The sequence below is a fragment of the Epinephelus moara genome, chromosome 20 (genome assembly GCF_006386435.1).
Source record: "Epinephelus moara isolate mb chromosome 20, YSFRI_EMoa_1.0, whole genome shotgun sequence".
NCBI classification, from domain to species: domain Eukaryota; kingdom Metazoa; phylum Chordata; class Actinopteri; order Perciformes; family Serranidae; genus Epinephelus; species Epinephelus moara.
The window spans coordinates 24711736-24838042 of NC_065525.1; the positions used below are offsets into that span (position 1 = coordinate 24711736).

At 40.8% G+C, this 126307-nt stretch overlaps 3 protein-coding genes across 4 annotated transcripts; 1 reads left to right on the forward strand and 2 right to left on the reverse strand.

Annotated features, from left to right (window-relative positions):
* Positions 1-6: 6 nt before the first annotated feature.
* st8sia2 (ST8 alpha-N-acetyl-neuraminide alpha-2,8-sialyltransferase 2) lies at positions 7-14975 on the reverse strand. Of its 2 annotated transcripts, XM_050074209.1 has the most exons (6): positions 14583-14974; positions 13078-13134; positions 10961-11098; positions 10608-10865; positions 6483-6776; positions 7-2246 (listed from the first exon to the last, which is right to left on the reverse strand). In XM_050074209.1, the coding sequence occupies exons 1-6, from the start codon at positions 14678-14680 to the stop codon at positions 1934-1936; spliced, it is 1158 nt and encodes a 385-aa protein (XP_049930166.1). In that variant the 5' UTR covers positions 14681-14974; the 3' UTR covers positions 7-1933. The 2 variants fall into 2 exon arrangements, with proteins under 2 accessions (XP_049930166.1, XP_049930167.1); XM_050074210.1 differs by lacking the exon at positions 13078-13134 and having other exon boundaries at positions 14583-14975.
* Positions 14976-29470: 14495 nt separating this feature from the next.
* On the reverse strand, positions 29471-83812 carry slco3a1a (solute carrier organic anion transporter family member 3A1a). The gene is made up of 10 exons (XM_050073892.1): positions 83147-83812; positions 71507-71963; positions 41233-41331; positions 40869-41141; positions 40261-40425; positions 39973-40171; positions 35273-35441; positions 34631-34803; positions 34463-34527; positions 29471-31330 (listed from the first exon to the last, which is right to left on the reverse strand). Exons 1-10 carry the CDS (start codon positions 83303-83305, stop codon positions 30978-30980), a joined length of 2112 nt encoding a protein of 703 aa, XP_049929849.1. The 5' UTR covers positions 83306-83812; the 3' UTR covers positions 29471-30977.
* Positions 83813-111067: 27255 nt separating this feature from the next.
* si:dkeyp-59c12.1 (Ras-related and estrogen-regulated growth inhibitor-like protein) lies at positions 111068-117636 on the forward strand. The gene is made up of 5 exons (XM_050073305.1): positions 111068-111088; positions 114632-114767; positions 114849-114902; positions 114982-115058; positions 116546-117636. Exons 2-5 carry the CDS (start codon positions 114719-114721, stop codon positions 116969-116971), a joined length of 606 nt encoding a protein of 201 aa, XP_049929262.1. The 5' UTR covers positions 111068-111088; positions 114632-114718; the 3' UTR covers positions 116972-117636.
* The last annotated feature ends 8671 nt before the right edge of the window (positions 117637-126307 follow it).

The following is a 126307-nucleotide window of genomic DNA, read 5'->3' on the forward strand; positions in this document are numbered from 1 at the left end:
GGAATGAATTTAAAGAGGAATGAGTGTATACATGCACACAAAATTCTTTCATTCGGAATGACAAACGTAATAAACCACCCTCTTTAATCGGATTTAATTTTCAATCGGAATGACCGTTTTTCAATCGGAATGACCGTTTACATGACCACTTTTAATCGGAATGGCCTTTCATTCCGATTAAAAGTGGAATTAAACTGTGCATGTAAACGTACTAACTGTTCCTTTATTAAATCTCCATCAAATTTACTTGTTTTTTTCATGTTTATTCATATCTGGGTTTCAGAAGTACATGAAACTATTAAAACACTTTTTCTATATTTCCCATCCTGTAAAACAGTGGTTCCCAACTGGTCCAGCCACAAGGTCCAGATTTCTCTTGAGCCTTTAGTTTAAGGTCCACACTGTTTAATATATTCAGCGTCATACTAACGTTTGGTCGAGCTAGTTTGCTGTCTCTGTCAAGTAGCTGTCCATTAGTCAATAACTCTACAGCAGGAAATGACACTTCAAAATAAAAGCTATGCACTGGAAATTCACTGTACTTAAAAATAAAGTGTATTTTTTACATGCTTGACACGTTCACAAATCACTTGCAGTCAATCTAGAATGGACCCGCGACCCACTTTAGGACCGTGATCCACCAGTTGGGAACCACTGCTGTGAAGAATAACCCTTTCTTTCTGGGCATGTGAATGGTCCACATTTAAATGGTCAAATTTATAGATTACAGGCACAAAATACTGGCAACGTCAATCAATATCTAAAAATATCTGTACCAACCTATATTGGTTTACCCAAACACACTAAATAGGTATAACTCATGTTATTAAAATGAATGAAGGCATATAAGTTATCAGCTCGTCCTCCTCTCAGGAGCTGAAGCTGTTGCTAACTGTGACCAGGAATTTATTTAAAGCACATTATGGGGCTCATTTCTTACAACCTTTGTAAGAGTATCACCAATACATTCATTTAAAATAAGCTCCTCTTACTACTACACCACTACAGTCTGACCTCAATACTTACATTTCCAGTGCAGAGACAGGGCTGGTGTTCTTTGAGTTAACAGAAGTGAGTTTACCACGGGCTAAGTCTGTGTAAACATTCTTATGTGAGCAGCTGGTACACTCCCTCTATATCCTCACAGAAGCTGAATACAATTCAACGTGCTTCCGTTTCGTTATTTGGCTCTCAAGGTAACCTGACGTTATCACATGGCAGCTCTGGGTGGGTGGACTTTTGAAATGTTGGACTGTGAACACCAATGACGGTTCTTTATAAGAAGGTACAAAAGTTTAAAATGTTCTCTATCCGAGGAAAATGTGTTTTCACGTGTTGGTTTATCACACTAAAAAATAAAAACAAAAGTTTAAACAGTTGACCGACATCTTTTTCCTCTCATCAACATCCTCCCTGATTATTAAGTGCTTCCATCTTGTGGCCCATATAGTGACTCACAGGGGCCGTTAATTCAGCAGCTCTTTGTGATGTCGACGCGCTGGGTAAATAACAAAACACCTTTAATGGAGCCCTATCACATCATAAACTGGGAATATTAATTTGTGGCGTCTAATGACCAATTTTGAAAACACAAATAGGTGTTCTGAAACCTTCATTTGTAACTTACAACTGTACTAGAAACCCGGACGGACTTTTAAAATGGTCTCTTTAAGAAAACAAAGGGGCCGACAGATGGACATGACAGGACCTTCATGAAGAGCAGAAAAAGGGTCTCGTTATTTTAAAGGTTGCCATAGAAATCTCATTAAAGGTAAAACACGCCAGTGAAAGAAGTCAATACAAGAGCCTGAAATAGAAAAAGTTCATTCCAATTACTGAAAATAAGTTAATTCAAGTTTCATAAAAGTACGTTAACAAGAAAAATGTTCGTCCACAGTCTCAAAGTGGTTTCCATGGAGATGCTCATTTTAAGCTATTTGTTTTTGAGCTCCTTCTGCGGTCTCCTCTCCGCAGCGCAGGCCCCGGTGTGGAGCCGGAGTGCCCCCAGTCTGTGCAACGCGCTCAGGGTCCTGAACTCCAAAGGCATGGTGTGAGGGCTGGAGCTGGACGTGTACTCGTACTTTAGAGTATCGTAGTAGTGGTATTTGACCGGTTTGCCTTGCGGGTTGAGTGGGAAGGGCCAGAAGCCGTAAAGGTGGATCTCCTCACAGAAGCGGGTGGCCAGCGTGTACATGAGGAGCCCCGTGGTCGGACGCTTGATGTGGACATTGTTAGTCAGCCAGTACCTGTTGACAAAGACAAGTATGTGATACGCTGCAGCCAATGAATCGACAAGTGTCACTGAGAAATACACAGCAAAAGGAAGAATATGTTCAAGGTTTCCAGAGCTCTTTTCTAGGGAGCACACTTAAGTCAGTGTTCGCTACACTTATCTCCTTCAGTAAGACCTTCTTCCCCTCTGGGTTTTGATATTAATCCAGATATACAGTATGTCGAAGCACACAGAGTGGAGCTGAATCCTAACAAGTCACACCAGTAAAAAATTTAGAGCTTGCCGGATATGTTTCTCTGCTGCAGACCACCACGCTGCTCGTTCAAGGACTCTCTGCTCACGGATAATCAATAAGTGACCTTTTCATCTCTTCTTCTATTTGCTCAGTGAATACACTGCAGAACATCTTCCTCTTAACAAGTTATTTACTCTGGTAGTCCATATTTCTGCAGATGCTTGGCAGCCGGTCGTTTTTTTTATAGAAAATATATAGTTTAAATCATTTAACAAGCAAAACATCAAACATTTACTGGCTCCAGCCTCTGATATGTTCATATTTGCTGCTTTTCTGTCTTTTATATCATCGCTCAGTGTATATCTTTGGGTTTTGCAGTGTTGATTGGGAAAAATAAACAATTTCTTTATGTCATTTTAGGCTCTGGGAAATTGCATTTTTACAGATTGACGATAAAAAGAATGGTTTCTCACAGCCCTATTCGAAACACAGGAAAACAAGATTATTCCTCACATTTCCTGGCTCAAAAATCTTGAATCTAGTGCAGCCATCTGCACAGGAAACAAATAATTTCTATTTGTCTACTCTCCAGACGAAAGCACTCCTGCAACAATGGAAACTACGCTGTGGAAAAAATTGATTTTTCTCACCACACAGGCAGAGCTTGTATTCTATGTTTCTTAGGGAAAAATACATCTTTTAGACTAAATGTTGCTTTAATTACTTGGTCAGGTGGATATGTTTTACAACATGTTAAACACACACCGGCGCTACACTGCACAATTGCATTCCTCTACTTAAGTTGCTCCTGTGACAGTGAGACGCCACATGCTGCCCTCAGGAGCAGCTTCAAGGGGCAGGTGGTCGGACGTTCGCTCACCTCGACTTCATTTTCCTTTCCAGTCACTCGCTTGTTTCTCCTGCCTCGAGGCTACTGCTGCCTCCTACGGCGCTCTGCACTCTGTGGTTAGCGTGGAAGGTCGTGTTGAGATGCAGAGGTTGTACTATTTAAAGCAGTTCATGTGCCATGAAGGGCAAACTCCACAGGGCAGGTTTACAATCCAACCAAACACTACAGCAGGTGATCTGCATTTTAACAAGCACAGGAGACGGGCTAATTATCAGTGAAATTGTCCGATATGGCGTTACGTTGGAGTGAATATGAGCAGATCCTCTGTCCTCTGCCGCACGTGATGGGGATCTAAAGTTCAGTCGCACTGAGAAAGACAAGGTCAGGGGGAGCATTTATCAGATGCCACCATAAAAAGGACAAAGGCATGCGATTCAACCCTAACAAGACTTCAGCCAAATTATTTTCCCTCATAAAACACTGATCAAACAGACTGTAAACTACAAAAATAATGGCCCAGTTCTTCCCCTTCGCAATACTGAGTGTTAGTTGGGGCATAAAAAATGGCATAATTTGGTCACTGACCAGCAGTGGCTGTTAAGCTTTTAACAAAGCGGGGAAGATCCCGAGCAGAGTCTGCTTGTGATGAAAGAGAAGTGAGGACAGCAACAAAAATTGCACAGAGGGATTTTATAACAGCCTGAAGGCAGAGGAGGCTGTATTTGACAGATCTGCAAAAAAAGCATTCTTAAAAAAGCATCCCTGACCAGCTCAAAAATAAATCAACACAACTATTTAGGATTAACAAAATACACAAGTCCTGTTCAACCACAGCTTAACAGCGTTTCTTATTATCTGTGCTATTCCTGAGGCACTGCACCGGCATGTCAACAACAATATCTATATAACATAGTCTGGAGCTACAAGTAAGCAGTATTTTGCACATTATTCAAGTGTATGGCATAATGATCCCTTCATAAATGATTTTCAGAAATGGTGGCAGTAAATCGGTGTCAGAATCAAAGCTCAGGAGCTGAGGATGAGCACCTGGTCACAGTGATCACACTCTGAAGAACGAACTCCAATTAAAGGAATAGCTTGACATTTTGGGAAATGTGCTAATTTGCTTTCTTACAGAGGGTTAGATGAGAGGACTGCACCTGGCTGCTGATTAATTAAGAAATGGTCAAAGCATGTAACTCGCCATAAAAGCACAAATTGTTTGTTTTGAGCCATGCCAGCATCAGACATTCATGTCCACCTCTGAAATAAATTCAGGGATAAATTTAAAAGAAGCTGTATGTGACATTCAGAACATTAATATAACAGCAAAACACTATCTGATATACAAAGATATAGTGGAGTAATGGCGTCCTGAGCAGAGAATGAGATCACGCTACCTCTCTGTGTGTTGTTATTCAAGCTTTTGTTGTCGTTTGTTGTCATGAAAGATGGTCCAGCTGTATGTGGATGTTAGTGCAGGTAAGTCCCGTGTGGGTATCTCACTGGTTAGTTAATCGTCACTACTCTGCACTGTGTTTGTAAGGTGGTTATCTCTGATATCGGGATGCTGGGTTCCCCCTGGTTAAAGCGGGATTTCTACTTCTGCGTCCAATCGATGTCGTACCTATGGTATAAGCTCTGTGTTGATGTAGAACCTACGCCATAGCCTGAAACCATTTCCCTCAGTGGAAACAAACATTTTCTTTAATTTCACAAATAAGAAACAATAAATTGTGAAGACAGTTAAGCCTCCACATAGCATTTAAAGTTATTCTGGCTTCTTATGAGCAGAGGAAAGTTCCGCTATTTGCTGGGCTAATTTATACAATGTATAATGCCATAGGCTTGTGCTAATAACGTTAGCATGTTGTATTTGTTTGGAAAACTTGTTTAGTATAATAAGACAGTTGTTTTGTCAGTGAACCTACTGAGTTGTAATGGAGCCGAATTTTGTAACATTACCTTTGTAACGTTAGCCGCTAGCAGCTAGGCTAATTTATCCAATGTAAAATGCCATAGGCTTGTGCTAAAAACATTAGCTAAAAACATAGTATGTTGTATTTGTGGTGAAAATGTGTCCAGATAAAGACAATTGTTTGTCTGTAAATGCTGTGAGTTATAGTGAAGTAGATATGTGTACTTGTGTTTAAAATTATCTCTATTAAGCCATATTTAATGTGTGTTTTGAATCAACTAAACTTTACAGCACTTCACAGAAACCCTGACGCCGACTCGTGTTTTGGAGGTGTAACTACGGAGTGACACAGAATGACCACCTAACAAGTACTCACAATGGCATAGGCTACGGTAAGCTCTGCATATAGGCAATGCACAAATATAAATCCCACTTAACATAGTTAGCTCCATCAGCACTGTTGCCGTTGTTTAAGAATACTTCTGCGGAAGGATCAATTAGTCGTCATCATCTCATTAAGTTACATACCTTTACAGTGAATGGAGAACCAAAAAAGAACGTTCTTTGCTGCATTGGCTGTATTTAACCAATCACTACACACTTACATCACTCATTGTTTCTCTTGTGCTGGGAGAGTACCTACTCTGAAATAGGAGCTACAAAAGTCCCTCAACACAGAGTTCTAAGGACTGTGTTCACTCCCAGTTCTTGCTTTGCGATCACAACAAAAAGGGTGATTCTTAGAACTATGAAAAAGTTCCTCAGGTCTGAAAACGCCTCTTGATATGCTCTGATTGTCGCATACGTCTCCTTTGATTTGTCTTCCTCTTTGATTTCTGAGCAAATACCTGCAAAACTAATGACATCCCCATCAGTCTCAGTTGTACTTTGTGTTTACTGCTAATTAGAAAATATTAGCATGTTAACACACTAAATTAAAACGGGGAATATGGTAAACATTACACCTTCTTAACATCAGGATGTGAGCAGAGTCACACAAAGACACATTTCACGCTTGATCAAGACCGATTTGGTGGAACGGCTCCAGGTGCACACTGAGTGAAGAGAGACCACGTAGCGTATTCATACCGACTGCCCCTGGAGATCAGCTTTAATGCTCTGTTTAAAAATAGCCACCTGGGCTGCAGATTAGAGTTTGCCAACCCCTTCATTATGCTGCTCACAGGTGTTCTTAAGAGACGCAGCACTCCAGGATCAGCGGCTGCCAGCCTGAGCTGCGTCTTACCCTCTGACAGCGTGGAGAAGGCGCAGCGAGGGGAAGGCGGTGCGGACGTCCACGGTGTGCAGCAGGATGAGACGAAGGGCCCACTCCACGCGCTCCTCTCCCCCCTTGGCCATGAAGGCCGGGATCCACAGCACGCTGCCGCTGAGGCTTTGAAGCCGCTGCAGGAAGCGATCCCTCCACTCCTCGCTGACCAGGTCCTGGAAGGCCCGCTGCACCACTGAAGGGTTCATGGTTACCAAGTTGGTCCGCCACCCCACGTCCCGAGAGTACTCCTCCACAGGTGCCAGGTTACACCTTAAAACAAGACACGCCACTTGATTTCAGAATCAGGAAATATGAAATTATTTCCTTTAATATCTGGCTCCTCTCTACCATACACATCTGAGAATATAAAGCAAAGTGTAAGACCACAATGAGCAACACAGCTTCAAACCAGCTTTGTGTAAGTTTTACAAATATAAGAAAGTTCTTTGGAGGCGACAGCAGGTCTGTCATATAGTTAACACTCCTAATTCTCCCTTAAGTTTCCCCTTAAGCTCAGACTTAGTGATTTACACTGCATATAGAACCAGCAATCAAATTTTCTTACATTTTTCATCGTATTAAGAGGCAAGTTTGCTGAAGAAGGCAGAGCCTGAAATGTCTAGTGGACTGATTTAATTAAAGTGCTCAGCCTATATGTGATTTCAACAGACTTTTGATCCGGTCTGGTAGCACCCTGAAGGACTTCAAGAAACTCAATATAAAGACCGAGCAGAGCCTGTTCCCTCATTCGTTTTAGTAATCTATGACATGAGTGACAAGTGAAATGTAAAAAAAAAAAAAAGAAGAATAAAAGAGTGGAGAAACATTAAAGATATACCGCATCAATTTCACGATTCTGCTTCTCACCTTTGAGGCCCTTCATAATCAAGCCCCTTCTTACCTGTCTGAACTCCTTCATATCTACACACCCTCCCGTACTCTTAGAGCCTCTTCTGTAATCCAACTCACATCACCATCTGCCTGCTTGACTACCTTGGGTTCGCGAGCCTTCAACCGTTCTGCCCCCCGCCTCTGGAACTCTCTCCCCCAGGACATTCGCAATATTGACTCCCTTTCCACCTTCAAATCCCGTCTGAAAACACACCTTTTCAAGCTGGCATATTCAGTCTGATTTAATGATGGCACACATATTGAGACTTGCACTGATGATGATTTTATAATGATGAGTTTACACCCAATATTTATTATTTATTTTCTGTCTAGTCATTTTATTAACTTTTATTGTATATTACGGAATTTTATGATCTATGGATACATAGATTGTTTTTTAACGGTGTCTTGTAAGGTGTCCTTGAGTGCTTTGAAAGGCTCCTTACTCCTTACTTCTCTCTGTTCGGGACGTTTATGGGCGTGTACCCCCACAGTGCTCAGGTGAGGTCAAGCTTTATAAAAAGGTAGCAACCAGGTGCCAGACCGTAAGCAGCAGGCATCCAGAGACACAGTGCGAAAGAAAGGAAGTATAGGGAGGCGAACATGAAAAATGAGAGTGAATCTTGGGTGGGTTACTTGGTTGGCTTTTGCTGGCGAGTGTCTTTACAAACAGTAGCCAACAATCCTGCGTAGTATACCTTTAAAACAGATGTAATTAATGCAAGAGATGACAATGACAAGAATCATATGCAGTTCATAATGCCGCAGTCAACAGACTCCCAAGAGAGCTTAAATGAAAGCCTAAAATCTACACTTTAATCATACCTGTCCTTAATGTGAGCCTGAATTATGATATGCACCAGCGTTATTATGATAGGTCTTTAATTTCATGAGCTGATAACAATGACTAAAGCTGCCACTCTCCAATGCCTAATTAACTTCAGACATATACCTTTTTGAAACTCTTAATCTTCCCTCAGCTCACACCTCACTGAGACACTTTTATCTTGTTTTCCCCCTTCAGTTTACCATCCATCTGTTTATGTCCTTACGCCAGTCAAACCATTTGCCCTGCAGACATTTCCACCCGGAGTGAAACAGAGCAGAAATGCAAGTGAAATTCAGCAGAAAAGCAGGGTGGCATTTTGTTTATTGATGTTAACCTCGGCCTCCAAGTAAACACCAGAAAACACAAAGCCGGTAATTATCTTCATGGTGAAGCATCTCTATTCTCTGCAGCGTGGCAGGAAAACAAACCAGAAGTGCTTGTTTTTAACAGCTTAACATTTTCTAATTTACACACACGCAAGGGTGTAGGTTTCGGGATTGGGAGGGACACATGAAACAGGGAGTTTGGGGGGGGGGGTCTTCTGCCAGAAAATTTTGTGCATTAAACGCTTAATTTTTCTGCATTCTGGTGAATTTTTATGCACCATTTTGTGCTTTTCTGCATCAATCTTTGGGGTAAATGTGTAATTTACGCAAGGGCATAGGTTTCAGGATTGGGAGGGACACATGAAACAGGGAGTTTGGAGGTCCTCTGCCAGAAAATTTTGAGCATTAAATGCTTAATTTTTCTGCATTCTGGTGAATTTTTATGCACCATTTTGTGCTTTTCTGCATCAATCTTTGGGGGGTAAATGTGTTTAATTTTGTCAAAATCAAAGTCCTCTGCTAGGGGGGGACAAATGCACATGTTCTAAATATTGAAGGGTACATGTCCCCTAGACCCCTGTCCGAAATGCACACCTATACATACACCTGTGGCCAGTGAAAACCCTATATTTCCAGAACATCAACATTTAAGCATTGGCACATTTAATCCAGTACATTTTGTTGTTTAGTGTAAGAGGTAAAAGAACATTTAATTCTTGAGTTATCTGAAAATGCATGGTTCTCACAGACTGGGGCTTTGTGTTATTTTACGGCTTAATGGTTGCCGTACACTATGACAGCTGATGTACCTGCTTTAGAAAAACAGCTGGTTCAAAGAGTACACCCAAAGAGAAAGCGTGAGAAATGCCATCGGCTGACTCTAATTCATTTCTGAAAGATCCAATAAATTGCCGAAGTATGCCGAACGATTCCATTCCATTATCACAACGCTGAGCTGAAGTAATCTATAACCCAAAACACTGTCAACCTACTTTGTGGAAACCCCAACATAGAGCAGAGAACTATATTTAGCCGAGGCGTTATCTCCCTATCTGATACGTGAATGCCAGAGCAAATTCCTCAGCTTCTCAAAATGCCACGTTCGCTGTTGTCTGCCTTCAGCCAACCATTACCGCCGTGCCCCGGCGCGATTATCATGCTGCCGTGGTCCGGAAATCATGACCTCTCCTCATCAGCATAACATCGCAGCACTTAGAAAAGACAAGATGCTCCGACAACAGAATCAATTTCAGAGTAAAAAAGGGACACACAAGGATTTTGAGGCCTTTTCAGCCATCGATCAATCAGCTCATTGAGGTGCTACCACAGACAGCTACTTCCTGCTCCATTTATACAACAACATTAAGGTCATTGATTTATTAGAGGATGTTTCTCACAGTAGGTACCTCCGCAGATAGTGCATGTTTTCTTAGATTGTTCCTAGCTCTGCACAGAATCCCAACCAGAGATTTTTGTTTTCAGCATCCTTCATTATAATAAACCCTAGACAGATTTATTTTCCTCCAATGACAAGTATGAATAGTGATAAATAACCCACTCAGCGACTCCTTAAACATAAAACAGAGCCGGCTGATGGCTTCACAAACACGACTCTCTGGTAAATGAGAGCAGGACCCCTGAGAGCGCCGGTGTTTCTCTGAAAAGCACAATGTGTTTCTGGTGGATGCAAAGGCTTTTCAAAATGTCAGTTTAATGTATAATCATGCATTTAATTGCACTCAGTCCGGCAGCTCGTTTTCCAACTTCGAATCATTAAAAAGCTTTGACAACTTTTTCACAAGTGCAATTAATATATTTCCAGCTGTGTGAGCACCAACCCTAAACCTGAATTAAACCGAGAACTCGGGAAAGTGATTATCATTCCAATGTGAATTAGACTCTCAGTAAAGTGAGATAAACCTAAAACTGAAACTAATGTGCTAATCCATTTCAATTACAGCCCACTTTGACTCGCATGTTTTATGATTTATTTCAAGTGGAAGACTTCCAGCCCTGAAATCACTTATGCTGTTTCTGTGGGGGAAAAAAATATACCTGATAACAAAGTCGTGCGAGTCGATGTCAGGTCCACAGCTGCTGTTCAGTAGGATCCCAGAGTTTCCCACAATGGCGCAGCGCCTGTGATGTTGGTTCTTCATGGGGGACACAGTTGGCAAAAGACGGTAGAGATTCTCTGAGATGTTTGTGGTGCTGTGGCGATCAAACACATAGTGGATGATGTCTCCTGGTTTCAGCGTGCCCTTCAGAATCGAGATGTCTCTCTCCGGATCGAGAAATCTCAGAATATTCTTTCTGTGAAATAGAAGAGAAAAAAAAGCTTTATGAAACACTCTGCTTAGTCGAGTGTGAAAATATGTCGAGGCAATAATGGAGAGTGATGAGTCTGCCTGATGAGGTTGGAGAGGGTCTTGTTGAAGGTCCAGCCGTTTGACGAGAGCCTTGTGGTGTTATTGTAGCTCGGACTGAGGTGATTTACGTCTTTCAATCTCGACAGAGCCGTTGGATCCACGTGTGCTGCAGCCTTTCTATAAGAGAATGGAAAGACATGTTAATGACACACTACTATGAATCAACAACAAACAAAAATCTTGTTATTTGGTCCATGTGTGTTGTGAATTTCTCCTTCTTTTCCTTCTAATTAAAAGGTTATTTTTATTTTTCCAATGCGAATGGAGGGTCTAAGAATAGAGGGTGTCACATGTACAGATTGTAAATCCCTCTGAGACAAATTTAGGAGCGTGGGTTATATTTACAGTGGTGGAATGTAACTAGGTACATTTACTGAAGTACATATGTTGGGTACTTCTTCATTAGTAACTAAAGCTTTGCTCTTTTGTGCTAATTTGTACTGCTACTCCAATACATGTATTGTACTTGTGGGCCCAAAATCTAAGGGTCACATGCAAAATATAACTCAAAGTAACACATACCAACCTCAAAGAGACACAAAGACCACAAAGAGATGCAAAGGAACTACAAAGAGACACAAAATGATTTAAAAAAGACAAAATGATTTCAAAGAGACACAAAAGGACTACAAAGGGACACAAAACAATTACAAAGAGACGCAAAATGACACAAAACAAACGATTAAAGAGGCAAAACCACCACAAAGTCCGTGTGTCTTGCTCCTAAGTAGGAGAGGCAGTGGGGTCTTTTGCATATCTGTGCCCAGGGCCCCGCTGTCTTATAAGCCACTCATGACTACACTCATTTTTACAGCTTTAGCTACTAACTATATTGTGCAGTGAGATTTTATACATGAGATCCTAATATAATGATATAACACTGATGAAAGCCATTTACTCCATAATGTTTCTTTTTGATAATTTCAATACATTTCAGCGACAATTAATGTCACAATTATCCTGGCCAAAATAATTGCCATTCATGATATCAACCCGATAATCGTCAAAATATGCTTAAAACTCGTAAGGTAAGGTAAGGTAAAATTTTAATGTTCCCAAGGAGCAATTTGAGATACAGACAGTTGTCATGAGCACAACAAAACATACAGTACAGGACATAAAACACAGAATCCAGTATCACACACTGTCAGGGGTAAATCATGGACAATTAGTGGTCACTGCTGGTTAAGATAAGTGATAGTAGACGGGACAAAGGACGATCTGTAACGCTCAGTCCTACATTTAAGGAGGCAAAACATGGAGGGGATGTAGAGAGTCTGTGACAATAGACAGAGCTTTAGAAGTGACCCTCTCTTCATACAGATGCTGTAGGTTATTAAGTTATTAAAGTTTGTTAAGAAAGAAATATTTTTTTATTGCATCACAGATAAGACAAACCTTTTGTTTTTTACTAAACATCAATTTTAGAGAAAAACAAACACTGTAAAAAGTCATGTTTCTTAGTATCACTGCAGCCTGTTTTTGCAGAGTCTCTTTAATTGTTGGTTACCCAGCAGTCTTTTTGGGTGCTTCTGGACACGATATTTACAATTACCCGGTAATGGAAATTCACCATGATCAACTTATTGCGACCGCGATAAAATCGTATATCATCCCATCCCTTGCATCAATACTTATCTACCTTATTAAGCAGGACTTTTACCTGTGATGGACTATTTTTACAAAGCCAATTCCTGCTTTTATTCAGTCCTCCACCACTGTATATAAAGACAATTGACCTTCCTTGACTTTGCTTCAGTGAGGCTTAGAATAATTTTAAGTCACTGTTGTTGATGTTATTTGAATCACGGCATTTTTAATTCAGCCTTATTCTCATGGCAGATGTTTGTGTTATCACACAGGCACCTCCACATTGATGGGTATTTATAGCAGCTGCCTTCGCGCTGTAAAAAGTAATGAGACGCTCACTGTGAATGACTCACTGTCAAGGCTGCACAGGAATCAAATGACCAGTGTAGACTGTAAAAAAATTATACAGGAAGACCAGTGAGCTCCCCACTGGTGGTCTGCGGCTATATGCATATGTATGTGCGCATACATGTGTGTGTGTGCATGGAGATAATTAGATGTCAGACCTGTGTGGTTTAGGGATGAGCTGGTGCAAGTTCATCTTCTTTGAATGTCCAGCATTTCTAGAAGATAAAAAAAGAGCAATTTAGACTGAATTATAGCTCACATCATGCAGCCTGAAGCCTGAAGCCTTGGTTGATAATGGACTGATGCTAAAAAATCCATCCTGTAATCATATCCTGTAACAGTAATGCACCCACTGTATTCAACGCCAGCCATATTGTATTTCCGTCTTTTAAGACAGAATGAAGGTGGAAAGCATGCATCAAGGTATTTTTAAAGCAATCCACTGTGGGCCCATTTGCTGATGTAATGAGGAGAAATGTGGCCTTAATGGAGCCCCATTATACTGAAAGGAGGTTTTCTTTTTCGCAGGGAAGTGAGCTATCTCTTTACAGGGGCGTTGAACGCGCCAGCCGATATGCATTTACAGTAAACACGCCGTATATGCACCCAGATCAGTCTGTTTTGCAATCATGACCTTGGTCACATGTGATAAAATCGTGACAAGCTGCCGGCTTGTCTTGAAGGAGCGAGAAAACTGAGACAGAAGAGTGGCGCTCTGACAGACAGGTGGGCTGTGTAACAATCCTGGTGGCTTTAAATATTTTGTTATAATTGTGTTAAGCTTCATTTATGCAGAAGTGGAATTGGTTCTGGTTCTTCTCCCACGGCGAATCACAAACCAATATGACCTCATTACAACGTGAGCCACAGCCGGGTAATTGCATTCAAAACAAAATGTTCTTGCTGAAAGGGAAATGTGAGAATCTAAAAGCTTCACAGAGTCATTTTTATAATAATAAAAGAAAAAGTCATTTTTGCTGTTCAGGTAGCACAGCATCTTTGGAGCAGTGGTGGTGATGATGATGATGATGATGATGATGAGAGGGAGATGAGGATGTTGCACTGGTTGGTTTTTACATGTGACAGAAGTATTTTGGTGCTAAATTAAGAATGTATTTTCTTGCGGGTCAAATGCAAGTGGGGCATGTGCGTGACTTGAAAGATTTCTGCTGCACTGCTCAACATTTCAAAGTCTGGAAAATGAAAAAGAGAAAAGAAAAGAGAGGAGGAAAGCCTCTTTTGTTTCCAATCTTTTGCCCCCTCCTCTCCCTCTCTCTCTCTTTCTCTCCCACACACACACACATGCACACACACACTCAATACTCTATAGTGTAAATGTATCCTATCCCGCATGCAGGCTGCTGCAAGACAAATAGCCTAATCCTTGGAGACCCAGGCAGGCTGCTGTCGGAACAGCTGCTACTGCTGCACCCAAGTGTTACAAATGTAGAAACAAACCACACACACTCTGCATTCAACTCCAAACTTCAATTCAATTCACATAAACTCATTTATTTCACTCATTTAATTTTTTTCCTCTCCCCCTCAGCACCACTTCACTGATTCAATCCTGTGAGGGAATAACCTGCTGGACATGAAAACAATAGACACACACACACACTCACATACACAATGCATGGGTGAATTACGGTGGGCTACTTACGCAGTTTCTTCCTCCACTTCTGCAATATCATCAATTATCAAAACCACAACCAGCAGCGTTACAAAGCCGAACAACAGCGTGCGGAATACGAGCGGCATGGCTGAGGGGGGCAGGCTGCAGCCGGGAGTCCCTCCTTCCAGCAAACACTGTGTTACATTAACCTTCTTGTGTTTCCCATTTAGAAATCGAAAATCCGCTCAGCCATCTCTCCCATTGTTCTTATCGCCGGAGTCGGACACTCCCAGGCGAGCTGCGGTCCTTTTTCCAAACCCGTCTCTCCTCAGATGATAATTTCCTGGTGTCTGTTTCCCGGCGGGGCGATGCTGCTGCCGTCTCCACTGTTACCCCCCCTATTCCCCAGTCAAACTTTGAAAGCGTGCACCTACAGAGCCTGCCATGGGAGCAGCGAGATGTAGACCACATGCAGTCTTAAAGGCGCAGCGGCCAACAGCTCCATCTTTAACACCAGCCGGTTTGATTTCACTCTCCAGGTGTTAGTTGGCACACTAAAGAGGAAGGTGTAAGACTGCAGTGTGGAGTCAGGCAGGCAGGTGCAGGAGACAAGTAGACTCACATCCTCATATCCCAACACAGAGAGTGCAGTTTTAGTGAATGTGGGATGTGTGGCACTTAAATAGAGGTCAAAGCCTCAGTGAAGCCCATGTGGCCACCAAACGTACTGAGTGAGCCCCAGTAGATCAGACACATAATGAATTTAATGGGGACATCTTTTTATAGCGACCAGTGGTGGAGGGTATCTTAAGCACTGTGCTTTAGTGCAGTTTTAATGCAGGCCTACTTGTACTTTGCTTAAATTTTTAACCTCCTGAGGACACAGCTTTTGTTTCATATCCATCCATCCATCCATCCATCCATCCATTTTCATCTGCTTATCCAGAGCCAATAGCACCCCAGACGTCCCTCTCCCCAGCAAAGCTTTCCAGCTCCTCCTGGGGGACCCCAAGGCATTCCCGGGCCAGATGAGATACAGTCCTTCTAGTGTGTTCTGGTTCTGCCCTGGGGCCTCCTACCAGTGAGACGTGCCAGAAACACCTTTAACAGGAGGTGTCCAGGAGGCATCCTGATCAGATGCCCAAACCAACTCAGCTGACCTCTGACCTCTGAGCAGCGGCTCTACTCCGAGCTCCTCACCCTATCTCGAAAATAAATAGCCTAGCGGCCGGCCATCTTTTCCTCTCATATAAAGACAACAGCAACATTTAACACAGGTAACTTTACAAAATTCAGCTCCATTACAACTCACAAAACAAACTGTCTTGTACTAAACACGTTTTCCAAACAAATATAACATGCTAACGTTATTAGCAGAAGCCTATGGCATTTTACATTGTATAAATTAGCCTGGCGGCTGGCGATCTTTTCCTCTTCTCATATAAAACCAGGGACAACAGCAACATCTAACAAAGGTAACGGTACAAAATTTGGCTACATTACAGCTCACAAGGTTCACCGACAAAATAACTGTCTTCTACTAAACACGTTTTCCAAACAAATACAACATGCTAACGTTATTAGCCCAAGCCAATGGCATTTTACATTGTATAAATTAGCCTAGCAGCCCGCAATCTTTTCCTCGTCTCATATAATTCCAGGGACAACAGCAACATTTAACAAAAGTAACGTTAGATAATTTGGCTCCATTACAGCTCACAAGGTTCACCGTCAAAACAGCTGTCTTATGCTAAACACGTTTACCAAACAAATACAACATGCTAACGTTATCAGCACAAGCCTATGGCATTTTACATTGTGTAGATTAGCCTAGCGGCCGGCGATCTCTTCCTGTTTTCATATAAAAACAGGGACAACAGCAACATTTAACAAAAGTAACAGCACATAATTTGGCTCCATTACAGCTCACAATTCACCGAAAAATCAGCTGTATTATACTAAACACGTTTTCCAAACAAATATAGCATGCTAACGTTATTAGCGCCAGCCTATGGCATTTTATATTGAATAAAATAAAAACTCATTTTGGTCGCTTGTTTCCACAATCTCATTCTTACGGTCACTACCCAGAGCTCATGACCATAGGTGAGAGTTGGGACATAGATGGACCAGTAAATTGAAAGCTTTGATTTTTTGATTTTTGTTGAATATGCATTTTTAATTTCTTCTACCTATATGGGATTAGTAGGACCTGATTAGTATAAACTGAGCATTGTCTTTGAACAATAAGTAGTTTTGGGGACAAAAAAGATGTCCTCAGATGGGCACATCACACGATAATAGTCACAAGTGTGTAATAAAGTATACAACAATTTATTTCAGTACCTGAACACTGTTATGCAAAAACAAAATGACAAACAATGCAACATATGCTCACTGTTTAACATAACTCTGGGTTAGGGGGCACTGTTCAGATCTAAGGCCGTTTTACTTCTATTTGTGCTCGCCATAGCCTTATTCAGATAAAGCTTATTCACAGAGTATACTGGACTAAGACGAGGCTTGAGAAAATAAAATCTGACATAAGCCCTCTCTGTGACAGATGTCATCAAGCCAACGCCACTGTTATTCATATGTTCTCATCCTGTCCTTCTCTGACACAGTCCTGACAACCTATCTTCCAAACCTTTTCCTCTGTTGCAAATGAAAACATTGACCTTGCCCTGTTGTTGCAATTTTCAAAACTCAACTGAACTGAACTGTTGTGCACAAAAGAAAATTGCAAATAATGCAACATATATAAAATCCATATGATTTGTTCGTTTTGTAACTGTAGATGAATTTTTCTTCCTCTATACTCCAAGCTAGGAATGTCATTTTTGTCTGCAGGAACAGTCTGTCACACTTGGCCTGTGTGAAGTGCTGCAATAATACAATAGTAAAGTCTCAATGTCCTCAAAAGAGACAGAAATAAAATCCCATTTTCCTCAAATGAGTACTTCCTAATTAACAGTGTGTAAGCTTGTTACTATTGCTAAAACCTTTCAAATCCACAGGCAATATCAAACAACAAACATTATTCTTAAGCATAAATATACAAGTATCAACCATAAAATCTGATCAAGTTTTTTACCTTGTCCACTTTTGTGTTGGGATCGGCTGCAGACTGACATGGCAGAGATGGCTGCCATCTTGTTTTTACATGGACTTGTGTATTGCAGTCTTACTGCCACTAGATGGCGCATGAACATGTCCTCGAACAAGGACAACAGGTCTTAGTTAAGCAGAATGAAGTATAAGGTGCAGCAAACTCAAACTGTAATGTCCTCATATGAGGACGGAGGGTGGCAAGAGGTTAAAAATATTTTAAACTTAAAGCCTACTCCACTACATTTAAAGGTCCAGTGTGTTGTATTTAGGTGAATATATTGGCAGTAATTGTATTTAATATTCATTACAATGTTGTTATTAGTTTATAATCACCTGATAATACGAATCGTTGTGCTTTTTTTTTTTTAACCGTAGAATTAGCAGTTTATATCTACATACAGAGCAGGTCCTCTCCATAGATGTATTAAGAAACTTAATACAGCGTTGGAATCAGGCCGCCATTCTTTCCTATGAAACTTGCTCAGTGGCGCAAGAAGACAATTTACGCAGTGTGAAATTACCAGGATCTTCCATGCTGTGGAGTCCATAGAGCAAGCAGACTAGAGACCTACGGTGGCCAAGTGGGACCAAACAGCTAACTTAAACTGGGATAAAAATGTATACAAAATTCTCTCTCACACTGTTAGTCTGTGGGGAAGAGTCTTTTGGGGCTCAATGGCATCATGTGACAGACCCGGAAGTTGTAATTCCATGTTTGGCCACAATGAAAATTTGCTTCAAAGCCAGGCGCCGTTCCTGAGGGCTTTTTCCTCTCCCTCTGAGTCGGCCATGTTGTTCTACAGTAGCCCAGAAAACAAACCAAACACTGGCATCTAGACAGGGCCATTTGTTTTTTTGCATCGGCCATCACAGTTTTCCTACACACTTGGCAGATGAAACAAACACCAACTTTGACCCGGGCGAGTTGCTTTTTTCCTAAACCTAACCACGTGTTTTTGTTCCCTAAATCCAACCATATGCGTTGGTTGTGGAAGGCAAAAAAACCCCGTCAATTTGCAGTGTTGTACCGATGTAGTGCGTTTATTTTGAAAGAGACTGTGTGTAAATGTTAAATTTCCTGTGAAAACGGAAGTGTATTTTGAAAGGAGACAATGCATGTAACAGGCAGAACTTGACATGGGGTCCAAGAATGTCAACAACCAACACACCCAGGGTACCTTTCACATCGTATCTGGATGTGGGAAGTCCATGATCTAACGTCAATATGTGACAAGGTCAGAGTGAGAATGTGTTTTCACATTTATCTGACAGCTTTTCACATTAAGATTTTACATAAAAACATGTATGATAATCTTGTACTTTGTTCAAGACTAAATAAGTAAGTCCCAGTCTTTCTTTTTCTTATAAGCTTTTACAGAGAAAGCAGTTGACACCTCTTGTCTCCGGTCTAGCAGTTCCACCAAACTTCTCAAATGGTTTCACTTAAAGAACTGCTCAAAACTCAGCAAAGTAAAATTATCCAATATTTCACAAAAGAGGAGGAAAGTCAATAGAAATCTGTGTTGCAGAACTCTTTTTTTCTTTTCTCCACTCTCATTAATTATCTCACGACCCCTCAGATTTATCTTGTGACCCTTTGGAGGGGGGCTGACCCCTAGATTGGGAACCACTGGACCAGATATAAAGTAGTTAAAACTAGCTCCACTTCGACCAGCTGCAACAATAAGTACTGATGATGCTTTTGTACTTTTACTTATGCAGGTTTGGGTGCAGAACTTTTACTTGTAACAGAATATTCTACATTGCTGTTATAATTAAATTAAGGATCTAAATACTTGCACTGCTGATGCAGTTTTTTGGAGCAGTTAACTTCAGTAGTTTGGAGGAAGGCTGAGATGAAAGTAATATGACTTTCTTTCTCTCCACTTCGGGCTGAGATATTCCCTGCGAGTTATAAATGTTGGACACTGCTATCATTTCAAAAAAATGTTTTTGAAGCTCACATTTCTCAGTTCCTCTGCACTGCTCAGGGAATTTCTGTTTTTTTCTTCTCTCATACAAAATGGCAGGACTGCTGATCTTGGAAAAAAGAAATGCATCAGACCATATATCTTTGTATAACTCACCGGCTCTGCTGTGTCTACAGTTCTCTTTGATTTTTGCAAAGCTTATGTTGTTTATCCTGAAAAATAGCTAGCTGGGCGTGTTTGCTCCGTCCTCCAGTTTCCTGCTAAAATGTTTGCTACACCTCCGGCACATAAATGTTAATGTTGGAGTTGCAGCAAAGACCCATTCCACTTAGAGGAACGGCTTACATTAGAGCTCACTAATTGCTGCTCAATTTACTGGTGATTAAGCATTGAGTAAATACATGTTCACATTTTAATTATCAATAAGTTACAAATGTTGGTTATAATGGCCATGTTAATTATAACAGCTATATTAAATACACTGGGAACTGTCAGTTCAGAACATTGTGGCCACAGTTTGGCAGTAATTGTTACTTGATAAAGAACTAAAAGTAAAAAAGCAGTTTTTATAGTATGTCATAACTAAAGTGACTACGGGTTACATTTGTGCATCATCATCGTCCTCATCCTTCACACCAAGATCTTAGTCCAGTCAATTAAACTCAAAAATGGGCCCAATCTAGGAGAAATTGCATTAGTAATGTTTCATACTATTTATTGGTTTTAATACCCGCCTGCATTGTATATTAAAAGTTCCATCATGGATTTAGTGGAATAACTGTTTACAGTTACATGGTCTGGGTGAAATAATGTTAAAATTGTATGGTCTTTGTACACCTACCAATAAGTTTTTGGGGTAAATCTTTTCAATAAAGCACTTTTTAAGAGGATATTCTGATTTATTATACCAGTGTTTGGGGTACTACTACCCAACAACCAATTTTGTTGACAAATTTTTCACTTACAGTTTATGCCACACTGCTCCAATGAGTGTATCTGCATCTAAACTGGATATAAATTCTGTATATATTTTGTATCTACAATGTCATCATTCGCTGTAAGTTTGAGAGTTATGTAGGGGATCGTAGTGCAGGGAAGGTGAAGGGTTGGGTTGATGTGGAGATACAGAGTGTGAGCCGACTGGTTCTATTAACAACCTTTTTACTCTGTTCTATTCAACTATTCTATTAGCATCTTTACTCTTATTATCAGTATCTTGTTTTTTTCATTTGCTTAAAACAATTTATTTAAATTAAAACAAATTGCAAAAGCAATATGAAATGCTGTACCTCATGATGATGTCCCAGAAAAGGCATATCGGAAACACATGCGGTGCAACAGTGAAAACTTCTATTTGTTAAGGTCGAAAACAACATAGGAAATCAGCGGTGATCATGTTTTATCACACATTCTCACTCCGACTTCGTCACATATTGATGTGTGGTCATGGACTTTCCACGTCCACATTCAATGTGCAAGGTGTGTTGGTTGTTGACGTTCTGGGACACCGTGTCAAGTCTGCCTGTTACATGCGAAAATGTTGAAAAATGTCGGTCTGTCTCTCCCAAACTCCAAAATTATGTCATCTAATGTCTTGTTTTGTACTCACGCCAATGGGTTTTAGTTCGCCGTCATGGGAGAGTGTGTAAAGCTGCCAATGTTTGAACATAAGAAGCTGCAATAAGAGTATTTTGGGTTACTTTTAAAATACTTTTCTATGAAAAATTACTCAAACCAATTAGTCGACTACTAAGATAGTCACTGATTATTTTAATAGTCGATTAGTCATCGATTAGTCGACTAATTGTTGCAGCCCTACAGTACAACAACGCAGATTGATGCAAATCTTGGCTTTAGAATCTTACGGGATGAGAACGCGGCTCTCTTGGGTGAAAGTCTGTGTTTGTTGAACTCATCTGCCCACCCTACTTGGACTTTTGCCATCCTAACTTTCGTCCTTGTCCCGCCGTGTTTCCCCTTGACGCTGCTGGGCGCTGTTAAACTATAACGGCAACCGGCCACATATCATGCCAATGTTAAAGGGCACCTTTTTTCGTTGGTTTCAACAGATTTAGACGACTTCGGAGTGAGAGTGGGCTCATTTAATGGGTCCAGTCCATGGGCCCAGGCCAGAATTTTCACTAACTGGTACCACCCAAGGTGGCAAATTCTACTTTGGTATTATGAAACACTCTTTATCTCTAGATGATACTTCAACAAAATAGGCCTTACCAAGTGGCAGCTTAGTCACAGAGATAAACCTTCAATGGCACCAACAGTTAAACCAAAGAATGAAAAAGCCAAGGCATGTTTCAAGTTTAAGGTCTTCTTCGATATTTTCATGGACTAACAAATTTATATGTGCAAGAAATTGAATGAAAATATGCTTTATAACCTGATTTTACTGACTTTGTTTGTATTAAATAAAGGTTATTTTGGGGTAAGGGTACCCCCTAAATGCACATATACTTTCAGAACAGGCCGTTATATGTGAAGGAACATCCTAAAAAACTAATGTTTAGACATCATTTGTAAGAAACTATCATGTCCAGAAGCAGAGATGTGCACTTCTTTGTGTGATGCTGTGAATTTACCTTGATCCACTAAGTATATGTTATTTGGTTGTCCCCAGAGATCACAAAAAACCTTGAGCGATTACTATTACAATTTTCCCTGGGTTAAACCAAAGATTGAGTGGACTATTTCCCGTCTTGCTTGTCAGACTTTATAGTTTTCTAAAACAAACTCACATCTTCACCTCTGCTGTGTCATAGTTTATTATTATCTATTTGCTGTCAACAGCTAAGTCATACATGATCACTGACCGCATGGTTTGCCTGGTTTTAATTGCAAATTAAGCATTAATTAGTCTAAGCAAATGTAAAGTGTTAGCTCTGGCTGTTTTCAAATTTCATGCATACATTATCTACACAATTGCATTTCACAGACATGGATAAAGAGCTAATTTACATAAAGTGAAAAGTGCAGCTGGAGCCTCGAGAGTGCGCATAATGACAAGGCTCATAATCATGTTCGCCCTGTAATAATATCTGATATCTGATGCTGATTCGTATATTCTGCATTTAAGTGATTTGACACTTAAGTGTACAAGCTGTCATGCGTCAGATTCGTCTCCAGCTCGTGATCTTGTTGTTGAAAAGTCTGCATCCAAGCATGAAAATCTAAATGTCAGCAGGCTGAGCTCACTCACTCACACCACTATGATTAATATTCAGCGATACATATACAGTATATCCCTCAGCAGAATGAGAAACACATAAGTCAGAGCCCTCCACGGAGGATTTACTGCTGTATTTCTTGCTGCTGAAGTTGTCGTGCAACAGTTCGTCTTACTAAAGCAGCCATTAGGCTAATTGACGCCTCTTGATTAAAAGAGAAAACTCTCGCCTGCAGCAGCTTCTATTTAGAGCCTGGTTGCTTCTTTTGGTGAGTGTGTTTTGACTTTCAACAAGGACACTGTTCCCGGAGTTTCGTAGTTGCATTTTGTGTGTCTTTGATGTGACGAGCATGAGGAGCGAGGCGTGTATCAGAGACTATTGTTAACTGAGGCAGATGCTGCTGATACTGTAGCTGTTGTCATACATCAGCTTTCTGTCTCGTTGAAGAGTGTCATTGTGCTATTATTAGACTTTACAACCACCTGACAGCCACACACACAGAAAACACACTCTTATTTTTTTTTAAAGCATGTCATATTTGCATTCATGAGAGCTCAGAAATTTTCCACAAGAGGCTGTTTCTGTGGCTGCTTCAGCACTCAAGCCAAACATTAACATTTGGAATAAAGTTGTGATTTATTATTTATTGTTTACACTTTATCCATTATTTATTTCATCCCAGTGAGATCTCTGATTTAATGAAACTTTATACTTCATTTCCAGTCGGGCTGACTGCGTTTTGTTGTCTTTAGTAATGTCTGAGGACAACAAAGGAAAGGTACCTTGATGAATGTTTGGCACTAAATAAAAAGCTTTTGGCTCAGAGCTGCAGACGTCATTATTTTTGATCCATTTAAACGTTTCAAGAGCAAGCTTCTCTGATCAGTCTTTCAATTCACAGCACATAAAATGTGAAAAAACAAAACTACACGCACTCAGCCACAACCCCCACTGGCCCTCTGCGGCTTTGACGGGCTCAGGTCAGACTCTAATTGGCTGTATGCAGGTGTGACAGGTTCTTTGTTGAGACATGGAGCGTGACCTTTTGAAATGTTTTGGGAATGTGGTCGTTGGCCACAAAGAAATGTCATCTCTTATTTCATGCTCTTCACTCACACGGCCAAAATATTACAGTCATTCAGTACACTGAATAGACGCTCCCAAAATGATGATTTATTAAGTACAATCACGACATTTTCATCGGGTAATGCAGCGGCTGAAAATGAAAACAGGATTTTTTTTTATTCCAATCTGCTCTTTTATGGCTTTTATTTTTGCCTAGAAACGGTCATCAGTCTTCAAAATGAGACAATATTCGGTTGCATTCTGGCTGCTTTGTATATTTTCACTGTATATTTATAGGGTGCAAATGTATCCATGTCATTATGCGGAGATTGCCTCACAGTTGGTGGAATATAAAAGGTCCAAAACACTTTGATGACATACAGTTAAGTGGGGATAAATCCACATATGGACAGTCACAAAAACAGCCTTCTATCCCCTTAAAGGAACAGTTCATCCCAAAATCAAAAATACATATTTTTCCTCTTACCAAAGTACACCGACCACTGTATCATAGTGCAGAAGGAAGCATGCATCTGCTCATGGATGAGAGACTCGTGCTTGAGACAGCACGGGGTGTAAACAAAGCTAGTTTTAATGTGAGACAGCATGGGGTGTAAACAAAGCTAGTTTTAATGTAAGCTAGCTCAGTGGTGCTAGATGAGCTAGCTGTTAACGTCGATGGAAACACGAACTGAACCGACAATGCAGACAAAAGACAGGGGTAGGAGTTAACTGGTTTATTATCCAGAAAAAGGTGAAGATCTCAGTGGAGAGGATCCGAGCAGATGAAGAGGCTGGGGCTAAGCGTGGCAGACGAAAACAGGTAAGTAGGCCGGGCACTGAGAGGACGACAAAATAAAGAGTCAGGAAAGGCATACAAAAATCTAGAGTAAAAAAAGTCTAAGTTCTCTGAGAATTTGGCCGAGTAGTTTCCACTTAAGGTTACAACAACAAACTGGCAATGAATGGAGAGAAAGACCAGGTATATATACACTGCAGGAGAGGTAGGTGGCAATCAACTTGATGCAGAGCAGCTGTGAGGTGAGTAATGAGATGACCAGAGGCCACGCCCAGCACTGGAGCAGACAGACAAGGGAAACAGATGCAATACAAAAGGGTGGGGAAAACAGGAGGGAAACACAAGGAATGACAGGAGACAGGGAGGATCAGCAGGATATGGAAAATCTAAATGCTCGTCTGCTGTAATTCTGCCTTTACAGGTCTCTCTGAAAAGTCAATCAAACAGCTGATTGAGAACATTAAGACCAGTAATCGCATCACTTGAGTTCTCAGATCTTTGCGCTGGTTTCCCGTCTGTCAAAGAATTGATTTTGAAATACTAGCCTGGTGTCAGTTTATAAAGAAGTGAATGGTTTAGGGACAAAAGACATTTATGATCTGCTGCTCTGTTATGAACTGTTCAAACCTCTTGTACGTCTGGGACAGGTCTAAACACGGAGCAGCAGCATTCAGTTTTCATGCACCACATATCTGAAACTTGAGATCTGCTCCAACTCTCAGTTATTTTATATCAATACATTTGGTGTATTCATTCATAGTTTGTACTGCACTGCAGCAACACTTTATGTTTTGTTTTTGTATTTTATTTTAGTCTTTTAAAACTGTTTTTGGACTGCCTTTTTATGTCTTATTTAAATCACTTTAAAATGTTGAAAGGTGCACCACACATAAACCTGCCTTGGCTTTATATCAACATGAGCTGATGAACATTCTGCAGCTTTTCAAAAGACAATAAAACACTGAGTCTGAAAAAAGCATCAAAACCCATGTGGATAGACAGGTGGACGGCAGAAATCTTTGTTTGGCTTGTCTTGTTGAAAACTTCTCACATACACTCGATTTTATTGAGAACATGTAGAGCAAATTATTGAATATCTGGCATCATATTTTACGGCCTCTCAAACTCTCAGCGGCTCCTTTATGAATAGTGACTGAGCTGGAATACTAAACGTGAAGCTGTAAATCTCCTGCGTGAATCAAAATATTAGAAGTCTCTGGTCCATTAATTTTTCGGGTCAATACTTCACATCTTCCTGAGCGAGCACTTAGTACAGTATTGAGAATATATGATGAGCCGTGAACAGATGCTGACTGAGCTGAGTGCTCTTCCCTTTATGGCGCTTCGACACTTACCTGCTGGATATTAATGCAGTTCTATACAATATGTGCAGTTTCTAAAGCAGATCATAAAATGCAATCTTGATTTTATACAAAACATATGGTTTGTGTTATATTCTATTTATTCTATTTCCTGTTTTGGCCATATCCATGTCCCTTATTACACAGATTTTTTGTCTTTTCAGGAGAGACTTCATTTTGTGTCAACAGTAATTTATTTAAGTGTAGGATAAAGATGAAATCGGAAAGTTCTTTGGCGAATAGACTCCATAATGATATGTATATTTAGCGGGTAAAGATGCCATGGTTAGTTTGGGAATATTCCCTCTAACTTCAGTCAGGAAGACAAAACTTTTCATGCTCAGGCTGTAAGTTTCTTTCTCACCCTGCCATTCACTCCTTGCACACGTGCTCACTCACTTTCTCCAGCTGTCATTGTCTGTCGCTGTCATTTGAGTCATCAGCTGTTCCTCAGCCGATTCACAATCAGCCAATAGCACAGCGACACACTTTCTCTGTCAGCCTATCATCTTACTGCTCCTCATTTTAAATTTGGTTCTTTGCCATAGTTGCTGCAGTCATGCGGCTCCCCATCGCCACCCAGTCTTTACGGATTCATCAGCCTCGTCCACCTCAGCAGTCAGCAGCCTCAGATTCATCAGCCACCACCACCACCAGTGTCTGGACTCCATGGGGTCATTTATCTTGCTGCCGCTCAATATTGCTAAAGACAAGCACCAAAGACTTCTGTTAAACCTTAATCAGCACAAATAATCAGTTAATCTGTACACTCGTATACTGAACTAAATTTTATCTTTACTTCACTCTTCTGTCTCTCCTGATTGAAATGGAGTTCAGACACTGGTGGTGGAGGTGAAGAGAGTTGGTTTAAGATGAGGATGATGGGATGGAGCTGGAGAGGGCACTGGATGTGATGAAAAATGGAGGTGAATAAGGTTGAAGGAGGGTTGTATCTGTTCGTGCTGAAACGACAAATGGCAGCTGTGGAGAAGAGAATGGTTTTAAAATTTGACAGCAGTGGTATGATTGGTTTAGGTAGATTGAAACAGAATCTGGTTGGATTAATCCTGCATTCATGCGGTGTCGAAAAAATCTGAACAATTAGTTTCCCACAAGGATAATTCACGTGAACAGCCTCTCAAGTTAGAACAACTCGGAAAGTTGGAGAAAATTTTGTGTACACAACTTGCCGAGTTTATGTCATATTACGCAGAAACATGGTGGACGAAAGTAAACGTTTGGTTGCTGGGGGAAATAGCAGGTCATACGTTACCTGAAGCTGGGAACCTGAAGATTAATTTGAGATACAGCTCTGCACTGTGTGTCAAGTTTTTCTAGTCATAAATCTGTAATAAATGTTGTGCTTTGGTTAGGTGCCTATTCAAATTTGAAAGCTTCACAGTATAAAGGGATTTAAACATGTTTCACCACCTGAGAATTGATAAAAATGGCTCCAAACCCCTACAAAATACTACATCAACACTCCAAGACCTTGAGTTACAGCACAGAAAAATCCACGTTGTGATTTGGTATCAAACACTTGCGGAGATTGCTGTAAGAACTGCATTTTTCTGCAGTTGGATGGCGAGCACTTCTGTTCTGGAAACTGCTGAGAAAACTTTATTGTCAATACCTATGAAAGCCACCCATCCTCTGAATGCTCAAGGTCTCCAGTTTGTGTTTGTGAAGTTTCATGAGGCTGTGATTATCACAGGTCATTTTATACCGTTTAAAATGGTCTCACTATAATGAAATGGTTACTGTGGGGGCAATGTCATCACACATTAATACAATTGGGCTCACTGAATCCACAAGAGTCTCAGCTTTCCGGTCATACTCAATTTATGAAATTCCAAGTCTGTTTAGGGACCCAGTATGTAGACATTTTCAAATAGAACAGGTGAAAATAGCACATTTATACTACATGCAAAGTGCATAGTTTGTGTTCATAACTGTATGGAGCTAATATAAAGTGGGCATGTCTGTAAAAGGGAGACTCATGGATACCTAGAGAACCTATTTTCATTCAAGGACCTCTTTGAAAATGGCTATGCTGTTTTTGCCCTCATCAAAATTTAGCCAAACTTTGGACCACTGGATTCCTCAGGTCGACTCTAATTTTAAAACTCTGCCCTCTATACCCTCTGAAAGACAGGTATGTTGGCTGGGACAGGTCTCAGAGTGGTCGGTAGGTCTCAAAGAAACTTTTTTATAGATTCAGAATAATTTTTGCTCATACGTTATTTGTAATATGGTATATTAGGTTGTAACTGTTAGTTGTTGTCCACGTAGAGTAACTTAGACAAGTTAGAGAAGTCATGAAAGCAATATTTGAATGAAGCTCGAGCCTAAGTTCAATCAGGAAGACAATTCTCTCTATCCCACTCCCACCACTTCCACCAATCAGCTGACTATAGGTGTTCCCTTTCCCAGTTAGCCAGTCAAACATTGCTATGATCTCCTTCAGCCATTCATGTTGCTGCAGCTAAACTTTAAATCTGTTCTCCTCTCTGCTCCTGTCGGCTGTCGTCGCGCCCTCCTCCATCCCATTCACCTCCCGTCATCTTATCCAGCGCCCAGGACAAGCTCATCAAAAGCCCATTTCTCTTCACATCCAGTTCCTCAGCTCCCTCTTCATCTCATCATCACCACCAGCGTCTAGACTCCATAGGGGGGGATCCCTAATCTTCTATGTCTTTACCACCCTCCTGGAACTGATGACATCATGATAGATGGGGTCTAATTGCCGAAGACTTTTCACATTTCTCATACTTATGTGCACATGTAAGTAAATATTCTTTTCTCTCAGAACAAGTCGCTCCTGATTGAAGTAGTTTTAGGGGATGTGCTGCATTTAAAGCTTCAGTTTGTACCAGCATACTTGGAAAGCAACATAAATCTTCACTGGGACGTTAATTTCCAAATTACGACTTAAATGAACCCACCGATGTTGGAAGAACAGCCGGAACCATCCATGAGCACGTGAACGCAGCATAACTTAAAGTGACGCCCACGGTCAGCTGATAGAGTAGAGGCCAGAGAGTGAGGCAGAGATTTGTGGATGATATGAGACCGTAAAGTCTTCCTGATTGAACTTTTGGTAACAATTGACCAGTCAAACTCCACCCTGATTGAAGTTGGGTAATTTTTTCTCCAGTTCCCTCATCAAAATGAGGAAGCAGGGGGAGGTAGAGTGTACAGCCCGGTCCAGTGGGGAGAGTTCAGGCCACACAGACGTCTCTTTTTGGCTCTGCCTTCCCTATGCGCCTTCTTACTTTTCTATACCTTTGCTTTTTCCTACTTTTCTATCCATCTAACCCCCTCGGACCCCAAGACGTCGCCATTACTCCCACTCGTAGTCTCAAGTATGTGCATCAAGGGACTGTAACATCTAATCCTACCTAATCAAACTTTGTGCTAGACAGAGTACCCCTCTTTAAAATTAAAAAACAAAATCTTTAAAAATAATGAAAAACCACTTAAACTTGAATCTATTTTCTGAAAAATAATTTATTTCCAGAGTAAAATAAACAATATGTTGCCATACAAAAAGTGTAAGAAAAGGGACAATGTCAAAACTGTAAATGCAGAGAGATCAGTAGAGTAACAGGTCGTACAGTATGTGCCGAGTTGCGTTAAAGAGTTCTTCAAATACGTGTCCAGGAATAAATTCAGTGTTGTTCACTTTGACCTCGTACACACAGACTCCTGTAGCGTTTCTGTAACTTTTATCCCCAGATAATACAGGCCTAGTTTGTTTTTGTTTGCTCCAATATTGCATCATACTACTTTCATCGCTATGAATTGTCCCCAATCTTCTGTGACATCAGACACGCACACACATCTCAGACATTTAGATTATATATAATTTATACTGCTGTCCTTTTCAAATACAATCTAATAAACATTCTGGGCCTAATGAAACTAATATATTACTCCTCATCTCTTTGACTCGAATGTCCAAACACACAGAAATATTATATTCTTCTCTGCACTTCCGCTAGGTGCAAAAGTCAAAAGAAAATATAATTAACATTCTCATTTGAATAATCCCTTATTAAGACGCGTTAGGCTGAATAAACTCTGCGGATGTAAAAACAAACATGGAAAGAAACAAACTGCTATAATGAAAAAAACAAATCCTGCAGTCTGACACAAACTAGTCATCATAAACATGGATGCGTCAAATATGAATTGCACATTTGCACCTACAGTATGAGACAAGACCTCACAGTCTAGTCTAAACAGTATCAAAAACAAGTGCCTGTGATCCAGCAAGAGAACGAGAAACTGAACAGTGCATGATGACGTGAAAACACTACCTTGTTTCATGTTATTAGACTCCATTTTTCTGACAGATAAAACATCTAATAGGCCACTATGACGACCCACTCAGGGTGCTTCTGTTCTCTTTTTAAAAGAAACCTTCCTGCATTGAAACAAAATGCATGAACAGATGAGCTATTAGTTTGTAAACACTTGGCAACTTTTAAATATGAATAACTGAACAACCACCCAAACTTCTTTTTTTTTTGATATAATCATAACCATCTCCTTTATGAGGGAGTGACAGACAGAACACACGGTGCACTGACTGAAAGGAAGCTGTCATTTTTCACACACACCACTGGAATCATGACAGACCTAAAAACAATATGGCAACTCTAGTTGTATAATAGCATGTCCACTCACTAAAAAAAAAAATCAACTAGGACTGAGGCCAGACAGTACTGTAGTTGTCTTCTACCACCGAGTCAACACGGGAATTAACCGGCAACACTGGACGACACCTCGCTGATACGTAAACGACTAAAATGGACCCTTGAAAGTTTACCGAGGACGTGGAGCGCAGTGGAGAGTGGCATCTCTTGTGACCTGAATGGGCAGTTAAATAGATTGCCTTTATCAAAAAAAAAAAAAGGTTTCATTTTATCCTTTCGAGAAAAAGAAGAATAAAATATTCCTTTGTCCACATTGTCCTTTTCTTCTGTAACAAACTATAAAACTGACTCCATGTTTTCACAAAACTCGTGGTCCTCGAGGTTGTATATAAACTGTGTCCTGTCCACTAGTTTGGGGCCGTCCGATAGCGAGGGGTAAAACTCGGTCGGCGTCAGGAAGCCCTCGTGACTTTTGATGTACTTCTTGTAGTTCCTGCGTAAGCAATACCACGTGGTGGTGTAGAGGAGGAAGGCGACGCCCTTTAGGATGATGGCGAGGCTCACGTAGAGGTGCCTGTACGCTACGTTGTCGTACAGCAGGCAGGCACCCCTGTCACCGCAGTCTGAACTCCAGAAAAGGCAGGTGGAGTCGATCCCAGCACCGAAGATCAGAGGAGGGGGGATGAAACCTGGAAAACAGAAGCACTCAGTGAGCACACACTCAGTGCTAATTTCCAGGGCTGGTACCTGCGGTTATTCCCCAGGCTAGTTAACAACATGTCGGGCAGGAAATCCAAAGTGTGGGATCATTTTGAGAAGGTGAAGGACGAACCCAAGGTGATATGTAAACTCATCTTCATTGGTCGACTACAAACATGACGTATCATCTGAAACATGGAAGTAGCTACATGCCCATTAGCCCACAGCGTCATTAACAGGCGGCTCGCTCAGTGTGTGACGTGCACTTGTAGATAAAATATAGGCCTATATTAATGAAGGTTCATTAGTACGGTTTTGTATTTCTCTGTAATGTAGCACAGTGTTAACAATGTTACTGATACTACTTCAGGACTGAGGCTCTTGGATGAGAGCTGAAACATCCTCAAGCAACTCAAACAAGTCCAGTTGCATATGATATGGCACTTAAGATTAGCATGACCTGGATGACTTAGAATCTTGACAGTCATATTAGCTGTGTTATGAGAAGAAGATATACTTTATTAATCCCTAAGGGGAAATTCAATTTTCTTTCACTCTGTTGTCATATACACACAGGCCCAAAATACACACACATGCACAAACAGGACCTATACATGCATTAAATGGAGAGATGACACGTTTCCAGCTACCAGTCCACCCTCCATACTTGTTCAGTACAGAGACCTTGAGGCTGGCAACCCACCGGTTCTCAAGCCAGGTCCCTATGGACTGAGCTACTGCCTCCTCCATAATCATATAGATGTATGCATAAACTGATATATGAAATTTTTCCTACAATGTTGCTCTGACTTAAAAAAAAAAAAAAAAAAAAAAAAAAGTATGCAAAAACTGCAGCAAACTGTTCATTGGTAGGTCAGGTCGAGGTCACGTTCAAACTCAAAGCCCCTCCTACTGTGCTGCACAAGGCTTCACAGCAGCTGAGAGGCAAGAAACAGGAACTTTAAATTGGTCTTGAGGATCTGCAGTGTTTATTCCTGGACAAACTGTAACCTACACTGTACGTTTACCACCGCTTGACAGCTTTACCACTAATTTCCTCTCTGCTCCGATCACACAACTTCTTACACACACACACACACACACACACACACACACACACTGCGCTCAGTGGGGTAGGAGCAAGGAAAGACGAGACTCTCTGCATGTTCTGCAGCCTTAGTTCAGGTTGCTGCAACATCTCTCATGTCTTTACTTGCGAAACAAATAGTTTGTAAAAGTTCTGTCACAAAGTACATTTACTTAACTACTGTACTTAAGTGCAGTTTTGAGTATCTGTACTTTACTTGAGTATTTTTTTTTTTTTGGGAAACTTTGGTTATGCAGTGTTACTCTGGCTACAGCAGTAGATGGACATGAAGATTCCCCATGGTTGTACCACAAGCAGATTTTTAAATGAAGAATGATTTGTATCATTTTAAATGTTTGCTCTGTTTACCGTGCATCACAGCCTACAAGAATTTATCTTCCAACCTGGGAAGGCATGTCTAGGTATTTAAACATTTGCTTAATTCCAGATTAATATTTTAACTAATGCTGTCTGTGCTTGTACTAGTTTTTGTGCCATGTTTGGTCAAATAACTGTCTATGGATTTGCCCACGAAGCTGTCGTACACTAATATTTTTCACTTTAGCTGTGGTTTCACGTAGGACTCAGTGTTGTGTGCATGTGTTTGTGTGTGTATAACAATGCATTTAGATTTGTAAAAAATACTTTGAATAATTTTTTTTTTTTAAAGTGCTCCACTACTTAAACTCAAGTAATAATTTGACTCAGCAACTTTCACTTGTATTGGCGTAAAATTATATCATTACAATATAATTCATAGTTTTCCTGTTGTGTAGTTGTATTTTGTTTCTTTTTGCCTTGGATTTTTAATTATATATTTGTTTTACACTATGATGAAATGTTTGCTTGTGCGGACCCCAGGAGGAGTAGTTCATAGTACCCTTCATAGTGACTAAAGGGGATCCAAATAAATAAATAATTGACCAGAAGCATCTATACTTTGACTCAAGTAATAGAGTTGTGAACTCTGTCTACCATTGCCTATCTTTGCACATTTTTAAGTGCCTATTTGGAAATCCCGGAGCTCTCTTAGTGGGTATATGGTGTATACCTGCATATGGTGTAGACTACACCCCTGGTTTTGATGATAAAATCGGCACTACTCTCAAGTGCGTGCGTGTGGTTAATTTGACACTACAGACAGCAACAGGTTAACTTAGTCTGCATGAAAACTGGAAACAGGGGGAAACAGTGACCCTTGTTTTATCTCAAAGTAAATCTTCTCATCAAACTCTCAGAAAGATGACACATTCTTCTCTGAATCTTGAACAATTCCTCTCATAAACACAAAAGTAACTTGGGGGAAAAAAAGCAATAGATTCAAACTCTCTGTCCCAGGACTAACACTCAACACGAAGAAGTTGAAGTCAATGATATGTCGGATCATATTATATTTAACACAAATATTAAATAACCTTTTTTTTTAATGATTTGGGAAATAAATTCCTTCCCTAAACACTTCTCAAACACACAGAGATAATTCAAAATAAAATAATTTGATATCTCTGTAATGACAGTGAAAGTAGACCTGTGTGCCTCTGCCTAACTCGATTCAGATTTTCTTAATTCTATTACTCCTCCCACCTGCTGAATGTGCATTTGTTTTCCCAGAGACATCACCTCCAAAGCTGTATGCTTGATCTGATTTGCCTCTATGTGGAAATACATAAAACAAACAAGGCATCTGAGGTCGATCGAGGCCTGCGCTGACAGGAGTGACGAGCAGGGTTGGAATTTAGCACCAGCCACCAGCCGAATGCTGGTAAAATATGCAGGTGGCTGCTAGATTTGCTTCATTCACCAGCCAAGAAAAAAAAACACTTATCTGTTCCGTGACTGGTAGATTTTGGAATCCAGCAGCCACAGTGACAGGTGGAGGAAGTTAATTTACAACCCTGAGTGTGTCCCAGTCACACAGAGCTCTGGTAAACCTTCACACACTTAAGGACACTGTGGTGAACGCTGCAAGTGTGAGTGAGTGTGAGATAGACCCGTGGCATCTAAAACTGAAGCGTCATCTGATAAAAGTTCTTACCGAGAAGTCGAAGCAGAAGAAACAACACTCCAAGTGCGTACGACTTCAGCTCAGGGCTGACGGTCCTTCAAGAGAAGCAGACAGAATAAATTACCGTGTGTTGTTTTGCAGGAGCAAGTACTTAAATTCTCCTCACAAACACTCATACGATTATATCCACAAACATACCTGATCAGGATGATAACGGAGGGTGTCTGGGCCATGGCGCCGACCAGGCTGCAGGCACAGATCACACACAGGAAGATGAGGAAAGCCTCCTGGCAGCCTGGCGTGGGACATTTACCCGGAACGGCTGTGGCGAATTCACTCTCAGAGGAAACACATGAACATCCCGTCAGGTTCTGTGAAGAGAGGAGGACGAGAAGCTGCATTTAAGACCCACTCAGAAAATAATGAGTAAATGAAATTACAGGGAAAAAGTGTTATAATTGGTGCACGGAAACTCTGGTATCAGCACAGTAGAATGATGTGATTTGCACTTTATATCTGCACTTTAAAAAAATGAAAGTACTGCCACAGCAGTCACAGAGATATTTTGTGCTGAGAGAAATTCTCTCTGCATGTGATTTGAATATAAAAGACACTAATCTGCAGTCGGCATCTGATCTGGTAACAACCACAGCAGCACTTGACTGCCCAGCTGACGACAGAACTGTGAAATACTGGGACTTTTTTATTACTTTAACTTTACAAGCGGTTCAAAGAAACGTTTGCATCATCTGTAACTCAATTGCTGCTTTTTTTCCCCCTCTGAGGCACAATCACATGATAACTGTCACTGATTGCCGTCACAAGACTCCGGGTAAAGACCTGGGAGATGCTCGACGTGGTCCGAGAGCTTCCTGACCCGGTGCAGCCGGCCAAGCAGGCGGAGAGGTAGGTGACGCCGTTGGAGCCGCACACAGGGCTGATGGAGGAGGTGAAGCAGTTGCAGTGACTGATGCACTGAGCTTCTGGTTTCTCGCCCACCCGCAGAGTCCTGAACAGAGACACACACAGAGAGAAACCTAAGCATCCTTTCCCACTGCAGGTACCAACTATATCTGCGTGTGGCACAAACAAAATCGAAGACGGAGTGATACTTTGGTCCACTTTTAACATCTCCATGGAAACTGCACTGCACAACTAACCTGCTCCGGAGCAGGCTGGGTTCAGGCTACCAAATAGAAAAGTATAAAGCCTTAAAGTCTGTATTTCTGCAGGTCCTCCACACAGACAGAAACACTGCTTTCATATTGAAATAAGAGGAAATAAAGGCGATGCTACGGCTTGATATCAAACCTTAATACTTTTACAAAATGCTTCTGTATCAAGGATCAAAACAAGTCAAGTATGTTTTTACTGGGCAGCCATCTGACAGAGATACCTCGGAGTGCGCATGGGAGGATATGAAAGTTTCATGCCATGATTATCCTGATTCACAATATCATCCTTATAATCATCAACACATGCTTAAAACTTTTGATACGGCACTGAAACATACTGGAATCACTGTAGGATACAATCTTAAAAAGCAAGGCTTTTATTTGAAATGACGTCATATCTTTTGATGTGAAATCTGCCAAAGCTGCATAAAGATCTTTTTGTGTTTTCTTTTACTGTTGGTTGCCCAGCAGTCTCTTTGGGTGCAGCTGGACACGATATTCATGATTATCCCAATAATGGAAATTCACTAGAGGTCAACTCATAGTGGATAGCTGCTTAATTGTCCAATTAATCATCGCTCGAGCATTACAGCGCTGGACCCACAGTTGCGGTCTAGCCAAAAACTTTATGTAAATACAAGTTAAAAAGAAGAACAGTACACTAAACACACACTGGAAGAAGCTGCTTTCTCTGGAGCTGTACCCACTGATCATTTAACACACTCCTGCCCTCTTCAGCTTCAGTTGGGGCGTGACTAGTGGAGGTCATCGGCCACTAACAGAGCCAGGTTTCACACATAACCAGGGGTAATCAATCACTCTGTCACAACATTTGGGGGCCCTCCATGTGTTATCTAGAGAGGACAGACTTAACCCACATGTTGGAAGAACCTGGGAATATGCTATAAGTGAGCCTCTGCAACGTCCACATCTGTCAAAGTTTTTTTTCTATTTAATTGTTGTCAAAATGTGTACATTAATATAACATGTACTTAAACTGAAGTGTATTGTGTTGCACTAACACGATCCTCAACCTGTAATTCATGATTTTCTTCCTTCTCTTATTTCTATTTATGTATTTATTTTCCTCTCTCATTTATTCATTTATTATTATTTTATTTTACATCCTGCCTTTAAATATTAGAGTTGCTGGCTCAGTGGACAGTTTTAAATGACGACTCAAAACATATGTTTTTAATTTTCATTTTTCATTTTATTTTATTTTATTTTTTATCTTTAAATTCGTATTTTTGGATGGGCGGTGGGTGGTTTATATGTGTGTAAAATACACATACTGGATGTGTGTATGTGTATGTCTTCAATAACGATACTGCTGAAAAAAACAAACAAAAAAAAAACGTCCAATCGGTGCTGATTAATCACCAAAACAAATAAATTGGTCGACTTCTAAAATTCACCACGATCAACTTATTGTGAGGATTGTTTAATCATGATCCCAGATAAAAACATATATCGTCCCCTCCCTTCCTTGGGCTCATGTAGACCTAACCTGGACACACGTCTACCTCGACAAAAATGCATAACGTTAAACCTGGATCCATGAAGGCCTCGTACTAACACAGTAGTATGGAGACATTTTCTTCCCTAATTGAGTGACTGAAAAATTAAAAGGAAATGTCAACAGCTTGATGGATCTATAACATCGTCTGATTCATCACTCGCCCTGTGATCTAATCCAAAGAAGACGGGGCACGCTGGCCTCGAGGGCTCCTGACATTTCCATGTAATATTAACACAAGTGGATTTGCTTGAACTCAGTAGTAACTGAGTGATAGTGTACGCATGTGTGTACAATGTGTCCTTTTAAAGATATTTACAGTGTAAAAATTAAATATTGTTGATTGATTGGACTTTCTTTCCCTCCTTCCTCCTACAGCTCAGGTCTACAGCTGTGATTAGACCTGCAACTAACAATTATTTTCATTAACTGATCAGTCCAAAACACCTTTCACTTCTTTAACTCTCCCTTTTCATTCGAGCAACCGTCCAAAACCCTAACATATCCAGTTTGCTATCACAGAGGAGAGAAAAATGTACATTTGGGAAACTGGAACCTGTGATATTTTTGAAACTGCATTAGGGTTTCTGGTATTGGCATCAGGTTTTCGAATGATTCCCAGCTCCAGACAAACACAGGCTAACAGTGACAGAACGTAATTCATTATGACTCATCAAAAGTGAATGAAATGTCCCGCTGCATAATAATATGGCTGTAAAACTCCTTCATGGGACTGCTGACCGATTCAGTGAAGTCTGTTGCATTTGTATTCCATCTGCGCGTCCACGTGGAACACGAGGCCACTTTCTGAATAGAAAACCTTTTTATAGACTCGATGAGATGACATGAAGTTGTTCTGAATAAAGACTAAGCCCACTGTGCCCCGATGACCGGCAGTGATATGAATTTTTATTCACGCATTTAGACCCTCTGCAGTTCACCTCCAATAAAGTCGTCTAACCTTGGCAGCAGTGTTTCTTTCCGCCGCTATAATGTTGTTTACTGCTCATGTTTATTTATTACAGTCACTGGGTCGTCATGATAGGACACAAACAATTAATTTCTCTCACAATCGACTGTGTTAAAGCTCATTGAAATTAGAGAGTGTACGATGATGTAACTACTTATTATTTCTCTGCTGACTCTAGCAGGGGGAGTTGGTTATGACACTGAACGTCCTCCTGAGGGTTGAGGCGTTTTAATCTTATCTTATCATACAACATTCTGTTCCTGATCTGCTGAAGTTGCACATGATTGGTTAGTTCTTACAAAACCAGCTTTGTCATGAAAGTTGACTCTTAGCTAAACTGGAAAATCTTGAACGAACAGAGGCCGTCATGAGACCAGTTATCCAGGAAGTTATTGAGACCAGATAAATTTAAGACAGTGTGACCATGCTGTACTCACTTTGACTACTTCCATCAGAGTAACACTGCTCTGACTCAGTGGTTCAAACTCTTTTTTTGGCTTAGAAGAAAACATGGTGAAGCAGCGTTTTGTTATCATGCAGCACAAACCTGGAATAACCTCCCAGACGATGTGAGACGAGCCCCGACTCTGGACACTTTTAAGTCAAAGTTAAAAAGATTACTTTTTACACTGCCTACTCCACCCTGTAATGACTGCAAACTTATTTTTAAACTGTTTTTAAATCATTATAAATAATCTTTTATCTTTGCACCTCTTGTCTGCACTTTTTCTGTTTTTAATTATCTATTTTTAATTATTTTTTAAAATTGCAAATCATTTAGTAATTAATGTTATTATTTATTAATTTAATTTTACATTTGTATCTTTTTTTTATCTTTACTCTTTTATTATTAATCTGTATCCTTTATTATGTTTTATATCTTATAGCTCTTTAAAGCCTTTTGAGTTGCCCTGGTGTATGAAATGTGCGATACAAATAAAGCTGCTTTGCCTTGTAAAAGCCTTAAAAAGAACGTTCACCCCAAATTCAAAAATACATGTTTTTCCCTTTACCTGTACTGCTTTTTATTAATTCAGATTGTGTTGGTGTGAGTTGCAGAGTGTTGGAGATATCGGCTGTAGAGATGTTTGCCTTCTCTCCAGTATATTGAAACTAGATCATCATTTGATACATGACAAAGACAAGCAACAAATTCTCACATTTAAGAGGCTGGAACCTCAAGGGAAGGCAGACATCTCTACGGCTGATACATCAAACACTCTGCAACTCACAGTAAGACAATCTGAATTAATAAACAGCACTACAGGTAAAAGGGAAAGTATCAGAATCAGAATCAGAATATTTTATTGATCCCTGAGGGGAAATCATGATTTGTTACAGTCACTCTGATGCAAAGCATAGAGAATACTAAGATATGAAATAAAGGTATTTAAATGTGAAGTAGTGAAGTAATAAAATGTGCATTATGCTACAGTGTTTAACACTAGTGCTTAAAATATTAAAATATTGAAAATAATATATAGAATTACTGTGCTGAGGCTGCGAGTGTGAAAATTTAAGTACAATATATACATTAATACAATAAAACAAGAATAAACATAAGAAATATGCACAATTAAGAGATAGCATGTATTGATTTTGGAGTGAACTGTCCCTTTAAAACAACGAAATGTCTACTTGCGGCTCCCCGTCATTGATTGTAAACTGTGTGTCTACAAGTTGTAACCAGTTTAATCAAGGTGTGATGTTTTCCTTGTTTTATTTGAATAATAAAACAAGTCCTGAATAAGTAATTTACCAAGTAGATAATACAGTAAATTACAAGAACAAAGAAAAACTTTTGTGTAGCAGAAACTCATTTTCCCCCGCTTTCCTCATCTCACAACGCCTCAAATTTATCCAGTATCTCTCTTACTCGTTGCCGTATTTGACCGTCACTCCTGCCACGGAACCGGTGTCGCAGCCCAGGAACAGGAAGGAAACGTAGCAGGCGGTGGAGATCAGGTTGACCAGCATGGCCATGCGGATGGCTCCCAGCGCCGACAAGTTCAGCTTCTTCACCAAGAGCCCGCCCATGAAGATCCCCAGACACGCACACGGGATGGCTGTCATACCTAAAACAAAAATGATCAAAACCTTTATAACAAAGCTGTAGACTGTATATACGTGTGTGTGGTCATGTGTGTTTGCTGTGAACACAGACCTAACAGCTGGTTTGCTGAGGTGGTGGTGAGGTTGAACTGCTGCTCCAGGTACTTCCCCAGAAAAGCTGCGAAGCCAGCGACGACCGCGATCTCCATACAGGCCGCCAGGATGATGCAGGTGAACACTGGGTTGGACAGGAGGTGCTTGGTCACCTTGGGGATCACTAAAGAGATAAAGAAGCATAGTCTTTAATATGATGTTGGTTAGCAGGACAGACAGGATTCTCTTATAGCCTTTGTCTTTGTCCTGGCGCTTGCTCTGATCTCATTTGATGACATTTGTTTAGCGATCAGTGTGTGTACATTAAGCTCTCTGTTATCAGAACATGTCTTTATTGTCTGTACCCAGCTTAAGTATCATTCGCAGCTCAGTATTTTACTTGTAACAGAGTATTTCTCATTGTGGTAGCTCTACTTGTTCTTATTCAAAGCAGCTAAATACTCATCTAAGTTGTTATCATTCCAGACCAAACTCACAATATAACTTTTAGTGTGTCTCATTTCCCAAATACAGAAAATAAATCACTTTATGTCAGGTGTTTTATATGAGTGTGTGTTTTGCCTGCATGACAACACTGCAGTGCTACGCTGGATGCTGCACACTCACCCCTGAGTTGCTGACAGCAGGTGGGGCTGTTGGCAGGCTCGTGGTTGCGCACAACCCCATTGCTGGGCTTTGGAGTCTCATAGTCTGCACTCAGAGAGGGAGGAAGCATAACCTGCTCGCTGTCGGCCTCCTCCTCTTTCTCCTTGGTCGGCAGCGACTGAGGGAAGCCAAACATGAAGAGAGCTGAGAAAAAGAGTAAGGCACCGCACAGGAGGAAGCCTGCCCACCAAGCCCCGATCCACCGCGGGTCGTCTGGAGTGATGCCCAGCCTATCTGCGGAGAGGCATGGCAGAGGTCAATAAAGCACACACACACACAGACAGAGGAGCATGTAAATGTAATGCAAACACAATATTTAACTCACTGGTGTCGATGAAGATAGCGTCCACATAGAACTTGGTGCAGAGGGAGCCAAGGATGAAGCCACAGGCAGGCCCAAACACCAGAGTAGAAAAGAGGATCCCTGCACAGAGACAAGGATCAGATTTACTGGTTTGTTTGGTCCAATTTTATTCACCTGACACTTTTTGGCAGACATTTATAGTGACAGAGACAAGCTGCAAAACAAGAAGGGAAGTTTCATTTAAAGAGCCATGAACATTGTACAGCTGAAATCATGAGAAGCTCTGTGTAATACTGTTAATGCCTTCTGAGTGACACAAGAAAACACCTCCCTCTGTATAAGAGACCCTTTGTGCCAGGTGCAGTCAGTGTACCCATGCCAGGAGAAGAGATCATGAAGTTGTATCCAGTGTTGGGGAATAACTAGTTACAAGTTACTGAGAGAAAACATGTAATTAAATTAAAGTTAACGAACAAAATAGTGGTTATTACAAAAGGGGTTACATCCAAATATTTTGTTTTTGGTAAAAAAAAAAAAAAAAAAAACATATATATTTTGTTGCTTTGCAACTTTTTGCCACACAGGTTCAGGTCAGCAAAAACGTTGGAACAAATCTGAGTGCAACATTTATCAGGGTGTCTACAGGTACGGGATATTTAATGCTTTTTAAGACATTTTAAGATCATTTTTAACCAGATTTAGGACAGATTTTTGGACAAATCATTTTTTGTTATTCAAGAATTGCAGATAAGTATAAAGATAAGTATGTATGTGGTCCCGTGCAGATGTACATTTCATGTAGGCGTATCGTTATAGATGTGCATATAGGTAAGTACAAATGTAAAGTAACAAGACAGTATTAGGTTGAGTCTTAGGTTTAAAGATTTGTAACATCAGAAATGTTGACATTTATGCGCAAGAGCTTGACTCATTTTGACAAAAGGAAATTAAAAGACACATAATTAAATTAGATAAAAATGTTTCTTGCAATTAAAATCTCAAAACTTCAACTTTAATACCATTTAATGATTTTTAAGGCCTAAAATTTATTTAAAAAATTACGGACCGGCAGACACTGTGTTTGTGCACCTATGATTTTCTAGGACTTCTCAGCTTTATTGCCCAGTTTAAAACATTTTTAGAAAAGTAATCAAATGTAATAAGTTACATTTCTTTGATGTAGTAATTAAAATACTTACGTTACATTTTTAATAGCATAACTAGTAATCTGTAATAGGGGTGTGCCACAACATCTTGTTCACAATACTGGTATAATTTTTAACATCATATGAAAAACTCATACTGTGATACTCGCAATATTTTGACTTGTTGACAAACTGACACCATACTGTTACCTACGGCAGCAACGGGCAAGGCTGAAAGCGAAAGTATTACTGACTCTGCGGTGGCTGCAAAAAGAGGAGCAGCTTCAGTAATGTGCAATAAACTGTGGCGTCCTGAATGTTTTATGAACAGCCCCGGACTCTTTCAGCGAGTTACTGCTCAGAGGGAACTCATTCAGCGGCTCCTCTGGCAGCAGCACAGCATCTCTCCCTCTCCTCTCTTGCAGTGCGCACGGGAGTCGGTGTTGTCAAGTGATTTTGTCATAAACTTTTTTTTTTGCATTTCTGCTTTATTGATGGTTGTGGAGGGGTTGGGGGGGGGGGGCGTCATGCAGTAAGGACGCAGCCTTAGTGGTACACACAGTGAACACATTTTGATGCTTATTGTGTTTATTACTTGTAATGTCTTTATTGTCTTTACTGGGGAGACAAAGACACACATTATCCGTTACAATAAAGTTTTATTTTATTTAAAAAACATATTAAAAGCCCAGTGTGGCATGCAACAGCATCAGTGAATTTGTGAATGACTTAAAACAAATAAGCAATAAACATAACATAATAACATATTCAATCTAAATTCTAAGAGAGCCAATTTGATGATTTTGCTTCATTTCAGTTCCACTTTTATGTTTGGGAGGTACCGTGTGAAGCACGACAGCAAACAGGGAAACATTTTGGCCGTCATGAAAGATCAAATCAGCCAGTTAAAAACCACAAGGCAAGTGCAGCGGCAACACACACACAGTGACTGTACTCGTTATGATCACATGACTCAGCCCTCTCGCCCTCGCTGGGTAATGCACAGAACAAATACACACTGTGAGGACGACACCTGACAACAGAAACCAGTTGTTCCGTCCCAATCTGCTCTGGCGGGCAGCTGGAGATAAAAATGTGGAGCTTGATCCAAAAATCCTCATTAGAGCGCTGTCAGCAGGGTGAGAGTCTGCCGCTGTGACTCAGACTCCAGGCAGATAATGAAGACTCAAAGCTCAATTTGGGAGACAAATTTCTCCCTGACTGTATGTCCTGTGATCTGTGGTATTATTAGACCGCACTGTTGGACTCTATCAGGCACACAGGCGACAAACCGCATCTTGTTCTCAGTTTGCGACTCGCAAATATGCTGCAAACCATCAAATTAAGCAAAATCATCTCTGCTACCCCACTTCCTCCTCCTCCTGCCCTGCAGCATTAAAAACATCCCCTTTCTTTTACAGGCTGCAGGTTGGCCTGAACATTGCTGCTATCAGCACGGAGCCTCCAGTAAGATGCTGTCCGAATGCCAGGAGCAGCCACTTAATGAACAAGCGTGGAAACTGTGACTAAGCTCTGTACGTCTCTGCCTGTGCTGGGAGTGAATGCACACTCTGCTTCCCCGCCTTGACCACCCACATAGGAAGGGAGTCAACACATTCACATAATTGTAGCCTCATTCACATCATAGTTTATTCTTCATGGAGAGGAAATGGCTCGCAGATTCGTTAGGTGCGGCTCCCTACCTTTAACATCATGTAAACATGCTCGTTTAGACAAAGCGAGGAGTGACACAAAGGAGAAGGGGCTTGTTGGGCTGGGAACATTCTGTTTTGTTTTGGTTTTTTTTCACAACTATACAACTGAAACATCTTTGCGGTTGACAGTCAGACCAGCACGGAAATGAACAGAGATACAGATGTGAGTCCATGAGGTGCCAGAGCGTGACAGGTTCCTACCTCTTCCTTCAGCAAGCATCTGAGGTTTTGATGTGAAAAGAAATTTCATGTCCTCTGCTCAATGCAAGACTGAAATCTAAGTTTTAAACAATTAAGCTCAAACAGCCACCTCAATATTCAGACAGCGAGCGGGATTCACACCCACAAACACACAGGAAAGAGCTGCTGTGGCACATCAGGGAGTGTTTACTACACACCAATGAAACTGTGCAGTTTAACAGCACTTTCATGAGGGAGGGCTGCAGTCGCTACGTGACTAGCGAGTTTGCCTGTGGTGCTGCAAATGAGGCCTGTGTGCACCCTCTGTTTCGAGTGTTTCCTTAGAAACCGAGTGTTGTCTTCTCACAGCAACAACATCACAATTGCTTTCACCACAGGAAACATCAAAGAGGAAATTCTGTTAGTGAAATCACCTTGCAGGAGACGATGGGCTCAGCTAGCCCACGAGTCCGCGACCGCTGAGAGGATAAATGTTTCCATTGAGATCCGCGCCTACCCCCGGATGCTTTCAGAGACACTGTCTCCTTGATGATAACATTGTGGCACAGCGCGAGCCTCGCATGTGGAAGAGATCACTAATCTACGAGGGACCATGCCTTCTTATCAATCTGCTGCTTCTGCACAAGAAACACGGCGAACGCAATTTTGAAGTTGGTGATAATCTTCACATGAAAGATTAACTGAAAATATTTCTGATAGGAGGGTTTTTTTTTTCTTAAGGTCAAAGCCAGCAGAGGAAAAGCATGCAGCAAGTTGAGTCTCCCACAATGGGATTAGGCTGGCACGAACATGAACCGGGTCTTGTAGTCAAAACATAAGCAAAGTATTAAGTCCAGAGTTCCCCTCATTTTCTCCCTCCAATAACCGGCGTCTAATCTGCTCAATGTGAGGTGCTCCTGATAAAAACTTTCTTTGTGCCTCTCTAGGAGCCGTTATATTGAAACGTGTTAAATAATAAACTGTCTGTTAAATTCTCCAGTTTGACTTAAAGGAATAGTTCAACATTTTGGGAAATGCTTGTGTGAATTTTTTTGTCCTTTGATATACATTTTTGGATCTTCTGAAAATATTGAGGTGACATGAACGTTTTCTCAAATTTAATGGAATCATATTGAGTATTTTTCTAATGTTATCGTCCAACTATTGACATCTATGTTTTACAGCGTGCAGGAGCTCTTCTCTTTGTCCTAAGGAAATATTTATTTATTTTATTTATTTATTTATTTGAAAATTGGTTGAATTGCCTTTAGCTTTTATGCTCCAAGCTGCTGGAACATCCCACACCATCCATCGGCCTTAAAAACTAAACTGAATACATTCCTTTTTTAGCCACCTTTTAGTAGTCTGGATGAGTTAATTATTATATTATCTTATTGGGTGCTGGGTGGCCTGCTGACCATTTTTTAATTCACAGTGAAAATAAATGGATTCACGCTGGGTATTTTTTTGTACTTTGAAGGTAAATAGCGTGCCAAAGGGCATAAAAATAGAGATAGTTTATTTTGAAAAATGCCAGGGGGGAGTCACCTGGACCACCGTGGCGTGGTCTAAGTGACTCTCCCTTGGCATCTTAGGAACGTGTACACCTAAACTGCGCGGGGTGCTGCAACTGAGCAAAGATGAGTGATGACAACAAACACTGAAAGGTTGAAAACAGGAAAGCAATTTATCATATATACTGTTAAAAATCATTACTGTTAGTTTATGAACTGGCCCCTGGCCTCCTGCCATTTTGCAAAAGTGGCCCCAGGACAAAGTAAGTTGAGTATCCCTGCTTTACACCTGTGGTTCCCAGCTGGTGGGCTGCAGGTCCATTCAGAATGGACCGCAAGGGACTCACCAACGTGTCAAATTTGAAAAAAAAAACACACTTTATTATTAAGTTCAGTGAATCTTTAGCACAGAGCTTTTATTTTGAAGTGAGGTTTCCTGCTGTAGAGTGAGTGACTAACTCACACCAACAGCAAACTAGCTCGACAACATGGCCAAACACAAGTATGATGCCGATTATATTAAACTGTGTGGACCTTGAACTAAAGACTAAGGAGGAATCTGGACCCTGTGGCTGGACCAGTTGGGAACCACTGCTTTACACTATCCACATCATGTTTGAGACAGCAGCTTCCAAGGTAGCCTACATGTTGTGCAACACATTGTGTTTCCACTTGGAATAAAGGGTGAAATACAAATAATGTTTTTCTTGCTCACAAATGATTCCTTTCAGGGAAATTCTTCAGCGTACAGAGAGGAGCAGAGCAGAGGAGATAAACAGCATGTGACCATAAATTAGAGCTGATTTAATTATGAACGATTCACCTGGGCACAAACTGACAAGCTTGGTTATGTTATTAAAAATATCTATTGCCCATCCACCTCAGTGCTGCAGTTATTCTTTCTCCTTTTCTTATTTCAAATAGCCGACCCTTGCTCTCAGGTTGAAGATAAAAACACCATTGTGCCTGTACAAGCTGTAAAAGGACACATTCCATGTTTGTCACGACAGGATTAAACTGAAAAGAGAGAGAGAAAGAGAGAGAGAGAGAGAGAGAGAGAGAGGGAAAACAACCAAAACTGAAGTTAAGAACATTAAATCTCCATGAAGGACAATACACTACCGCAGCCATGGGTAATCTTTGTAACACACTACTTTTCTAAACTGCCTCGAAATCCCTTTTCCCTTCCAGCGCTCCTGTTACGAGATAAGTACAAAACAAACTAATTTGTTCATGTTGTAGTTCGCCTGAGCCTTTTAGTATCCTGTGAATTATACTCTCAGGGGAGCATGTCAGATGTAATTCAATAACAAAGCTCAGCTCTAGTGTTTTTGTCTCCCTCTAATTTGTTTAGAGGCCAATAGAAAAGGCTGGGAAAGCTACTATCCACGACGCTTGTCCTTTTCCGGATATTAATTAAGCCACTGATGCATCCCACATCCTGCGAACTACATTTGGAAAGCTGACTTCATGTAAGTGTTGAATATACAAATGCCCACGCATTGCCGTTAAAGAACACGGGGGGATTTTTTTGTGTCTTGTGCAAACTGTACATCAGACCATCTCACATGTGGAACTTGTGGTTGTAGTAAAAATGGGAGGTTTTTTGTGTCATGCTTGTCATCCTCACACTTGGACAGAATTTTCTCACAAATGTCTGACCACAAACAGGCATCTCAATCTTACTGACTTTAGAAATGGCTCATCAAAAAACACTGTGCAAAGCTTAAAGGGGCAGTTCAAACAAAATAAAAATATACACATAATATACCTCTTTGATTTAATTATATTTATATCCATTATTTTTCTTTTTTTTTGCCAAATCCATTTCATTGGTAAACTATGAAACAGTAAAAATCACCAAGACTGTAGGAGCTGCTGTAGGAACTACTTTCGTTCTACACCCACCGACGATATCACCGTGCAAAAGGAAGTGTGCATCTACTGCTGGCTCACCTAGCACCGCTAAGCTAGCTAACGTTTACATCTGGTGTTGTCACAACCATGACTAAACCATGACTAAAATCATGACCTGGTTACTCAAGATAATCCACAGACCTTGTTGTGAGCAGTTTCATGTAGGAACTATTTTCTCTCTACACCCACCAACAATATCATTGCACTGAAGGAAGTGTGCATCCACTGCTAGCTCAACCAGCCCCACTTAGCTAGCTAACGTTTATATCTTGTGCTGTCATGAGCATGAGCCTCTCGTCCATGACTAAAATCATGATCCAGTTACTCAAGATAATCCACAGACCTTGTTGTGAGCAGTTTCATGTAGAAACTATTTTCTTTCTACCAAGCTACACGTGCACATCACCAGGCAAAAGAAAGCGTGCATCTACTTCTAGCTCACCTAGCACCACTGAGCTAGCTAACGTTACAGCTAAGCCAAAGTGGATGCCATTAATGTTTACATTTTTTGCTGTCACAAGCCTCTCGTCCATGAGTAGATACACACTGCCCTCTGCATGGTGAAAAGCTCTTTACTCGCTAAGGTTTAATTGCACTTACAGTAACGAGCATAGTTGTCGTCAACTCAAGTACTTTTTGAGTTATTTTCACTTTGTTTCCACTGCAGTGTCTATGCTGTTGACTGACTATTCCATGTCGTATGGGTGTGTGTATGTGGAGGAGGTCAACCCTCACTTAGAGCACAATGTTAAAAAGTACCAATAAAAGAACCGATAACGTCAGAGCTTATCAATACCATGGTCTTTGATAATTTAGCCCTGGGGCTAGTTTACTACCGGATTTCAGTGCCCATCCGTTAAGGTCTGTGGATTATCTTGAGTAACCGGGTCATAATTTTAAGCAGGAACAAGAGCACAAGACGTAAATATTAGCTAGCTCAGTGGTGCTAAGTGAGCTAGCAGTAGATGCACACTTCCTTTTGCGCTGTGATATCGTTGGTGGGTGTAGAAAGAAAATAGTTCCTACATTAAACTGCTCACAACAAGGTCTATGGATTATCTTGAGTAACCGGGTCATGATTTCTGAAAAGAGACATTGCTGTTGAGTTTTTCAAATTATTATTATTATTTTCTGGTGCTCTGAGCACCACAAACCAAGTGCCATCTAGTTCCCTTACTTTCAAGAGAAGGTAGACATCTCTATGTCTGATACTTCCAACATTGGCAACTCACATCAAAACAATCTAGATTGATAAATAGCACTACAGGTAAGAGGAAAAAATATGTATTTTTCATTTTAGGGGCGAACTGTCCCTTTAAGCCATGATAGATGAGATGATAACTTTGACAGGAATCTGCCCCCTTTATAAAATCACTCCTGAGATTAATGTGGAGGTGAAACCCAGTGATGTAATGCCATTTGACACAGATATGAAGACCTCCACAGAGATAATGGGCATTTAAAAACCCCTGGTTCCAAAGTTCAGTTTCTTTAGACCATCCAAGCTGAGGGGTTGAGATTATAAACCAACACAGTGTAAGGTTAAACAGCAAAGCTCGTGGTAATCGAAATGTCAGAAGCATTACGCCTGCACCGTCCTCCGTTTATTTCGTGCTCTCACTGTACAAAGGGAATTCCTTCTCCTCCTCCATTAATCCTGCACAAGTTGGCTCAGTAATCCCCTGAGCTCTATAAGAGCAGAGGGACAGTGCGATGTTGGAGGCTAAACAACAGCTTGTGCCACTTTCACAAGGGGCCAGACTGAAACTGAGAGCGAGCTAAATGATCACTAAAGATAAGCGCCAGTTTCTCAGCTCTCCGTCTCTGGGGCCTGAACATCTGTTTACGTTGGAGGGTCAACTGAGAGCAGGAACAAAAATGGTCTTTGGATGGAAGAAGTGCATAAAGCGAACACACTATTTCAAGGTTGCATTTAGAGTGACTATAAACATTTAAGACCGCACGATTTAAAGAGCTTTCAAACAAAGGCCCCGTCTTCCTCCTCTGCCGAACATCAGGTCATAACATCCTCAGTGTAGAGGCATAAGGACATTTTCAAGATTGAAGAGACTCGGGAGGAGCACTCAAACAGGCCAGAGATGTCAGGCTGAGCGCAGGCCATTTCCTGCATGTCCTCTGAAGTGAGGTGGCATCACTCACACTGACAGTTACACAAAAGATTGAGACACACCTCAAATTTACACCCCACACCTAACAACCATCCGTCCTTCTTCCTGACAACGTTTCCTCTCCTCTCATCAACTGCACAGACACATGCAGCTGTTTCCAGCTTTGCACGATAACGGCTACATGGTTTTTGGACTGGGTTTAAAAAGTTAGAGGCTGTTACAACTTCTTATCTGAGGGGTTGAAGCCATTCTGTTGTGATAAATGTTGAAATGAGAATCTAGTTCTTATAATACATCCTTGGTTTTTAGCTGGTTGTTGTTAGCTAGCATGTTGTTAGCATTCTTATAGAGACAAAAGGACATGCTTTGTTGCTTAGGAGCAGTAGCTGAGGAAGAAGCTCCTATTCAATGGCTGCACACCAGTATTGTTCGATATTCGCCTTATTGACTGCCACGGCATATCGGCATCTGAACACAGATCTTCCTCAGGACGCTGTCAGGACAAAAGGACACAGTAAACTCACCATTGTGGCATCAGGAAAAACGCCCCCTACTGTTTCCCTGATAATGTTACACTGTAAACAACACATTTGCGTTGACATTGTTGAGGATTTTCAATTGAATCTAATTCAGCATTTTTTAATGTTTCCATGAATGTGAGATGATGTCACCAATATGCAAATGAGCATATAATGTCATCTCGAAGCTTTTAGCTAGTGCTAGCTACTTTTTTTGACAAGAGCTGCAACACTGGCCGGTGATAGCAACATGCTAGTTAGCTTAACATGCTAGCTGGTGATGTGAGATACAGACGAGAGTATACTGTAGCTACTTTAGAGGGCTGTGTTGAGTGAGTGCATATTTTACCACATGTATTGATAACTAGTTCCACTTTAATCCCACCTTTCTTAGTTCCTTAAATGCATCAGCCTCATTCATACCCTACCACTTAAGCCAGGCTACTGACCAAGGCAGTAAATATGCACGGAGTCTGCATGTGCAGGCGTCCAGGATTTACAATGTCCACATGCAATCAGAGTGATTGGTGGTCGTGAACTTGTCAATCAGAGCTCTGTTGTGTAAGGGGAAGGGCACAGTTAAGTTATCAGCATTGGTGTTACATGTAAGGCTGCAGGTAACCTTTTTCATGTAAAAATGACTTTTTTTAAAGCATTTAAGCTGTTGTATTGACAACAAAAAGTGGTAGCGTCATTTTTTTTAACATAACACGAGCACATCACCTGACTAAACTAGAACTTAGGGATGCACCGAATATTGGGTAACCGAATATATTCGGCCGAATATTGCAAAAAAACACACATTCGGTATTCGGTGGAATAATTTAAAAGCAAGGCTAAATAATAGCGGCGTGTTTTGATAACGCAATCAAACAGCGTGCCGTGATGGGCCGAGTAAAATATCGGCAGTGTAGTGATCCGCCCGTCACCACACTCGCATTTGCGACTAAAAATAGTTTTGAGCGAGCAAAATAGGCTTAAATGATTCAGCACGCTGTGCGAGCAGCCTCCAGATTTCAACCAGCAGCAGAAACGAAAGGCGAATCCCACCGATTGTGGGTTGAACGGGGGTCACAGACACAGACAGTAATGTATTCCTGTCAAATACGGCGGCCATAGGCTTACCGGCGACGGAGAAGTCAGCTCCAATAATATCCTCTTCTTGGCGTGTGGACTGCCCAGAAGTACCTGAACAGCCGAGCCAGCCGAACACAGGTATGTGACGTGTCAGAGGAGAAACGAGCCGTTCACGGCCCACAAACCTCACCGCACTTTGGTTGATTCTTATTTTATTTATTTATTTTATTTTGATCCTCCCTATGTTCATCACTCATTGATGCTGTTTTTGAAGTATGAATAAGTCAATAAGTAATTTATTCCATTGAAATATCACTGATGAAAAACTAAACAACGATATTCGGTATTCTGTACTTGGTATTCGGCCAAGCGTTTAATATTATTCGGCTTCGGCCACAAATTTTCATTTTGGTGCATCCCTACTAGAACTAGAACATATGAATGAATTTTTCATCTCTAAAAAAAAAAAAAGTATGTGCTGTGCAGCTGTGTGTGGGTGTGTAGTTGAACACTTTGGTCTGTGGGTTTATTTTAAAGGTCAATACTTTTTATGTATTACCTGTTTACCAGCATGTGTCCCATTTCCCATGACTCACAACCTGCTGCCATGAAAAAGTGCATTTAGATATCAGGTCATTCATAAATAAGATGCCACTCAAATAACTGCCCACTTTATCTGCTTATAACAAAGTGAAACTCTGCACCTGCGTGACGTTATCATCAGCTATGATCATAGTGATCAGTTTATCTAATTCAGTTCTTTAACAATAAATACCAAGGAACTGATTGTACAGTCTGTGTAAAGTTTTGTCTACTCAAATGTCTTTTTTATTTTACTTTTTTCCGCTGTCACATCTGATCTCAATCTCAAAGTCATTTGTCTTCAGGCACTCTGACAGGAACTGATGAAACTCTTATCTTCCATTTCTCAAACAATATCTAACTGAAGAGCCACTTCCTCCTTTCCTCGCTATCTTTGGACGACAGTACTGACACCCTAATCCTGCAGACTCACCGTGACTCCCTGATGATGTGAACCTGTGAACAACAGGCAGAGACAAACTCGCCGAGAGGAAATGAGCTAATCTAAATGGATAAATCCCCTTACTGAGATTAAATACGATTGACTTTCAATTCTGTACACATTCAGAGTGATACGATATCCAAACACATGATCGGAGCATGACATCAGGTTTCAGCAGATAGCTGTTGTGTAAACTCAGCCCCCCTCTCACACCTGCAGGATTAATTATAAACAGATAAAAGTCATGCAAAAGTCGCCTCTAAGGTGAAGTCTATTTTGATGAGGTTACGGGGGATATTAGCGGCTACCAAATCTGCAGTGATCCATAAGTACTAACGGCATTAGACACCTGAGTGGCTTTTAGTATCAGCGTCAACATCAGTTGTCAAGGAAAACATTGTTCGCAGTGAGAGGAGGAAGTCTTACTGGGTAAAAATATCTTAAGAATCTTAAATGTTTGAACCACTTTGCATTTAATTGCATTAATGTTAATTTAATTTAGCTTTTCTGTCCTGTGACAAACAGACAAACACACTGTTTTCAGTGCCACAGTTATTTTTTTTCAGCCAATCCAACAGATTTTTAATGGTTTCTTTAATTTATATTTTTCCGATTATCGATGGAGTCTGCTGATTTTTTTCTCGGTTAATTATTTTGTCTATAAAATGCAAAAAAATGTGAAAAATATCTGCTTTAATTTCCCACAGACAAAAGCAATGTACTCAAATGGCTTTATTATTTATTAAATCTTCACAGTTGTGCGGCTGAAAAATGACACGCATTTCTAAAAACAGTTCCACATTTCTCTGCTGATTGACTTTTGATTATAAATTTATTTAAAAAAAATAAAGAAAAAGAAAACAAATAAACACTGAGGTATTTTGTTGGTCAGCTGTACCCTATAGTAACCCTGTTGGCTCTACACAGCCATGACCTAAATAACAAGCCAAAGCTTAAAGTAGGCTCTCAACTCACATTGAAATGCCATTACATCAGGATCATCCTGCTTTAACTTCCGCTTACGTCAAATCATCTAAAATTTGAAACCATCCCTCGGCACACGTCCGGCTGCGATCCGACACAAAACCTTCTCTTCTTGTCGACTTCTAACCTTCACCTCAGCACACGAGTGTGAGAGCATGTCCACTGAAGCCAAATGGACGCTGTATAAAAAAGTGCAGCTTAAGGACATGTTTAAAACTATTAGCATTTTGACCCTGAGGATGAAGCAGCGGGGTTTACTGCAGAGCGTTGACCGGGCAGCGTCCAGCCGGCACACCGGCTTCTCAGCGGCCCTCTTCGCCCTCAGCACCCTGTCACGTTAAGCTGAGCTCTGGCTCAATCTAAGCCTCCGAGAGGTCACAGCCTGAAATGGGAGGTCAACGCGGGGCCTCGCTGAAGGCCTCACTACCTGATATTTACACTCCTGAAGTGAGTCTAGACTGCTGATAACCAAACTTATTTATTTAAAGGTACTGAATGAGCCTCCTGTACATGCAGTGTGTGTTTTACTGCAACATCTTCTGTAATTTGACACAAAACACACCATTGTTTTAAGCAGGCGCCACTTTGTCACTTCCTAATGTCAGACACACGGAGCTTGTTTTGACTATAAATATTATTTGGGAAATGCCACTTGAGGAACTATACTTTTTTAAACAGATCAGAATCATGTCACTGTCCATTTTGTAGATTTATTTTAACAGGTGTGAATGTTCCTTAAAAATGCACTATATATTTAAATAATATATTATGTAAAAATTAATGGATACAAAAAAAACACACTAAAAATGTAAGATATATTTAATATAATTATTTTAGCAGAACATTAAAATACAATAAATAAATAAATATGTGTTTATTAGAGCTGAAATTATTAGTTGGTTAATGAATAAGTCGACTGAGAGAAAATTAATCAGCAGCTTTTTATATTATTGTTTCAGTAATATAATTTTTTCTGTAAACATTTACTCTTTCCAGCTTTCCAGTGAGGATTTGCTGTTTTTTCTGTTTCATATAACTGAATATTTTTGGGTTTAGACTGTTTGTCACACAAAACCAGACATTTGAATTTTATCAATTGCCAAAGCAAATATTTGCTTGTGTCTTGCATTGTTTTATCATATTCATACTTGCTGCTTTATATCAGAGGTAAAAAACAGTAAATGCTGACTGAAGATCTGCTGTGCCCAACAGATCTCTGTCCTCTTTTATAATTCAGGCGCTGCGACAACCGAGCTGCCACATCCCATGACTCTTTGGATGACAATACAGAGAAAAATCACTTAAGTAAAACACACTGCAGCGGGATGGAAAAGAAAAAAAAAAGGTTTTTATCAAGCGAGATACACGGCAAAGCTGGAACAGTGAGGCCCTGTCATGGAAATAAATGCGCTTTCTTTTTAATCTAGAAAAAAATCAACATCCGGTCCTCTTGCGTTATATAAGACGGAGTGAATCCGTCATATTAAACTTTGGGAAAAGAGCAAACTCTGTATGTGTGTGTGTGTCTGTGTGTGTGTGTCTGTGTGTGTGTGTGTGTGTTCATATCCTGTGTGTGTCTCCTTATGAGTAAATATTAGAGGGTAACACTAAAGAAAGTCAACAGACAAGACGTGAGGGAAATTAAAAAACTGGAAAGACTGTTTAAAAAGCATCTCGTCTATATCAACACTTGTAAAGGGATACGAGACAGGTTTATAAAAACTTCCTTCCTCATCTGTCATACTTCATTAAGAGTTCAACACTGGTAACTGTTGTTACCATGTACTAATAAGGTGATGCATGTGTAACCTGTCTCGGCCTAAAAGGTGCAACGAAGCTGACAGCAGAGTCGGGAAGATGTCAATTATCATCATGTGTACAAGCTCACATCGTCCTGAGAAGAGTCTTAAAGGTACAGAAGCCCTGAGAGGATATTGAGAAAATAAAATTATGGTAATCCATTTTCTCCGTCCACTCTAAACACAATATGACGTCAACTGAAAGATGGATTAAGAATAAACACTGCACTATAATGGCATAATTCAACAAACAGCATCCACTTCTATATCATAAATATGAGTGTAAGTGTGGGTTTTCTCTGGATACTCCTGCTTCCTCCCACAGTCCAAAGACATGCAGGTTAATTGGTGACTCTAAATTGTCCGTAGGTGTGAATGTGAGTGTGAATGGTTGTCTGTCTCTATGTGTCAGCCCTGTGATAGTCTGGTGACCTGTCCAGTGTGTACCCCGCCTCTCACCCAATGTCAGCTGGGATAGGCTCCAGCCCCTCTGTGACCCCCAACAGAATAAGCGGTTACAGAAAATTAATGAACGAATGAATAATTACCATATTAACGTAAATTGCTAAAAATTAAAATGTATCCAAAGTGCCTATTCAGTTGTGTATAGCTCTCATTAAATGTACAAAATTATCCTTCTCCATTAGCAAATGTCCAAATATCACATTCATGACTTTTTTTTTTCTTCCTTAAATCTTTATTGGTACAACATCCTACTTATAAAGAATGAAGTGACCTCGTTATCATGAGTAACATTACAGTTAAGTAATGTTATCTATGCAATTCCACTTAAGCTAGGTTGTAGCTGTTGGTTAGCCATGAACAGTATGTTTTTCATTTGCTAGCTAGCGGGCTAACAGTTAATGTTAGTAGCTACCGCTTGCACTAACGGCAGATTAAAATATATTTCTAGCCAAAAGAAAGACACGACAGTAATGTTTGCATAACATGCAAAAACACAATATCAGTATCTTGTGTTTAGATTTCATGGAGAAATGAAAAACTCCTATTTAGAACATGGCATAGTGGTGCACTTCAGCCTCTTGTGGCAGAAATAGGTATTACAACAACAACAACAACAACAACAACACTTAGAAAATGATCCTGACAAAACAAAAACAATCACCTGACAAAACTTTTTTTTCCCATCTGTTTTAAACATGAAAAAAAGAAGAAATTTTAACAATCTAGATCAGACTAGGGTTGCCATGATAGCAGATTTTCACTAAACAAATATTGTGGCCCAAAAACATCATGATAACGATACAATAACAATATGTGGAAATATGGAGATAAAAACTGCTTTCAGTCAAATTCATCTTGACCTTTGTTTACTGTTTGTTTTGTCTCTTTTTATGGCAAATGAATGACACTCAAAATACGAGTGCAGGAAGGTGGAGAGAGAGTCTGTGACCATAACTGTACAAAATCATATTAAAAGAGCGATTACAACTAACAGAGAAAAGGCAACGATATGGCTTTGAGGAAGGGAGACAAAGAGAGAATGGAAAGAAATGGAAATGATTTAAGAGATGCTGGATTATTTACATGATACTGTCATGTGCATATTATTAACATATTAATATTACTGATTGTTGAATTTCATTTAGCTGCTTCAGTTTAAGGGTCCTAGTAGTGTGTCTGCTGACGGTGAGCCAGCATGCTCACAATATAATACACTGGAGCCATCGTTAATGTTATTAGTAACACCTGTGTCAAAATGTCTGCTGTGAAAAAGGCCAAAAATAATTAAAATCACCTGTGTGGGTGAACCATAGCTTTACCTTTGGGCCTCTATAAAGGGCTGAGACACATGGTAATTTCATAAAATAGATACTGTAGGCTTATAGTAGCTTATATATATATATTTTTACTGAATACACTGCTGTAAAATGTTGGTTTATTGTTGCTTACCCTACTTTTCAAGTCAAACAAATGCGACATGTATTTGTGTAGTGCTGCTCTGTGTGCCTGTAATCAGGTTCTTGTTCTCCCTTGTAGGTCGGAGGCATTAGGCTGCTTTAACCTGACATGCAGTAACTTAATCTTTGAGTCCAATTAACCTTGTGTCTTCACACTAACTATTCCAGGAAGCAGTAAAAGCCCTCATTAACCTAAATGACATCAGAATTAGTTTGCTCTAAAACTGAAAGTCCATTTGTTTTTGTTTCATGTCCCACACACTTAAATCCACAGTCCTAATTAATGACATGATCTTCATTGTTAGTAACCACACAGTAAAATGCTTTTTAATGTGAATCAATGCTGACGGCTCTGTTCTGTGCAAGGCTAGCGCTTTTCAAATATTACAGTAATTGCAAGCTGTGACTGCTGTTACAATAATAATGACGGTCTCTCTGTGCCATAAGATTACATAAACCGACTGGGCATTTTTTCAAACGGGGCAGTGATGTGATGCTAGAAGCCGACCGCCAGCTCTGTGAGCACCGGGTCAGCAGAGGAGGGACAGAGACGGAGACAGAGGGGGAAAGAAGGGCGGACAGACGGTGGGTAGGAGTAAATGTAACAGAGCAAAGCCTTGTCATTCTGCCCTGCTACAGTGATCTGTTTGTAATCCTGCCTCAGATGTTTGCTCGGAGCCGAGACGGAGCTACCCACAGTCCCCATTGTTGGGCAGTGGTGTGGTAGGATGAAGGCACGGAGGAGAAAGGGCAAAAGACCAGAGCGTATACGTCTCTCTGATGGAGAGCCGCAGCTGCTCTATTGAAGACGAGGAGCATGGAGAGGTTTGGGACTCTTCGACAGCAGCTGGTAACAGCTTCTTCAGCAGGTGGCTTGGCCTAATTATCAGGATAGAGATGCCAACAGCCTGTTTCCCTCCTTTCTCCAGGACACATGTGAGAAGCAGGCGCACAATATATACGGACGATTGTACAACGCCATGTCCGCCACCAATTATAATGGACCACTAATTGCGCGGCATCCTGAGGAAGAGGAGAGTCGATGGGGGAGGACACATGTGGGAGGTGTTGGGAGGAATAAAAAAGTTGACTGAGAAGTAGAGAGCCATGGCAGTGGAAGATATGACCTTAAAAAAACAGATGAATATTTTTTTGAGTGTGTATCACAACATGTCAAGTACGCAAAATCACTAAAATAATCACACTGATGCGGCTAAGTGATTCGTCGAGTTTAATTATCAATGATGACTTTGGTTTCCAAAGATTATGAAAACAAGATAACCGAAGATAAAACAATTATTGGGCCACTTTCGGTTTCGCAATGATGGCCTCTTTTCTTTCTCTTTCCTTTACAGCAGTGCACTTTTTCACCCCTCCCTAAAAGCTCTAACTCACTCTCAGCCAGGCTGTGGCATGTTTAGACTTTTACAAGATTTTAAGAAGCTCAATAAATGCATGTTTCCAAAGTCAATCATGTTAAATAATCATGATTATGTTGGTGAAGATTCTCAGTCATCCAGGTTCTTGAGGACGTTTCACCTCTCATCCAAGAGGGTGAAGGCCAAACTGAAGAAGCCTCTTGGGTAAGAGGTGAAACATCTTCAAGAAACTCAAGCAAGTCCAGCTGCCTCAACAAAGCGCTTAAGATAATGATGATGTTGATTTTTTCTGTGATCAAGCAGCTCGACAATGAATTGTCCTCTAATGTTAGGCATAGCGTTCGATAACAATTTACCCAGTCTGAATCCTCGGATCCCAAAAGAATCTAATTAAGTTTGGCGTCAACATTTGTCAAAACTTGGCCTCAGATGTTTGTTTTTGGATCTTTCTGTTATTTCTTTTGTTATAACAGAAACGTACATTTTCATTGATAGCCTAATTAACGTTAACAATATGTAGCTACAACCTGAAAATGAGATGAGCAATGTAAGATGCAGTTTTTCTAAAGCTTAAATTATTTCATTGAGATACATAAACTGTGAGATTCTGACGACAGAAACGGACATGACATTATTAACTACATGAATTCCACTGAGGTCAGACCACACATACAACCACCACCACCACACAAGGACAATGTGCAATACTGCAACATGGCTCGTGTGCAACAGAGGTCTCTGCACAATCCACAGAAAAATGTATATTAGATAAATTCCTCACTTACTTATATTACATTGCGTGTTATTTATTGTCTTGGTGTCTGTTATGCAACAATTTTGTCGCTTGAATGTTGTTTGCCATGCTAACGTCAACTGTCCGAACTCGTCAGCGCCTTAGAAGTAGCCCCCACAATTTTGTTGTATATGTAGCATCTTTTTGTTCGTGTACAATGACAATAAAGACTTTCTATTCTATTCTGATCTCTTCTATATCTAAAAAACTAACAAACAATCTTAGACAGAGTACAAATGTCAGCTTAAAGAGAACAAACTGCCATCAGCCAAGACTTTCACTTAGATCCTTTGACAACTTATTAATGGTTCATCATTAAAGCTGTAGTTGGTAACTTTTAAGTAACTTTGTCATACTTGTTGTAAGTGTCACTTAAAGAGATCACATTCCTCTGCCTGAATTGCTTCAAGGAGGCCTTACGGCACATGAACGGAGTCTCTTACACAGCTGTCAATCACTGCTCATGAACTGTGGCCAAACTAGGCAGCGTTGATCAAATATGAACCAAGATCCTGTGACTGCATTGTCTATTTCTCGCCTCAAATGTTTTCAGGAGCATATTTTAGTGTACTGTTTAGCTGTAAAATGAGAAAGTTGGTCCAGCCAGTGGGCATTGCTTGGTACTACTGTAGACGCTTTCCAACATGGCAGCCAGGTCACAAATGTTCTCATTTTACAGCTAAACAGTACACCAAAATATGTTGTCTTGTTGTATGCTGTACCTGAGTGTCATTGATATTGGCTAATAAAAAGTTGTAAAGCATATTGAATCAGATCTTAAATGGAAACCAGCACGTGAACCCCAAAGACAGCAGATCAGACAAAACTCCCCACACATGTAAATGGAAAAGATACTTTTGGAACTTGCTTTGGAGACAAAAAAAATTGCAATACAAATGTGATTCCACTTAAATTTAATGAATCATATTACTGAGTTATCCCTGAGCCCCACAGAACCATCAATCAAAAACTGAGCATTTATATCGTACAAACAAAATCTGACCTACAATTTGAGGTTTGATATCACTCTAAATAAAGCTGCATTGTACCAGAAAAAACTTTTGACTGTTACCAAACACAAGAAGAAAGAAATAACGTCACTTTTGTTTACGTTGATTAAATAAAAGTTGACTGAATCAAACGGTTAATTATAATTACTGGCCACCTATTGATCAGAGCCCATTTAATTAGGCACTGTTATCCCTCACGCTCCGCCATCAGTGATATGGGGATTAAGTGCTGAACATGCTTCTGAGTAATCCTAGGAGCCCAGAGAGCAACCACTTACACACCACTCAATCAATGAGGCTTGGGATTTGTGGTGAAGCCACGAGCGCAGCGTGAATTTGTATTTCCTGAGCAAAGTCCTTGTCCAAGGTCAGGTCTTGCCGCACACTTTAACTGCTCATGTTTCAGAGCAGTTAAAGTGTGTCGAGAGTCCAGCCGCCATTTGTGTGATTTTTAAAGTGGTTCGAAGATGAGGGAGAGCAGAGTGACAGCTACATCCTCCACAGCAGGACTGAGCATCTCAATCCAATAGTAAAAAAATAAAAATAAAAAATACAGCCTAACAACCGTCCGTTTCTGTGGCAACGGCTTGCTGATGCTGCTGTGTTTATGATCTGTCTCCTCCCACCCCTTATCCCCACGCTCCTCCCCCAGTGGATGACAAAAAAAAATCCCCTTTTTAATCAGCAGTGACAGAGCCTGACCCAGATTGCCTCGAGACGGCTGCACGGTGGCATGGTGAGGTTTACTGAGGCCACTGATGGAGAGGAAAAGGTGCCACGAGCACGTTTAGGCCAAAATCCTAGCCACAATGCAGCAGGAAGCCACATGAGGCACCTCTCAGGCTGCGGAGCCTCGTCTCCACTGCTGCAGATGGTGATTTGGTAGGAAAAAAAAAAAAAAAACACGCTCGTGGCAATAGCAAGAAGCTCCAACATACGGCTCTGCAGGCTCTGGTGAGGCAGCCTGAGGGTTTCATATCTGTTATCCAACACTGATCCATTTCCTGCAGAGGTCTGACCTATTTACTGGCTTCCAAATGGACACTTTCTCAGTTTCCTCATGGTCCAGCTGAGGGATGAAAGGTGCAGCAGGCCAGAGAAGTTGGCCCATCATCAGTGGAACTTTAAAAATGATCTTAAAAGGGTCTCCAGATGTGCCACGCTGCGGCCAGTTTCATAAAAATATTTCAGACTAGTGTGCTGTGCTAGACCTCTGACATTAGTCTAATGCAAGTTTCACAACAATCGCAACTTATTTAAGCCTAAAACGTTATCCACCTCACCCTCAGGCTAACTCTTCTTAATTCTGCTAGTTAGTATCAACTGGGGATTAATATTTTCCCGAAAATTAAACTTTTTCTGCATGGATCCCATAAAATTGACTGGTTTTAAGGTACAACTTCAAGGGGGAAAAAATTGATACAGCATAGTATCGTGATATTTTTGAGCAATATCGTATCGTCACACAGTGCCAAGTATCGATTTTATTTAATCATTTAAATTCTTAATATGACAAATACAAATTAAACTTTAGGTATCCTACTAGAATAATATAATCAATAGCTTTTTAAGTCCACTAAATACATTTTTGCTGCTGCAAAGATGGCTGAAGTGAGATGCATGGACTGAAAAATCTTTATCTTGTTAGATAAAACAGATGTTGACACAGTTTTCCTTTAAGGTCATAATTCACAGTTGGAGAAATGTGATAAATCGCAATATACTTCATCGCAATACTCAGCACATCGTAACATACTTAAGTCGCGATAATATTGTATCATGATTTAAGTATCGTGATAATATCGTATTATAGATCCTCCAGCCTGAACTTTACTATAGCTGCGAGTAATATGAAATGCCTAGTTCATTGCCTATGATCTGTCTGCTGATAAGAGCCTCCTGTAAGTGGGGAAACAAAATTTGTTAAAGCAAGTAATTTAGTGTTTCCAAAGTCATTTCATTAAGCTGAGACAGCTTTTTTGTTCTGTTAGCATTCAGAGGCTGATGGTGCCGGCCTTCTGTTATAGTTTAGCAACATTGGATAAAGTAAGTTCACACTTTTCTGTATTTTTACCTCATCATTTTCAAACATTGTGCAATTTCCATGTGAGCCAATACAGTTGGTTAAACATAAACTTCCAGCGGCCTACTAACACGGCACGTTTAATGTGCAAAATGCAGATCATTTTGAGAATAGGGCAGGCCTACTACAGTCAGCGCTCTTGCATCAGAACAAAATAACAGCTTAGAGCCTGCAATAGATGAATTTGGAGAGCCAAAGGGAAGTCACAATTGTGCTGCTGAGTTTTGCATCCCAGCCGATTCTGAGAATTGCATCCACGTGGGAGGAGGTAAAGGACTTCAGCAAAGGACTGACATATTTCTATATTGATGCATATATTTCCTACGAATCTGTTTTTTGGTTAACGCCTAGTATGTAACTACTATTTCCTGTTTTCCTGTCATAACATTTCTCAGGAAACAGGACATATTTTTGGATGAGTATTCCGGGGAATCCTGTTTCCCAGGATTAAACCCTCATATCTACTGTATCTCTGCTTCATGGAACAGTTTAAATGGAAATTACTTCACATATGTTCAGCTGATTCCCTCTATGTTGTGTGTAAGCTGTCAAAAACGAAACAAAATGGGGGATTTTGTAAAAACCTCGGGATGTTTATCTGATCTGATCTGACCAGCCAGACGTCCGACAGACAGGACTCTACAGACTGTGGCATAACATACACTGGCATAATTACAGTGTCACTTCCATACTATCCCACAAAAACAGCAGATTGACTGGGGGGAGGTAATTCACTTCAGAGGAGCAGCCAGATGACAAGCCCTTATGAGGCTACTACACGGGCTGACACACAGCAGAAATGTGGGGATGTGAAAATAAACCAAGTCCACGCCCCTCTGAGGTTAATTTAACACTATCAGATAGCTGTGCATGCCCACCCCATCAGATTCGTATCAGAGCGACATGTAAACAAACAGCTCTTGTCATCTGCAAACAGCGGCTGGTGAAAAATCTGAAATTATTAACAGCAGATAAATTTGCTCTGTACGTTCAGCCTCATCACCAGGCAGGACTGAGCGATGACCTCATTAGATTCAAGGAAGGACAGCAGATTGAAATCAAATAACTTTCTCTGCTCAGATTTAATGAAACTTTAACTCGGGGCAGCCACTAATCAATCACAATGACTTTCTATTTACCAAAACGGGAGCACTGTGAGGTGTTGCAGTGTCCTGCTGCTCTGCATTACGTCAGCCCTGTTCCTTTCTGACTTCTTTACATGATACTCAGAGTATTTGGGATAATTACTGATTAGCTCCCAGACAGCAGCAGCCTGTTGTTGACCAGTTGGATACGAGATAATCTCATGTTTAGAGCCCTCTCTACCCTCTAGGACCAGCCCAAGATAACCAAGTGGGGGGCGGCTGCTGTGCCCGGGCCTGCAGCAGAACGCAGAGTTAACGTCTGTGGGTCGTTTAGCTCGTAGCACAGCAGCCTGCCCTGTCACACATGGCCCACACAGTTCATTACAGTGATGCAGAGGAGCAGCGGCTGCCTGATGAACGTTTCCTGCGACGCCGTTTATCATCTTGAGATAAAACACACTGGTGTTGCTAGGCAAACTCAGCACGCAGCTTATGGCAGGGACGGAAAAACCCATTTAGAATCTAATCCTTCAAGATGACATTAACATGCGCCGAGTTTAAGTAGCTTATATAAACACCCTACTGCAGCAACTGTTTGGAGTCAGAGCATTTTAGCAGGAATGTTGACAAGTCTCTCGAGGATCCATGCGAGACCTTTGTCACTGCGACGACTGCAATCAGTTTTTCCTAACAAACCTGGAGCTAAATTTATCACTGCAGAGCTGAAGTGAACACAAAATGCTGAAATACGCCATTAGAAAATTGCTGGAATACGTGAAAAGGAATAAACTACGGCTGTGGTGAGAGGAAGAGCAAAGGCCTGAAAATGAAATACAAACCAGTGGTTGGCAGAGAAATACAGAGATATAAAAGGCAAATTATTTTATGCTGTCGCTCTCCAGGTAGAGGCGGTTATCTTGTCTTAGGCCACAACGGGGAAAAAGGACCTTTGTGTTTCCCCACAGCCAGTCTGTCAGTCCTAGTTTGGTAGTTTGGCTGAGAGAGAGAGAGAAAGAGAGAGCATGTCTGCTGCAGTCGCTCTGACAGGCTTGCACTCGATACTCTCGGCTGTTGTGCTGCTGTTCCAAACTGTGACTGCTATCTGACATTGGTGCATGAAGTCAACTGAAATCACAATTAGTCATCCCCTGGCTCTATGCAATCAAAAACCATGTGAAAGTGGTTTTAAACTCTACTGTTGATGTGTATCTATTATTGAAATGAAGAAAAAAGTCCTTTGGGGAAACATCCAAAATGCTCTTCAGCATCAAGCCTCTGACTGGGTGGGCTGGTGTACACATTAGCTTGAGAGCTAAACACTGAGACACAATGTAAACACACAAAGTCAAAGTTAAAAGTCATAAAGGTTTCGTTAGCGGTGCTATTGAAGAACAAAGGCCACAATGTTTAGCATCTAAACAAACTGACGCTGACTGACAGTGGCAGCTACGTTTCTGAGCTGTTCAGTGTGTCACACATAGATTTATAATAATACCTAGATACCAGATGCCAATCATTCCAGTGAGAGTTGCTCCCCTGCTGCCTGCGACTTCCTGCTTGGCTAAAAGACTACACATTGTGATGACGTCATGGATTTTTAGAGTGCTTTACTTGGCTTGAGGAAAGTTTTACAAATATAAAACCTCCATGGATTGAAACTCATAATAAAAAGAGTCATAATTGACCTTGTTTGCCACTTGAGGTGTCCTGTCAACAGTTTTACAGACATCTATTTTACAAAGGTGGCCTGTGGGGAAGAAGCTTTTGGGGTTGCAGGGAATTTTTTTTTGCTGCAGTACCTCAAGTGGCCACTGGGAAAAATTGGATGCAAGGCTGAGCACCGTTCCTGGGAGCCTGGTGCCACAACTGACCAGCTAACTAGCCAGCTAAACTCCCATTAGCTCTGCACTTTTTCCCAAGGGATGTTTGTTTGATCATTCGTCCAGCAAGCCAAAGTGCGTCACAAGATGTGTCTTTATTTGTAGACAAGGTGGAGACATTCATTAAAAAGCTGATGTGGTTTGTTCAAAGTCAGTGGTTCTTTTTGTGTACTGTGAATGGCAGTCAATGGCAGAGCAGTGACATTGCTGCTTTATGCTGATACAGTTTAAAATGAGCTAATGTGATTGGGTAAAGCCTATGCAAAGACATTGGAGAATAGGGCTGTTGCAGTGAATGACTTTCCCCTGCAGTTATTAAGGGTGGCTCAACAGCTTGACAGGGGTGTTACCGCCATTTTTCTTTGTCTTGCAAATTGCCTCATTCATCCTGAGTTTAGTGCTTTATAAACAAGCTTCATTGTTTGGCTATTATTAGGGATAATGTTGATTTTTAAATGACGAAAATGAAGTTTAAAAACATAGAATACTGGTTCTTTGTCAATCCAGAAAACAGGGGACCAATGAGGCGCAATGACGAGTGCAACATTTCTTCAGCTAAGACACTTTGGTTGCATCTGGTTGTTATGACACAGAATATCCACGAAGGGCAAAATGTCAGCACAAGGTTGAGTATGAGCTTTTCCCAAACCACTCCCTACTCCCTCCTTTTGTGACTACCCTAACAAAAGTAACCTGCTCAAACTAAGTCAGAAACTTGTAGGCCCTGTAGTCACCTGTGAAGGTCACTACAAACGCAGTGACACTCAAAGAATAGATTGGGAGTGAGCAGGGTCTGGCTTTGGAAAGGTCTACCTGCTCGGGATGAAGGGAAGGTTGATGAATGAAGGAAGAGAGAACGGACCCGCTGGTTCATTATCCATTTTTCTTCCATTGTTGTTGTTCAACAATGTGACGGTTGTTATTTATGGTATTTGTCCTGCCCTTCCTCAACTGTATTTGGATGGCTTGGTAAAAAGTGGCAGTGACAAGTGGTAGCATAGCATAGCGTCGTGTAGTGTAACCTATGTGGCGCTGCCATGAAAAAAAAAAAAAAAAAAAGAACATAGTAGTTGTAGTGGTTGCAGTATTGCAATACTGCAGTTATGGCGACAGCCCTATTGGAGACATGGAGACCCAAGGGCATTGTGGAGTGATAACTACCAAATGTTGGCATTTTAGCGTGCTAAACTCAGAGGGTAAAAGGGACTTGCTAAAAATTCGCATGTTAACGTTGGAATTGTGAGCATATTAGCATGCTAACGCTAAATGATAACGGTAACAATAAACGTTTTAGCTGCAAAACATGCAATTTCAACTTCAAACTTCTTCATTAACAACTTCAGCAAGACATCAGTAAAAGAAGCTGCATTAGAAAACTGCATTTTCAGCCCGTCCTCCATCAGCACTTTTGAATCTGATCATACATTTCTTATATTTATTATGCAACGAGTGATACCACATGTCCAAATGTGTGGGATTTTGCATAAAAACGTATGACATCGATGAATTCATTAAGTAATAATTTCAGTCTGCCCATATATGCTCTGCACCACAGGCACCACACTCTGTACATTATAGTTTCATGAGGCTGTTTAAAAGCTTCTGGGTGGAGTTTGTGCTGTAGGATAGACGAGGCCGGCTCTAAACTCTTCTCTGTGTGCCCTGTACAGTATATTTATGCAGTCAGGGGTCCTGTGGGAAGAGCCAGAATTAGCAGTGGATTTGAAAGGTCATAGAGCAGTGGGAATAGAGATCCTGTTGACGCAATCTGTCCAATCATATTTATTTCCTTTGGCCAGAGATGAGTGCCCACGTCTCGACTCGGGAAACAAACCAAAACAACACCATGCCATAAAATACGAGAGTTTATCTTTGACTCCGCTTGGCGACGGCATTCAATCTGGTTACCTAAGAACCCCCAAGTGCTTCCTTTTAAGAAGAACACGTACAGCACATAGCAGTACAAGCTTCTAAAAGAATCTTAACAATGACAGTGAACATATCTGAAGCAGACAGAGACAAAAAGCTCTAAGAAGTCACAGCCAACTTTGCCTGAGTGTGTTTTACAGCTGTTTAAACAGGAGTAAGCCGTGTCTGCTGCAGTATACACAGTAAAAGCAGGCAGCCGGAGCCTCTGGAGGAGTTGTTTTTCACAGGCCTGTGTGGTATGCATGTGCGTCCCGGCCCACTCAGACCCACCTCATGGCTGGCTGGTTGGCATTCCTGCCTCACTCTGTAATTATGGCTCTTCTCCAGGCCTCTCAGCTCTGCTCTCCCTGCACCGCCATACTCTTAAAGGGCGGGTCTTGCCTCTGCCGAAGGCACACACTTTCCACCTGGCCATTTGGCTCAAGCTCTAATTTTAACAATAACACATCACCAGGCGAAAATGTGTACTGACAACAGCAGCAGACGACAGTTGCGGTGGGAAAAATAACAGTTTCAATTACACTTGGTGTCACATATCATGAATCAAGAAGCCTTTTGCTGAATTTAAAATGATGTGATATGAGATAATTTTAGTGAATTAAAGAATTTAAGTGAAGTGAATGCTTTGCTTTCAACTCTCTCCCAGTGAGTGTGTGAAAAAGTTTCAACACTTAAAGCTGTGAAAGATTTTACACACCACACAGCACGTAGACACACACTTGTAGTGTGAAATGAGAGCCCAGAGGAATCTTTACTTTATGTGCTTGTACAGCTCGTACATCCGTCTGCAGCTGTCATGAAACACATGTCAGGTAAGGGTTTCTGGTCTCAGATTCAAAAGGTGTTTTTCTCTCTAATTTCTCTTCAGTGGCTTCCTTAAACCACATGAAAAAATCCCCTTCAAAACCTTCTGCACTATCTGTCTGCAAAGACAAAATAACACCAGCGATGGTTATAGTCACTGTCATGTTTCAGAAGTGTCGCATTAAGTTACATTTAGATATCTTATGTTAGATAACTGCGTGATATTGTGGGGCTCAGCAGTTGTGCTCATAGTGAAGTAAAAATGAAATATGAGACTGAAACCAAAGACTGCAGAACTTGAGCAAAACTTACAGGAAATAAGCAAATATTTGGCATTTCGTAACAAAACGTTCTATCGCTGCTGTAACAATGTGAACTTGTTGACGTAAACTGATGAATAATCCAAATACATTATGAGTATGTGAAAGGAAATCTCACAGAATTTCAGACAATCTACTCCATTCATGCAGCTGGGGGCACATGACATGCCTGCAGCAGAAGGATTAGGACGATCAGCTGAGCGCGACTCAATACCACATTGTTCCTCGCTGCTCACCGCTTGTTTTTCCTCCAACTCTCCTTGCAGCTTATCAGAGGAGGACAGAACCAAATCTTGCCTCCCATGCGCCTGCCAAACTTCAATCACTTGCAGTCCACTTCCCACCGTAGACTGCGAACAAGCCGCCGCAGTGGTGCCAAAATGTCAAAGCCGTTTGTGGCACTTCTTTCAGGCTCTTTATTGTTTCAAACAAAGCTGAAAGGTGCTTTTTGTAAAAACAGCTCATGTTCAGGGACAAATAAACACAATGACCGGCAATTAAGAAAATCAGCTTTGGGCTTGAGATTACAGGGAGCACACTGCTGCCTTTGTTCGCAGGTCACATCTGTATTTGAGTGACAAAAGGCAGCCACACAGCTGTATCAGAAAACGGGGCGAGTGCCAGCCTGAACTCATCCTCTATTCAGGCTCTCATTGTCTCTGCTCCACGCTGATAACAAACAGCACACACTATGCAGACACATCTCATCTACTCCATCAAAGGCTGATGTGGCAGTCTGGACAACAAACAGGCAGGTCCCCGTCAAAACAAAGAAACATACTATTATTACGTGGATTTGTGGCTGTGGTGTCACAACTAACTTCTCTGCTGACCAGCAAAACTAAAGCGAAAAGGTTTACTGTGCAAGAACGCAGAGGTGTAGATTTTGGGGGGGGGGATGCAGGGGACATGTCCCCCCTTAATATTTAGAACATGTGCATGGCAGTAGCAGAGAACTTGGCTGAATAATTAATCAAAATTTATTGTAATCACAGTATGGCAAAGTGCAATATCCAAATCCCAGGAGGTGCAATTTTTTATAAAGGTAAAATGTGTCACAACATATACTTATAAATGAGGCTTGATGGTGCTACAGAGATGCCCCGGCCTACAAATCATATTCCAGATGTAAGGAAACATGCTTGTTTGGTACAGAGCCCATCAAAAATCACATCATCCATCATTTTTATATTCATTTTGGTGAAAATGAAATTAAAATTAAAATCATTATTATTATTATCATCATTAAAATCACGATTCATCTCAATTGCAATATCTGTACACTCAATCACAAAGTGACCATTTTGCATATTGTGCAGCCCTATTATAAATTGATGAAAGCCAGAAAAGCATAAAAAATTGACCACAATGAAAATTAAGGGTTTGATGCTTAAATTTTCTTGCAGAGGACTCACAAACCCTTAATTTCATGTGTCCTCCCCAGTGTTAAAACAAGACCTCTGCTCTTGTTAGGCTGTGAACGTTACTCTTTAACTTTACAGGAACACTTTGACATTTTAAACACTTATCTGCTTTCTTGCCAAATGCTTGATGAGGAGATTGATATCTTCAAGCGTCTGTGCGGTAGATATGTAGAGCCAGCAGCAAGTTAGTTTAACTTAGCATGAAGACTGCTCCCAGCCAAGAAATATTCCAGTACATAACCTTCGTAAAAGTTGTTATTTGTTATTATTATGCTTTGTTTTTTATACAGATTAAACACACACGATCAAATGTGTTAATTAGCCAGCAGTAGAGATGCTGGTTAGCAGATTTTAGCAGCTTTGGACAGAGCAGGCTAACTGTTCACTTTGTTTCAGTCTTTGCTAAGCTAAGCTAACCGAGTGTTGCCAACTTGCCAGATTTCTTGCTCAATTCAAACCCCTTAGCGACTTTATTTTTAAACAACTACCTGCAACAAATTTAACAACTTATACAGACCATCAATTCATTGCCACACAAGCTGCTCAGAGTAGCTGTAGTGGTGCTCGCCATGGGAGTTCAGCTGTACAAGGCAGTGGCTAACTATGGTATAAGCACCACTGATCTTATGCTATTCTAATATTTTGTTGAAGATTTTTCTATTGAGTCTAAGCAAAACTTGAATGCTTCTATTAATGGACACTGGAGTTACCAATATGCAAATGAGTGTATGACTTCATCTGGCAACTTTTAGCGACTTCTGGAGCTAGTGCTAGCGTCTGTCATTGGAAAAGAGTTGGTAACAATGACCCAACAGTGACTTCAGCTATTTATTTACTGAACAGACATGAGGGTGGTATCAATCCTCTCATCTAACTCTTGGCAAGAAAGCGTATAAGTCCGTTTCCAATAATATGCAGAATTTATAAGCACTCTAACATATTTCATTGGGTGGTTCTTCCTGTAAATCTCTGACATGGCTCCACAGAAAAAAAGCTACAGAAGTGAAAATCCTCCATATCTTAATGAGCCAAGCATTAAAGCGACCTTCTGCATACTGAAATAGCAAAATATACATATCACAGCAAATACATATCCCTAAACAGCCATTGTGTATTCAGAATTTTGCACAGAAAGCACTTTGAATGCACCTTTAAACCTCAAAGAAGCCACATCAGCAGCATCTCGCCTTTGAGAGAGGATTGAGCGAAGCAAAGACATTTAACCCGCATCTGGCCTCTTTGCCACTGAAACGGCTGTAATGGAGATTAAAAAGCTCCAAGATCTGCTCACCTGGCACTCACGTGAGCAGGCCTGTGCTTCCAACAAAGGGATATGGTGTGTAGCAAAAGCGCACTCGTATACTGTGTTGACTCAAAGAGTGCAAACATTGCACCTGATGAACAAACACGTTCGTGGCTGTCTTTCCGCTGTACCGGTTTTAGTTGCCTTGGGAAATCAGTGTGCTGCAGCAAATAGATTTTTAATTTCCAGTGTGATAATCATCTGTTTCCTTGAACACTGCTTATCTTGAACAGTGATTTAATTCAGCCAAAAATTCTCCCTTCAGCACCTCTGGCAATCTGGCTTAGATTTTTTACCCCTTTTTTTTCCAGCAGATTAGATACAATCTCCATTTTTAACACAGTTTTCTGATGCGGCTCACCTATATAGAGAGATGAGTCTTTCTTCTTCACGTGATCATCGATGTAGGACACCCCCAGGGGCTGCACTGGTGTGGCTCCAATCCCCAGCAGGACCTGGGCTCCGATCAGCAGCAGGTACATCATGTTGGTGTTGGCCCTGTTGTTGCACACTGCGTTTTCAGCCTGCTCAGCTTCCTTGCTGCTGGTGTTGGAGCAAACATCCCGACCCGCATCAGTCCTCCACATTTCCCCAATCTCATACTGATTAGTTAGAAACTCAGGCAGAGCTGAGAGAAGGGCGCCGAGCGCCATGACGATGCCCCCACAGCCGATAAGTCGAGGCCTATGTGCTTTGGCCCCAAAGTAGCTGACAAACAGGATCAGAGCCAGGTTGCCTATCTCAAAGCTGCTGGCTATCACTCCTACGTCAGCACTTTGCAGGTTGAACCGCCGCTCCAGGGTGGTCAGCACACTCACCTGAAAACAGCAAGACACAAAATCAAACCAGGGTGATGGGAATGATGCTGAGTGGAGCAAAAATGTAGCACAAATACAAAACCAAGGATTTGGGAGTTTAATGTCAGCAAGTGAAAGAGAAAATTCATTGTATGATTAATCAGTGTATTATAAGCATTTTAACTCTAAAAGTAACTCTTTTTTATTTGTCTGTTTGCATTGTTTTTAACATGTGGCCAATGTCAGATTCCAGTGTCAACTGGTCACAGTCCTGATCTGACCAGCATGCACACAAAAAAAACAAACAAACAAACAAAAAAAACACATCACACACAGCACGCTGTCGTATGGAAGAAAACATTGAAGCCACTGATGTCAGCGTTTACAGTTCAGTGTTTCCCACAGAATTAGATCATTTTTGTGGTGGTAGCTGACCTGGACTGCCCTCCTCCTCGCCGGATCAGCAAGCTCTGTTGGTGCTGTTAAACAGGTTCGACGCAGGGACCAACTCCAGAGCTGCTCTTCTTTCAAGCTAACACAGCAGCAGCAGTTAACATCAGACACCGAGCTGTTAAACCATCCCAACAAAGGCACACCGACAATACAACAGCTTGAATCTGTTGTAAAATCGGTTCTCTTAGGTAACGTTACCAATGTGATGCAAACAGCTAGCTCTGCCACTGTGTGTATGCGGCCATGCAGACTCCAACAGCTGTCCCCAGTGCAAAGCTCACACTAGCGCAGCAGTAGTTTCCTTGCAGCGGTCAATGCAGATATTGTGGTTGGCTACATTTTTAATTATGTTTTTTTTTTTGTGGAGCCATGGCTGCTAATTCTACAAAGAGGTGTCTGTGGATGTGGAGTCCGAGACAGGACTGTTGGGAATGTGACGTGAATGGATTCACTCAAACAGACACATCAAAAATTCCAGGATGTCAAGCACTACTTTAAACTACATTGGTCAGCGCTTCTCCACAAGACACTTAGTCTTACTTGACCCATCTGTCAGGACGTTAAAGTTGCATGACTGCATGACTTCTGATATGACTGTTCAGATTGAGGTCGCACTGCAAAACTAAATTTACCCCCTCGTGGTTGTATGCTTCCACACACCAGTCAAGTTGCAGTTACAGTTTACATCCATGTCTGTGAAAACATTGATGCTTCACACACATCCTCCCCCTAGCAGCACATAAGATCTATACAATCAGCACAGTTTCAAAGTAGGCACCCAAGTTTAGAGTCAATAGTTCAGCATCTGACCCAATGTTTCCCCTTCTGCTGCTGAGTGATGACACTGAAGGTGTTTCTAAATCTGCGTTCTTGCCTGTACTGTGTTCTTGCGGACTTGTGAAACGTCATCAGTCGCAGCCCAAGTACTGTTCCAATTCAAAGTCCGCATCCAGCCAAGTACAGTCCAAATGCCAGGATGTGAACTTGCTATGCCCATTTCATCGGGGATGCATCGGGAGGTGGACTTTTGACAGTCAGGTATCCCAGAATGCATTTCTTACAGATCAGCGGGCAATGGCAGCCGTCCTTCAAACTTGCCAAGTCTGAACTCCCAAGTGTGCAAGTCCGAACCTGGCGTACTTGGTATTGAGAAACGCCTTGTGTAGTGGCCAGACAAGTGTTTTTGCAGAACATTATGATGTCACACTGAAGTTGACCTTTGACCTTTCGGATATAAAATGTCATCACATCTTCATTTTATCCTATTAGACATTTTTGTGAAATTTCTTCACAATTAGCGGATGAATCTTTGAGTTATGGCCAAAAACATGTTATGTGAGGTCACAGTGACCTTGACCTTTGACCACCAAATTCCACCAGATCAATTCATTCTTTAGTCCAGGTGGAGGTTTGCACCCAATTTGAGAAAACTCCCTCAAGGCCTCCTTGTGATATCATGTTCCTGAGAATGAGACAGATGCAAGATCACAGCGAGCTTGACCTTTGCCAACCAAAATCTAATCAGTTCATCATGTTCACAAGAATGGGACGGACTGATGGAAGTACATACCTAAAAAGGTAATGACCGCAGCTATCACTGACACGGAAGCAAGAAAAAAGTAATTTATCTGATTTAGGACCTCATATCAAAGTGGCCCACATCAGAAGCAAAAATATCAGATTCCATGTGATTTGTCTTATCCACACTACTCTGAAAAAATCAGATCTGTTGCTTGTAATGTGAACGTACCTATGACTCCACTTACGCCTGGCATTAACATGCAATCTGTATCTGGATGTACTATCTACATGAAATAAAACTCATGATCTAAATGCACACAGAATACATTGTGATCAAACTGGCCAGTTCACATTTGATCAGATCTCAGCCAGGTGTAAATGCAAAGGCCTGTGGATCAGATGTCATCATCCAGATACAGATCATATGTAAATGGGGCCTGTATTCTGATAGAAATCATTCATTTTTTCATCATCACTTTTAAACTGCACCCTTCCACTGGAATATCCTGAATAACAAGCTGTTCAGATGTTCCACACTGTGGCTCCTCCCTGGAAACAGGCCTCTGTTTCTGATTAGCCGGGCACAGCAACATTTAGCTTCACCGAGAGCAGCTCATCACAAGCTTCCCTCTCTCTTTCACCAGCTGTCATCCACACAAGAGCTGGAGCCTACCAGCAACTTCCAGCTGAAGCAAGCGCAGCAAAACAGTTGTAAAGCCCAGTTCTGTTTGCTAACCGTAGTTTCGGTAATGTAAGACAATATTTATTTTCATTGTGTCAGTGAGGACGTGAAGTTTCTCATGGTATTTCAAAGTCAAAGACTCCATGATAATGTGTTGTAAAGCAGAGAATGGCTGTGTATGCTCATGTGGGAACAGCCTCTCTGTGCCATGTGAACCACAGCATCACATTTAAACAGTTATGAAGCTATTTTCAGATCTGTCCCAAACTGTCCTTGAAAGGGCATCACAATTTTCCATTTCCCCAACGGGCTCTGGTTAAAGAGTTTTGACTGAGCTCTAAAAAAAAGAAAAAAAAAAGAAAAAAGGATCCTGCCAACACAAACATCCCTTTCTGAAATAAACTTCACTGCGCGATGAATCAACTTGTGGTTTTGCTGTCGGAAAATGTTTCCATGAAATGCTCCATTATGCCAATTTAATGTACAGAGTTGATTTGGATTGGACCAAAATATGTTGGAACAAGGGAATGACCTTTAAAGCTCCAGGAGGGTTAGTGCTTTAGACCTTAATGTGGAGGTGAACAGTGAGTACTCTCTTTGTCTTTTTGACTTCTATCTTTTGTCTAGACACAGTTTAGACATTGAGAATCACGCTACATATTGCATAAGTATTTCACTGCAGGAAAGATGGTCATTTCGTAAAACTATGCTGACACGAATGCTTTTGAAATTGGTGGTACATGACTAGAGAAAAAAGGCTGTTAGATTTGCTATTGCTCAAGAGGTGGAAACCCTACAACTACCAGATTACACTGCGCTGCAACGTACCAATAAATGCTCCCACTGGTAGTGCCATAATGCCAGTTTTCTTCAGAAACAATATGGTGGCCAGCTGGTAACAAACGATCTTGCAATACACTCGCAGTAAACTAAAAGATGTTTCCGAAGACATTTTAGGTGAGAAAAAGGCGACGCAATGACATAATTTTGGTTTATATTGGATCAGCATTGCCTGGTTTTACAGTTTGATCTGAGTTTGAGACCATCGATGTAAAAGAGCTTGGAAGACAGGACCCAGTTCATTTGTACTAAAGTGCTCAGTGGCACATGACGCCACGTGTAAAACTACCCGGATGACCGATACCACTTCCTGACACCGGCCCATAAAGCAAGCACACTAGAGATTTCTATCAGAAGTGGCCAAGCACGCTAACTTGAATGGGGATAACATGATTTAATCGTGCGACTCTTCCAAACTTTCCGAATCTTATCGGATTGAAAGGATCTAATCCCGATAGTAAAACGAGTCATTTCACCAGGGTTGTGATGCTCAATGGAATTTATCAACTGATTTACAGACGTCTCTTTCGCCATGTATGTCCATGGGAGAAAGTATTTTTTGGCCACAGGACATCATGTGACGGTGTAATTACACTGTTTGGCCACTATGAAAATTGGCTTCAAAGCCCGGTGCACTTCCTGGGGGCCTGTTTGAGACAGAAAGAGATTGGCGGGTCTCTCTTGATCTGTTTTCTACTCTTTGTGATCTAGGTGGTGGGTATTCGAAAATGCGGAAGTCCAATCTTTAGTTCTTGGATCTGGTGGCAGATCTTGTCAATGGTTAGATGGAGGGAAGTTTACCACAGTTCATTTACACATACTACCCACAGTTATGATACAAAGCTGGTTGAAAATTGGCAAAAATCAGTAATAGATTGTCTTTAAAGTGTAAAATATAATATATAGAGCAAAAATGTATTTGTGGGAATTTTTTTGGTCCCTCATTCTGATGCATTCAGCATGTATCATTTACGATTGACGTCAGAGACAGTTTAAACACTCTGTGTTTTCTTTTTGTTTCCAATACGTCTCCTAAACAACCAGACACATTGCCATCTATGCACCAAATCTGGCACTGAATCAGTAATGAACAGGAAGTGGATGCTGTAGAGTTTTCAGTTTTTGACTTTATCCTATGATACTTAAATCTGTGCTGAATAAACCTACTGACACCTTTTATTAAAATATGATCATTTGCTATCCAAACATTTATCACCCAGATCACACACTTTGCTTTTATCACCGTCCTCTACACTCAGTCCCCTTTGAGACTTGATTTAACAGGCCAGTAGATGAGGAGATGTCACACTGTACAGCCTGTGTGCTTCGTCATTAGAGATGAAAAAAGTCATCCTGTGTGACTTTTACGAAGCAGACGTGACAGCAGGTCACTCTTGCAGCTGCTGTGAACACAGCTGCAGTGACTCCTTCACTACACATCAAAGCACCGGGAGGATGATTGTTGGGAGCGGTTCGTGCCGGAGTCCTTTCGGTGACGTTGAGTGGATAGAAAACTTCAGACTGAGTCATGACATCTCTGGCCCTCGGGTGACTCTTTCTCACAGAATGCAAACATACCGGACAGGCTGCCTTTACGCCTGGCTGGCTCCGCCCGGCTGTTATGCGATCACAACATTGTCTCATCCAGCTCTTAGAAAGGATGCCAGGCCCCAACAACCTGTTGACACTGTAGCGTTGGCTCTACACAGACAGTGATGCGGCAACAAAGTTAAGCAGAAAGAGCAAAGCCATCATCCAGTCACATCCCATCCTGTTACAGAAGGCCTGAGCGAGTGGAGTTACTGAAAGCTCCTGCTCTCAGCTCAAACACTCTGGATGAGTTAAGCCCTCGTCTCCAGGTTCAACATGTTTATGCACTTCCACTCTGAGTTAAACAGGCAGCCTTCCAGGAGGATTACCGCCGGAATAAATTATATAGGAAAAATCGAGTGGATTGCGTACTGGTCAGTGGTTACAGCCACATTTTCTCCAGATTACTCAAACTGTGGAAATGTTTAATCTGTTGCATGGCAACAAAACAAACCTCATCACGTTGTGCGACAGCCCATTACCTCACAGAAGAACAAGTCTTGACTGAGCACGAGGAATCCCGACTTCCACAGACTTTTTTCCTTCAGGATGCACTGACAGAGTCTGTATTATCAGCAAGCAGCAAAAAGCAGCTAAATGCTGACATTCGCTTCAACACATTCAGGTTTAGCAGTGACGTGAAAGTGCTGAAATGGTGCTATTTGTGAAGGCACAGCAGCTGTTTATAAGAGAAGCCTCGGCTATTTAGAACCATTTACATTCGGTTTTATGAGGTGTGACCTACTGAGGTTGACTGAAGGTTAACTAAAGGTACTTTAACTGCTCTGAATGAGCTATTCTAAAGAGTCGCTTTTATTGGTGTCTAAAATAAGCTACATCTATGGTGGGGCTGCATAACTTTTTTTTTATCATCATTGCAGTGTCAACTTGTTCAATGAACACATCACTAAGGTTGCAACAGTATGAGTCTGACAGGCAGTGAAGGAGGAAAGGAGTTGCGTGTGCACAGGTGAGATCTCCAAATGTTTTTTTTCCCCAATACTGTAGATAAGAAAATGTACATGGTATGATAACTGTCAGTATACAGTTTGATGTTATACTGCTGCAACTTGCATTGCCAAGGACTGATATCGCACTTTCAATATAGTAACAGTGACATATTAAACTACATTCTCTCTCTGTAGGCACTATTTTGTAAGGCTGTGTTGAACCAAAGAAAATCTTGGTCGACCGATATTAGACCTTCTCTTCAACCAATCAATTGGTCGATGGGGGAAAAGATCAGCACGTTATCTTTAGATTAACTAAATCGCCACAATGCACTCTACCTGGTAACACTGTGTCCACCAAGCGTTTTTCTTTTTCCTGTCACAGAGCTCAACATTAGCACCTTTCCAGGGCAAGTAAACTCTTGTGTTCGGGAAAGTGGAATGCCTCGAGTGAAATATAAATGTGATCTCCATTGTAATTTTATCTGTGCGTGTGAGTCTGTCTCACTACTAAACAAACTGGACACGGTAGAAGGTAACTCTAGGGTTAATGATGTCATATACAACATAAGGTTACAAACATTAGATATCGCACGCTACATACAAGAGAGATGTACTATTTTTAGCCCAGAAGCTAACGTTTACCATCCTTCTGCTCCAGCAGGGCCTTCGGTGTAATGTTATTGCTTTCAGAAGTTTTATAATCCAGCTTTGAACTGTGGTGGGTATTTTTTGTTTTTGAGACCTAGTAAAATAAATCCATAGTGATAAAATACAACACTGACTGTTTTCTGTAATTATTTATACGTTTTCCTGATTAAAAATGAAAGTTGGAAAACGTTTAACTTTGGGTAAAACGCTGCGCTCGTCGCGATCACCAGCCGTCCAACAACAGTGGAAAAGGAGCGGGACAAATACCTTGAAGACTAACCGTCACAGAGGTGCTGAACAACGTCAACTGGGAAAAGAAAGGCTGTGGTGGAGACATGGCCTTATCAAAGTAACATCAACGACTGTCCGACCAATGAGAATTTGGTCGGTTAAGAGCATAACAACCAACTAATCAACCAACCAACCTGAAGTTTACAACCCTACTTTTTGTTTGGTAAGTGGCATTCTGTCAACTCTGTGGCTTATCAGTCAGAGCCCTCGCCATTAGTGGGGTCCAACGATGAGGACTGTCAAATGACCAGGGCCAGTAAAAAGTTACATGCTCTAAAAGTGCAGCTTCACTATGTGTGCTCTATTTTCTAAGACTTTGCTCTGTGCTTGCTGTGTCTGTCTTCGCATGAGTAGAGCGCAGGTTTGTTTACTTCACTGATGACATGACAGTCAGTCCGTAAACAACATACCAGTTGAAACGCAAAAGAACGTTAATTGCCTCTTAGAGAAAAATGTCCGACTGGTTTGAGAAGGACGCCTCGGGTTGTAAGAATAGTGTAGCTCCTGAATGCTGAGAGCAGATAGGTGTTGGCGATTAAAGAACTCAACAGTAAAGTTTTCAAGTGGTAGAAAAAGTACAGTGTAGGTTTTAGTTTGTCCATGAATTAATAATGCAGCTCCTTAAGAACCGAGTAAATATGAATATATGAAAGAACTGAGTACACTTTAATATCTGTTTAATTTATTGCCACTAATATCATTATCGCGATATTTACCATTATCACATATTGTCCTCATATTGTGCAGTCCCAATCTATAGAGTGTACTTTATACTTTTTAAGCTATCTTTCATCCTTTTTTTTGAGCAAATGAGCAAAGTTTACACTTTTACCTTTTGTTCAGTTCATGCATGCGTGTGCAGGAAACAAGCCTCACATACAGTCAAGAATCTGTCTGCATTTTAAAAGCACTTTGCATTTTTAAACTTTAACTTATTTCTAAAGGGCACCTGACGTCAGGTACTCTGTTAATGGCTACACCTGTGTGCTCTTTAATGAAAAAGGCCCCAAGGCTGACCGCGTGCTAATAAATTACCTGGGTGATGAATGTTTTGATTTATGTCCGTACATTAACTTGAATTTTTTTGACATCTCTGCATAAATCTGATCAATGAATAAATAAAATGGTTAAATAAGTGATATATGCACAAATAAATGTGCTTTATAGGAACACAGCTATAACACTGATACGTAATATGGTTTTAAAATGAGAGTAATGTTCTGTTAAACAATCAGAGGGCTTCTACCTCCTTCCAGCGCTCAGCTGATTCAGTGCGACCGCAGTCTGACACGTCTGCTCAGCTGAGACGAACACAATGCAGGTTCAGGTGTAAGCTGCACTTTGCAGCTCGAGCCCCGAAGTGTCAGAGTTGTTTCTTATCAGGGAGGTGTTACTATAACTGAGCTTGGAGCCTCAGGTGTTGCATACACAGAAGTGGGAAGTGGGAAATGGGAGTTTCCAAGAGCTTAATAGTATCAACTGCAATTAAAACCTGATGACACTACTGTGGAAAAGTGGGAACAATACATCTGTCACTGTAGCTTTGGTACTGTGTAAATGTGTAGAACCTGATTGAATCAATTGAATGATGGTTCTGGGATCAGTAAACCTCTAACTCTGCACAACTAGAGCTCCAACCAATGACTATTTTTATTACTGATGCATGATTTGACATGTCTGAAATTAGTGAAAAACGCCCATGGTGCAACCAGGGAACATTTGGCTCTTTTGGCTTGAAAAATTACTAAAACAAATAATCAATTATCAAAATAGCTGCAGATTAGTTTTCTGTCCCTCGACTAATCTTTTAAGCTCTAAATACAACTATTTAATTATAAAACTTTATAACTACATGATAAGTTCCCATCAATCATAGTACTGAGCTCTCGTGTTAGACCTGCCGTGAATACGATGACGAATCAACCGTGCAGTGAAACAACCACTTGATTGAGTGATAGTCGATCAATAATTTTAGTAATTCGTCAAGTAAAACTAAAGAAAAAATGCTAAACTGTCTCAATATTTCTGCCTCTCTTTGTCATATATGTAGTAAAGTGAATAACTTTGGGTTATGGACTTTTGGTTAGACAAAAAAAGACATTTTAAGACTACAGCTGCAGCGATTACTCAATTAATCGATTATATAATTGGAAAAAAACTAATCGTCAACTACACTGATAAGTTCAATTGATAGTTTAAGTGATTATTCAAGCAAAAATGTCAAACACATGCTGTTGCAAGCTTCTTATATGTGAGAATTTGCTGCTTTTTGTCATTTATGATAGTAAAAAAAGAGTCTTTAGGTTTTGGACTGTTGTTTGGACAGAAAAATTAAATTAAAGATGTCACTTGGGCACTTATCGCAATTAAAACAAAAAAAAAACAAACAAAAAAAAAGACTAAAAGATTAATCACTGACCCGTAATCGTGAAAATAGGCACCTTAGTCGATAATGGAAATACTCATTAGTTGCAGCCCTTTTGAAGACATCACCTTGGCTCTGGAAAGTACTGATTGGAATTTCCCGCCCTTTTTTTAGAGACAAAATGACGAATCGATTAGTCAAAAGAATCCCCAGATTAATCATGAATGAAAGTTGCCATTAGCAGCCCTGACGTCCATCAGATCAAGTCATCCACTAATGAAAGGAATTGCTCATTAATTAATTTACCTCAGATCTAAACTTTTAATCACATGAGGCTGTTAAGTGACTGTCACTTACACAAAAGTGAATTTCTGACGACTGAGAAACAGCTACACTCAGATCTGTAGGTCTGTGGTATTAGCCTGTGCACGTCGACTGTGCTCACTTGCAGTCGTGCTGCTAAATCAGGACACCCAGCATGCTGCTAAGTGTCTTGTACAGTAAGCAGCTCACAGAAAGCAAAGGGGGCCATGATAGTTGAGTTTTGTCCCTTCACTGCCAGCGAGCGCTCTTAAGTCCCATCATCCAATCAGACATACCACAGGAGCTCATGCAGGTCGACACCAATTCACCAGATTGTCACCGAACCAGTTACCTAATGTCCTGCCTGCAGCTTGTAAATAAAGCTCCATGTAAATTAGCTCTATTGTGTTGATCGGCTAAAGTAGGCCAGAGAGCCTTGTGTGTTTTTGTGAGTTAATGACTCCGAGCCTCACCTGGTTTATTGTCCCAACTGTTTGGACAGGTGTCTAAAACCAATGTGCCACCGAAAGCAGAACACGTGTGATGCCCGTTTTTATCACAAACGAACGACGAAAGAGGAAGTCCTCTTTAGGATATCCTCCTAACTGACTCTGAGTTGCACCACCGCGCTTGCTGTCGCTGCTCTGAGCTGCGGGATGCTTGATGCCCAGCAGGTCCACTAACAGAGAAGATAAGATGTTCCACTCCAAATATGGCCAAGGCATTCGGGGTTTAGTCTATTAATTGCCGGCGAGCCGAGGAAACAGTGCGATTCTGGGAGAATAAACATAGCTGATGTCAAAACTAAATGTTCACAGTGGTTGCCTGAGGCTGCCGAGCTCCTCTGGGACACTTTGAGGAATATTTTGGAGCACTTCAGGGAGCTTTTGTCCCACAAAATCTATATTAGAGTGCCTGCACGAGTTCAGATCTGCCTGTGTTTTGATGTTTCCTTTGCAACCGCATCACAAGAATACACATTTGGAGGTTTTATAAGAAGAGAGGACGTATTTAAAACCGTGTTAGTTATACCACCGTTGTTATGATTAATAGTAAAACTGAAAGAGTGAGTAAACTTTAAAAAAAAAAAAAAAAAGGAACAGGAAGGAAGAGGGATGGGAGGGGGAATCCTTGACCTTGAATGACATTTTGGGTAAAATTAGCCAATTACAGACTTCCTAAATATGATAAGACAACATTATTGATGCTGAGCAGAGCTGTCAGGTCACCCTGTAGTTACTGATGCATGTTTGGATATAAAGAAAAGGGGCTCAGTTTGATTTGTGATACATTAAAGATAAATTAAACACATGCAGCTTTATGTTTCCATCAACTATAACAAACAGTTGAGCAGCATGAAATCTGTCCTGCAGGCTGGACTTTACTGTGCAGGACAGAGAGGTCTCCACATCCTGTCACTGCTCTGTTACATGTTATTCAGTCCATAAGCATGAAGAGCAGCATATAAACCCCAAAATGCAAAGACAACACAAGTGTGAGTGTGACCCACAGTAGCAGGCTCTCATAACTGTGTGAGCTCGGCTTGTGTTGCACTCACCAGGTATGCTCCGACGGTGCCCTGAGCCAACATGAGGGCGCATTCCGATATCAAGAATATCTTGATATTTGAGAAGCATGAGGAGTTTTTGCGGAGGCCATCTCCTTCCAGCATGTTCCCGCCGCTCCGGTCCGAGTCCCGGTGCTTCTTCACCTGCATCCTCTCCTTACTTTACCCACACAGCACTGCGAGAAACCGAAACACTCACACACGCGCGCAGGAGGAGGAGGATGACCGCAGGGAGACACTGGCAGGTACAGTGTTTCGCTTCCCCCTTCTTTGAAGACTACATTCGCGGTGCTCCTTGTCGCTGTTTCTCTGTGCTGAGTAATTTGTCTTCATACATGTGACAAGCTGCGAAACACACGTCCAAACTCTCCGCGGGGCTCTGCCGGTAGTCTGCGCCTAAACATTGCCTCGTCGTCGACGCGCAGGAACATGTGAACTCCCTGAAGGTGTTTGCAAAGGCACAAGTGAACCACGCGCGCGCAAATCTCTGTCACATAGCATGTTTCCGTCGCGAGGTTTTGTGGCTTTCAGCTGCAGGTGAGAGTCCTGTTTACAGTCTGCTCCTGCTTCTTCTTCTTCTCCTCTAACTCCTGCCGCTCCGGACTGTCATGGTCCTTCACGCACAATGACTGCTCTCTGTCTCTGCGCTCCCACCTCCCTCTCTACTACTCTCCTCCTCTGTCAGCACATGCACGGCCCTAGAGGCGCTGTGTAGCAGCATCACAAGTCTGCTTAACTTGCCTCTGACTTGAGAAATCACTACAGTAGTCCTGTGGGGCCCCTTGTGTGAGTGTGTTTGAGTGTGTGTGGTTTTTAAACTGACTCAGTGCCATTTTCTGATGTATAATTTCCTCACAATAAACCTGCAGGGATTATGTCTGTGGTGCTGATTTGCATGTTTGTTGAGCCTCAGGACTGCAGCTGGGGATTATTTTGGAACTGAAACTAGCTGAGGCTCGTGGATAAACCAATAATTCAGTCAACAGAAAATGATTTGGCAAATATTCTGATTATCAATTTATCGGCTATGTCAGGGCCGTGGCCCACGGACTGATTTTAAACAACAGCGACATTGATTTTAAACAAGCTTGTCTCTCCAAATATACTATATGTCACCTGTCACACAATACTAGATAATCAAGCAAGTTCACCTCACATTTTTTCCACTGATCTCACAAATGCAGGAGTATCATAGAGTTTGCAGAAATGCACCAAGTAGGGTTGTCATAAACAGACGGTAAACAAGCAAACAAACTGTTACCTAGCAGCAGACACATCATGCTAAGTAGCCATTTGTTTACTTGTTTACATGGCCACAGCAAAGAATCATCCAGTCGACAGCAATGGTTTCAGGAGCAATGAAAAGTTGAATATTTTTTCATTAAAAGACAGTGGCTTTGAAAAACAGTTGAATTTGACCCATCTGTATTGTATGTATTTGTATCTAATTAGGTCCCCTTAAAAAGAGTTGGACAGCCCTGAGCTACGTCATCAGGGAAATATGGCCAACATGAATATTTTGGATTATCTGTTAGATATTCTCCAGCCATAAAGTCTAGCTGTGAATTGTATTTTAAAGGACATCAAATTACCCCTGAGTATCTCCATTACTTAGGCTTTTTTGTTCAACCTGGGCCCTATTTTTCCATGGGTTTGTGTCAAAGTAGCTACTGAAGACAGCAGTTTTTGACATTGGTCCAGTATTGACAGAGCAAAGCAGGCTGCAATGTAATCCTTAGGTGCAGCGTCAATTTACGTCCATTAAAACGTCTTGTTTTTTTTGCCACTGACACGATCTCATTGTTATTAGAGGTGCCTGACAACATTATGGAAAGGACCCTACAGAGAAATGAAACATTTTTTGTAACCTTCTGCTGGTCTGTGTGTCATTGTGATCAAATCTCGCTCATGTAGAAGTCCCATTCCAAAATCTTTTAAGAGGTCATTTGATCAGGAAAAAACAACGATGAAAAAGTTGGTTATAGTTGGAGAGAGGAGTGCCAGGAAGAGTTTGTTGTGTTGGAGTACAGAAAGTGTATTTTAGTGTTATCTAAAAGATTTTCAGTATCATGGCTGAATATTTAGCTGATTTTTGCCAATGTGGACAAGTGGGTGAGGTTTTACTGTAATACAAGACTTCTCCTTGAACAAGACTAAAGCAGACCGGATCGGCAAAAGGTCAAGAAAAATGTTTCATTTCTCTGTAGGGTTACTTTTTTCATAATTCTGTCAGACACTCAATGATGTAAGGTAGTTATGATGAGCCCCAGTGCACGCTATTATGATGGATCCTAGTGCAGGCTATCATCTCATCACATGAACAGTGACTTGACATTGGATAATATCAACATACTTCTTACCCAGCAATCATCATTGCATATCTGTAAATAACGAAAAATACCAAATATCATTAATGTTTTTTTATTAACCTGCCTCCTGTCGATTTGTAAAGGTGGACCATGGGCAAAGCAATCTGTGTATACCCTAAAGGGATATATATATATGTTGATATCCAGCCTGGAAGCAATAAATTCATGTGCACACATTGGCTGAGAAAGCTCAGCTGCAAACTCTGTTTTTCTTCCTCCATCCAGTGTCGTCATTTGATGTGACAGTGATGTAGTTGAATGCAGGAGGAACTACAGGCTGGATTTCTAGTCTGCGGCCAAGCTCCACTAACGCTCAGTAACAGAACTTCCTCGTTCACTTTGCTTGTATTGCAAACTAGCTACATCTCCAACAGCAAAAAATGCCATCCCAAAATATGAGTGCAGAAGATGTTTTAGATGAGGATACATTTTACAGTGTTTGGCTGACTTGGATATTCAGCCGTATTTATTTGAGCCGAGGCAGTGCAGCAGGTAGAGGCTGTGGCTGCCTTGACTGTGCAGGAAATGTGTGTCAGAAGCTCGTGCACAATGCATCCTGGTTAATGTAGTCACTTGCTCCACGAACAGGAGAACTCGGCTTTCTTGCTCAATACAGCATGCGCTGAGGAATTTTGCTTTAGTTGATTACATTTGGACATTCACATAAAAATGTCCCTTTAAACAATTAATCAATTATCAAAATAGCTGCAGATCAAATCTGTTGCACAGGTTATCAGTGAATCGACTTATCATTGCAGCTCTTGCTCTTTACCAGCCCTTTGGTGAAGTTGTAACAGAGCCTGGGATGTTTGCGCAGGATGTTTCCAACCTTTATTATTGGATTATCATGTTGTCAGCATGTCTGGGATGAGGTACTGCGGCGGTTATGATGTAATATAACCACATAATGTGGTGATGATGGGGTGGAACTGCACAGGGTGATAAACAAATCTTGTGTAAATGCTGGGAGGTTTTCTGCACAGCTGTTTGCTCAGTTTTGGAAACGGCAGCAGCAGCATGAGGACGTGTAAAGGTTATGGGGATGAGCTGGTAATTGATGAACTGTGAAATGTGAATGTAAACTGAACGTTTCAAGACTTGTCAAAACACCACAGTGACATGCAAGATGGTTTATAGGGTTATTGTTATTAGACCAGAAGTAATTACTCATTTTACAAGCAAAAATGCCAAATATTTCCCCAGCTGTGGCTTCTCCAATGTAAGGGTTTGCTATTTTGTCTATTTTATATTCTATAAACCACATTTTTTTAATTTTGGACTGTTGCTCAGACAGTCACCTTGGACTTAATATTTCTAATCAATGAATCAAGAAAATTAATGGCAGATTAATTAATAATGAAAATAATCATTACCTGCAGCCCTAAGTACCCTAAATAATAGCCCTTAATAGCATTTCTTTCATGTCTTGTTTGACTTGTTAAATGAGATACTAAATGCTAAAGTTACTAGTTACTAAATACAATATTACTGAGAATGTACACGGATCAGCTGCAACATTAAAACCACTCACAGGTGACTGTGAAACTGTGGGTCCTGGCATCCATTTGGATGCCACTTGCCACCCACCCACACACCATTGCAGAACAAGTACCCCCCCATGGCAACAGCACTCCCTGATGGCAGTGCCCCTCCAGCAGGACCATGCCACACCACAAAAACTGCTCAGGTGTGGCTCAAGAAACGTGATAAAAAGCTCAAGGCATCGGCCTGGCCTCTAAATTCCCCAGATCCCAATCCAATCAAGCATCCGAGGGATGCGCTGATACCCCACCTCACAACCTACAGGACACAAAGGATCCGCCACCAGCGTCCTGGTGCAAGACACAACAAGACACCCCCAGAGGTCCTGTATCCATGCCTCGACAGGTCAGAGGCCCCACCATGGATTGGACTTGGCTCTGACCTGTCGAGGCATGGACACAGGACCTCTGGGGCACTGACATGTCTCACAGATGCTCGATCGGATTGGGATCTGGGGAATTTGGAGGCCGGTTCGACACCTTGAACTCTCTGTCACGTTCCTCGGGCCATTCCTGAGCAGTGTGTGCGGTGTGGGCATGGCAGATTGTCCTACTGGAAAGGTCATTGCCGTTGGGGAGCATCGTTGCCATGAGGGGATGTTGGACTGCAGCGGTGTTTGGGTGGGTGAAGCTTGTCAAGTGGCAACCGGGTGAATGCCAGGACCCAAGGTTTCCCAGCAGAACATTGCATTTTAACAAGATGATCAATGTTATTCACTACAACTTAAATCATATTAAGATACCATTTTAGTTCATATGCATAAACAAAAAATGGAAAGAATGGAAAGATACCTTTTGAAATCTTAAACACATGAGAACAAGAGAAAAAAGTTGTAGTATTTTGCTCTAGTAAAACAAAAAAATCCACGTGAGTCCCGTCTGTGTCAACAGATTAAACGTGGATTTAACCCTGTGACAGTGATCACCGTGGTAAAACATGTCATATCGATATCAAGATGATCCTGCAAAAAGTTCAAAATATTAACATTGTCCATTTGACCCACAATTTCAGTGTTATAGTAAACCCAGAGGACCTGAAACCAACTCTGTCTCACTTCCTTAGAGCAACAGATGAACCCACAATAAAAACTATAAATGATCGCTGCATGATTTAACAGTCGACTGTGATTCAGGGCGGCCCCCTCCTTCTCAGACTGGGCTTTTTTGGCAGCTGTCCAATGCAAAATGGTCATCAATCGTAGAAGCTCCCTCTCCCTCGACCAGGCACACTCCCACACAGAAATTCTTCCTACGCTTCTGCATGTTGCTGCCTACATTCAGCCCGCTGGGAAAAGGGAAACGTTGACTGTCAAGCTGACAGTTTTAGAGCCAGGAGCCTGAATCTGTGAGTTAGTGTTAAAATCCCACCGAGTGCTGATGTGCCAAAGCTGAGACAAGTATGTAAATATTGGAAGCTAAATGAACAGCGTTATGAGAAATGTAAATCTAAAGGAGTGCGGTTTGGGCCTGGTGTTAGTTTCAAATCGTTTTAAACTGACAAAGATGAATGGTTCAAAGACCCCGTAACCTGCACAGCTGCTTCTGCTCAGGACACTGACCCCTGAAGGACAGGCATGCTTTGAGTGCTGAAGGCCCTTCACACCTACACAGGTTAGATCTCTCGTCATTTTGAAACTGGGCCGACTCCATAAACTCAAAACAATAATCTGATACAGACAGTCACACCAGTGTTTAAAACTGTAAGAAAAAATGCATTTTTTTTCAATGAGCTCAGACAGCTATCCTGAACGTTATTCTTTCAGACGAGTTTTAGCATGTACCCAACTATTTTTTCTGGCACTGCTTTTTGCCGTGAGAACTCACAGATGAACTTTGCCACTTTCTGGCGTGGCTGGGTTTTAACAAGTACAACAAGCATGAATTTGCAATAGCTGCAACCACTTGCATGCAGCTGTCCTTTGGCTCATGACCAATGTTTATATAAAAGCTTATTCAAGTTTGTGCAAAGAGCTGTTGCCCGTGAACTGAATGCTCATATCACTGCCATAGCCGTCTATAATGTTATTTCCGTGAAATTAGCAATAGATCCAACTGTCCAATCTGCACAAGTTGGTTACGATGATGAACTGCTGTCAGGTTAAAACCCTGGTGATGACGACGAGCAGGCAGATGAGCTTACCTGACAGGGTTTTTGACCATTCGTGCAGAGATTCTTGAGTTGTGCAAACAACTGTTGAGGTGGCTGGTCTCAGATGGTCTTGCAGGTGAAGACACTGGGTGTGGAGGTCCTGAGCTGGTGTGGTTACATATGGTTTGCAGTGTTTAGGTTGGTTTGATGTACTGCCTAATTGTCAGAAACTAAATTGGAGATGGCTTATGGTAGTGAAATGAACATGAAGTTCATGGGCAACAGGTGGACATACCTGCAGCTTGCATGCCAATGGCACACTCCCTCATAACTTGGGACAAATGTGGCATTGTGTTGTGTTGTTGTGTGATCGAACTGCATATTTCAGTGCAGCTTTTATACTGTTTAATCAGCATCTTAATATGCCACACCTGTCAGGTGGATGGATTATCTTGGAAAAGGAGAAGTGCTCACTAACACAGATTTTAACAAATTTGTGACCAAAACGTGAGAGACAAATATAAACTGAGGGCATGAAAAAAGTCTTAGCTCTTAAGCTTAAACTTAAATTTTTTGTTCAGTGTATTTGACACGTATGCACATTTAGGCTGCACCCATTACCACATCCGTGTTAGCCAACTGTCACGCACGCACTTGACCTCCATGCCAAGTTTCAGCCTTAATAGAGTGAAAACAATGGCCAACCAAGGGTGGGGAAATTTTTATAGACCAACCGACCAACCGGCATTGCAAGCTCAAAAGCTGCTGGTCGAGAGCAAAAAATAAAATGAGGGAAGTCCCAAGAAGATTGAGGTCCAATCAGGCATGTAAAAAAACCTGTGTGGGTGGACTACAGGTGTGTATGAGCTTTAAAATCAGTTGAGCTGATTGGACTTGTTGTTACAATCCCTAAGGGTAATCAGCACTTGCCTGGTGTCTTGTATCTTGAGTGGGAGAGGGGTAATCACTTTACTGGGGTCATCAGGTGGGCGCGACACCTCCAGAGGGCTCAACGGCGACACCTTGCGTCCCAGGTGTGCCCCCCTCTGCTTTTACCCCTCAATGTGGGCATCTTGCAGACCAGTTAGGGTACTTCCTCTTCATCCAAAGCCAATTGCTGCTTTGCTCAGCAGCCTCTGATAATGGCTTGATGGCTTGTCAGAAGGCCTGTCCTTGAACCCCCATACTCCCCAGAAGCCTGGTTGATGATGTGGCTACAAAGTCTCTACACCCAACCTCTGTAGGGAGACCTGGGTACGCCAGCCATGTTGTTCTGCGTCAGATGCTAGGCTTTTGCGTTCATAAGCCTCCTCCCCAACTGCATGAATGAATCAGTTTCAACTTGAGACTCTCCATCATACGTTATAGCTTGATGTATTTGATTGATCTTTGATTTATAATCATAGATCATTAAGAGGCCAGTATTTCACAAGAAAAAACTGAAAACTGAAATGTTTTCTAGAGTTGGCCCTAGTGGTTGAGAGGCATACCAGTACATCTGCAACATCCCCATGTTGATCACAGTCTGGGATATTTTATACCCCTGTCTCTTTACAAATAATTTTTTCCAGATCCTGTTTCTCTACTGTATCAGTTTCCACAACAAAATATGTGTGTGTGTGTGCGTGTGCGTGTGTGTGTGTGTGTGTGTGTGCGCATGTGTGTGTGTGTGTGTGTGTGTGTGTGTGTGTGCGCATGTGTGTGTGTGTGCAGCACTGTTTACATACAGTAGACGTGCAGGGACATGAGTCAGGTAGTAACAGGCAGTGGGCGGAGACGACTCGGACTGGTGCCAGGAATGTATGAATGGAAAAGCCTGCAGACTATTGTTCTGCCTTCTGAAACAGCTGCTATTTATAGGATTTGGAAAAGGGTGGACTGTGGAAAAGAAGGCCAGCCCGTCTGCTGGGAGACACTGGGAAATGGGAGAAATCTGAGGAATAACTGGGAGCACAAACAATACGGCTATGAGGCAACTTTTCCTGTTTAAACTTTTGAAGAAAACACGTCTGCACTACCTGTTATTTCACAAAGAAAAGTTCAGCTTTGCTGAAAATATATAGCTGTCATCTTTTTTCCCATACACACAGTGTAAACAACTGCTGGAGAGCCCAGCATAGGGCACATGAGATGAAGTGTACTGTCTGCTGTAGTCCAAGTTGTGTGATCAGTATTCTAATATTAAGTTAATTAAGTATATAAAATTTACACTGCAGACATTATGAATGGATTAATCCTCCACTTGTGTCCATACTCAGATCTGACGCAGAAAACATTCTCAGTATCACTTTGACAGCAGTATGGTGTTTGTGCATCTGTGATCGCTGAAAGAAACTAGATTTATCCTCAGAAACATAACTGAGTATTCACTGAGGTTTGTTTTGTAAAATCATTCAAGCAAAACAAATTTAAATTGTGATTCTTAAAACAGTGGAGCTTATAGTGCAATATATTTTGAATTGTTTAAATCTTCAGTAGGTAGGTAGGGAAGAAGTTTTTTTTTGGCAATAATGAAGTCAAATACATGACTGCTACCATCCATGCCTGACATTAAATTATTGAGGATAAAAACACAATCAGGCTGAAAGCTTATTTCTGTTATGGTCCTCCTTAGAAATGAAAAAAGGACAAATCTTCCAATAACAGATATTTCCTTTATCTAAAATATAAAATAGACAATCTGTAGTCAAAACACTACTATTCATATACTTAAATCAATCCTGAAATGCATGGACATATACTGTAGTTTCTTTTTTATATACTTTTTATTTATGAACTTTTTTTTTAACATTCAATAAGTATAGGAACAAAATAAAAGACATGACACATTTTCCTAGTTTAAATTCCTAGTGTCATAAATGGTACACACAGTAATGATATGATAATGATAATGTCATTGGTTAAATAAACACACCATTTTCTCCACTGTTTTTTTCCCCAATTCTTTTTGAAGTAATATGAAGTATGCCATCTGTTCCAGAAGATGTAAGTGTGTAACAGTATTAATAGAGGCTAGCAGTGGGGCAGTATTTTGTAATGGCCTTTTTACTTGCTCCCAGCAGAATCTTTAGTAGGATACTGTAGTGTCATAACCAAACCTGCTTCATACACCTGTTTGAGTAAAAAGCACATTTCATATATAAATATACTTCTCATCATTCATTCATTCGTTTGTCCGTAACTGCTTATCCTGTTGGCTGCTGACATTGGGCGAAAGGCGGGGTATACCCAGGACAGGTCGCCAGACTATCACAGGGCTGACATATAGAGACAGACAACCATTCACACTCACTTCCCGAGCGCGGCACCGCTGCTGCTCACCGCTCCCTCAGGGGATGGGTCAAATGCGGAGAACAAATTTCACACACTCAGGTGTGTGACAATCAGTGGAACTTTACCTTTACCTTTACCTTTACATTCACACCTACGGGCAATTTAGAGTCACCGATTAACCTGCATGTCTTTGGACTGTGGGAGGAAGCTGGAGTACCCGGAAAAAACCCACGCTGACACAGGGCGAACATGCAAAATCCGCACAGAAGGGCTCCCCCGCCCCTGGAAAAGTCATGGAAAAGTTTAGAAATGTTTCCATGAAAATGTGTTGGAACCCAATTTCTCATTTTGTTTTTACTTGTGTGATTTTATTTTTATACATATTTAATCAGCTCTGTTGGAAGGAACCTGAGACCCCAGATTTTCCATAGCAGTGACTTGAACATATTAAGGTTTGCAGCAAGAACAGTCTTTGGACTGTGGAGACTTTGACTGGAAATGTGTAGTTGTTTCCTTTATGACCAGTATTTTTCCTGCACAGCTTCAGTGTAAGAAAGGAGCCATAAACCATCACATTCACAAACCAACAGTGTCTCTGACTTCTCATGGTTCACTGCATGTTTGGTCCCACACAGGGGTTCACCTCCAGTCAAAAGGCTCAGGACAGTCTCTCCCTGTCTGTCTGTTACCTGCAGCTGTCAGGAGTAGTTTCTGTCTCTGTCTCTAACACTGAAACCTCAAACTCAAACATGACCTGCAACAGAAACATCTGCAGCTCTCTGTCTTTCACTCACTGAGGAGGCTTCCATAGCAAACACGCTTTTTCAAAGAAAAGTCAAATTATTGTTTCACAGTCCTCTCCTCGTCTGTCATTAGATCTCGGCATCCATCCCGAAAAATCTTCAGCCTTTCTCTTACACCACGGCGGTTGCCATGGAAACGGTTCCGGGAGGATACTGGGCAGCGGGAGCAGTGCAGAGCGACTTCCTGCTTATGTTGTGAACTTTTCAACAGCTTTAATTGGGAATGGGATCGTGTGAGTTACTGTAAAAACACAGCGGTCACTGTGAGTGTTGATGCTGCATCTGCATCAAAAAGATCTGGTTTTTGATCAACATTTATTTATCCAATTATAGCTAAGACTGTTATTGATCATAGGTGTAGGGCTGCAATAGTGAAGCATGCCCTGTGTTATATTCCAGAGCTCAAGGTGGAGTCCACAAAGGGTATGTTTTACCTGACTAACAGTCCAAAAAATCCAAAGCTGTTCTGATAAGAGATAAGACACATGCATTAAATATGGCTTAATAATATTTCAAACACAAGTACACAAATCATGCAGCTTCACTATAACTCGCAGCCTTCACAGACAAAGAATTTGTCTTCTGCTGGACACATTTTCCCCACAAATACAACATGCTAATGTTTTTAGCACAAGCGTATGGCACTTTACATTGTATAAACTAGCTTAGCAGTTAGCTGACTTTTCCTCTACTCATATGAAACCAGGGACAACAGCAACATAACAAAGGTGACATTACAAAATTCAGCTCCATTACAGCTCACAAGATTCACTGACAAAACAACTGTCTTATACTAAACATGTTTTCCAAACAAATATGACATGCTAACATTATTAACAGAAGCCTATGGCATTTTACATTGTATAAATTAGCCTAGCAACTAGTGGAGATTTCCTTTGCTCATATGAAGCCAGGTTAAATCACACACAAGACTTAAAATGCTATTTTGTGGAGGCTTTATTGTCTTAAGCATTTATTGTTTCTTATCTGTGAAATAAAAGTAAATAAAAGCTTCATTGAGGGAAATGGTTTCAGCTTACAGAAACAGCCAGGTCTGTATCGCTGCGACGTGTAGTTATATTTCTGGGTAGATGCACGTCAGGGTAGGTTATGGTATAACCCTGCATTTGCAGAGCGCAGTGATCTGGTGGGATAATAAGATACCCCGAGCTCTGTAAGATATGACGGAGCCTGACCATTTAGGAAAAGGATTTTAAATTCAATTCTGGATTGTACAGGGAGCCAGTGCAGAGCAGCTAAAACAGGATAATATGATCTGTTTGCTTAGTTCCCGTCAGTGCACGTGCCGCAGCATTCTGGATCAGCTGGAGGGTCTTTAGAGACTTGTTAGTGTTAGCTGATCATAAGGAATTGCAGTAATGATAATGGTCATCATATGACAGTGGTGCTGATCTTTTTATGGTTGCCTTATGTTGTCTATTTCTACCTAAATTACATGTGTTACGTAAAGACTACATGGTAGCTTCTTTAATATGTAGGCATTAATGCAAATTCTTTCCGAAAGCTGAGCTGAACTCGCCTGTATTCCTAAAAAGAAACAACAAACAAAGACAAGTAATTGATATTTATTATATTATATACTGACCTTGATTATTCTGGTTCAGTTTCACAGAGGCATGATCTGTCCCCCCTGTGGGAGTGTTTAGACAGCATCCTTCAGCTCTGCTTTGATGGATATAACTTGAGAGTAGATAGATAGAGAGTGATGAATGATATAATGTTTGTCCTGCTTTGTGATGGTGATATGATGAAGATCTCTTGATAGTTTGAAATGTTGCACAACTTAAAATTGCTGGGAGCTTGTAACACAAGGTGCAAATCTTTTGTTTGATTATTTATTAAAGGTCCAGTGTGCAGGATGTGGGGGCATCTATAAGTAGAGTTGATATATTATATGTGTTTTTGTTAGTTTATTATCACTTGAAAATAAGAATTGTGTTTTCGTTACCTTAGAATAAGCCCTTTATAGCTACATACAAAGCAGGACCTCTTCCATGGAGTTCATTATGTTCTACAGTAGCCCAGAATGGACAAATCACTGCTACATGCCATAAATCCTACATACTGGGCCTTTAACTTCAGCCAGTCTAATTCTCCACCGCCAGTTCTGTCACTGTTATGTAACCTGAAGACACAACTCTGACTGAAACGACTGCAGTCACTCCTCACTTTTTTTCATCCAAAAAGTGTTGTACAGTCAGTTCTGACAGCCTCAGACTGAAACCTCTATATGAAGCTCCCTATAAATTCCACTGCATGTTCAGACAGCGACAGCGTCTTCCTTCATCCAGAGACCAAAGCTGTCTCATTGAGGCCGATGCCCAGCCAGTGTGTCCTCAGGCGCTGCATCGCTCAGCCGTGCAGCGCAGCTGAGCTGGAATTTCACCTGGAGGGAGCAGCCTCTGCAGAGGACAGCGCTTACTTAAAACTCACAGATACTGCGAGGAAATATTTGTTGGAAAATTCCCGACATGGCTCCTGCAGTGTCAAGTCTCCCTCGGATGATTTACAGGAGGACTTACGTAGTGTTCAGTTTCATCATGTGCCAAGCAAAACAACACAGTACTGCTTGAGCTGCTGATATGAAACCTTGTATGAAGGAGCCATCTGTGTTAAATGTTTGATTCTTACTTTTAACTAGATTCATATTGTGGCACTTCCCAGACTTTATAACCCACTGTTCTTTTCTCAATAAGAGATCAGAGTTTTCATCCTTCATCGCTCACGACACTGACAAGAGGAAGAGTAATTGAGAGGTCAGACTCCAACAGTGCAGATTTGCCTACCAATCTTTAGTGCCATAATCCATTTGCGTACTTGGAAGTGACCAGAAGTGAAGTAACACCTCAAAGTCAATGTTCTCCTCAGACATCAGCAGAGATCTTCGGGGCACATAAATACTGCATGAACGCAAGGACACTGAAATGGCATTTGCAGCTTCAACGGGGAGTTACTAAAATGTCACGCGGCACTTTTTTTTCCCTGATTGTGTCCTGTCTAAATATAGCGTGCTGCTGTCTGTTCCACATTTTAAACCATTTCATGCTGCTGCTCCGCTGTCTATTTTTACACCAATATCAATAGAGAGGGCAGCGTGTGGTTTTAAAATAGAGTAATATCGTCTGCGCTGCTGGGGAGAGGGTTTTAAACATAGCACGGTAAAAGCAACATGGTCCAGTTTCCGCCCTGGGGTAAATAAAGCCGAGGGATACGTGTGTTTATTTCCAGATGCAACTTTGCCTTATGAAGCTGCTGTTCACTCCGCTTTAATCCAAATGATCTTTCCTGGAAGGTGATATTAAAAACAGATTGACAGAGAAGTTACTCCACCCAGCAGAGGTGGCATCCTCAAAAGCACAGCTACATTTTTGTCTGCGCCATTTTAAACACCAGCCCAACCTGCTTCATGGGAATGGCACATGAATGCAATCATAGAGAGGAAAAATGCAAAGCTGTTAAAACCAGAAAGACGAGTCTGATGGCACACAAACAAAGGGGTGAGCGAAGGCAAAGCACTGTGGGCTAGCTGAGCATGGGAATGCACATACTCAAAGTTTTGAGTTACAAGTGGGGTGAGATGGAAACAATGGCAGGACAGAATAGATCACCCCGGGGAGGACATTTCAGTCAGACTTCGACTAGTCACTGTGATATTGTTTGTGCGCTTTTTTTCTACTTTAGCCTCCGTTTGTCTGTCAAAATAATATTTGCAAACAGGAACAACTTGCTCCCAAAGCGAGAAAACACAGAGCCGAGCCACTGTGATGTCATTAACATGTGCAACCTGGAGCACTTTGTTGACTCACGTTCAAGCTTTTGTGACCTTAACAACCCTATTTTATAGCTTCATAATGATGTGAAGCAGACATGTACAAATATCCTCTGAAAACACCCCAAAGTGCTGTCGCAGGATAATCCCATGTTTGCTGTACAAATTGAAGTGTCACAAGGCTGAAGGCAAACAGATCTGAACACTAACACTCAGGAGGTTTAACAGCTTATGAGAATTATTGTATCCTGAGTTAAGAAGTTTAAGATAAAGAAAACCTTACATTAGCAGCAGTCACATGTCTCTGGATCATTTTCTTTCTACAGTTGAGACCAGACTCATTGTGTGTGTCCTAAAGGGACACTTATGTACAGTCAATATGTTTTTATGTGATGTTTGTTTAAAAATAATCACCTTATTTCCCATGTAATCATGAGTCTGGTGGTAGTGAATGAACACCTGTAGCTCTGGGACCCTTATGATTTCTGTTTTACATTAATGATTTTGAGTTTGTAAATTTTCTTTTCCCATTTTGTTTGCTGATGATATCAACATGACATACTGAATTACACACTCTAGTAGATAACACAGATGAGTACATGGTGAGAGCTGCAAGATGATTTTAACTCAAAGCACTGTGTTTTATATATTGATTTGTTTTTAATTTGTGTTGTCCATTGATTTGTCAGCTTTGTTGAGCAGTTGAGGGAAAGTCTGTCTATGCCTGAAACATTTCTTTGTTTTTTAATTGACTATCTGGATGTTATGCAGTTTTGTTTCATTGTCACCCTCATCATGTCATGTGGTGTGGAGAAGATGGACCCAAACACAGGAGACAGTAGACCACAGGAGCTAACAAAAAAACAAAAAAACCCACTCTTTATTCCAAGAAACTGAACATCACACAACCAAATCAAGGATCCAACAAAGACTGAACTGAAAACAAGGACTTAAATACAAACTAGTCTCGTGGTGGAGCTCAGGTGAGTGGAATAAAGTGATGAGACAAAAGAACAAGTGGGAAGCTGATAGTGATAATGAGGCGAACGCAGGGCAGGTGTGCAGAATGAAAATGAGGGAAAGGCACTAACTGGGAGATTAAGAACAGGTGAGTGAAACTAATCAAGGCAGGGCTGACAAAGACTAATGCGCAAAGATGAAAAAAAGCAGACATAACACAGGGAGTGAATATACAAAATAAAACAGGAAACAGCTTAAACATGAAACAAGAAATAATACAAGCAGAAAACCCAACAAACAAAATCCTGGAGATAAGACTACAAACTAAAAAACCCTGGATCATGACACATCAGGCCTGATGGCAATGTAAAAGAGGTCGTTTGTAGTGATGAATCTACAGGAGATTTTCATCATCAAGCAAGTTTCAGCTCAGAGAGTGTTAGTAGTTCGTCGATAGAGAGTAGTGAAAAGCTTTTTTAGTTATAAAGTTTGCGAATGGACCACACTTACCACGCAACAGGAGAGAATGAACCCACAAAGAAGACGCAACTTCACTCCTTGTGATGCACTCTCTGCGGCGCTTTTCCTCCTGATGATATATCTCCACAACGATGGTAGCAGTAGCACCGAATCCCATTCTGTGCATTCAGCCTCTCTTCTCGCCCGCTCAGCATCAAACACATGGAGTTCCTCATCTGTATGCTCCGGCTCAAACAGGTATGGCTCTGGGTCTGTGTCCGCTACAAGAAACTCTTCAAAATCGCGTTCAAAGTCGTCCATTGCAGCTACTATAGTCCGGAGATATCGCTAGGCTAAATAAACAGCTGAGCTCTGTTTACCGGCTACGCTGTCAGTCAGTGTGCGGGCTGGAGATTGGTGGAGCAGAGAGGGGAGGGGGTCCCCACTCGGTATGGTAAACGAGTATGTGTGTATGAAGTGTGTGTGTTACGCTAGAAGAGTCAGAGTTTGGGACGGAGTCTTTTACCCCCTGGAGTGTTACCGGAGGTTTTGGAGTGCTCAAATAAACGGGCCTTTTTCCCGAACGTTCCTCTGGTCTCCTGCTTGTGAGGGATTCATTACAATATCGTAACATGGTTTAGATTTCTACATAAATATTCACCTCGTCACTAGATAGACCTACTCCTGAAAAACTCATGCGCAAGGCTTTTTGTCCCTACGAGGCCACCGTCATTTACCCGACAGGAGGGGTGAGCGAGTGAGCCCTGCAATCTAGAATTTGACCACTGATGTCACTGTTTTCAACCCATTTTACACACTGGCCCTTTAAAACGCTGTTGTACACAACCTGCCAGCACCAAACAGCAGACAGCTACAGTTTACGACTAGCTGGTGAACATAGTGGAGCAATTAGCAGCTAAAGCGCCTGGCATTTCTCTCAGGATGTGGTGGAGACCAAAAATAGAGCTAAAATAGAATGAATATTGGACATTGATCAGTTGGACAGAGACACAACTTCATATGTCTCTCTGTGTCTGCTGGATGTATAAATTATCAACAGTTTGCTTTGTTCGACACATCGACTTAACAACAAGTTAACAACTTGTTTCAGCTCCAGGTTACAAGTTACCTGACTAAGGCGTAGCCCACACGGACATGGGTAGTTTTGATTAGCGGGGTTTTTCTCCTCCTTTGCTCCATCCACAGACAAACATAAAAAAAAAATCCCTGTCCACATGCAAGAACACAACTGAGGTGCTGTAAAGAGCATGCCAAACCAACATCTGATGATATAACCACAACTCTAAATCCACACAAAGAAGAAAACGAAGATGTTGGCCAATCAGCAGCCTGAGAAACAGCTGTTATCAGAAGGCCACCTGCAGCAGTGAAGAGGAACTTTACATTCATGTGTAAATATGTAAAAAGTCCTGTTAGCAAGGTTAGAACCATTTTTGACCACGTCCGCTATTGCTCGAAATGCTGCCTCATTTGTGATGCCCCAAAAAGGAGATAACCGTGCAAACTCTGACGTCCGTTTACCCGGTCTACATGGCAACACTGAAAACAGAGCTTCTGAAAATCTTCACCTTGGACAGAGTCTTACAAAAGGTTTGTTTTAAGTTATCTAAAATGCAGTTTGCGTGTGGATGAAAGGCCAAAAACACACACAAAAAGCTATGATTATAAAAATACCTGCCTACGTGAAGTAGGCCTGAAAGGGTTCTAAAAACCTGAAGCAGAAATAAAGAGAACACAGTTCTCACCAGCTGTTTAAGAGTAGAGGGTTAAAAGCTCCCAGTGCAAGAAGTATATGTTGTGTCATGTGACTTCTTTTGAAATGTGAATTACCACAGGCCTATAATCCCTTTAATTAAAGCCTTCTCTCTATGGCTCAGCTACAACTGGCAACTACGGGGGAACAGACCCATAAATCAAACGTCGCCATTCTGGACTTAAAGGAGAAGTTAAAGCAAAGCTTTGTTTAAGATGGGTGGGGTTATCCACATGGTGGGATTTGACAGCCACCCATATGAGAAACAGTAACCAGCATACATCTGCAGCGTGGCCTTAAAGCATGAAGCAGTCGGTAGTAACAGCGAAGCAGTTTTGCAGGCTTCATCCCTTCACTCAGCAGATTTCATCGCTCCTTTTGCAAGAGAGATATTTTAGTCGCTGACATTTTGATTGTCAATGTTTGGCATGTGGTGGGCTGATAATTCACGTTGAAAAGCTGACTAATTGGACACCACATCCAAAAGGCTCTCTGTCACTGGAGGCTGTCCAGAGTTAAGATGATTTCATGCAAGTGAAGAGATAATTCACTTGCACATTTTGCTCAGCACAGCATAAGATATTCATGTGACTTTCCCAGCCTCAGTGGCACTCCTAGTCTCAGTGTAGTATCACTTTAATTTGATATTGTTAAAACCACTGTACGCAACGCTTTTTGTGATTTTAAGACTAGACTGAAATTTGTACTCTGTAATCCTGACTCTAAACAAGACCAAAAGGAGAGCTAGACTGGAAAGAGTCAAGTACATAGACAGGGTTGTGTCTCCAGTCTGTCTCAAGCACATTTACATACGGTAAATGTATGCAAATACACAGGAAGCTACTCAGTGTGTATTTACCTGTCTGCCTCCACAGTCTGCAGCATCACAGGAGTAATGTGATTCTCCACTGAATTCCAGGTTTACTAAGAAAAAATCAAGACCTAGAGAAAATACCTTTACTAAAATGGTAAATGTTATCCTGTTTGATTTTAAAGCAATTAAAGAAATACACTCCTTGATTTTGTCACAAAGTGTCGTCAGCTCCCTGCTGATCAGTTTAAAACTCACAACACTTCTCAGTTGAGCTGAAGAATATCAGCTTAGGGGGAAATACTTTTAATTGGAGGCACTGTTTGTGCCATAAGAAAATATGTGTATCTTTAAACCAGCTTAGTTGTTGAGGTAAAAAACAAACATTCACTTAGTTACACATCCTGCAGACATGGAGCAGCATTACCATGCATTCGGAGTTGTGTTTCTGGACACAGGGTGAATGTAACTCTAATACTTGCTCTCCTTTTAGCTCTGTTCTGGTCTCCACCAACTCCTAAGGGAAATATATATCTTAAACTGCTAAATGCGCCACTGTGTTCACCAGCTATCGCGAACTGTGTTTGCTGTTTGATGCAGGGCAGGCAGTGTACAGTGGGGTTTATCAGAGCTTTTTCACTTTACACGGCTGCCTGCTGGAAATGACGCTGATGAGAGCTGTGAGAGTCAATCAAAACAGTAAAGATGCTGGCTGTAAAACTAAAACAATGAGTTAAAAGATGCTTAAACACTGTGTCGCACTGATGGGGACTGTAGATCATTACATGGCAGTTCATCACTAAAGCAACTGCTTTCACATTACAGATTAATCTTGCCATTGCTAATAATAAAAAATAGGGCTGCTCCAGACTAAGAATTTTCCTAGTTATCAATAGTCGTCATTTAGGGCCATTAGTCGACTAATTGCCCGCATGTTTACGATATTAAGTTATTTATTAAATTAGGCCTATATGTTTTGGGTGGGGCAACACAATGGTTTGAGTTCAAGGTGTAAGAAAGAATAGTATCAGTAACATTGTTAACACTGCGCTACATCACAGAGAAATACAAAACCGTACTAATGAACCTTCATTAATATAGGCCTATATTTTATCTACAAGTGCACGTCACACACTGAGCGAGCCGCCTGTTAATGACGCTGTCGGCAAAGCAGTAATAATTGTGCTAAGTGGCTAATGGGCATGTAGCTACTTACGTGTTTCAGATGATACGTCATGTTTGTAGTCGACCAATGAAGATGGGTTTACATATCACCATGGATTCGTCCTTCACCTTCTCAAAATGATCCCACACTTTGGATTTCCTGCCCGACATGTTATTAACTAGCCTGTGTAATAACCGCAGGTACCAGCCCTGGAAATTAACGTGACACCTGTCTGACTGCTGAGCGTGGCCACTTCCTGTGTCTGTCCTTTCAAATTAAATTCCCACATGGTCCAGTCATATAGGTTTTGATTTATTTTGACATGGCACAGCTCCTAATAGAGTTTCCCAATTTTTGGGACAGAACTAGATGACACTCAGCTTGTGGTGCTGAAAGTGCCAAAAAAACCCAAAAAAAAACAAATAAAATCGATAGATAGATAGATAGATAGATAGATAGATAATCCTTCATGCTTTTAGATCCAATAAAGCTAAAATAGTGAATGTTTTGCTTAATGTAGTGCTGTTTTATCTGTAATTATATTTCTAACAAAAAGTCATTTAGGTGTGGAGCACACTGAGCAGCTCTCTTGCCCTGGGGCACAAACTGAGAGGAAACATGGGAGAGATGGTGAGGACATTATGTGAAATTCAGAAGAGCCTCCAGGGACCATTACAAACCACTTACCATATTTATACCATGAAATATTCAGGCAGCACTTTTCCCAGTAAGCACACAACCCATTCTCCAAGTCAAATGCAACCAAACTAAAGCAACATGTGAACATATGGTAGCTTGACAAACTCAGCCGCAGTGGGACAGCAGCAGCCTCGAAAATCTGTTTTCTTCATTGAGGACGTTGGCAAAGTGGAGTCACTGCTGTGTATGTGCCTTTAAATCACATCTCTGATATGATGTAGGGGGATTTAATATGATAATATCTGCAGGGACAACAAATCAAATTTGTTATGTTTTCAATCAGATGCATGAAAAAACAGAGTCAGGGACATTGTAAAGGCTTACAGTTGTTTAGTAACTGCTAGATTTTGTTTGGAAAGGCCTCCTTCCTCCCCTTTGGCTGCCAATGCTGGCAGGGGGAGAGGAGGAATTATTTCAGTCTCTGTATATCAAGGCTGGTGTGCCCTGGTCGCTTTTCCTCATCCTGTAATTCTGACGGTGCGAGTCTGAAAGCTTCCTTCCTGTCTGGGAAATGACATGCTAATGGCCTGCTCTTCCCTCTCCTTTAGTCCTGTATCACAGCTGTCTAATGAGAGCATCAGTGTATAAGTGGCCGCTGATGATGGATGCCTTCAGTTTTATCAGCTGCAAGCAACTGATTAGTTATGAAGAAATTATCTTTTTGCCATGGACTGAAATCTTAATCTGTCTTTGTCTGCACATGTCCAAATGTAGATTTCTGCTCTGCATCCTTTAGTTATAGACATATCGCCATTGACAATCTCATTGTTTTGTAAAATGCAGATTAAAAAGGCACTTTCAGTCTAAAGTTTGCTGTTCAGTGTGCACATAGCTGTGTATCTGTGTTGGTCAGTCCAGACTGAAATATCTGATATCATTATATTGTGTACAAACATTCATAGTTGACAGAATATTAATCCTACTGACTTTGCTGATCCTCCGACTTTCCCTCTTGCACCACCATGAGGTTGGCGTTTGTAGTTTTGAGTGAAATGTCTCAAAATTACTGGATGGTTGGCCATGTAATTACGTTCACACATCCACGTTCCCCTCAGGATGAATAGTTATAACTTACCAAACACCTGCAAAACTAATGACACTCCCATCAGCCTCAGTTGTACTTTGTGTTTAGTGCTGCTTAGCAAATGTTAACATTTAGCTCAAAGCACTGCGGTGAGCAACAGTTGATAACTTTTTGTCATATTACCTGAAACTGTCACTATATTCTGACAGTAGTACATAAGACAGATAATCCATGCAAAAATCATGTCCCTCTGGCTCTTCTTAGTGCTTCTAATGACATTTGTAAGAATCTACCTTGCCTGAACAAAAACAACCAATCAGAGCCAGTAGGAGTCTCTAAGGCGGAATTTATACTTTGAACTGACGCCGTAGCTATAGCATAGGCTCTGCGTCAATATTGAGCTTATACGTCATAACCTACGCCGTACCCTGATGTGCACCTCCCCGGAAATGTAACTACACCTTGCAGCGACGCAGACCTGTCTATTTTTGTAAGCTGACACCATTTCCCTCAGTGGAAACAAATCTTTTATTTACTTTAATTTCACAGATAACAAACAATAAATTGTGAAGACAATAAAGCCTCCACAAAAATAGAATTTTAACTCTTGTGTGTGATTTATCCAGCAGGGATTTATAATTAGGGAATTATCCTGGCTTCATATGAGCAGAGGAAATCTCCGATAGTTGCTTGGCTAATTTATACAATGCAAAATTCCATAGGCTTGTGCTAATAACGTTAGCATGTTATATTTGTTTGGAAAACGTGTTTAGTACAAGACAGTTGTTTTGTCGGTGAACTTTGTGAGTTGTAATGGAATGGCCAAATTATGTAACGTTACCTTTGTTAAATGTTGCTGTTGTCCTTTGTTTTCTATGAGAAGAGGAAAAGATCGCTAGTTGCTAGGCTAATTTATACAATGTAAAATGCCACAGGCTTGTGCTAATAACATTAGCATGTTGTATTTGTGGGGGAAATGTGTCCAGATAAATAAAGACAATTGTTTGTCTGTGAATGTTATGGTGCAGCTGATTTGTCCACTTGTCTCTATCAAGCCATGTTTAATGTGTGTTTAATGTGTGTTTTAGGTGTGTTTTGAATCAACTAAACTTTACAGCACTTCACAGAAACCCTGCCACAGACTAGTGTTTTGGAGGTGTAACTGCAGTGTGACCACCACACAAGTATAAATGCTCATAATGTGCGTAGGCTACAGTGTAGGGTCTGCTGCACGAGTATATATCCTGCTTAAAGTGAATCACCGCTCGTGCGTACACCCAGGGGGGGACTTACCATTAGGCAAAACTAGGTGGTTGCCTGGGGCTCCAAGTTTCTGAGGGCCCCATAAAACTCCTCATACACTTATGGTTAGAGTTTTTACTTGAGAAAAGAGGTAGTGGTGTGCTCAAGGACCCATATTGTCCAAAAACTCAAAGAAAAATGCAGGTGCTCTTGAAGAAGAGGGCTCAAAATCTTACCAAGGACGAAAAAACAAACTTCAGGCACTCTTGCATGGAGCAGGGAAAGAAAAAGGGTAGCTTGATTACTTCATTAAAAGCCTTTATTTTATTATGGCTTTTACAAAGACACTTAAGAATACCTTTTTAAGTGTATTTGTACAATAAGGATTGAAAACAGGGATGAATAAAAGGATCTGGAGGGCCCCATGCCTGTCTTTGCCTTGGGCCCCAAAATGACTAAATCCGCCCCTGCGTACACCATGGAACCCCTGTCCCTCGCACATGCTCTCACTCAGTCAAGCTCAACATCTTCAGCTCGCAGCTTCAGGAGAAGCCTTGCAAACACAATGGCTGAGAACCAATCACCAGCAATTAAAAAAAACACCCATCCCTTCTTTGCCAACAAAGCGTACACAACAAAGACAAGAAGAAAACCAACTATGAAAAGTTTTAGCTTGCTTTTTGTCATCAGTTTGCTTGTGTTTACTTGTCTTTGCTGTGTATGCTGTTATTGGCAATGCAGCATGTGCACAAGCAGAGGCGGACACTGCCTCAGTGACTACTTCTGGTTCTTATTGGTTGTTTTCATTCAGGCATGGTGGATTCTGGCAAATACCATCAAGAGCACTAAGAGAATCCAGAGGAACAAGATTTTCCACTGATTACCAGAACATGTTGTCAGTTTCAGAAAATATGTCAGAAGTTACCAACTGTTGCTTTAAGAACGACCTCTCAAAGTTTTGGATCATTATCAATGGACTCATTAATCTTACCAGTCCTGCAGAATTAATCTAAATTCACTGTTCTTGTTCCATACTTAGTACATCTACATGCATGGTCTCAGTTGAAAGGTAACAACAACAGTCAGAATCGTTGTTAGTGCCTCTGTCATTGAGTTATACAAGATCAACACACTGAAATAAAACGTTTTTTTGTTGTTGTTTTATCTTTGCCTAGATATTGCCTTGAGAAAAGATGCTGCAAAGATCACAACTGGGACATATTAGCTGGAAAACACGATGGGACAATAGCATAAAGCCTTACCCAGTCCATATTCAAAGCAGATAACCACATGACAGAGAATGCAAATTTCGCATGTGTTTCCAAGGTTTTGCACAGGCGCTCTAAAAAAAAAGAAAAAAAAGAGGGTAACACAATGTACTGAATGTGTGAACATGAGTGAAAAACCAAGCAACAAAGACAGAAAAGGTTTTTCCTTACGACAACAGAGGAACCATTTGTGTATCATTTCTGTACATTTGTAAAAGTCTATGATGAGAATAAGGGGTTAAAACTGCTGTGAAGCTTCAGAGTGTCATTAACTACAAGACCTATGAGCCACTGGGCCAGTCACTAGCTACAGACTGACTCTGATGGCGCGTTCCAGGCAACCTGTAACTCATGTTTTTACAACCTTCGACCTGTGAAAGTGCACTGGAACGGCAGTCAAACCCGTAACTTACCACCCGTGAACTCGTACCAGATCGATGTACTCCTAGTTACGCTTTCTGACGTCACACAGCCCTCTAAACCAGTTACTTTACACCTCTAAACAACAATGGCAGCCCTATGCATGCGGTGTTGATGCAGGTGATACACGGTGAGAAATAGACATAAAATAATAATGCTAACGCATTATTGGCAGCCGCTCTAACAGCTAGTTTCCAGTGCAAGAATAAATCAATACAAAATACATTTCCAAACACACAGATAACGTAAAATAAAAAGTATAATAGCATCTGTGACCTTATGCGCCATTTCTCCTCCTCCGTTTCGCTCAAATGAGCAAGGAACCGGCACCTTTGGCGATAGAAGTGATCGTAAACAAACATAAACCCCGCACGGTCTGCCATGTTGCTTTGAGAGTTTGGCGTGACTTGCCTGGAATGCTATGAAGTCGTGAGTCTTGTCTTGAAGTGGTGACTTATGGGCTCAGAAGTAAGGCAGGCCTTTCATTTTAACACAGGCCCTTGTTGGCTATTGAGGCCTTACTGACAGCATGGAAGCTCCTATTGACTCAAGTGAGGTGTCAATCAAAAGGTCAGGGTTTAGCCACCATTTTGATACAGAGCATTCAGCAATATTTACATACAAACTGGTGTTATTGTGCTCTGTGCTGGTGTTATGTGCAAGACATGAATGGCTGATGTGCAGTACTGTTATTTGTGGTATGTGTTTTTATGTTGTATGCTTAATTTCCTCTGGACTATTATTGTAAGGCAGCCATACTTGTGCAGCTCCTGAGTCCAAGATGAATTCCCCTACAAGGACAATAAAGTATATCGAATCGTACCGTACCGTATCGTATCGTATCGTATCGTATCGTATCGTATCGTATCGTATCGTATCGTATCGTATGCAATCGTGTTGTATATTATAGACAATATGTTGAGAGATATGAGCGTTTGAAACGATGCAGTGGCAGTTTATGGATATTTATGGATGTAATAATGTGTTTTGACTGAATATTTCACTGGATTTAGATCATCTGGACTTTTGGGAGTGCATGACCACTGTTTTTGTTGGCATGATATCAATCTGTGGATTACCATAATGCATAGTAGGTGAGTTTGTTTGTAGTATGTGTCTGTTTGTTTGTCTGTCTGACAGAAGCATTCAATGAATCGGCTGTGGTGGTTGTAACTTAAAATGGTCTGCATGATTCGAGCCACAAGGAGCATAGCTTTCAAACAATCGGTCATACGAGTAAATTATTTAAATTACAGCAGGATGTTTATATATCATAATAATCAATTAAAAACTGCCGAGGACCTGCAGCCGGGACTTCGGATTGTTAAGAGGTTTTTAGCTCCGTGTAATGTGAAAGGGGTCACTTGCACTGATGAACCCACAGAGAATTGTCATCTGACTTTAAAGTTCCCCTCAGCTCTACAAACCATTTTAGAGTCTTCTACCTTCTTGTTTTGGTATTAGCAATAAAGCTCTGATAAACCCACACTTCCTGCTCAGCTCCAAACAGGCAAACAAAGTTAACAACTAGCTGGTTGGTCATTGAGGAGCATTTAGCAGCTTGAGGAGAGGGCGAAAGACCAAAACTGAGCAAAAAGAAAGCTGAATACTGGACTTATATTTGTGAGGTGACTAGAAACAAACCTTCAAATGAATGCTAATGTTGTTTTTCTGCTAGATGTGTAAATATGCAACAGTTTGCTGACACATTTGACAACTTTATAAAGTGAGAATTTGACAAAGTTTTTGCATTAACAGTTTTCTGCTGCATAAATAACACAGCTTCGATATAGCTGAGCACAGAACACTGAACACAGTGTCACTGACACTAACTCGTATGTGCACCAGTGTTACATGAACATGAACTCAGTGGGAAGCAATCATCTGTTGGATGCAAAAATATCTGTTTATGGTGACAGGAAGATGCATGTTGCAGAGACTAAATACATTCAGCAGTCAAGAGGTTCTGTCTTTAATGTATAAGCGTCAGCAGTCAGCGTTCCTCATCTTCTCAGAGAGGTGAAACATATTTCCAGATGGTACAAACCATCGTACAAACGTGCTCTCTACACTTTAAATATGTGAAATCTGAATGTGCATTACAGGCATCCTTTCACACACATATATTGCATAATAGTTTTAAATTGAGCTGAACATGAATGTAAATTTAATGTGTGCACATCTCTGACAGGCTGAGCGTCGTACTACTGCCTCCCTTCAGTTCAGTTTTATCCTTCTCTCGTTAAAGTGGCACATTTCAAACAGAATTGCAAATCGAGTGTAAATTCAAACAAGGCCTGCCATCTGACGTCTTTTATCGAGAGGATAGTTTTCAGTTTATTTCCTTATCTCGGCCCTGAAACAGGGAAAAGTGGAATTATCACACACATACAGTGAGTGTAAGTTAAGTCCGTAAGAAGATTTATTTGCATAAGCACACGCAGCCAAAGCAGCTTCCTGTGAAACAGCTTTTGATGAAAAGACCTTGTTGAGAGTATATAACGACTGTACCTCTGAATTTCGGAGACGTTTGTGTCTTTATTCCTCTAATTTATTACCAAAATATGAATTTTAATGTACTAATAAATATGTTTGGTATTAACCTAAATACCCACAGTCATACCTGAGTCTTTTGAAATGATTAAACCCCCAAAATGTCTCTCTTTTCAAAGTCACAGAGGAATGTAAATGAATTATGCAACATAAAAGATAAAGATGTTTTGCTTTATTAAATCCTTAAAATGTCACCTTTAAAATAGTCTTTGATGCTGCATCATTGATGAACACATCACATGGTCACAATCTCTTGGCAGCGAAGTTTGTCATTTAACATAATTTTCTCCCTTTGGCATCGATTATGTTCGCTGTGGTGAAGGAACAAGAGCGGAGACAAAGAGATTCAGAGCTGATAAAGAAGTAAATAATGTCGTTCTGTAAAGCTAAAACTCTGTTGTGTTGTTATGCATCTATTAAGATAAATCAGGTTTAAAGTGTCCAGGTTTAATAGACTATTATAAGGTGAGCATTTCTGTTAAAAATAGCCTAAATTAATCACTTATGGATTCATTAATTTCCCTGTTTTGGTTGCGTATTCATTTGTTTTGAGACTGTTTCCCTCTCAGTTGAATGCCATGGAGCCGAAAATGTTTCTCACCACTGTGGTGCCTCTGCAGCTGCACAATATGAATTTTCATGAATGTGGCACCTTCGCTGGCCAAGAAACTTAATGTGCTTCGGATAACTGTGATGAATTTCACACAGACGCGTCATGATGATAAAGGTTGTCGATGCTGGAGAGTGTGGTTTTTTCAAACCATTGCAAAGCTTCGTGACTTGATGATAAATGTTCATACTCTCGACTGTGAGTTGTTTTACAGGGTTATGTGTATCATGTTTTTATGAACAAGGTATCAGTTATGATGCATTTGTTTATGATGTGACGTGTATATGTAGATATGAATGTAATATATATCAAGGCCTTACCTGGTTGTTTACATGAGTCAGTGTCACACATGCTAACACTTATTTACTTTGTAAATAAGGCCTCAAAGCCTTCAGTGGCAAGTGACATACCTGATGGCTCATGGGTCTTGTAGTCAATGACACTCGGAAGCTCTGCAGCAGATTTTACCCCTTACTGTCATCATAGACTTTAATGAATGTGCATAAATGATAAACAAATAGCTCCTCTGTTGTCTTAAGGGGAAAACTATTGTAGCAATTTATGTTTTCTAAGAGTGTTTTTATCAACAAGCTTCTAAATAGACATTTCCATCTGTGTTGATCTCTTTTTTTTGCCAGAAAATTTGATAATTCTGGCATTTATATGTTTTATATGTATCATATCAACATTTGTAAAGTAATACATGAGCTGACATTGTCATTGGAAGGTGGACGTGGAGGGGAGATGGCGTGACACCTAGTTGGGATGCCTGCCAAGCTGTAGACCATTGTTCCAGGCAAACAAACAAAAAAGAAAAAAAAAAAAGAAAAAATGGTGGAGATTTAGCAAGTCATTGCTGGGTTTCCATCAGCCTTTAGGCACCAAACGAGGGAGTTGTGATGCCACTCAGTGCTATTTTTCTGGCAGCTTTTAGGCATGTGAGCATTTGTTTTTTCATGAGACATCCCTGCTTTTCCTGCAGGGACTTTGGCCCCCAAGCATGGTTTTCTAAGCCAGCGGTTCCCAGCTGGGGTCCTGATTTCCAGTTTAATACATTTCAATCAGGAGAAACAGAAGAATGAAGTAAGGATGATATTTTATATAGAATATGAGTGTACAGATAAACAGACAATTTGTGCTGATCAAGATTTAACAGAAGTCTTTGGTGCTTGGTCACCAGAGGGAGATATTTTGTGATCGAGGGTCATCTGAGTGGCAGCAGGATAAATGCCCCCCAGACACTGGTGGTAGTGGTGGCTGCTGACTCTCAGGCTGATGAGGCTGATGAATCCGTAAAAACTTGGTGGTGATGGGGAGGTGGAGGGTCTGCACAACTGCAGCAAGAGAGAACTAGGGCAGAGAAAGAACCATATCTAAAATGAGGAGCAGTAAGATGATAGGCTGACAGAGAAGGTGTGTCGCCGTGCTATTGGTTTATTGAGAATCAGCTGAAAACAGCTGATGACTCAGCAAACAGACCCAGACAATCACTGTGCAAGGCGTGAACGGCTGGGTGAAAAAGAAACTTAGAGCCTGAGTTGTAGCGTCTTCCTGACTGAACTTTGGCTAGAGCTTCATTAAGCATCATACTCGCGTTTGGCCATGTTGTCGGGCTAGTTTGCTGTCTCTGTCAGGAAGTTGCCCATTTGTCACCAACTCTACAGCAGGAAGTGACACTTCAAAATAAAATGCAAATGTAACGTATTCATGGTTTGCACCGTATATACAATGGGAACAGCTAAATATTTGAAAAGCCTTCTTGGAGCCTCCAGTCTCAGAATAATCTTATTTACGTGAGATAACAGAGAGGAAATAATATCAGAGATGATGTAAGGGGTTTCTGTGATCTGGTTTTACTGCTGCAGCTTAAATAAGTGGCGACTGTCACAGAGGAGCTTCTCTTACTACATGACTGTAAAATGTGGAAGAAATCAGAGGTAAATAAAAGAAAAACACTGTTTTTTTTCTTTAAGGGTGTATCTTAATATAATACCTGATTTGTTCTTGTGCAATTGATACACAGCAGCATTTGCCACCAGGCAACATGTTTACATGCACACAAGAAACCAGGTTACTGGGAGAAATCAGATTAAAACAGGAAATTGTAGCCCACAGAGGAGTAAGTAAAGCTGGAAGAGATAAAAACAAATCACACACACACACACACACACACACACACACACACACACACACACACACAGGGAGGTGGGTTTTATACAGTCCAGCTCTGCAAACAGCCAATTATCTGAGGGTTTGTTTCTGTTCAGCCAATCCATGTCCAGCCAGCCTCCGCTGCCTTTTCTGGCTCCAGGAAGTAAAAAAAAAAAAAAAAGGTGAGCTGTTGTAAAAGACATTTATTGAAATCTACTTCCCCCTTGTGGTTACTCTTAATATTGCAGCAGCAAATAGAAAGAGCATAACTTGCTGGATTGGATAGAAGGTACAACTAAAAGGGGAAACCTGAACTTCAAAACCTGCAACTCCCAAATTGATTAACACCGAGACTAAAGTTATTCATGTTCCCTGGTGCTGTTAAAGGTTTCTATACAAAATTAGGTATATGCAGCTTTGAAACTGTACCAGATTTCAATTAATATAAGTTGAGGAACACATAATGCCTTTTCTGAATCTACAAGAAATACTAATCGCTTATTTAAGTGTTTAGTCCTGTAATTAATATAGTCAACAATGACTTATTTCATCGTCAGACATTTTATAGTCTCATACAGATACTGACTCTTAGCCTTAGAGCAACTTCTATTAATTGATTTTCTTCAGTGGTGGAGCAAGTGTTCAAGTTCTTTACTGAAGTAAAAATTGTGATATGATACTCCATTACCAGTGGAAATCCTGCAATAAAAATGTCACCTCAGTAAAAGCTTCTCAGCAAAATGTGCATAAAGAATCAAAAGTAAAAGTAGTGGTAAGTCAAAGCAGAAAAAGATGAGTGTTGTTACTGTTTAGTATATTATTATATTATAACTACTGATGCAACAATGTGGAAACAGCTTTTTAATTAAATGTTGTAGATGATCGATGTGGAGTTTTTTCTTTTACTGTTGTGTAGCTTAATCTATTACAGTTAATCATATCTTAAAAGGTGATCATGTGCTTCTGTGTAAAACCTTAATTTGTAAGAGAGCTTTAAATGTAGTGGAGTAAAAAATTTCCCCTAAACAAAATGGCATGGCATGAAATGAATAAAGTATTCTACAAGTGAAATGGTAGCTTACTTATGTCTGCAGAGGTGTATATTTCTGGGGATGGCCAGCAGGGGACATATCCCCCTTTAAAGCCCTTTTTACACAGAGATCGCACTATAGGGCCGCTACCTTCTTTATGATTCCTTTGCATTTTTACACAGAACCAAACCCAGGCCACCATTCTTCTTCTTCGAGTTAGCCGCCAATTGCTAACAGCTGCTTTTTAAATCTCCTGCAGTGTGGTCATCAACATAATACTTAACTACTAATACTTAGACCTGTCGTTCTCATTCGTGGACACCTTTTTTTATGCCATCTAGTGGTAGTAAGAGCACAATACACTAATCCATGTAAAAACAAGATGGCAGCCATTTCTACCAAGTCCTCCTACAGCTGATCCCGACATGAACTTTGATATGCCACCACCTTTTTACCAATTTTAGCAACAGTAACAAGCCAAGACACTGTTAATTAAAGAGTACTTGTTTGAAGGCATTGGGACTTTATATTGTCTCGTTTGAGGACATGGGGACGTTTTTTTTTTTTACCATTGACAATATTTAGTTTTTTATACTTATCAGGGCCTACTTATCCCAAATAGTGAGGAGAAATTGAAAATGCATACCAAACAAAAGTTCAGGTCTCAGGAGGTTAATCAAAACCTGACAACCCCTGACCCCAGGTCAAGTCTTTTCAGCTTTACACAGACCTTGTTTCAGGCCTGTTACTACCTCTGTTCCCGACTCAGAGGTGAGACAACTCTGTTCCCTCTTCCCACAATAGTACCTTATAGACAGCATGTCCAGGCAGCATAAGGGCATGCTATTGTAAAAGTGGCTGATATTAAGAGCATGTGCATTTTCCACACTTAATGCCTGATTTGTACTATTGTGATTCCCTTGTATTGTTTTGTTGTCTTATTTCTATGCACTTTGTGGAGCACTTTGTAACCTTGTTTAGGTGAGTGCTATACAAATAAATATTATCACATTATGGTATTACTTTTATTTTGACAAAATAAAAGCCATTTACACCATAAAGTGAGTCAGAAAAAGTAAAAACTGGTGCATTCAGTTTCACCAGAATGCAGATATTTTAGTGTTTAATGCTTAAAAGTTTTTGACAGAGGACCCCAAATGTGCCCCCCTCAGTGAAACCTACGCCCTTGTATGTGCAGTGCTACTTGAACAGCCTAAATGTGGCCTCAAAATGTCATAACAAAAACAAGCCTGTAGGAAAACGTGAGGAAATGTGTAACAACACGCATGGAATATCAGAGTGACACCAAAGCGTGTTTCATTCACCTGCTGACGCGTGTGCGAGACCACGTGAGGGAGACCTCGTTAAATTTCATGCTGCTGCTGTTGTTGTTGTTGTTATGGGTGATTTGTTTACCCCGCCCACCTGTGTGTCCTATAATAAGAGCTCCCAGCCGGCAGCAGTAGCAGCCTCCTCCTCCTCCTCCGCCTCACATGGAGCCCAGCGGCTCCTCTTTGCTGTCTCACTGAACATGGATGCCAACATTGTTGTTATGGGGACAGAAAGCGTCGGGAAGTCAGGTAAAAACTACACTCTGTTGCAGAAAAATACGTATATATGTGTTTCTGCTGCGCATGCGTTAAAATGTGTTTTCTTTCCAGCTCTGACTGTGCGCCTATTAACTCGACGCTTCATCGGAGAGTATGGAGATATTGGTAAGTTTCCAATCCGTCGTTTCAGTGCAGCCTTTTAACTTCATCTAACTTTACACTGACTTAACCTATTGTGTTGCAGAATCCATCTACAGTCACAGTTTTATGGTCGATGGGAGGGAAATCACTCTCAACATCTGGGACTCACCTTATTCTGGGGTAAGAAGAGACTTTATTAACTATCTGACAGGTGCCATCAGTGATTTCTGATCTTAATAATGGCGTTTTATTCTGCTCAGATATGTCCCAGTGGGTAATATATGGGTTTGTCAATATTATGATATGAGACTATATATCAGAATGTGGATATCATGTGTTGTCTTTTCCTGGTTTTTAAGTCTGGATTACAGTAAAATGATGTAGTTTTCTGAACTTCCCAGACTGCTCTAGCTGTTCGATTAGGCCTATTTGCCTTTATCCACTTAGTCATTAAATTTTAATTGTGTGAATACGTTGTGAAAGTACAAATGGTCAATCTTAAAATACTGTTGAAGTATCAAGAGGTCAAAAATATCATGATATTGGATTTTCTGCATATCGCCTAGCCCTATTCTCAAATCTTCAAAATCAAGTAAAAGTAAAAATACTCCAGTTCAAGAAAAGGATCTTGTTTCAAAATGTTACTTAAGTAAAAGTTCATCAAGATGTGGCTCATTCAAATATAAAACCTAAAAGTCCCCTTCATACTGTTATATTATTATCTATATTATAGTATTGTTTTAGTACTGACACTAAAGTGTGTAAGTGTCACATTAATGTGGGATGCAACTTTAACTGTACTCTTGGGTACTTTGTAGAGGTTGGGAAAAAATCGATACAGCATAGTAAAGCGATATTTTTGTGTGGCAGTATCGTATCATTACACTGACGCCAAGTATTGATTTTTCATTATATAAATCATTAATATCACAAAAACAAATTAAAGTTTTGGTAGCTTACTAGAATAATATAATCAGTTGCTTTTTCAGTTTACTAGATACATTTTGCTGCAATGAAAATGAAGTGAGATGAAAGTTTTCCTTTGGGAACATGATTTCCCGTTGAAAAAAGGTAATAAATAGCAGTACATTGCAATATATTTTATCGCAATACTCAGCATATCGCATCACGTTTAAAATCACAATAATATTGTATTGTGATTAAAGTATTGTGATAATATCGTATCATGGGGCCTCTGGTGATTCCAGCCCCTAGAACTTTGATCATCTAGAATATAAGTGTTATACATAAAATCTTAATCTGCAAAGTAACTAATGATAACAGCTGTTGTGCAGCAAAAAGTACAATGTTTCTGTCGGAAATATAGTGGCAGGAAGAATAAAGTAACATAAAATGGGAAAGTAAGCAACAGGCAGCAGGAATCTTTTTACTTAAAGAAGTGTTTCACAGCTGGAAAGATGGTTGTTTCATAAAACTATGCTGTTAATGCAGTAGAAAGACCCAAATTATTTTGATATTGCTGCTAAATGACCAGAAAAAACACAGGAAAATGGCTGTGATGAGACAGAGGGAAGTTTACCATAGTTCATTTACACATACTGCCCACAGTTATGATACAAAATCAGCAAAGTATCCCTTTAAAACAGTATTTGAGTACATGTATTTCATTACCTCCCACCATTAACTGACATGATGTGATTTCCCAGGATTTGTCTGAGGAGACGTCACTCTTTAAGAAGAAGGTCCAGTGGGCAGATGGCTACGTCCTCGTCTACAGCATCTGCGACAGGGCCAGTTTCAATGCCGTCAGCAGGCTCATTCAGACCATCAAGTCCACTAAAGACTACCTGAACGCAGACAAAGCGCCCATAGTAATTGTGGGCAACAAGAGGGACCTGCACCACAGGCGGACAGTGCTGAGCGAGGAGGGCCGGCTGCTGGCTCTCAACACGGACTGCCACTTCTATGAGGTGTCGGCTGCCGAGAACTACCACAGCGTGCTCGTGGTGTTTCACGGGCTGGTGGACAGGTTGAAGGACGCCAAGGTGACAACAAAGAGGCCTCTGGGGTTCAGGGGCATAGTGAAAAGCATGTCTGCGGTGTTTGCCCGGAGACGGACAGACTCCTTGTAGTAAGACTGTGTCAGAAGAGGGGGACGTTTCTATTACACATTATATGACTGGATGGATATCACAGTCTATCAGTGATATATCATCAGGTTACTGTGCCAAAGGTAATAATGAAGTTTCCTGAGGCAGAGATGGGAACTGCTTTTCACCAAGAAGTGTGGAAAGACTCCAAAGAAGAGACAAGCCATTAAGCTTCAGAAAACATGGAGACAAAATGTCACAGATGCTTTTTGGTGGCAGGTTTTGAGGTTAGCTGCCCTTCAAGCAACATGAGACTCTCTCTTATAGATACGTGACATGTAATATGTTCTTGTATGCAACAAGGTATGCAACATGTTTAAACTGTGGCTTCAGATTAGAAGAAATTCTATGCATAAATAAATTTGCCTTTACTCAAAGTGATGACCAAAGACTTAAAAAGCTCTTAAATTTACAAGTGAAACTTTTGTATCACTGGATAAAGTGACCAAAAAGTGTCCTGCTTAATTATGTGATTAATTCTTGAAAATAAAACGTACATATTTATATTTATTCAAGTCTGAACACTGTAAAGTAAAAGAACAAACTGTTTTCTATATTTATGAGCTCTCTTGTGTTTAATACATGAATTTTGGGTCATTTACTGAAATGTCTTGTTTGTCTAAACCTTGTTTTATGACTTCCAAGGATTGAAATAAATCATAAAATGTGATTTTCTCTTGTGTTGTTTTTAAAATTAAATGTTTGCTTTCTATTGACACATTCAATGGCTTGCTCAAGGGCACTTAAGCATGGTTGGATGCTGAGTGGATGAAAGATGGTCTCTTTACCGATTTCATCATCCCAAAACTTTGTCACACAACTCTACAGCCAATCAGTTTCTGCATCAACACGACCTCAAGAGATGATGTGGGATTTTTGCAGTTGCTTGATTACACATTCATAACACATTGATTAGTCATATCTCAAAGTAATGACTTCATGTCATGGGACCTGGCAGTCTCACAGAAATACATGAAATGGATATGACCTTTTAACAACACATTATATTGGCATGAAATTTGTTAAATGATGTGCTGTCACCATGAAAACAATGCCAATGCAAAGTCTATTATTAATAATTGCAGTCTGATGTGAAACAATTGCAGTTTGGTTGAGTTTAGGGAAAGAAAAACACTTGAGGGTCCACATAGTGTGAATTTCTGCACACTATTGTCAGTTTCCAATTGTTCCCAAAGAGGAAAGGAATATGTTGCTGCAAGTGCCACAGTCAGTGTCTTTTTTAAAGGTTTTTTTTTTAGTTCAAATCTTTCATTTCAGAAAGGCGCTAGTGGCATTGCTGCCACTTTATAGCTAGGCTACTGTGCCTACCATTGCAACAAAGTCAGAAAAGCCCATGTGTGGGAGCAGATCAGGCTGGTGAACACTAAATGTTGGTGAGTGTTGTGCTTTTATCACTGTATGCTTTGTAACGTGTTGTTAACTGTGTATTCACCCTTCTGTTAATATAGCGTTACATTAGCTACCCAGCTGACATTAGTGTCAAGATATTGTTGTCAAAGAAACAAAACCAATGTGAATCACGTCATTTATAAAAAAGCATTGGTAGTGCTTTTTTATGAAGTGCTGGAATGGGGCGTGTAGTGGCCGTTTCAACATAACCACAGTTCATCGGCCACTTAGTTTGTGAGGTGTCTCGGTTTTGACTTGTGTTTCTGTTCCTTTTCTGGAAATCCAAAATACTCACATGAGGCAGGGAAAAAGTTTAACAAAGTTTATTGAGAATCCAAAAGAGTCCCTCCAAAATTACATCTTGTATGGTCCTCTACCATATTCTCATTTTATTCCCGTTACTACACTTAAACACTGCATAACACCGTCAACAACTTATTACGATCCAAATCAACGGTGTCTTTTACGCACGTCGTTGTTCACAGTCTCCTTTTGTCATGTACATTAAACTGCCTCATGGCACCACACCTGGCGTAAATAACTTGTGCCTGTATTCTAAAAGATAAATTAAATAAAATATAAAGATAACTTCAGTGTAGTCCACTACCATACACTGTTCAAAATATACAGAAACTGTTGTGTAAACTTAAAAATCATCAGAGCCTATATGGCTCGTACGAGGCGCTCCCCAGGACTCTGCTATCTCTTTCCTGCTGAAGAAAAATGATATGTGGATATGCACCCTTTGAGGTTAGGGTATAGAGAATGAAAAAGTTTAGAAAGAGTTTAGAAGAAGATTTAGGTTTCAGTTAGCCTAAAAATAACTACGTATGGGACGCCAGTGACGTAAACTCAGACACTTTGCATAATTACAAAAAGTACTCAAGAAAAGTACTTTGCAAAGTTATGCAAAGTACTTAAAGTCACTTAACTATGTTAACTTTTGGTTTCACACAGGTCATGAACAGCAGTCTACTGGGTGAAAGTCCATGTTTGTTTGACCCATCCACTCTGTGTGGACTTTCTTGGTCTTTATGCTAATTTGTGCGTCCAACACGTCAAAGGAACCTCACTGACTTTGCATTGGCATTGTTTTTATGTTGCTGTCATGTAATTTTAACTCATTTTGTAAGACTTTTTGTCCATTTTTCGAACTTCTATGAGACAGGGCTGTATGTTTGGAGAGGCATGCCAAGAGTTGCATTCTCATTTCTGCGAGTATGTGGAGTATTTCTCTGATGGACACAGGGAGGAAATGATCCTGTCCAGGTTTATTAATCAGAAAGCCTCTACTGTGTCTGTCCTCATTATACACTTACAAACTACAGCTATTCATATATTTGATACAGCTTCACATTTGTGGATGTTGAGTCTAAGATCAGAGACCATGTTGAAAACAATTAAGTAAATGCTTTTGTCACAGAAAAAATGCTGGTTCGACAGCTGTTACACATTTCTTAACGTCTGTTGGGTGTAAGTAATTGTAACGGGGTATTTTTTCAGTTCTAAGAAAGATACTGAATGTATTTGTTATAGTATTCAGTATTCTTAAAATGTAATAAATGGGATTGTCCACAAATTTATATACACTGTGAAACATCCAAATACTTGAATAAATCCTCACACTTCTCCTCCAGTCTCCCTCACATCTTAAATCATGCCAAGACTTCAGACCCATCCTCTTTTTCGACGAGGGTCTGTGAATTCCTCTCCAAAACTAGGAGACCATTCCCGCCATGAAGAATTCCTCTAATTTGTGTCTGGCCTGCTCCAGTAAACTTGCTCTGACCCCCAACATTAGGCGGCAGACACTCCTATTCTTCTTTTCCTCCTTCAGACCTCTGTCGTTTGGTGTCAGGAAGATGTCCATCTGAGTGGCTATTAACGCTGCAGCATGGGAGGGCAAATGGCAGGTAAGCTGGTGCCAGCTCCCCCCTCTTTTCTATTCTTGTGTGGGAGGAATCTGACAGGAACAAGGCACGGGTTAACAAAGGAAGGCTGGTGCAGTCTGGCTCCTGCAGGTCCTTGTCAGAGGCGCTGGTCACTTCACAGCACGACCCAGAACAGACAGCAACCTGTCAGACACATTTAAGAGCTGCCTTCATGTGTCTCCATGTGCTGCTACAACATTTACCGAGAAGGAACAAGATTTCTTTAGAAAAAAATAAAAGAGAAGACATTCACAAAGCACATCTCTCAGTCTGAGGAGAATTTGGTCACATACACGCAGGAAATGGGCTGTGTTAACACTTTTCATGCTGCTGAATGAGGACACTGCATTTGGAATAACTCTAATGATGCATTACAATATTACATTAGCATCTTAATTAGACTCTTAATTCACAACCCTTGAAATGAAACACGCTTTTACAACAGCATGGCGTGTCACAGGAGATACTTTTGTGACATGTGGCGCACGAGCACTGAATACGAAACACTTTTAAGACACGTGACACACTGAAGCAAAATGAAAAATGAAAAAATGTGACCAGGAATTTTGTGTTTGTAAAAACTATCAAAGGGCACTTGTGAAGCACTTTACACCATGAAATGCTTTTTTTCTACTGTATTAATATGCATAAATGAAAAATATATTTCCATAGCACCTTTCATACAAAACAGTGCAGCTCAATCACAGTACATGTTGCTTATATCATACTTTAAATGTCACAACACGCAGTGTGTGACACATGATGCCCCTTTAAAAGCTTGTATAACATCTGACACTGATCCAGTACAAACTAACTGTGTGTGGTTCACTGTCCTCCGGTCTTTAAAGTGAGGATTTAGCTGCTGGTCTGTAAAGCTGTAACATCTCAAAGGCTCACAGCGCAGTTCAGATGTCTATCACATTTACCCAAGAGCCACTTTCTCTTCAACACCTTGCTGGTGTCTTATATGATGCACTTCTGCTTCCAGATCAGCCTGAATACTTAAAGGCAGGAATTTGTCAAGGTGTCGGGAATGTTTCACAGTCAGTGATGTCCATGTTTAACTGATGGTATCAGATCAGACCTGTGCTAAACTGATGCTAGAGTGGTATGTAGAGTGTCATAGTTCGAGGCATGGGGCCACTGACCAAGCTGGTGCATTTGATGAGTTGGGGGTCTAAATGTGTCCACAACACGTAACAGTTATATAGGAAATGGTTGCTGCGCCTCCACCTTCCAGTTTGGTGATCACTGCTGGAGACCGAGCTGTGGTTCATGCGGTTCAAGTTTGAGGAGGTGTCTGTTCTGAGACTGATACTGAGCCGGTGTTTTAATACTTGGGGCCTGTCTGCTTTTTTTAAATGAAAGTACCATGAATCACTGAATCCAAAATACAATTTCCACCCACAAGCATCCAGCTGGATGTGTTTGTTGACAACACCTTTTTTGGTAAATTGAATCCCAGGAGTGTGGCACTTCCTGAGATGACGGTCTCTGTGCATCCGGCACTGTAACACACTGATTGATTTTAATGTAAGATTTTTCAATTTTTCGGAGCTGATCATCTTCAAAAGGAAGCTGCTGATTTGTTGTGGAGCTCTGTTGTGTACAGCTCTGCCTGTATGTTGGTAGTGTCTCTGTCGCTGTGGCTTCAAAGCAACAAAACCTACATAAGAAGTACACCGTGCTGTACAGTCTTCATATGTTTGTCTGTTTGCTGATTAAATGTCCATCTGTGACTTTGGAGAAATCTTACATGTGAAATTAAAGGAAAAATAAAACAAAATTCATCCATTTTTGGGGAGAAACAACAAACACAAATACAATCCAACACATGCTTTAGTTTCTTATAGCTCTGGGTCGTGTTTTAGATCTTCATTGAACGCTGTTTCCTGCCTGACAGGCAACACGTTTTCAAGAGACATAACTGATCAATGCAGTAAAACAGCCTCCTTTTCTTTTCCCTTATTAAATACAAGCAGGCCTGATTTAATTACTGGGTAAGGAAGTTAAAAAGGATATATGGGCCAGAAGGTCAGCGAGTTCAGAGACCTGGTAAACAAAGAAATAAAACAGAGGAAGAAGGTGAGACGTATGAAAATCTAACCCTCGGGCTGCACATGGAGAATTTAAAGTAAAATGAAATGAATAAAATCTAAAGTACTGTGCTGAACACAAAAATGAACAAATATGAACTGAAATGGGATTATCTTTGCTTTGGCCTTAAAAGAACTTTTTAATTTTCCAACAAATTAATAATCAATCGATCTTGAGCTGCTCTGTTCTACAAAGGCAAGAAAGAGGAAAAAAAGGGTTTAGATTGGCTAAAAATAATTTCATTTGGGTCATTCTTAGCGTATGGGGATTAAATGTTTAAATATGTCTGCCTTGCTACATGTCTTTTTGTTTACCTATTATTCATACAACTAATATCTTATTTATATCTCGATGTCTTATTCTAGTGGGCATAACAGGACATAACAATATGTCACACTGACTGAGGAACAGTTTGACATTTTGGGAACTGTGCTAATTCCCTTTCTTGCAAAGAGTTAGATGAGAAGGTCAACAATCATGCTGGAGGGATTACATATCTTATCCCCCAGGAGGAGCTGGAAAGCGTTGCTGGGGAGAGGCTGGATGGATGGATGGATGGATGGATGGATGGATGGATGGATGGATGGATGGATGGATGACACTTGAAACGACCACCCTGACTCTTTCCAGAAAGAAACATCCACCTACCTGAAAAAAAGTTTTGTCTTCAAAACTTGTGGATAGTACCTGGTGCCCGGTACGTTTTGTGGTACGGCCTTATTCGAGGTTCCTGAGAAAGGTGAGCCAATATTAGAAGGTGGAGTTAAAACACTGCACACCACTGATTGGTCAGAGAGAACTGTCACTCGTGCGACATGGGATGTCCTGCACAAATCCACCATTTTTTTAATAGCAATGTTTTCCCAGAATTTACAAAACAGCATGCTGCAAAAGTATTGTAAAACTACAATTAAAAGCCCAGTCCAAGTTAAACGCCTAGTCTCTATTACTAGCCTGGTGTGGCTGCACATTATGACAAATAAAGGCCTTTCTCAATTAGAGGCCTGGTCTGGTTGCCAAATAGTTAATTTTTATGGAAGTTCTTTGGATGTATAAAACCGGATTGTTGGCTACCCACTGGAGCTAACATTATTAGCCGTTTAGATCGCACATACAAATATAAATGTTTAAAGTTTTATCAATATGGAGATGCTCCATGAGCACCAGAGACCGTAATTCATTCAGATTTAGCGGCATGATGAAAAAACAAATGGTGACCTTTTTCCTCTGAAGCTGCCATAAAGCAAGGATATGTGTCCGTTCCTCAATTACCAGCTAAGTTATTTATATTCCTTTAATCCGTGAGGGTCCACTGATCAAGAGAATCAACAATGTTTTTCATAAAAATTAATCCAAGTTATGAATATTGTTTTAACAGGATAAAGTGGTGTTATCCTTGGGTGCCATGAAACAAGTGTCATAACATAACACATACTTGATACATTATTCGAAGCCTAATTTCTATAAAAGTAATATTCATACTGGTTTAGATTAACAATTTGATTGTATTTCCTCATCTTTGCTGAACAACAGTTTTGTCTAAAAGGAATTAAAGGCCCGTCCCAAATAGAGGCCTGTTGAGTTTAGTGATTTAAACAAATAATAGCAGGCTACTAAGATTTACTTTATGCTGTGTTCAGCTGAAGAAATGCATTTGGTTCCTTAATGTTGTAATGCACGTTGGGTCACGCTGAAGATGATGTCATGGCAGTTTCATGCAGGGTCGCAAAAAGTACCCGGTACCAAAAGTGATATGAGTTGAGTCAAACCGTGCTGTGGAAATGAGGCAGTGACACCTTGTAAAACAGCACCTTGTCATTTTTACACTTTGGTTTCTGTGTGGATTTTAAAAAGTAATATAATGTGTTAATTATTGAGCTTTAGTTGGCACACAGACATAAAAGTGGTATCAATCTTCTCATCTCACTCTTGGCGAGAAAATGTTGAATGATTCATTTAAATTTAAACGAGTCAGAGTCAGATCTTAACTTGATTTTGAACAATATGTAGTCACTGTGTTTTGGCCTTGTAGGACAATACTGTCACTCACTTTAACAGGGAGAAAATGCTCAGCATGTAATGTCCCCTGTTTCAGCTGACGTACGCTCACATTTGGTCTCTTACCTTGTGGCATTACAGGCTTTGTCAACCTGACAATGACTTTCAGTTCCTTAATACAGGATTTGCACAGGGGGTCTGGAATGTGCGGACTGTAAAACACACTAAGGTGCTCAATGAGCCTTTTCGTTGACCAGCTTTAATAAGAAATGTGTTAACTGTTCAAGAATGCCAGCTATCCCTTTGCTTATGCCCTTTTGCCTTTGCTAAGCTCCCCTGCAAAGACTTAAGGACCCCCTGCAGCGGTCTACAGCTCAACAGCTTTCCAAATAAGGCCCTGGTGTGTACACACAGTAACTATAATTCAACCCCCAGCGCTGAAAGGAGAGAAGGTTCAAAGTTCAGTAGCACTTGGTACTTTATAATGGCTTATCTAACCGGTGCTTTTCTGTGCTTCACAAGGCAAACAGCACCTTTGTATACAGTGTGGAGGTCTAACACCTGCTGAGCACAAATACCGTTTGCACACTTGTGCCAGATTGTTATTATACATCCATTTTTTCCATTCTTCCATTTTCCATTCTTATTTCAAACAGTCAGGCAGCAAGACCATGGTTTATTTTGACAAGTTGTCAAGTGCTGCATAATAGCTTTATGAGAACATTTAGGTACAGCAGCCTTATCTGTCTGCATGTTGACACAAATATTGCAGGACTCTTGTAGCACAGAGCATTTCTGACATTTATGATAGAGACATTTGTCAGACTGTCAGACTTCCCTCCAGTCTTCAGCTACAAGGCTCTCAATTAACACAATGATTGAAAAGGACTATAGTTTACAACATTTCTCACATCAACGATAAATGAATTGTAAAGTATTACAATTTGTATTTTAGGTTTAGCATCTAAATGCATCATGACTATCATGATACCACAGATCAGGAGATAATTGGCTTGTTTGAGCCTTAATAAGCAGATACTCCACTGAGTGCAGGGGGAGTCGTGTCTGGAGGGCAGAGCAGATAATGCTTTGATCTAAAATAAAATGGGTGATTGAGTTGGGAATACGTTCCCTCTCACATGAAGGGTTCACGTGGAGGGGAAGTGAGTTTCGCACGTGTGAAGGTAAATTAAATCAGGCATGGCGATGAGTGACGCATCGCACCGTAATGGGTGATTGGAAGTTGACCATCCGGGTTCCCCCCTGCAGCAGACACTGTGCTCAGTAATCGGCTATAGGTGGTCTCATATAGAGGCACCCATAAGACTGGGTGGTTGAGATTTTAAAAGATAGGTGTACTGAGGGGTGAACAAAAATATCAATACAGTTGAGTATTGTGATTTTAATGAATCGTTTACATGCAAAGATTTGTGGTAGTGGATCATTTTGTGTTGTGTTTAAATCCCCGACCACTCGATAGCAGTGTTGTAATCTATCTACAGCCACTGGACTCCTCCGCTCCAACATGACAACACATGGCTGGCATAAAGAACACAGAACACAGTTTTCCTAAAACTAGATTTTAAAAAGTACAGTATATCACAATCTTACTACATAATGACAAAAACTCTGTCTGTGTCTCTGTTCCACGTTTTTCTCCTCACTGACATGGTCAATCCATGTGAAATTTGGCACAGTGGTAGAGGGTCATGGGAGGATGCGAATGAAGCAATGTTACATCAATTGGCCAATGGGTGGCGCTATAGCAACCGATTGAAATTGCAAACTTTGAATGGACATATCTCATGCCCCGTATGTTGTAGAGACATGAAACTTTGCACAGAGATGCCTCTCCTCATGAGGAACAAATTTGCCTCAAGAA

Coding starts and splice junctions, on each gene's coding strand:
- st8sia2 (XM_050074209.1), bottom strand. CDS start 14,680: ATGCCGCTCGTATTCCGCACGCTGTTGTTCGGCTTTGTAACGCTGCTG. Junction 10,866..10,960: donor ACCCTCTCCAACCTCATCAG/GCAGACTCATCA, acceptor TCTATTTCACAG/AAAGAATATTCTGAGATTTC. Junction 2,247..6,482: donor CTTCTCCACGCTGTCAGAGG/GTAAGACGCAGC, acceptor CTTTGTCAACAG/GTACTGGCTGACTAACAATG.
- slco3a1a (XM_050073892.1), bottom strand. CDS start 83,305: ATGCAGGTGAAGAAGCACCGGGACTCGGACCGGAGCGGCGGGAACATG. Junction 41,332..71,506: donor AGACTCATCTCTCTATATAG/GTGAGCCGCATC, acceptor GTCTCTGTGCAG/GGATCCTCTTTTCTACTCTG. Junction 34,528..34,630: donor TCCGTTATCATCCTGATCAG/GTATGTTTGTGG, acceptor CTTCTCTTGAAG/GACCGTCAGCCCTGAGCTGA.
- si:dkeyp-59c12.1 (XM_050073305.1), top strand. CDS start 114,719: ATGGATGCCAACATTGTTGTTATGGGGACAGAAAGCGTCGGGAAGTCA. Junction 114,903..114,981: donor CGGAGAGTATGGAGATATTG/GTAAGTTTCCAA, acceptor ATTGTGTTGCAG/AATCCATCTACAGTCACAGT. Junction 115,059..116,545: donor GGGACTCACCTTATTCTGGG/GTAAGAAGAGAC, acceptor GTGATTTCCCAG/GATTTGTCTGAGGAGACGTC.